At 40.9% G+C, this 123,575-nt stretch overlaps 1 protein-coding gene across 2 annotated transcripts; it reads left to right on the forward strand.

Moving 5' to 3' along the window:
• Nucleotides 1-34,823: 34,823 nt before the first annotated feature.
• Nucleotides 34,824-117,240, forward strand: FBXO34 (F-box protein 34). 2 transcript variants are annotated; one of them, XM_027554173.1, is made up of 3 exons: nt 34,824-35,005; nt 81,981-82,065; nt 113,982-117,240. In XM_027554173.1, exon 3 carries the CDS (start codon nt 113,992-113,994, stop codon nt 116,131-116,133), a length of 2,142 nt encoding a protein of 713 aa, XP_027409974.1. In that variant the 5' UTR covers nt 34,824-35,005; nt 81,981-82,065; nt 113,982-113,991; the 3' UTR covers nt 116,134-117,240. The 2 variants fall into 2 exon arrangements, with proteins under 2 accessions (XP_027409974.1, XP_027409973.1); XM_027554172.1 differs by lacking the exon at nt 81,981-82,065 and having other exon boundaries at nt 34,842-35,005.
• Nucleotides 117,241-123,575: the final 6,335 nt, after the last annotated feature.

Here is a 123,575-nt window from a genome sequence, read left to right on the forward strand (position 1 = left end):
CTCCTGTAAGAATAGAAGGAAATAAGTAGAATGGGGTGTCACAGCTTAACTCCAAAGCCTGTGATCTTAATTAACTATGATATGTACTGCCTTCTCAGAGGCATAAGGTGCAATGGCAAATGTTAAGACAATAAAATTAAAGTTTAGGTGAATATCTAGAAACAGTTAATTTAAATGTTATTCATAAAAAGACTTAGCATTTGATTATGACAGAGTTCTTTAAATAATCATCTCTGTGAATTTATTGGTGGAAGCAACAGTTATGAGAAAGAAGCACATTAGATCCCTGAGATGACACCAGATCTGTTCATCAGGCCAGAATTCTTAGATTTTCTACAAAATCTACCAATAAATTTGATTTTCTACAAAACAGATCTTTAATCCTATCTGTTTGCCATGTTGAAAAATTATTCATTCTTTCATATGTAGTTTTGAGCACCTATTGAGTGTCAGGCACTGTTTTAGGCACTGGGAAAAGTTATAAATAGAACCAAGTCCCTGATCTCATTGAGAACAGGGTACTATGAAGCAATAAATATAATAAAATTTTTATTTGCTGTTATTAGAGATAGGCATTAATCTATTTAATAAAGTTGCAATATTTGTGTCCTTAGAGAAGAAAAGAAAAGAAACTATGGTAAAATAAGTTTGGGAAATAATGCAACTATAGTTTCTTCTTAATGCTTCAAGTTACACACTGGTTTATTAAAACCCCTAAGACATTAGACAATAAAAGAAACCCTTTAACTCCATTTTTCCTGACTTATTTGACCATTTAAGCTTTTTTATTTGGGGAGAGGAAGGATAGCACTTATTAACCTTCTGTGAAATGTACCTTCCCAGGAAGCCAGTTTTAGAAAATACTGAACCGTAAGAGCTCTTTGTATAGTTTTTGTTTTTAAATGTATGTTCTATGATTCTTTTTTAAAAATTATAGTTTATGTACAATATTGTATTAGTTTCAGATGCAGAGCAAAATCATGCAGTTACATATATATATATATATTTCCAGATTATTTTCCATTATAGGTTATTGTAAGATGTTGAATGTAGTTCCCTGTACAGTTCAGTTCAGTCACTCAGTCGTGTCCAACTCTTTGCAACCTCATGAATTGCAGCACGCCAGGCCTCCCTGTCCATCACCAGATCCAGGAGTTCACTCAAACTCACATCCATCGAGTCAGTGATGCCATCCAGCCATCTCATCCTCTGTCGTCCCCTTCTCCTCCTGCCCTCAATCCCTCCCAGAATCAGGGTCTTTTCCAATGAGTCAACTCTTTGCATGAGGTGGCCAAAGTATTGGAGTTTCAGCTTTAGCATCATTCCTTCCAAAGAAATCCCAGGGCTGATCTCCTTCAGGATGGACTGGTTGGATCTCCTTGCAGTCCAAGGGACTCTCAAGAGTCTTCTCCAACACCACAGTTCAAAAGCATTAATTCTTCGGCGTTCAGCCTTCTTCACAGTCCAACTCTCACATCCATACATGACCACAGGAAAAACCATAGCCTTGACTAGATGGACCTTTGTTGGCAAAGTAATGTCTCTGCTTTTGAATATGCTATCTAGGTTGGTCCTAACTTTCCTTCCAAGGAGTAAGCATCTTTTAATTTCATGGCTGCAATCACCATCTGCAGTGATTTTGGAGCCCAGAAAAATAAAGTCTGACACTGTTTCCACTGTTTCCCCATCTATTTCCCATGAAGTGATGGGACCGGATGCCATGATCTTTGTTTTCTGAATGTTGAGCTTTAAGCCAACTTTTTCACTCTCCTCTTTCACTTTCATCAAGAGGCTTTTTAGTTCCTCTTCACTTTCTGCCATAAGGGTGGTGTCATCTGCATATCTGAGGTTATTGATATTTCTCCCGCAATCTTGATTCCAGCTTGTGCTTCTTCCATCCCAGTGTTTCTCATGATGTACTCTGCATATAAGTTAAATAAGCAGGGTGACAATATACAGCCTTGATATACTTCTTTTCCTATTTGGAACCAGTGTGTTGTTCCATGTCCAGTTCTAACTGTTGCTTTCTGACCTGCATATAGGTTTCTCAAGAGGCAGGTCAGGTGGTCTGGTATTCCCATCTCTTTCAGAATTTTCCACAGTTTATTGTGATCCACACAGTCAAAGGCTTTGGCATAGTCAATAAAGCAGAAATAGATGTTTTTCTGGAACTCTCTTATTTTTTCCATGATCCAGCGGATGTTGGCAATTTGATCTCTGGTTCCTCTGCCTTTTCTAAAACCACCTTGAACATCAGGAAGTTCACGGTTCACATATTGCTGAAGCCTGGCTTGGAGACTTTTGAGCATTACTTTACTAGCATGTGAGATGAGTGCAATTGTGCGGTAGTTTGAGCATTCTTTGGCGTTGCCTTTCTTTGGGATTGGAATGAAAACTGACCTTTTCCAGTCTTGTGGCCACTGCTGAATTTCCCAAATTTACTGGCATATTGAGGTCAGTACTTTCACAGCATCATCTTTCAGGATTTGAAATAGCTCAAGTGGAATTCCATCACCTCCACTAGCTTTGTTCGTAGTGATGCTTTCTAAGGCCACTTGACTTCACATTCCAGGATGTCTGGCTCTGGGTGAGTGATCACAGCATCGTGATTACCTGGGTCATGAAGATCTTTTTTGTACAGTTCTTGAGTATTCTTCTGTGTAGTTCCCTGTGCTATACAGTAAATCCTTGTTGCTTGTCTATTTTATGTATAGTATTAGTTTGTAAGTTTTCTGATTCTATATCAGTCTTAGTTTTATTTTATATGGTTAAGTTTTGGAAGACAAAAATGGACCTGCACTAGCTCATATGCACAGTGATAATCAATTACATGACAACGAAATCTACTGTACTTACATTTTTTCTTACCTTTTCCAGGTTGGTTCAGCTCTGTAAATCACTATAACTTTTAAAAAGTAGAGCTTAGTGACTATACGATAAACACCTTGTACCCACCATCCAGGTCAAGAAATAGAACTTTTCTGGTCATCTCCTGTGCCACTTGCAATTCACAGTCCCTTCTCTTCCTCCAAAATAACCATTCTTCTGACTTTTGTAGTGATCTCTTTCTTGCATTTCCAAAAAATATTTATTTATTTGGCTGTGCTGGGTCTTAGTTGCAGCACTTAGGATCTTCGAACTTCACTGGGGCATGCATGATCTTTCATTGCCCCCTGCATTGGGAGTGCGGACCACTGGACCGCCAGGGAAGTCCCTTTCTTGCATTCCTTTACACAATAGTCTAGTTTTTCTCATTTAAAAAAGAAAAAACCCCACCTTGTTATGTCTTTTTAATCTCTTTTAATCTGCGGGTTCTCCCTCTACCCTTTCTTTTCCTTAATATTTTGTCTGTTATAAACTCAGTCTGTTTGACATATAATGTATGCTCAATCACTAAGTCGTGTCTGACTCTTTGTGACCCCATGGACTGTAGCCCACCAGGCTCCTCTGTCTGTGGGATTCTCCGGGCAAGAATATTGGACTGGGTTGCCATTTCCTCCTCCAGGAGATCTTCCCAACCCAGGAACTGAACCAGCAACTCCGGTGTCTATTGCTTTGGCAGGCGAGTTCTTTACCACTAGCACCACCTGGGAAACCCCACTCAATGTTTAGATTTATTAATTTGTTGAGAGTTGCAAAAAAAAAAAAAAGGATATATTTTTTAAATTTTTATTTATTTTTAATTGGAATATAGTAGCTTTACAATGTTGTGTTAGTTTCTACTATATAACAAAGTGAATCAGTTATAGATATATACATATCCCCTCCCTCCCCATCCCATCCAATCCCACCCCTCTAGGTCATCACAGAGCACTGGGCTGTGCTCCCTGTGCTATCTAGCAGATTGTCTAAAGGCTTGTCTTTCTTTAGTGCTTGGAAATACTTGGAATGAAATTATTTATTTCATTCCATCTATTCTTCCTCTTTTTGGAATTCCGTAAGATGAATGTTGAACTCCTTGTATTAATCCTCCATGTAATCAAAAGGATGATATTCTATTTCTACAATGTTTCTTTCATATATTACTTTAGATACATGATTGTATCATAAGATGCTTTCCTTCATCTTTTGATACTATTTGGTTATCCAATGGAATGGATTTTCCAGAAAAAGGTAGGACAAATGTTTGAGTCTTCCCTTTTACTTCCCCAGTTTTGGGTACAATGAATTGATTCTCTATTATGGTTTTAAATTTTCAATGAGATTTTAAAAATAGTATAATGAACCTAAACCCATTTAAGAGATTTCAGTTTATTGCAACTCTTGCCCATTTATTTTTAAGGCCGCACAGTGTGGCACCTTAGTTCCCCACCAGGGATTCAACCCATGCCCCCTGCATTGGAAGTGTGGAGTCTTAACCACTAAACTACCAAACATTTCTCTCTCTCCTTCTCTCTTTCTCTCTTTTTTTTAATTTTGGCTGTGCTTCACAGTTTGTAGGATCCTAATTTCCCAGCCAGGGATCAAACCTGTGCCCCATTTAATGAAAGTACCGAGTCCTAACCACTGGATTGTCAGGGAAGTTCCCAACTCTTATCCTCTTTCCAGGGTTTCCCAGGTGGCGCTAGTGTTAAAGAACTCGCCTGCCAAAGCAACAGACACAGGAGTTGCCGGTTGGATCCCCGGGTCAGGAAGATCTCCTGGAGGAGGAAATGGCAACCCACTCTAGTATTCTTGCCTGGAGCATCCTGTAGACAGAGGAGCCTGGCAGGCTATAGTCCATAGGGTCACAAAAGTCGGAGGCGACTTAGCATGCCTCCTTTTTGAAGCTCCAATTGTCTAGTGTTTGACTGTGGAAATCTTCAAATTGGCTCCTTGAACAAGATCCTAATAGTTTTCAATAGTTTTTTTGCTGGCTAGTATGTCAAGATGTTCCATTTTCTGCCCTAGACCTCAAACCCTGGAATCAGCCTTTTTCCTATGGACTCTTAGTTTCTTGAATGGGAAATGTTTCAAGACCACAACGTAGTTGCTATTTCTAAGCCTCATTGGTAAAACATATATTACCTTACATATTTGCATTCATATTTCTATTTTAAATTCAGAACAACGTAGTTTTTGCTTGCTGCTGCTGCTGCTGCTAAGTTGCTTCAGTTGTGTCGGACTCTGTGCAACCCCATAGACGGTATCCCACCAGGCTCCCCCGTCCCTGGGATTCTCCAGGCAAGAACACTGGAGTAGGTTGCTATTTCCTTCTCCAAAGCGTGAAAGTGAAGTCACTCAGTCGTGTCCGACTCTTAGCGACCCCATGAACTGCAAAACTCTTCTATATTACAACTGTGTCTTCTATCTTCCACACAAAGAACCCTGATTCTCGAGGTAACAGGGGATGATAGAGTTAGAATATTCCATAGTTTTCATTTACTTTTTCCCACCTTGGACTGCAAGGAGATCCAACCAGTCCATCCTAAAGGAAATCAGTCCTGAATATTTACTGGAAGGACTGATGTTGAAGCTGAAACTCCAAGACTTTGGCCACCTGATGCTGAGAACTGACTCATTGGAAAAGACCCTGGTGTTGGGAAAGATTGAAGGCAGGAGGAGAAGAGGATGACAGAGGATGAGATGGTTGGATGGCATAACCAACTCAATGGACATGAGTTTGAGTAAACTCCAGGAGTTGGAGATGGACAGGGAGGCCTGGTATGCTGCAGTCCATGGTGTCACAAAGAGTTGGACATGACTGAGCAACTGAACTGAACTGAACATAATACCAACAAAAGTCCCAGAATAACAATACTAGTTGTCTCAGAATACCAGTAGTAATACTGATTTTAATATTACTAATATTGTCATCAATTACTAAAAAAAAAAAAAAACAAAAGCTATTAATATCTAACCTGACAGTGGTGCTTCTTCCTGTGTTTATGTAATGTTTAAAAAATTTGACTGCTTTCTGGGATTTCCTGACCCTGTTCCCCTCAACCATTTTTATCTGGATCTTTTTACTTCATCATCATTGTCACTATCCTGATCAATTTTTATTCCAAAGCCAGAGGTTTCTCCTCAGATCTATGTCCTGGAAGGGAGGTTTTGTTGGTCAGCACTGAGAATTCATATGGGTGAGACTGTTGCCACCCTTTCAGGTCTTACCAGGACTTCGTTGCACTCGTCTGTTATTGGAATGGATAAAACCAGTTTCAGTTGCTATTCTCAGATTTCATTTTCCAGCAAAATGCCTGTTTCTTTGGGATTGTCCAGTTCTCTGGTCCATCAAATATCTGACTGATTCCCTTTATTCTCTTGCATAGACTCTAATATTGTGGTCTTGAGTTTTAGGTGATTTGGCCCCACCTGCGTATACTTTGTATTTTGTAGGAATATCTTATTATCTTGTTTTGTTGTAAACATTATCCATGGGTTTTTAATTTTGCTTTCCAATTTCTCTGTTTATATTAGGGTTTTAAGAAGATTCAAAAACTATGCTATTACTTCCTAGAAGCCCAATATAACTTTCCATGAACTGAAATTTAATTATTTTTATATTACACATTTTGTTTTTTCAAAATAACTACTCTAAAATCATTTCAACCTTACAGAAATTTGTTAAGACCAGAACAAAAAATTTTAGTTTGCCCTTTGCCCAGGTTCTCTAGTCAGCTGTTAATATTTTGCTGGTTTGTCTTATTCTCTTTTATCTCTTTCTCTCTCAATTATTTTGTATATATAGTAAATCCAGTAAAAATCAAGAAATTAAAACTGATACAAAACTACCATCCACTCCATGGCCTGCATTCAAAAGTAGTAATGTACCTACTGCTGCTAAGTCACTTCAGTTGTGTCCGACTCTGTGCGACCCCATGGATGGCAGCCCACCAGGCTCCTCTGTCCCTGGGATTCTCCAGGCAAGAACACTGGAGTGGGTTGCCATTTCCTTCTCCAATGCATGAAAGTGAAAAGTGAAACTGAAGTCGCTCAATCATGTCTGACTTTCAGAGACCCCATGGACTGCAGCCTACCAGGCTCCTCCATCCATGGGATTTTCCAGGCAAGAGTACTGGAGAGGGGTGCCATTGCCTTCTCCAAATGTACCTAAAGTTCCCTTCTAATCCCAGATCCCTTCTCATCCATCATCCTGTGTTGTACCCAGTTTTATATGCCTTTAGACTCCTTCTTGGAGGATTTTCTCAGTTTTTCCATGTCTTTCATGATATCAAGTTTTTAAAAGAGAATAGGCCAGTTATTTTGTAGAACATCTCTCAGTTTGAATTTGCCTTTTACTTATTATGATTGGATTCAGATTATTCATCTTTTTGGAGAAGTACCACAGGCATGATGCTACGTTCTTCTCAATGCATTATCAGGAGGCAAAGGAACACATGTTAATTTGTCCCATTTCTAATAGTGTTGGCTATTATCATTCATTAAGACAATGTCTGCCAAACTTCTTCATTGTAAAATTAACATCTTGTACTTGTTAATTAATGTGTTATTAAGCAGTATTTTATGAAGAGCTACTTTGATATTATGTAAGTATCCTGGTTTTAATGGCCATTGTTGGTTCTTCCCTAAACAAGTGATTACTATAATGACTGACAAATGGTGATATTCTAATTCCATCATTCCTTCTATATTCATTATTTTGCACTGTTCTACTATAAAATAAAGCTTCTATTCATTCCCATTTATTTATTTATATATGTTTATATCAGGATAGACCCAGGATTCCTATTTTATCCAATGTCATTATCTGTTGCTACCATCATTCATTTTAAGTTTAAATCATCCCAGATTTAGTAACGGGAACTCTGCAGTTTGACTCTTTTCTAATAACTCATCATCATTTTTGAGTACTTCCTTATTTTTATGTTCCACAAGATGTTCCAGGAACATATTGTACTTTGCCTGTCCTAGCCCCGAATTCAACCATTTCTTCAAGGAGTTTTGGATCAATTTAGTGGAGAAAGATATTCAGAAGCTACACTTTGGCTGCTAGAAGTGCTCATTACTTCTAGGGGATCACTTCTTCCAGGCCTAGTTTTCTTCCTTTCCACATTGAGAAGTCTAGCTCCCACTAGTTTGGTCTACTTACGTAACCATCCTGTTTGCCATCAATCTCCTGACCTAATAGCAGACTGACACATCACCCTCCATTGAGGCCACTGTGTAGTAGAAATGAGCCTGTCCCAACGGGCCAGCCCCACTGCTCTTCCCACATAAGTTGTGAATTACATTAAACAAAGCAAATGAGATACTTTTTCTCAACTCATTCCTATTCTGTATGCAAAAGAGAGAATATGTGAAACTTGGGACTCTACTTATATAATTTATTATAATTTGAAAAATTCATTTTATGGTAGAAATCAATGTCATAAATACTGTGGCTCAAATTTTCTTATCTGAAGTTTTTCATTTTGGGCTTTTTATTACATGGTGAGAATATTTGCTCAACGGCTTTCTGGGTATACATCAAACAAGCTGATAGATGAGACTTGACCAGCAGGAAAGAAATACAGTGAAAATTTTTAAAAAATTCAGTTAGTCACAAAACTCACTTCTCGAATTGAAAAACTGATCTTAAAAAAGCTAACACAGAGACTTACCCAGCAGTTCAGTGGTTAAGACTCTGCAGGGGGCATAGGTTCTATCTCTGGTCAGGGAAACTAGGATCCTGCATGCCCTGTTTCATGGCCAAAAGGAAAAAAAAAAAAAAAAGCAAATGCAAATTTAATTCATTCAATTCATTAAATACATTTAATTAATGTATTCCTAAATATAAACAATGCTATTGTAGGCTTTGTCATAAGTAATAGTTATTGTTTGCAGACAAAAACTTTTATCTGTATGAGCATTATTGCTTCAGTTCAGTTCAGTTCAGTCTCTCAGTCATGTCCAACTCTTGGCAACCCCATGAACCATAGCACGCCAGGCCTCCCTGTCCATCACCAACTCCCAGAGTCCACCCAAACCCATGTCCATCGAGTCAGTGATGCCATCCAGCCATCTCATCCTCTGTTGTCCCCTTCTCCTCCTGCCTTCAATCTTTTCCAGCATCAGGGTATTTTCAAATGAGTCAGCTCTTAGCATCAGGTGGCCAAAGTATTGGAGTTTCAGCTTCAACATCAGTCCTTCCGATGAATATTCAGGACTGATCTCCTTTAGGATGGACTGGTTGGATCTCCTTGCAGTCCAAGGGACTCTCAAGAGTCTTCTCCAACACCACAGTTCAAAAGCATCAATTCTTTGGCTCAGCTTTCTTCACAGTCCAACTCTCACATCCATACATGACCACTGGAAAAACCATAGCCTTGACTAGACGGACCCTTGTGTTACAAAGCCCTTAAAAACTATTATCTCAATCTTTTCCTAGCTCTGTAGAGTAGATGATATTATCTCCATTTTACAGATGTGATCACAGGCTTTTAGAGGTTATGCAACCTATTAAGGGTTGCCCAACTATTAGGTGGTAAAAATGGGATGTAAACTCCTTTTCACTATTTCATTCCTCTGACTTGGGAGGAATGACTGTTTCATCCCTCTGAACTGGGATTTTTCTCTCATCTCACTCCTGTCCTGTTTGCCAGATTACAAATAGATAACTAACTTTCCCAAGTAGTTTACTACTTAGCCTGAGATCATTGAGTCAACCCTAGCAGATCTCATTTTTTCAGAGTGGCAGAGGGTGTTTGTCCCCCACATTAATTTCCCCCTCATTCTACAGTACCAGAAAAATGGCTATCTAGAATAAAGTTCATTTCCTAGCCTAGTTGGCACATGGTAGTGGTAGTTCAGTCGCTAAGTTGTGTCTGACTCTTGCGACCCCTTGGACTGTAGCCTGACAGGCTCCTGGTCCTTGGGACAAGGCAAGAATACTGGAGTGGGTTGCCATTTTCTCCTTCAGGGGATCTTCCCCACCCACAGATGGAACCCATGTCTCCTGCACTGCAAGTAGATTCTTTACCACTGATCCACCAAGGGAGCCCAGCTGGCAGGTAGGTATAGTCATGTGATTAAGGTAGCCATGTGTGACAGCTTCTAGAAACCTTCCTTCAAATGTGCCCCTTTGCCCGTTTTTGTTTGTCACTTCCTCTATGCTGCTGCCTGCGGCAGAGATCTTCCCTAGGATAATGAGGATTAAGCCTATACCCTAGGAATGTTATTAGGGTGGTGAGCTCTTTAGCTTGAGACTTCTGGGTCCCAAGGAGATTATGGAGCAGAGCTGCTGACTAAGCTTGTGGTACAAAGTTCCAGACTTTTAGCAGGGAGAGAGAGAAATTCTACCTTGTTTAAGCCAATGATACTTGCCCAATCACATACAAATTCAGTATTCATCTGTGGAATCCTAGTTGTCTTCCTAACATTCATTTAAGCCTTCTGACCTTAGGAACCTGCCCAGCAGTTGAGCAAGATTGACCACACCCCTCATATCCAGAGGGCTCATGACTGATTACCTGTCAATCTGTGTTATTTCAATGTGCAGTGGTAGGTGTGATTGGTTCAGTGATGATCACCTAAGTCAATCAATTTAGGCCTTTCCCCTAGCCCCAGGGGCTGGTTCAGGCATGACACAAATACTGCGATTTTTGGGTGGTGGTGGTTTAGTTGCTAAATTGTGTCTGACTTTTGTGACCCCCTGGGCTGTAGCCTGCCAGGCTTCTCTGTCCATGGAATTTTTCAGAGGAGAATACTGTAGTGGGTTGCCATTTCCTTTTCCAGAGGATCTTCCCGATCCAAGGATGGCACCCGCATCTCCTGCATTGCAAGCCAAAGATTTTACTGCTGAGCCACCAGGAGAGAAGGATGTAATCTTAGATGTAAACACAGAAACAGGTAGATTTTGCTAAACCAGGGTGAGGATATAGCTGGCTTGTGGACTATAGAGTAAACCAAGAGAAATGAAGGAAAATGGTATTTTCCTTCAGTTTGCACCAACATAAAGCCTGCCCAACTAGTGTCTTTTCTGGAAACTAACCAACAAGATTTCAGTTATATTAGTTAAGCTAATTTGAATTGGATTTCCTGTTATCTGCCTCCAAAGACATCTTTACTAATATACCTTCCAATGGCTTCAGGATTATATCCTATCCAATTGTGTAAATCAACACTTACAGGGAAGTATTTTTGACTGGAAGTCCTAATTTAACAAAACTTGTTCATATTGTTGACCTTGTTGTTCTATTTTCAAAACCTGGAAGGAAAAAAACAATCTTGAAGGATCCTTCTGCAAAGGCTGAGATGTCTGTGATACAGTTCAAATGTATCTTTTCTGGAATCATTCCTTGATTTTCTTCTTGTTGTTATTTTTGTTTTTGTGGGGTTTTGTTTGGTCACACCTTGCAGCAGGCAGGATCTTAGTTTCCCGACCAGGGATGGAACCTGTGCCCCCTGCAGTGGAAGAGTGGCGTCTTAACCACTGGACCACCTGGGAAGTTCCATCCATGTTTTTCTTATGCTATTTCATTTCTCCACCTTTTTCTCTGTCCAGTTTTCATATTGTTTCTGTACTGACTCCTTTAGTTTATTTTCTCTTCTAACTCCCTAAAGATCAGCATGTCCTACTGTTTAGCCCTGGGGCCCTGATTTAATACGAAGCCTTTCTCAGAGGTGCTGCTTACTTTTATGATTTCAAGTCATCTCTTCAGTTGTCTCTTTTTGTTTCATGCCTCCATTTCCATCTCTACTGGGAGTCACGGCGATACTTAAATGCAATGTATCTAAAACTTAATTAAATTTTCATCTAAAACTAGCTCTCTCTTAGAAGGTTTTCTGTTTTTGCCTCTGCACCATCATACTCTATCTCTCAATTCCACAATTTGTCATCTTTATGTTCTACTTTCCCTTTCCTACCTCCTGTACCCTCTGAATAGGCTTCCCTGGTAGTTCAGCGGTAAAGAATCAATCTGCAATGCAGGAGACATAATTTCGATCCCTGGGCTGGGAAGATCCCCTGGAGAAGGAAATGGCAACCAACTGCAGTGTTTTGGCCTTGGAAATCCCAAGGACAGAGGGGCTTGGTGGGCTATAGTCCATGGGGTCCCAAGAGTAGGACACAACTTATTGACTAAACTACCACTACCTCACAGTCAAAGTGTAGTTTCTTCCTTTGTGATGTTTCAAGGACAACTACCTGGCACAGGCCTTTATAAGCTCACATCTGGATAACTACACTTATTTTCTAACTGGTCATCCTGTCTCTATACCTCCAATCTATTTTATATGTGACTTCTGAAATACTGTCTCTTGCTAAGAAGACTCCTTAAAGCCTTTATCCTGGCATTTGCTGCTGCTGCTGCTAAGTCGCTTCAGTCGTGTCCGGCTCTGTGTGACCCCATAGACTGCAGCCCACCAGGCTCCCCCGTCCCTGGGATTCTCCAGGCAAGAACACTGGAGTGGGTTGCCATTTCCTTCTCCAATGCATGAAAGTGAAAAGTGAAAGTGAAGTCGCTCAGTCATGTCCTGGCATTTAAGGCCTCCCAAATTGGTACTTCTTTACATCAAACAACAATGTGTGGTGTACTAATTTCTTCCCAATTGCCACATTTATATCTTCTTTGCTCACATCCTTCTCCACTCTCTGAAATACCCTCTTTCTTATCAGTTGTTTAATGTTGTTTCTCCCTTAAAGGTAAGCTCAAGTTCTGCTTCCTCAAAGACATAGTTTTTAGGGTGGTAGGATAGAGGTCTCTCTCCAGTTCTTCCCTTTCTCTCCCAGAGTTAGACATGTCAGGCTAACCTTATAGAAGACATCCAGCCCTTTAGTAAACCTTCTAGCAAGTGCAGAAAACACCTACAGGATTTTTAACCATATCCATGGATGATCTGATTATCTTATAGGTACCACAACCTGAGTGCAGTCCACTAAGTTCTCTTTTTTCTTTTCTGTCTTGAGTCTCCAGGGTTGGAAACCCCAAGGGACTTGACTAGGTCAAAAAACTGACATTTGGCACAGAAGCAATGGGTTCCTGAAGTCAGGGAAAGGGAGAATGAAAAACAAAAACTTTGTAGCTATAGGAGAGGAGGCTTCTCTGATAAGGAGGTTGGGGAGGGGAGAGGTTGAGGTCTGGGTCCCATGAAAGAATTTGGGGAGTAGAAACTGATATAAGAAAACAGAGGAGTCACTCCTGTATCTCCAGTACTTTTATTAAAGGCTATTTTGCACATTCTTTCTGTGTGAACTTGACCTGTCTCCAAACAGTAAGACTACTTGGGAACAAGTACAGTACTATCTCCTCCTTTCTAGAATATGAATATAATGTTGCAGTCAGCATGCTGGCTGGAAAGAAATGGCACATTCAGCAGGTTTAGCCAAAGAGTTTAAGCAAGGACTATTGTCAGAGGCGTGAGCAGAGTTAAGGGACACAACAAAATACTGGTGATGCTCCCAGGGATTAGCAACAGCTGAGAGCTGTTACCACCATAGGTCTGGAAAGGCAAGGGAAGTGAGCAGTATCACTAGAGACCCAGGGAGGGAACCATGGAGAGAGGCCACTTGGCAGTAGTTGCGGCCAGAACATAACATGACCTCTGCTAGAACCCCGCAGTGTTGTGGGCACTACGCTCCCATATCTTCTTCCCTCCCTCCCACTATCAGGAGCAGTGCTTCTCTTGGCAATTCCCAGGGGAAAGCCACAGGATAAGGGAGTACAGGGCATGAGGTCCTTGGAGGTCATCCTTCTAAGGCACAGAAAGTGGGGCAGAGAAGAGCAGATAATGAATCTCTGGTGAGAGGACCAACCCAGAGCACCTCGAACACTGGCCTTTGAAGGGCGATTGCTTTCTATTCTGAATCGTACAGCACTTACAGCTTACACCCTCAGTTCAATTTTCAACAAACATCTCCTGAGCACTTGCCATAAATAGTAGATGCTTTGGGATGAAATTAACCTGACATGGGTCCCTTAGGAGCTCAAATCTAATGGGCAACCATTGGGACACTTGGAATTTGCTCTACCTTGGAGAGGAGGGGTTCAGGAGACTGCACATTTCAGATTGCAGGAGCAGAGAGATGTGTTCAGAGATGTTTTCTCTTGGGATGTGATTATGTCAGGCTCCATTTAGAATTAGAACATTAGTTCAGACATTGTGGCAAATCAGGTAATACCACAATGGCTTCTGCAAAAATCACCTCTGATGCTGGTGGTATGGCTCTCTGTTCCCTGCTCTTCTCTCTCTCTGTTCTTGTAACCTCACTTTTCTCTGTTTGCTAACTGCTCATCTCTTTGTATGTCTTACACAGATTCCCTGAGACAGGGTTATGTTTATCATGGTGTACCTATTAGAGTCCTATAAACCACTTCAAAGAGTAAATATTTCCCTTATGTTTAGTCTTTAGATGAACTGTTATGTCCTGAATAGCCAGGTCACATGACCCAATATGACAACTGTAATGGGCATCTGTAATTCATGGCTGCCCAAAACCTTCTGATCATTCTGTCTGCATAATCACAATTCTTCACAGTAGAAATCCTGCCTTCTCAGTGTGGAACCATTTTCCTTTCCCCGCTTTCCTCCTTGTTAGGGTGCAGACATGTGGTATAAATTCTGCTAGCCAGACTCAAAACTTTGTTTCCGAATGGAGTTCTATGTGCTAAGAGGAAGAGTTCAGGGTGTGCATTTTGCCGCTGCAGATCCTAGCAATGGTGGTTTTGGAGCTGGTGAAGGGAACTGTAGAAAAAGGAGGAGGTGGGCAACCACAGCTGCTCTTACTGTACATCCCAGTTCCAAACAGTTTCCCTGAGGATGAAGACTTTATGGAAAGAAAAGACCATCAAAACAGTTGTTGCTATCTCACAGCCAGAGGAAACTTCTTAAAATGCAAAGAGTTCTTCTGCCTCTGCTGTTGCCAAGGGAAGATGTGACTGGGCTTTTCTGCCATTCTAGGAGGAAGATGAGGAACAGTAAGAGTAGAGCCCAGTGCACGGCAGGGTCCAGTCTGCATCAGCTTATTCCCAGCTGACTCGGAGATACATTGAGTTAGTCTAGCCCAATGCACCCTCCCTCTGATGACCCCAAGGCACGTGAGCACATCTAGCCAAGGTCAGCAGCACTGCCCAGATCAGCACAGGTCAGCTCATCCCCAGGTAACCTTGAGACATATATCAAGGTCAGCTGGGGTTATCAGACCTATTCATCCCTGCCCAGTTAAAACTGGCCAGTTCCCAGCTGACCCAGAGATTCAACAAGACTGAACTACTCATTGAGCTGGACGATGCCTGTGTCCCCCAGGACTCAAGGAGTAGACTCTGCATTGAGGAGATGCTCATATGGCCCCATACTCCTGCCCCTGAGAGGAGCATCCAGCCAGCTCCCGAAAGCCCCTGAAATGCTCACTGTGAACCAGTAGCACCTGAGTGCCTTCTGTGTCGTCATTCATTTTACTACTCTGTGCAGGAATAACACCTCTTGCTTCTTCCTTAGGTTTTTTTTTCCTAAATATTTATGTATTTATTTGGCTGCATCAGGTCTTAGTTCCTACATGCAGGATCTTCGATCTTTGTTGATGAATCTTTAGTTGCGGCTGGAGAACTCTTAGTTACAGCTTGTGGGATCTAGTTCTCTGACCAGGGATCAAACCCAGGCCCCTGCACTGGGAGCACAGAATCTTAACCCCTGCATCACCAGGGAAGTCCTCCCCTAGTTTTTAAAGATAAAGTTAGTGAAGTAAGTTGAAATTCTGAAACTGCTTCAGCACTTCTTACTTTATTCAAAGGCCAGTCAGACACAAGCCAAAGAAGGGATCTGAGAATAGGGAGATTTCTGTGAGCTTTGTGGGCAGGATAAGGCCTCCAGGACCTCAGAATAAAATATTTACTTAAAAAAGGGAGAGCCATTGGCCAGTGTTTTACTGATTCTTCTTCCTCACCTCCATCAAGGTCTGTGCCTGTTTCTAATCACTAGTTTGGCTTTGGACCGAGTGATCTGGTGTGTTCTCTGCCATTTGAGTTAGCCAGCAGGGTCCTGGGAACGTGATGCTCTGTGTCACACGGGAGCCGTGTGACACTGTACCAGGTGATGGCAGCACAGGTAAGGGAATACAGACCTGGCCCAGATTATCCTGGATTTCTGTGGGAAATGATGTACTTATATCTATAGTCACAGTTTTACTTATTATATGCTACTCTATACGAGACAGAAAAAACTGGCCACTGGAGTCTGTGCCCTTCTAGAGAAAGACATCTAGTTTTTGACAAGTTTAACTTCATTCAGAAAGAATTTAGAAAAGGCTACATGCTGTATGATTCCAACCACATGACATTTTAGAAAAGGCAAAAGTACAGATACAATAAAAAGATCAGTGGTTGCCACGGGTTGTGAAGCTAAAACGGATGAATAGGTAGGAACACAGAGGAATTTTAGGTCTGTGAAACTATTCTCTATGAGACTATAATGAGGGATACCATCTGTCAAAGCCAAATGAAGAGTGAAATGTAAACTATGGACTCTCGGTGATAATAATGTGTCTGAGGAGGTTCATCAGTTGTAAAAAATGGACCACTTCTGTGGGGGATGGTGATAAAGGAGGGATATGTTGCCCATGTGTGAAAGAGAACAGGGGTATATGTGGTAACTTTCTGTACCTTCTGCTCAACATTGCTGTGAACCTACTCTAAAAAATAAAATTTATTAATTAAAAAAGTGATCTGAAATTTACAGGAAAACTAAAAGTACAGTGCAGACAACATTTTATCTTAAACCATTTGGGAGTATTGGAGTAGGAAACTCTAGTTTCTACTCCAGTACTCTTGCCTGAAAAATTCCACGGACAGAGGAGCCTGGTGGGCTACAGTCCATGGGGTTGCAAGAGTCGGACACGACTGAGTGACTTTCACTTTGGGAGTAAGTTGCTAACCTGATGCCCCATTGCCCCCAAATAGTTCAGAGGTTTGTATAGGACATTCTATTTCATAGTCACAATACAATAATCAAAATCAGGAAATTAACATTAATAATAGTAACTAATCCTGAGACCCCATTGAATTTTACCAAATGTCTCAGGAGTATCCTTTAATGCAAAATAAAGGATCCAATTTAGGGGGGGGGGAAAGAATTTAGAAGCCTTGAATCAACTTAAATGGATGCCACATTTGAGGAAAAATGATCAGAAATATAAAAGCTGGAAGTCATTAATAAAGAGCTGGAAATTTTCAACACATTTTATGAGCTTAAAGAAATTGAGAAAAGGACTCAAGGAGAGAAATGTAAACCCTTAAAAGAAGTTGAGCTGGTGATTGACGTTATAAGAGAGATTCAGTTTTTAGAATATGCATCAAAACATAAAATTTAAAGCAACTTCAACCAAAACAGCCTTCAATATACACAGCAAGGGTAAGAAACAATTCCAGAAGCACTAAAAGATGCTTTGATGAGAATTTTTATTTTTAAGGAAACATAAAGCTGTACTCACATGAAAGGGAAGAATAGAAAGGAAGAATGACAGACTGATCCAACAGAAGGTAAAAAAGATGAGGAAATGCTAAAGTGCACATGGAGCAAGGCTCTGGGGAGCATGTGCTAACGATGAGCCACCAGGCTTCTGTTCTTAAAGACAACGTATGTTGTGGGCACTTGGAACTGGATATGAGAAATGCTTTAGAAAATGTTCCGCTCCTAGAAGATGAATAAAAGAGGTTTTGAAGAAATGGATTGATGTGAGTTAAATACTTATTGAAAGCTTTTTGAAGAAAAAAGAAACCAAATGTGCACAAAATTAATGAAAGAAGGTAAGTTAATTGATGCACTTAAAGACCACATTAAAAGAGGACTTCCCTGGTGTTCCAATGGTAAAGAATGCACCTGCCAATGCAGGGGACACAGGTTCAATCCCCGGTCCAGGAAGATTCCACATGCCTTAGGGCAACTAAGCCCATGTGCCACAACTACTGAAGCTCGTGCCTAGAGCCTGTGCTCCGAATCAAGAGAAACCACCGCTATGAGAAGCCCTCACACGGCAACCAGAGAATGCCCTCAGGCATCAATGAAGACCCAGCGCAGCCATAAATAAATAAATACATACATTTTTTAAAGAGCACATTAAAAGTTGGTAAATGTATAAGTGCCTTAAAGTTAGGGGGTAAAAAAAGGCAGGGAAACGGTGAGGCTGATGGTCTGACCGAAACTCCAAGTTCTTCCTGAGTTGCATCAAGAAAAAGAAATGAATTTTCACCAAACAAGCAATTTAAAGAGAATTTACCCTTTGAAGATAAAGGAGAATCTTTCCAAAGCAGATGTGAAGATGAACCATGCATGTGAAGGGCTGAACACCTACGAAATAGAAGCCAAAGTTCTTTCAGAAAAATTCAAAAGAGCTGCTCGCTATTATCAACGCTAGTTTATTTTCCACTTAAGAAAGGCTTGTGTAATGAGTTGAGAGCTCTGCTGGCTGAGAGAAACTTTGATAATTTAAGAAGAGAAAACGCATGCTGTAAGATGTTTGGGAAAAGTTCTTTATGTTCCCAATCTTCCAAATAGGATATTTGGCAGACTCAGGTGGATCCAGGTCCTTTATGGACCAAATACCACCCTCAAGGGGTTGTTACTGAACGTAAGTTCCTGTGCCTGATGAACAGTGAAGCCAAACAGAAACATTGGAGTTGGCAGCAGAGAAATGTTTATTGCAGGGCCAGTCAAGGAAAACAAGTGGCTTGTGCTCAAAAACCCTGAACTCCTTCATGGTTTTTGAGGAATTTTTAATAGGTGAAATTTGGGGTGAGGGCTACAGGGCGTGTAGAGGGCTGCACTCTCTTCTGACTGGTTGGTGGTGAGGTAACAGGGTGGTGTTCCAGAAACCCAGCGCTCAGCCTTAAGTTACCACCCTCCTCCTGGGTGGGGGCCTTAGTTCCCCAGAAGAACTCAGAGATACTGCTCTGTATATTCCTGGTGGAGGAACCAGGACTCTGCCCCAAGGTTGCACTATTGTTTCCTGACTCCTCCTCCCTAGTTTCTGCGTTCCCTCCCTTTCCTGATTAGCAGATGTTTGAATCTGCCCTTTGGAACTCAGGGAAAGTCCAGGAGGCTGAAAGAAGCCTATTTCCTACAAAAAAGAAACAAATGAGGAGAGGGAGGGGAGGGAAGTGAACACAGAAAGGATTTTTAGTTGGGAGGGTCCCACAGGGTCGTGCTTCATTTCAGGTTCAGGATCCCAGAAAAAGGATCCAACCGTCAGGCCAACTTCATCCTGCAATAGATCCTCTTCCAGAAGCAACACAGAGCTTTCCCTCTTTTCCTGGTGCTCCTTATGGTGACAGATGCTTAGGATTTTTTTGGTTACCTTACCACTGAACTGGAAGACACTGACCCAGGCAGTTCCTCTCTCATCCTCCTGTCAGGAGTTAAGATGTTGCAGAGGGGACAGAAGGTAATTCCTGAAAATTAGGTCCCCCTCCCTCTTCTTCCCTTGGGGCTTCCCTGGTAGCTCAGCTAGTAAAAAATCTGCCTGCACTGCGGGAGACCCTGGTTCAATTCCTGGGTCGGGAATATCACCCAGAGAAGGGATAGGCTACCCACTCCAGTATTCTAGGGCTTCCCTGGTGGCTCAGACGGTAAAGAACCTGACTGCAATGTGGGAGACCTGGGTTCAATTCCTAGGTTGGAAAGGTCCCCTGGATGAGGGCATGGCAACCCACTCCAGTATTCTTGCCTGGAGAATTCCCATGGAAAGAGGAGCCTGGTGGGCCACAGTCCATGGGGTCGCAGAGTCGGACATGACTTGAGTGACTAAGTACACATATTCAGGTCCTTCTTCCCTTACTCTAGAAAGTAAGGATGAAGCTCCCCAGGAATCCTTCCCACCCTCCTCTGGGGAAGGTCCCGACTCAGCACATTCTTCACTGGCAACAAGAAAGGACTGCACACCAAGGCTCAGTCTCTAACTACACAGCTGGAAAACAAAGTGTATCATTTTCCAAGGTGATCCCTTGTCAATGAGTCTACTTTTGAAGATCCAAGACCACAGCAGGTAACTTTTGTTCTCTCTGCTAAACTAAATTATATTTTTTCTTTTAGTTTTATTGCTATGAAGCATTTATATCTGCTACCCTGGTGGCTCAGATGGTCTGGGTTTGGATCCCTGGCTTGGGAAGATCCCCTGGGGGAGAGCATGGCAAGCCACTCCAGTATTCTTGCCTGGAGAATCCCATGGACATCAGAGCCTGGTGGGCTGTGGTCCATAGGGTTGCACAGAGTCAGACACAACTGAGCGACTAAGCACACAAGTGAATATACAGTGGTTCTAATGGAAGCTTGGTAATATTATAAATTCTTAGAATAATGTTTTCCAGTGGTTTGTCGTTCTTTGTTGTTCAGTCACTCAGTCATGTCCGTCTCTTTGTGACCCCATGGACTGCAGCACGCCAGGCTTCCCTGTCCTTCACCATCTCCTGGACTTCGTTCAAATTCATGTCCATAATGTTTTACGATGATAGATTTTTAAATTGCCAATCTTAAAAATTAATTGCTTTCATTTTATAATATTTTGGGGTAGAATAATTACAATATTTTTGTTTTTGTTAATAAGTTCATTAAAATAATTTGGAAACAAGTTTTTGTCTTTAAAATAATTTTATTTCTTTTTCTCTTCCTTTTTTTAGCTATGCTGGGTCTTTGAGATGTATATGGGCATCTCATTGTGACTTCTCTCATTGCAGAGCACAGGCTCTAGGTGCTTGGGCTTCAATAGTTGCTGCAAGTGGGCTCTGTAGTTGTGGCTCTCGGGCACCAGAGCACAGGATCAATAGTTGTGCACAGGTTATTTGCCCCATGGCATGTGTAATCTTCTCGAACCAGGGCTCGAACCTGTGTCTCCTGCATTGGCAGGTGGATTTTTAACCATAGGACCACCAGGGAAGTCCTCTCCTGGTTTTACTATTTAACTGATGATACAATTACTGATGTAGAAAATTAATAGGACTATGATTCTTAGATTTTCTAAATGTATACTAAATGAATATGCATCTGATTAGCGAATTGTTTTTATTTTATTTGATTTCTAGATAGTTCATCACAATTTTGTATTATTTAACAAAGCTTTTTTGTTTGTTTGTTTGTTTTTTGGTCTCTCTTATAAAGTGGTTTTGAATTTTCTTGCATTTAGTTTCTCTGCTATAGTTGTTATATATTTGCTCAGAAAGGAGCTTGATAGGATATAATTCACAGGATTGTGTTTTTAAATGTAATTTACTTAAAAATGACTTTCACAAGTAAATGGTTTCCTTTTCTTCTATTTCTGGATGGTATAAGGACAACATTTCACTTCTCTTTAACAAGTCTTCCTTCCATAACATGAATTGTTGTAGCAGTCTCATATGAGATATGAGACTTTGGTCTCATAACCAAAGACACTTGAAACTCATAGTTTATGTCCGTATACCGAAGACTAAATTTACTCTCGTTGTGAGACTGAATAATTATTGCAAAAACGACCTAATTTCAAATAATTATTAATAAAGTGGAAAAAGAGAATTCTCTTTATAAGACTGATATTTTAAAATAACTTTTGGTTTAGAAAAGAGTGGAATGAGAAAAAGCTGATGAAATGGTAGATGAGTCTTGGTTTAATATGTTAGTTTGTCCTCATATTCTTTAAATTGATGAAATAAACTCTGACTTGTCTCTGTGCTATTGCTTTCTCACCCTTGACTGTAACTTCATCATCAGAAGCCCCTAAAGGTCATTGCTAGAGCTAGCACTCAGGAGCTTGTGAGGGCCAATTATGCCCATCTGTTTCTAATTCCACTTTGTCTCTCTGAAACTATGTAACCCAGTTTAGGACTTGAACCCACGGTCTTTTAACTAAGATCACACACCTGGATTCAGGAATTAATTAAGCTCAAATTATTGATATCTCATCAGAGAAAGAATTCAGTGAGAAACAAAGTGATAGGTAAATAGTGGATGTATTTAGAAACACTTTCCATAGATAGAATGTGGGCCATTTCAGGTGAGAGGCCTGGAAATGTGGCACGATTAGTTTTTATGTGTTAGGTAGTTTCATAGGCTGATGAGTGGGAGGATTATTCCAACTATTTTGGGGGAAGGGGTAGAGATTTCCAGGAACTGGGCCACTGCCCACCTTTTGATCTTTGATGGTGGGCCTTGGAACTGTTATGGCACTGGTGTGTGTGTATCACTTAGCTTGCTGATGTGTTAGAATGAGCGTATACTGAGGCTCAAGGTCTAGTGGAAATCAACTTGTCCATCATCTTGGACCTATTTGGTTCTAACCAGTATTCTATATTCTACGGCTATGTCATTCTTCTAAAGGCTATGCCCTACCCACTTCCCTCCTGTTTCATTCTCACATTAGTAGCTTGAAACTGGTCAAGGTGGGAGTATTTACACCAAGAAATAGGCTCACATTGTATCAATCAGAGCTCACTGGAATAACCCTCCCCCACCCCCCAAGAACCAGTTTACCAGCGAATCCCTGGCACTATGGCAGCAATTCTTAACCTTACTGTGCATCAGAATCACAAACGCCGCAGCTCCCCCTCCCAGAGATTCTGATTCAGTTGGTCTGGATGGTGCCTTGGTATCCTACTCTTCAGAAACTCCCTGGGTGATTCTAATGAGTACCCAAGGTTCAAAACAACTGCCTATAAATACTTTCAACCAGCCTTTGATCTGTTTATTGTGCAAGAGACCTTTGGATGTTTCCTTAATACTTCTTTACGGAAAAATAAATCTACTTTATCAAGTTCTGAGTTCTCATCTCCTGGGACCTCTCTCTCCTGAGTCAAGTAGACGCAGTACATGAGAAGATTGTAGAATGCCTTGCACAGAGTTACTGGCTTTTCTCAGCTGGAAATTCTTCCTGAGGATGCTTGGGTGTTATTAGCTCTCCTTCCCATCAGCTCTCTAACGCCAGAGTGTGGTTGCTTTAGGTAGCATGTTACTTTTGATGTAAGTCCTTGGAACTAAGTCATTTTCAGTAAACAGGACCTTTTTCTTTTTTCATAAGAATTTTAAATCTTTCAGATTTAAAGTAAAAGTCTTTAATGATGAATCAGGTTTTTTTGTTGTTGTTGTTATTTAGAGCTTATTGAGGCCTCATTAGCCCTAACAATATGTTTGAAATTTATTTTGCATGAAGAATAGAGGTCAAGGGTTTGGGCACTTGGTGGGGTGACCATAGACAGTGCCTTTGCCACAGCTCCATAAAGGCTCGTAACAGAATTCTGTGGGTGTCTCCTTACTTGTGTCTCATCCCTCTGCCCTCCATGGTGTTTAGTCATTGAATGATGCTGCTTCGTCATAGGTTAGTCATATATTTGTGTGCTTTGTTTGTGTACAGTTCTGGGGGTTATGGAACCAACCAGAAAAGAAGCTGAGAGGATGACGATATAGGGATGAGAAGAGAACTTTGATACTCTGTCTCACTGTCAATTCTTTGTATGCTTTTTTTTTCACTTAAAAATTTTTTTAAATTGCAAGATAATTGCTTTACAATGTTATGTTGGTTTCTGCCATACGTCAACAAGAATCAGCTGCAGATATGCATATGTCCCCTCCCTCCTGAACCTCCCCCTACCACCGAGGTTTTTTTTGTTTTTTTTTTTTTTAAAAAAAAACAAAACAGCATTACGGAGGCATTTGCTCCTAGAGTTCAAATTCCAGGTGGCTTATAAATGCCTGAGTTTTGTCATTGCCTTCTCACTGGAAAAATAGAGCAGTAATGCCAGGGTAAGTAAAGACAGAAATCTTAACTTCACTTTCTCCACTTAACAAAGAAGTATCATTTTTATACATTAAGACTTCTGCATGTTTCACAGTGTCATAAATACTTTGGTATAAGAGGAGAAAAGAAGAATGAACTGAAGCTTTTTTGCTTTCATCTCTATTACCTATGGGCAGTAAGTTAAACGGTTTTTTTCTCAAGGATATTCTACGCATCACAACCTCTTCTAAAATTTTCAAGTGAAAAGTTTCCATTTACTTGTTACATTTATGAAATACATCTAAGATGCCAAAAAAAATCTGAATAATTTTACAAATACTTCTGTAGTCACCATTTTTATTTATTTTATTTTATTGGCTGCACTGCAGGGCATGTGAGATTTTAGTTCCCCTACCAGGGATGGAAACCATGCCCCTAGCACTGGAAATGCAGAGTGTTAACCATTGGACCACCAGAGAAGTCCCTCACCATTTTGATTTTTAAAAAGATTAGCTGTGAACCCAGAGAAGGCAATGGCACCCCACTCCAGTACTCTTGCCTGGAAAATCCCATGAACGGAGGAGCCTCGTAGGCTGCAGTCCATGGGGTCGCTAAGAGTCGGACACGACTGAGCGACTTCACTTTCACTTTTCACTTTCATGCATTGGAGAAGGAAATGGCAACCCACTCCAGTGTTCTTGCCTGGAGAATCCCAGGGAGGAGGGAGCCTGGTGGGCTGCGGTCTATGGGGTCGCACAGAGTCGAACATGACTGAAGCGACTTAGCAGCAGCAGCAGCAGCAACAGCAGCTGTGAACCACCCATATTTGGCTCAGATATTTTTTCTTAAATAAATAGAATATTCTATTATGATTGAAGTCCTTCTTTGTGCCTCTTTTAACATTTTCTTCTCTCCTCCTCAGAAATAATTATGATTCTGAAGTTGTTTTGGGCCCTTCTCATCTATATCTTTATACTTTTATTGCAATTATAGCTGTCCACAAACAATAGTTAGCATTGTTGTGTGTTTCATTTGCATGTTTTTAACATTTGTGTAAATGGTAATATATAATGTGTACCATTTGCAACTTGCTTTTATCACTGATATCGTCTATGGGGTCACAGTCAGACATGACTGAACCAATTTCACACTTTCACTTTTTATCATTGAACCCAGTGTTTTCTGAGAATCCCCACATTGATACACATAGATCTAAATGATTGAATTCTAATACTGTTTCTTATTCCATTATATGAAGATACTCCCATGTAGTAGTTATCTATCCCCTATTTGTGATCTTTTTTTCTTCATACCTATGAATAGGGACAAATTATATATGCATAAAAATAGTTTACTTTTTCTTAAGTATTTGAAAACAGCTTTCTTCTTCTTCGTCCTCCCAATTCTCCTCTTCTTTTTTCATTAGGTACTAGGTAGTCCTGCTCTGGTTTTAAAGTTGACGGGCAGTTTTGTAAGAATGGCAGGGGATAGAAGGGAAGGGAGAGCTTGATTGGAATAAGATTTAAAATTGGCAGGCTCAGTTACTGCCTAAATGAATATTAAATTGAAAACAAGAAAACACTTATCACAAACTCATTAAAATTTTTAATAATTTTATTATTTAATATGAATAAGTTAGAAGATTCAAATAATTCATCTTTGACAATACAGAATAAAGCTCAACGTTAATTTAATGCATCAGGCTCTCTGAAGGGAACATGTGAATCATTTTACCTTTGAGAAGACACTGGGGGAAAATGTGAGCCTTTTCAAAAGACAACAAGCAGCACTGATCATAAAGACAAGTTGACCACTTAGGAAAGGATCACAAAGCTATGACCATTGGAGAGGGTCATGCTGTTTAATTTTGGGGAGCTTCCCTGGTGGATCAGCAGTAAAAGAATAATCCTGCAATGCAGGAGACATGAGTTTGATCCCTGGGTCAGGAAGATCCCCTGGAGAAGGAAATGGCAACCCACTCCAGTATTCTTGCCTGGGAAATCCCATGGACAGAGGGGCCTGAGGGGCTCCAGTCCGTGGGGTCACAGAGTCCAACATGACTCAGCGACTAAAAACAACAAAAACAACAACAACATGCTCTTTAATTTAGTTCCATTTATGTAAAATCGACAAGTTTGGCAGTTTAAATATCATTGCATTTAATGGAAGGATATTTTTACCTCTGAATATTTATGAATATCTTGATATAGTCAATAAAATTGTTCTCTTAGCTCTTTAATTCATTCACTGATTCAACAGATCAGTTTATGTCTTTAAAGAGCTCACAGAGGAGAAGGGAAGCTCTATACATAATAAAGCACATTGAAATGTTTTCAGTGGAGCAGCACACGTGGAACAAAGTACCATGAGATCATAGATCGGGAGAGTGACTAATGTTGTTTAGGGATTCAGGGAATGAGTCACAGGAGTCGTGATACTGCAGTAGGTGAATAACATGCTTGTATGAGCCACAGTACTTGCATCTTCTCTGGGCACCTGGATTGTAAGAGCAGTCGCAAAAAGGTAAAAAATGAACACCAATTTTATTCATTTTATGCCTCTTAAAGGAAGAGTGGCTTAACCGATTATTTTGGAGCTTGAAAAACAATTTTTTTTTTCCTGTAATGTTCCAACAGGGCTTTTATCATCAGAGCACAACTTCCTCTGCAAAGCAGGAAATTAAGAATCAGATGTGCCAACGTATAGAATAACACATATGTGGAAATATATTTAGGACATTTTGGAGAAGTAGTTAATGAACTTAAGAACAAGATTCTTACCACAACTATTAAGCACACATTGGTTTATTCAGAGAGTAGAGCCCTAGAGTTTTGCCAATACTGGAAATACAAGAAAGATAATGCCTGCAGTCATGCACAAGTAGGCCCTGAGTAGCAGGAACGAAGGAAATCACTGAGAAAGAGAGAGGATTCAAACCTACACTCAATATGTAGAGACTCGCATGGTATCATGTAGGAGCTAACAGGAATTGTCTTCTCAACTAGTGGTGATTATAAAAGTCAGGTCATTAGGTAGGAAAATCAGGAAATATAGGAGCTATAGTGGGGGCAGAGGCTGGAGAAGTGCAGCAGTAGTCAGAGGAACAGATGGCAAAGCCACAGGAGCAAAGAATGGGGCCTTAAGGAGAATATTATCTGAGTGTGAGAATAGGGGCTCTGAGATAAGAAAACCAGAGTGGCTCTGAATAAAAGGGAGCAGTCAGGTGCCCCCACTCTTTCACAAGGCCATTATGCCACTCTGAAGGCACACTTTGGCTTTGTTGAGAGGAGGGGCATCTAAAGAACCCAGGGATTGAACCTGGGTCTCCTGCATTGCAGGCAGATTCTTTACTGTCTGAGCTACCAGGGTAGTTCAAAGAAAGGACAAAACAAGCTCTAATACATATATGTGTTGTCGGCCACATGTGCCTTACTGAATGGAGAAGGCAATGGCATCCCACTCCAGTACTCTTGCCTGGAAAAATCCCACAGACAGAGGAGCCTGGTAGGCTGCAGTCCATGCGGTCGCTGGGAGTCGGACACGACTGAGCGACTTCACTTTCACTTTTCACTTTCATGCATTGGAGAAGGAAATGGCAACCCACTCCAGTGTTCTTGCCTGGAGAATCCCAGGGACAGGGGAGCCTGTTGGGCTGCAGTCTATGGGGTCGCACAGAGTTGGACATGACTGAAGCGACTTAGCAGCAGCAGCAGCAGCAGCAGCAGCAGCAGCAGCCTTACTGAAGGTATATAAAACATTACACATAGCCCAGCAGTTTTAAGAAGCGGTGAGGATTGAGGTGTGAAAAAATGATGGGATTCTCTATTAGAGTAACAGTAAATTCTAATACAGTAGAGGGATGGGTCCATCCCTTCTGAATGGGTGTGTTCAGAAGAAGCCAACCACCATATACTTTTCCAAGGAAAATATCTAGTTCATTAATGTAGTATTAGTATATTACTCCTTGATAAAACAAATGATTTAGCAAGGAAATGCTGGTAACTGAGCTCTGTACTGGAGAAGGCAATGGCACCCCACTCCAGTACTCTTGCCTGGAAAATCCCATGAACGGAGGAGCCTCATAGGCTGCAGTCCATGGGGTCACTAAGAGTCGGACACGACTGAGCAACTTCACTTTCACTTTTCACTTTCATGCATTGGAGAAGGAAATGGCAACCCACTCCAGTGTTCTTGCCTGGAGAATCCCAGGGACAGGGGAGCCTGGTGGGCTGCCGTCTCTGGGGTTGCACAGTCAGACACGACTGAAGTGACTTAGCAGCAGCAGCAGCAGCAGAGCTCTGTACTTTTTGCAAAGTATCTTTGGTATTTCAAAGTAAGACTTGGCACTAAGAGCATAGTTATGCCTGGTGGAAAATGTCAGCAAATCCTAAAATTGCAGAATATGTTGGTGGCATTTTTTTTAAAGAGCTCACTTTTGAGCAAAATCAATGCCCTGGACCATTTTAGCAAGCTGATGTAACTAGGTTACCTTAGCCAGGCAGCCTTTCCTTTGCTACAGCAGGTGCCTGTGAATTTGGTGTGCTAAAGCTGAGGAAGAAGAAGGACAGGCTGGCTAGTTTTGTGCTAATGCCGCAGGCTCCCCCATAGTAAATGTCAGTGATTTGAAAATATCGTTTTCTTAAAGATTTCAAAGTGTCACGAGTTCCTACTCATTTATTTAAAGAACACAAACACGCATTCACAGATTCTTTTCCCACAGGTTTTATCAACTTCTAGCATCATTAGTTTAGGATTGTTCCAGAAGCATAGCAAAACAAAATTATTTTATTTATTACACTATAGCAGTGCTTGCCCCCAAAGAAGTAGGTTAGTGTCCCCACCCCCCCACCAGTTTATTTCCTATCCAACAATCTCCCATCCATGAATATAAGTGTGTGTGTGTGTGCGTGCATGCTAAGTTGCTTCAGTAATGTCTGACTCTTTGTGACACTATGGACTGTAGCCCACCAGGCTCCCCTGTGCATGGAATTCTCCGGGCAAAAATACTGGAGTGGGCTGCTATGCCCTCCTCTAGGGGCTCTTCCCAACCCAGGGATCAAACCCAGGTCACTGGCATTGCAGGAGGATTCTTTACCATCTGAGCCACCAGGGAAGCTCCCATATGTGTGTGTATGTGTGTGTGTGTATACATATGCACACACATATATGGGTGAAGGCAATGGCAACCCACTCCAGTATTCTTGCCTGGAGAATCCCATGGACAAAGGAGCCTGGCGGACTACAGTCCATGGGGTTGCAAAGAGTTGGACATGACTGAGCGACTAATACACACACACACACACAACGCTAGTGGTAAAGCACGTGACTGCTAGTACAGGAGATGTAAGAGACGCGGGTTCTGTCCCTGGCTTGGGAATATCCCCTGGAGGAGGGCAGGGCAACCCACCCCAGTATTCTTGCCCGGAGAAGCCCATGGACAGAGGAGCTTGGTGGGCCATAGTCCATAGGATCGCAAAAGATTCGGACATGACTGAAGTGACAGTATGGCACAGCATACACATATATGTACTAGGATGTTTTTAGCTATTTTCAAAATTTTTAGGAAGTCCTATAATGTCTTAAATAGTAATACAATTTATTGTTTTATATAAAAAGAAGTCTCAAGGATTATTTTAATCAGAAGTTCAATTATGGCATCAAGGATGCAAGATACTTCCCTCTTTCTGCTTTGCCCTCCTCTCATGTTGTCTGCAGCTAACGTCGCTCATGATTCCAGGATGGCAGTTGCACTGCCAGGCACCATGCACAGGCACAGTTCTAGCAGCAGAGGACAAACTTTTTCTTCTTGTGTGTTTTTCTCTCTCTTTTCTTGTTCTTAAGTACACTTTTATTTATGAGAGTAATGCATTTCAGCAGAAAATAATGTCTTTTTACTAAAGGTAAGAAAAATCTTTTCTGGATATATCTCGGGTTTCCCAGGTGTGCCAGTGGTAAAGAACCCAACTGCCAATGCAGGAGACATAGAGGCTCGGGTTCAATTCCTGGGTTGGGAAGATCCCCTGAAGGAGGGCATGGCAACCCACTCCAGTATTCTTGCCTGGAGAATCTCATGGCCAGATGGAGCCTGGCAGGAAAAACCTTTTTCAGGTATATCTCAGTAAACTTCCCTTTGCATTTTATTAGGTAGATTTGCATCACATACCCAGGCCTCAACCAATCCCCGACAAAGAGTTTGGGACCACTCAAGTGATGACTTTGCTGCAGTGTTTCTCACCTTTGGCTTTTGGTGGGGTAATTATCCTTTTGGAGGAATAATTGCAGTGGCAGTGCTGAACTCAGTAAGCCGCTGAGTAGCATCCCTGGCCTCTCCTGTTAGATGCCAACAGCAATTCTCCCCAAGCTGTGGCAATCAGAAGTATCTTCAGACGTTGTTGAATGTCCCCTGGGGGACAAAATCTATCCCCCCACTGACAACCACTGGCTTAGGTCAGTCATTGTTCATCACATGGATCTGGGCCCATCTCCCCTGAAACACACAGAGAGTGCCTAAGCCCAGGATTCTGTTAGCAAGGAAGAAAAGGGAAATTGCTATTTTATAGACAGTCAATGGACAGTGACTCCTCCCTTCCTCTATCATTTTTTTTTCTTGCCATTTTTCAACAAACAGATCAGAGCCTTATCAAAAATATGAAAGATAAAAGAATGAGTTACCTGGTATTACCCGATGAATGCTAGTTCCTGTCTAAATGCCAGGTGGATAGTATTAATATAAATATCCTTATGTTTATATTATTATAAGGCTAATATATTAATTATATATAATGATTAATATATTAATAATATATTATATATTATACGATATATTAATATATCTGATTAATTGGTGAATCAGAAAATTTGGTCAAAGGTAATTCGTATGGAAGCACCAAAATCATGATTGGTTGGTTGGGTTTTACAAGATGTTCCTACTTTTGGTCATTTTCTGGTACTAAGACCTTAGGTTTTGATTTTATTCAGGTTCTACTTCTACTGTACAAGACCTTTTACTCTTGTTATTTTTATTGATCATCCATTGATGATGAACTTATGCATCCTGGATTAACTTGTTTAGTGTGAGTAGGTATGAATATTTCGGAGAAGGCAATGGCACCCCACGCCAGTACTCTTGCCTGGAAAATCCCATGGATGGAGGAGCTTGGTGGGCTGCAGTCCATGGGGTCGATAGGAGTCGGACACGACTGAGCGACTTCACTTTCACTTTTCACTTTCATGCATTGGAGAAGGAAATGGCAACCCACTCCAGTGTTCTTGCCTGGAGAATCCCAGGGACAGGGCAGCCTGGTGGGCTGCCGTCTATGGGGTCGCACAGAGTCGGACACAACTGAAGTGACTTAGCAGCAGCAGCAGCAGGTATGAATATTTTAAATAATTCGACAGATATGTATTGGGTGCCCATTATTGTCAGGCGTGGATTCTGTGAAGGAAAGTGACAAGGCTGAAATACTGCATAGAGAGTTAGAGAAAGCTCTGAGGAGGTAACATTTCAGCCAAGACAGGGTCAGAATGGAGAGAAATTGAGTAAAGGGAAATTGCTATGAATCTGTGTTGGTGTTGTGGAAGCTGTCATCTGAATGTTGCTGAAAGGTCAAAGGGCACTTAACAACAATGGGCTTGTTTAAGGACGATACCTTGGAGGGAGGAAGACCTGAGACCTTGATTCGATTTTGCCTTGGCATTTCCCTAGAAGAGGTTGTTGTCTTACTTCCCTTTTTAAGTGTGCAGGTTACCATAAAGTTAGTTGATCTAAGGGACTTTTTTTTTGAGAAGTTAAATTTATTTTCAAAATTATTTTCAAAATTTTCCCAGTGATGCTGGGAAAGATTGAAAGCAGGAGGAGAGGGGGAAGACAGAGGACGAGATGGTTGGACGGCATCATTGACTAGATGGACATGAGTTTGAGCAAGTTCCCGGAGATGGTGAAGGACAGGGAAGCCTGGCGTGCTACAGTTCATGGGGTTGCAAAGAATTGAACATGACTTAGCAGCTGAACAACAACAATAAATTATAAGATATACTCATCTTTCTTGGCAGTTTGCTGCCCTGGTCCTTCTGCTTCCCTTTAGTTGCTCTTCTGTTTATCATGAATGAGGTTCTTTCTCCTGGCTGAGTAGCCTCTGCTGTTTCCCATCACCATCACCACGCTTCATCCGTGCATACCCTGGGCATAAGCTCAGTGCTTCACACATGCTCCAATGATTTCATTCAAGGAGAGGTTAACTGCATGCCTTAACCTGTGTAAACTTTAAATTTTGGAAAGCACTTTCATTTTTCTCACTTGTTTGAGCTTCATGGTAATACAGTGAACTAGGAAGGGAAAATCATAATCACACCTAGGAAGCTAGTTTTGCAGTAAAGAGGGGCCTAGAGACAAACTCCAGTGATCCTGCCTTTTGGTATCCTTTGTCATAAATGGAAGAAGTAGGTTGGGTTAAGAGTTCAGGGTTGTAGACGACTATCACAACGTGTTTTTCTTTTGAGGTAGGAGTGAGCTATTGAGGAGCCGTGATAGGTTCTTAGTTTTTATCTGAGTGGAGAGTACAAATCCATTGAACTGGGTCTTAATGTGACGTTTGCTTGCTGGTTTGAGATGACTAAGTTCTAATCATTGATAAAATAACCAAAGTAATATATCAATACTTTATAATATTTAGACCTTCTCTAAATACACAGACCTTCAGCTGCTGTGCCCCTGAAGTCCCTTAATCTGTTCTTCTGTCAGCACTGCTTCAATCCCACAACCCCACTGTGTCACACTGCTACCCAAGCAGGCCAGGGAACTCCCTCCCAGGTGTGAGGCATTGCACTGGTTCTACTAGCTTTTTGCAAAGTTTATTCCCATTGTACAGATGGAGAAACAATCAAAGAACTACTTGTCTCAAGTGGTTTCACTGCCTGCTACTCTGATTGTTTTCTTAGACTAGTGCTATTCAAAGTGTGGCCCACAAGGCAGCTGTAGAGTCAGTCCATGGTAAGGGCAGAAATGAGAGGAAGAGTTTCAGAAACTTTACTAGCAATTTGACAGAGTAACTTTATGTGTGCTGAGTTTAGTAATCAAGAATTTTGGCTGTTTAACACAACAATTTCACATTCTAGAAGTTTTAGTCAGTTATATTACATTTTACAAAATAGTTCACAATGCATTAAATATAAAAAAAATCCCTGCACGACTGGTTCTCAATCAGACACAGTCTGAAAAACGCTGCATTAGACCAGTCTTTAATCAGACTCTAACAGTGAAGATATACTGGCCACATGGAAACCAGTGTCATTTTGATATTTGTGTTTTTTGCAGTTTCAGTGTCTTTAATCCATCTGCAATTTCCAGGAACGGTACAATGAGTGATATGGTAAGAGTTCTGGGGTCCTTGCTCAGTTTGGCTCTAATAATGAGGCAGGAGATAGACAGGCCCCGGGCTGAACAGTCTCTCCCCTGAGGAGAGAAACTCCAAAACAGTAGGAACTCCATAAAAGCAGGATAATGGAGGAGGCCGGGGCCTTTCCAGATAGAAGACGAGTGCATGCTAAGTCGCTTCAGTCGTGTCCAACTCTGTGCATCCCTATGGACTGTAGCCCGCCAGGCTCCTCTGACCGTGGGATTCTCCAGCAAAGAACACTGGAGTGGGTTGCCATGCGCTGCTCCAGGCGATCTTCCCAAGCCAGGGATGGAACCTGCTCTCTTTACATCACCTGCATTGGCTGGGGGGTTCTTTACCACCAGCGCCACCGGTAAGAGACCACATATTCCTCATATTCAAAGTTAAGGAAAACTCCTTGCCTATATCCATGCTCAGAAAAGGCTCCTTGGAGGTCAAAGAGAGGGGGCATCACCTCATAGTGATGTCAGCTGCCCATAAGTCTCTTGGCTAGAATTCATCATGGCTAAAAGATACACGCACACATGGGGGGACCCTGAGAAATAGCAAATACAGACTCAGAAACAGGGAACGCAAGACGATTGGTCAAAGGAAACCTGGAAGAAATGACCCATAAAAGTGACTGCAAACTACCATGAGGGCGAGACTTTTAAAAGTGCCAATACTCTTTCACCTAGAAATTCCATTTCTGGGTATTTATCTTAAAAAATTTACATTCATGAAAATGTCCTATGGTTTCCATATAATGTCATAAAGGAAATGTCTGAGAATGAAGAACTTGGTAAATTTTGTATGTTCACTTAATATAATTTTACACAGCTTCTAAAGTGTTTATGAAGCTTATGTAGAACTAGGAAAAAATAGTTATAAACGCAAAAACAAAAAAGCACTCCAAACCAACAAGGATCCAAAATTGTGTGTACACTGTGAGCACAACATTGTAAAATAAATATGCATGAGAAAATGTCTATAGGAAAATAGGCTGAATGCTGAGTGCCTGTGTCAGGGTGAAGGAGTTTTTTTCTTTTATTGCCCTCATGTTCTATGATGTGGTCAAAATTATTTTTACAGTGAATACAATTATCAGTTTAAAGGGTGAGTATAAAATAGCCTTCACTGGCACTCTCATTTGAAAGTATTAAAGTACCAAAAACCTCTTTTGTAGTCATCATTTACAATCCCTTACTCTTCTAAAGATCACATTTTGAGACTGTCAACCTCAAAGTTTATCAAATTGCTGGTAGGTATCACTGCCATTGAGGAGGGCATGACAACCCACGCCAGTATTCTTTCCTGGGACTCCCATGGATAGAGGAGCCTGGCGGGCTACAGTCCATCGGGTCCCAATAGTCAGACACGACTGAAGCGACTTAGCATGCACGCACGCATTCCTGCATTTGTATAGAAAAGAACGTTACGGACATTGCCAATCCCTTCATTTTACAAATAAGAACTCTGAAGCCCAGCTTCCCCAGGTAGTAGCAGAACCGAAACCTGAACCCAGATCTACCAGGTAACTACCAGTAATTTAACACCATTTAGATAGTTCCACCGACATCCACCCACGAGTATTAACAGACTTGCCGTTGCTGCTGACTGTTGAACCCTGGCTTACTACCATTCTGGCTAGCTTGAGGGGTTGAGTCCTTTCTCTACAGGTCGTGCTCGAGCTTTCACTCTTCACCACTTGGGGGCCCGAAGAAGCCTCACCAGGTTTTCTCCCTGTTTAAGTGCCCCCACTCTGAAACCCCAAGCGCCCGAAGTGCCGCAGAAGCCCGGCAGGGGGCGTTGTGACCCTGACTCCGCGGCCCCTCCCCTGGCCAACCGTCGATTGGGCCGGCGCGTGACGTCACGCCGTTTTAGCCAAACAAATGGGTTTCGGGGCGAGCGTTGGGCTCCGCCGCGCCGCGCTGGGCGCTCGGTCTGTCTCAGCGGTGGGGAGCGAGCCAGGCCTCCGGCCGCCGCCGCTGTATAGGGGTGTGCAGCCCCTGGCCAGGCCCCGGCCGGGGCAGGAGCGCAGGTGGGTCCGGGCTGGGGTGGGGCGTGGCGCGAGAGCAGCGCGGTCGGGGTCCGGCGGCGGCCACGGTGGCCGCTCCCCGCCCCCTCCCGCCGCCCGCCTGCGCTCTTGGGGCGCCGGGCGGGTGGGGGCGGGGGTGCCGCCCGCCGGTCCGAGGCTCGGTCTGGGGCAGGGACTCGGTGGCCTGCACCTTGTCCTGGGACGGCCTCCGCCTGCACACGGGCCGGGCGCTGAGCGCCCCCGCGGGGCTCGGAGGGTCAGGCGGGCCGGCGGGCGGGAACGGGGTCCCGGGTCTGGGTTGAAGCCGAGGAGATCCGGGATAGGCCCTGAGGAGTTTCAGGATCGTCTCTCCCATCCCCGGTACTGGCGGCCGGTGAGGAAGTCGGGCCCTGGGTGGGGGTTGTTTTGCCCGGTGGCTCCCGCCAGGGCTCGGCCGCTCCGTCCTTCCCTGTCCCAACGCAGGTGAGCTGGCGCCTGTCCTTAACCTTCTTTGGGGACCGGGCAGGACGGAGGTTCGGAGGCTTCTCTGGCCTCTGGGCTGGTGCAGGTCGACTGCGGTTCCGCCCCAGTCCGCGATGAAGTCACAGTGCTGTGGGTCCGCGTGTCTGTGACGTCAGGGGTTACGAGGATATGAGCTGTGATGTCACTGCAGGCCCTGGTGGGAACCCTGGCTCACAGAAGGGCCGGGAGGACCGGGACGGGGAAAGAAAGGAAGTTCAAGCTGCTGTCAACGCCTGGGGTCCCAGGGAATTTGAATCGAAAGTTGTTCGATATCAGCATTTTACAGTTTTAATGTAGTAGTTGTCAAGTTCTTTAACTTCATTTCGAACAAGCATTGTTACACAGTTCAATATAATATCCATTTGATTTAGGAAAATCTCAATCAGGAGGATTTTTTTTTTTTTGGTGGGGGTGGATGGTGGGTGTTTGATCTAAATGCTTTTCAGAGAGCTTAACTCGTAGTTTGATGGCTTGTGATCGGAATTGCTGAAAAAGAACCAATTTGAGTGCTGATGATTTCCTTACTCTTTCTTGCTATACAATTTTGAAATAATTTATCTGCCCATTTGCTTTTTTGTTGTTAAGAGAGTGGCTTGGAAGAGAGCGGCTTTTAAGTCAACTTTTTCTTTTGTAAAAAGGAAAGGAGGAGGTCTGAATTAATCCAATATTATTGTTAAATAATAATTACCTGGGGATTTAATTTATCCCAGGTTGTCCCTAGTCATGGATAATTGAGGGTTTCCTGCGGTTATAGCTCACCAAAAAGGCTTTTTCTTGTTTTCCTACTAAGACTGGGTGTAACAGTAAAATAACATATACCAGGAACTGCTTGCCTGGACAAGTAACTAAAATTTTGTCTGTAGTGCTTGCAAATATGAAACTACAGAATTTTAAAAAATGCCTTGTTTGTGAATACCGCTTTTCTTCCGAAGCTTTCCAAAGAGATCAGGCTAGAAGAGGAGCTAGACCTGCCTTTACTAGCTTCAAGTATTGCAGCATATCAGTACTTGGGCTCATCATTTCTTCCTCTCTATAAAACCATTTAAATAGAATCTAGTTTGAGAGGTAGATGGCTAAAACTTAAGCATAATTGCAATTTAGTGTCTTCAGCAGGAAACTAGGATGGGAGTCCTCAGTCCCTCCCTATTGACCTTGACTTATTAGGGGTTTTCTGTTGTTAATACTTCTTCTCTTATTTGCTCTTTAAAGGTGATTGAAAAGGTATTGCGTCTCTAGATTTTGCATCAACATGCTGGTGGAAGTTATGCTGTGTTTCTTTGTTTACTCAGAAAATGAAAGCAGAAATTTACCCTTGTTAATTACTGTTAGATTTGACTGGAAGTTTATAAAACAAGATGTTCTTGTAAATCTCATTTTAATACTCACCATACTTTGGACATTCTACAGCATTGTGTGTACTATTTGAAAATTACAATATACATATTTTAAAACATTAGGAATTGTGTGGTGACAATGTTAAGGCTCTGAAGACATAATTTGGTTTTTTGGATCCTCAAGGCTGATAAGTACCAAATTAACAATGAAATTGCTAATTTGAGGGTGTTAACCAAGCTACTCTTTAAAATTAAATGATCATGACAAGATATTATGTAATGGAGTTGAAGGAGGTACAAAAAGAACACTTTAATGTATCTATTCCAATGAGCCTTTTTGGGGGAGGCTAGATGGTGCTGCTCCGTCACTTCAGTCGTGTCCGACTCTGTGCGACCCCACAGATGGCAGCCCACCAGGCTCCCCGTCCCTGGGATTCTCACATGGATGCGTGTAAATTAAATGTAGTAGTGTACATCGGAAGGGGTGAAAGTCAAACTGTGTGTAAGTGGAAAGACACATAAATGATGATGATAAAATAGCTTCTCCTTGGCAGTGCATCTCCCCCACCCCCACCCATTGTGTTTAGCAGTTTAATGATTTTTTTTTTTTAATGGAAAATGAGTTGATAGGTGGTGAATAAAGGTCTTCATGTATTCTAATATGACTGAGAGACAATGAAAACTATAAAAAAAACAGCTTTGAATAGTTGTAAAACTAAACCAGCCATAACACGTAAACATTTTTACAGTTTGTTTCTACTTTGAGCAGGTTATTTTTCACCCAGGCCTTGCAGTTTTGGGACTAGGAAGCAGCTTTTACTTTTTATAAATGGAAATTTATTTGAGATCAGTATTATTTTGTTATTTTATCCAGTTGCTGTATTTAGGGGACTAAGTTAGCCAGTCATTAGTGATACAGCATCTTTCTAACAGATAAAAGCAAATATAAACAATAAAAGTACTAGAAATTCTTTAGGATATGTTTATTGGCTCAATTATTCTATTAATACATAGAATTAAAATTCTTATACACATTTTTTACTTCCTTTTCTAATAAATTTATGCTCAGCCAGTTTAATTTGTGCAATTTTGATACTCTAGTAGCCCTGAATCTTATTTTCATATTTATTGGGGAGAGAACATACTAATGGTTAGAGACATCATTTAGTGTTATCTTCCAAAATTTGCAGCTGTTTAGAACCAGACACTTGAGAGAAGCTACTATGGTAGAATGAATGCCTTCCTTGTTAGGTCATGTGTGACAAAGGCAAAATTCAGCAAGTGCATAATCTGTAGTCCTTTGGAAGCAACAATAACAAAAAAAGAGCAAATGAACTCCAAATGCATCTAGGTCATTGGGAATTGAATTCCTGTCAATTCTTACCCATGCATAATTTATCTTCCCCCCTTTAGTTCATGTTTATGGTACTTTGAAGCTGATGAACATACTGTATTATCTGGGGAAAGCATTAATGATTTAAATGTAGGTGTTTCTTAAAGTCAGTTGAGAGTTTGTCAGCCTTTTGTTTCTAGGTCCATCTTCTAGTTTGCTTTCCACAGAAGAGGCTCCAGGTCTTCCCTTTTTAAATGTTCAGCTCTGGAAACTTAGCACAAACATTTTTCAACCCTCAACACAGTGTAGATTTAAATGTGAAACTAAGCTCTGTTTGTGTATCATGTTATTATCAAGCATGGGTTTTACTCATACAGCAGGCATTTTTGGGTACTCTCTGCCAGGTCCTCAGCCAGGGACTGTGTGACCTTTGTTTTAACATTCTGTGGGTGTGGAAGGCCATGAGTCTGAAGGGCAAGAATTGGACCAAGAGGATGAACCATTTACGTTAACGCAGATTGGTCACAGGTTTAGTCTAACTGTGAGTCAAGGAGGTATTAGAAACTCAGGTAAAAAGAATGAGAAACAGATTATTTTATCCCAAGACAGACAAAGGGGTTAGTCTCCACAGATTTGGATTGTTCTAGAATGAAGGGAGCTTAGTATGCATTTTCTTTCAGGCAACAAGTACTCAAGACCAGAACTAGCCTGTGTAGTCAGTCTAAGACTAGAGATAGAGCTAGAGAGAAGAGGAATAATCCAGATACCCTCTAGAGGAATGTATATACCTTCTTTTTCTTCTTAAGATCAGTCCTTTAATTGACTAACTTCTGAAACAATGTGAGCCTCTCACAGCTTCATTTCCACTCTGCTTTTTCCCCCCCTATCATTTTATCACGAAAATTTCAATCATAGAAAAGTTGCAAGAATTGTTTATACATTGAATACCTAAATATCGACAACTTAGATTTTGTAATTCTTATTTTGCTACATTTACTTTATCTGTCCACGCATTCTGACTTCTCTGTCAATGTGTTTTATCAACCCATCTTATGTTTTGGTTGTATTTCAGAGTAAATATACTTTACTCTTTACTTGAGCATTCCTATCATGAACTATTATTTTGTAAATAAATAGTTTAACTTGTCCCTTAGTTTGAACAAGTTCATACATCTCTTTAACCCATAACCCTGTCAAGATATAGAACATCACCATCCCTACTGAAAGTTTCTTTGTGCACCTTCCAAGTCAATTTAGTTAAAATTTTAATCTCCTGCAATCTTAACTCCACCCTTCTGAAACTACCTGTTGAAAGGGCCTATTTGTTAGCACTGAATGTGGCATTATACTGGGGGTTCAGAATATAAAGAAGAACATAGCCCCTGCTCTATTTAAGCTTATAATTTAGTTTGGATTTTAGTTTGGTGTCTGATGAATAAATGTTCCATGAATTCAGAGGAGGCAACTTCGACTGCTGTGAAAGCTTTTTAGATGTGGGTCTTGGATTGGACTTTTATTTTAGGACCTAAAAAAGAGATTTTTTTTTTTTTTTTAAAGAAGACTGAATAAAAGTTGTGATATTAAAAAAGAAGAAAGAAGGACTTCCTTGGTGGTCCGGTGGTTAAGAATCTGCCTACTAATGCACGGGTTCAGTTGCTGGTCCAAGAAGATTCCATGCGCGGCAACTAAGCCCCATCTCCCGAAGCCTGTGCACCTAGAACCTGTGCTTTGTAACGAGAGAAGTCACTGCAATGAGAAGCCTGCTCGCCACAACTAGGGAAAGCCCACATGCAGCAGCGAAGACCCAGGACAGCCATAAAGAAAGAAAAAGAAAAACATATGGTATAAAGGAACTGTAGCACACAAGGGGCCCAATTTTGGAGAGAGTTTGAGCATTATTTTTTTATATAGGATAATCTTTGAGAAAGGAAGCAATATGAAGAATGGATCTTAACCCAGTTTGTCATCTTTGGTATTTAGTTGAATGGAAGACATCTTCACATTTTTTGAATTCTCTCCTTTCTTGGTTCTCGTCTCTTATTTCTCCTGATTTATCAGCTTTGCTGGCAATTCTTTCTCTTCCAGATCCAAACTATCTAAACCTCTTTTTTTAAAATTGAAGTATAGTTGCTGTACAATATTATGTAAGTTATAATGTGTACAGTTGTATGCAATAGTGTACCATATAACGATTGAATAACAGTTTTTTTGGGTGGGGGGCCATGCTGCACAATATGTGAGGTCTTAGTTCCCTGGCCAGGGAGTGAACTCGCTCCTCTTGCATTGGGAGTGTGGTGTCTTAACCACTGGACTGGGGAAGTCCTACAATTTTTAAAGGTTATACACCACTTATAGTTATTATAAAATATTGGCTATACTCGCTGTGTTATATAATATATCCTTGTAGTTTGTTTTTTACCTAATAGTTTGTACCTCATACTTCTCTACCCCTGTGTATCCTCCTCACCCTCCACAACTGTGGACCACTAGTTTGTTCTCTAGATCTGTGAGGCTGTCTAAAGCGCTGTTGTTAACTCTATATTGTGCTCCTTGTAATCTGGCCGGTAGCCTTTTAGGCTTTTCAATTATAATGCTTTCCAGGTCTGCTGCTGCTAAGTCACTTCAGTCGTGTCCAACTCTGTGCGACCCCATGGACTGCAGCCTACCAGGCTCCCCCGTCCCTGGGATTCTCCAGGCAAGAACACTGGAGTGGAGTGCCATTACCTTCTCCAATGCATGAAAGTGGAAAGTGAAAGTGAAGTCGCTCAGTTGTGTCTGACTCTTAGCAACCCCATGGACTGCAGCCTACCAGGCTCCTCCATCCATGGGATTTTCCAGGCAACAGTACTGGAGTGGGGTGCCATTGCCTTCTCCCTTCCAGGTCAAGCCTATATCTTTATCCATAAGCTGTTAACTCTTGATAGGTTTCTAACTGCTAATAGGATGAGGCTTTTTTTTTTTTAATATTTATTTGTCTGTGTTGGATCTTCGTTGTACATGCAGGGTCTTTGTTGTGGCACATGGGCTTAGTTGTTCCATGCCATGCAGGATCTTAGTTCCCTGACGGGGACTCAGACCCATATCCCTTGCATTGCAAGGTGGATTCTTAACCACCGGAACGCCAGGGAAGTCCCAGGATGGTGCCTTTTTTTTTTTTTTTAACATCCCTGTTTACTTTGTACTTATTTTACAAGAATCTGTAGCAAGAGCATCTGCTGTAAGTAGTTGTAGCAAATGGGATTTATTAAGAAAGAGGTAAACATTGAGTAGAGTGAGTGAACAAACTAGACTGAGTTTCTTGGAACAGACCCCACAAGGACATTATAGAACTTGCCTGAGAAGGGGCTACTGCCATTATGGGCTGTGTTGTTGAATCAGAAAGCTGATTTATACATGGCGGAAGTTTTCACTTCTTTGGGTAAAAATATCACTACATGTTACTTTTCACTCTCTATATCTTAAGTGATCTTCTTGGCCACGCTTTGGTCTTACGTGAAACCTTTGCTTCAAGGGCATCTGAAAAATGTAGTTTTTAGCTGTCCAGCCTCTGTAAATCAGGACGTCCATGTGAGAATAGATCGAAGTGAGTATTGAATGAGTCTACATCAGGAAGCTTCCACAAGCCTCTTATCCTTATCCATCAGAGGGCAGACAGAATGAAAACCACAATCACAGAAAACGAACCAAACTGATCACATGAATCACAGCCTTGTCTAGCTCAATGAAACTATGATCCATGCCATGTAGGGCCACCCAAGACAGACAGGTCATGGTGGAGAGTTCTGACAAAACGTGGTCCACTGGAGAAGGGAATGGCAAACTACTTCAGTATTCTTTCCTTGAGAACCCCATGAACAATATGAAAAGGCAAAAAGATATGACACTGAAAGATGAACTCTCCAGGTTGGTAGGTGCCCAGTATGCTGCAGGAGAAGAATGGAGAAATAACTCCAGAAAGAATGAAGAGACGGAGCCAAAGTGAAAACAGCGCCCAGTTGTGGATGTGACTGGTGATGGAAGTAAAGTCCAATGTTGTAAAGAACAATATTGCATAGGAAACTGGAATGTTAGGTCCGCGAATCAAGGTAAATTGGAGGTGGTCAAACAGGAGATGACAAGAGTGAACATTGACATTTTAGGAATCAGTGAACTAAAATGGACCGGAATGGGTGAATTTAATTCAGATGACCATTATATCTACTACTGTGGGCAAGAATCCCTTAGAAGAAATGAAGTAGCCCTCATAGTCAACAGAGTCCAAAATGCAGTATTTGGGTGCAAGCTCAAAAACGACAGAATGATCTCTGTTTCCAAAGCAAACCATTCAATATCATGGTAATCCAAGTGTATGTCCCAACCACTAATGCTGAAGAAGCTGAAGGTAAATGGTCTGTGATGACCTATAAGACCTTCTAGAACTAACACGAAAAAATGTCCTTTTCATCATAGGGGGCTGAAATGTAAAAGTAGGAAGTCAAGAGATACCTGGAGTAACCTAGGCAAATTTGGCCTTGGAGTACACAATGAAGCAAGGCAAAGGCTAATAGAGTTTTGCCAAGAGAATGCACTGGTCATAGCAAACACCCTCTTCCAACATCATTAGAGAAGACTCTACACATGGATATCACCAGATGGCCAACACCGAAATCAGATTGATTATATTCATTGCAGCCAATGACAAGCTCTATACAGTCAGCAAAAACAAGACCGGGAGCTGACTGTGGCTCAGATCATGAACTCCTTATTGCCAAATTCAGACTTAAATTGAAGAAAGTAGGGAAAAACCACTAGACCATTCAGGTATGACCTAAATCAAATCCCTTATGATTATACAGTGGAAGTGAGAAATAGATTTAAGGGACTAGATCTGATAGAGTGCTTGGTGAACTATGGATGGAGGTTCGTGACATTGTACAGGAGGCAGTGATCAAGACCATCCCCAAGAAAAGGAAATGCAAAAAAGCAAAATGGCTGTTGGAGGAGGCCTTACAAATAGCTGTGAAAAGAAGAGAAGCGAAAAGCAAAGGAGAAAAGGATAGATATACCTTTTTGAATGCAGAGTTCCAAAGAATAGCCTTCCTCAGCGATCAATGCAAAGAAATAGAGGAAAACAACAGAATGGGAAAGACTAGAGATCTCTTCAAGAAAATTAGAGATACCAAGGGAACATTTCATGCAAAGATGGGCTCAATAAAGGATGGAAATGGTATGGACCTAACAGAAGCAGAAGATATTAAGAAGAGGTGTCAAGAATACACTGAAGAACTGTACAGAAAAGATTATCACGACCCAGATAATCACGATGTACCAGTCTTAAATTTAAGAATTTATCCTTTTGTCTTTTTTTTTTTTAATCTAGATCACTCACCTAGCGCCAGACATCCTGGAATGTGAAGTCAAATGGGCTTTAGGAAGTATCACTGTGAACAAAGCTAGTGGAGGTGATGGAATTCCAGTTGAGCTATTTCACATCCTGAAAGATGATGCTGTGAAAGTGCTGCACTGAATTTGTCAGCAAATTTGGAAAACTGAGCAGTGGCCACAGGACTGGAAAAAGTCAGTTTTCATTCCAATCCCAAAGAAAGGCAATGCCAAAGAATGCTCAGACTACCACACAATTGCATTCATCTCATATGCTAGTAAAGTAATACTCAAAATTCTCCAAGCCAGGCTTCAGCAACATGTGAACCGTGAACCTCCAGATGTTCAAGCTGGTTTTAGAAAAGGCAGAGGAACCAGAGATCAAATTGCCAACATCCACTGGATCATAAAAAAAAAAATGTATATTAAATAATTAATAACATAAAATTGCCTATCTGAAGCTCTGAAATCACTCTTGGAACTGCCATAGAAAATTGATTAGCTAGAGTTTCTGAAGATGATTTTGAGTTTGGTAAGGAAGTCTCAAAGGACACATTTGCTCTATTGTTCAGGAACCAGGAGAGACAAACTTGTTTCCTAAGTAGAGCAAGAGATTTTATTTCAAGTTCAGTTATCAGAATTATTCTCTGGAGGTTCTTGGTACTTTCTACGTACCACTTCAGCCCTTGGGGATAAGTTTCCGTGGTTCAGGCTGTCTTCTAGTTGAAGATCTGTACTATCATCACAGTAGTCCAGCTTATTTGGGATGCTATGAAGACTGTGAAAATGGATCCTGAAAATAAATGCATAGAAAGTCTATAGATTTATACTTTAGGAATCATATCTTTCATTTGACATTTTTCTTTGCCCATGTTTTATGAAACGTTCCATGGTTATCTTGATAAAATAGTTAAATATCACCATTTTTAACTTGTGGAATTTCAAGTCCTATGTATTTATTCATTTACTTAAAAAAAGGGAGCATGTTTTATATGCCAGGCATTATGTACAGTGCATTAGTTAACTTCTGTCACTTTTTCTCTCAGCACAGTTTACAGACCTATATATTCTTTGGCATGTACCAGTCTTAAATTTAAGAATTTATCCTTTTGTCTTTTTTTTTTTTTTTTAATATTTCTTTTTATTTATTTATTTGGCTGTACCAGGTCTTAGTTTCAGCATGCGGGATCTTTGATCTTCATTTCAGAATGTGGGATCTTTAGTTGCAGCATGTGAACTCTTAGCTGAGGCATGTAGGATCTAGTTCTCTGACTAGGGATCAAACTGGGGTCCCCTGCATTGGGAGCATGGAGTCTTAACCACTGGACCACCAGGGAAGTCCAATCCTTATGTCTTTTTATTGTTTATCTTAACATCTTGTGGATTTTCCCCTTTATGGCAAATATCATTAATAAAATTGATTATTAAAAGTCCAAGTAAATACTAACTTTTCTGGGAAATTCACATTTTTGTTGTATAAGTAGGAGGTTGTGTGTGCATGTGCCCTCAGTTGTGTCCGACTTTTTGCGACCCTGTGGACTGTAGCCCGCCTGGCTCCTTTGTCCGTGGAATTTTCCAGGCAAGAATAGTGTAGTAGATTGCTGTTTCTTACTCCAGGGGATCTTCCTGACCCAGGGATTGAACCCACATCTCTTGCATTGGCAGGCAGATTCTTTACCCCTGAGCCACCAGGGAATCCCATTTAATAATTAGTAATTTAGTAATTTAAATAAATTACTTTTGGCTGCACTGGGTCTTCATTGCTATGTTCTGGCTTTTTCTATGGTGAGTGGGAGCTACTCTTCCCTGTGTTTTGCAGGCTTTTCATTACGGTGGCTTCTCTTGTTGCAAAACACAGGCTCTAGGCTCTTGGGCTTCAGTAGTTAGAGCACTTGGGCTCGGTAGTTGTGGCGCACCGGCTTAGTTCCTCTTTTGCGTGGGAAATCTTCCTGAACCAGGACCAGAGATCAAACTCTTGTTTCCTGCATTGGCAAGCAGATTCTAATCCACTGCACCACCAGGAAAGTCCAGGATTTGCCCTCTTAATTAAAAAAAGTAGATTAGGGCATAAGGTTCAAGTGTGCTACTTTTTTTTTTTTCTTGGTCTTCTGTTTTTTTCTTGTGTACATTTCTTAATATGTAGAAGTGTATTTCAACTAATTTTAAAATGTCCTTTAATGTAATTGGGGAAAATAATCAATAAATACATTTCTTTTGCTTCCTTTTATATATTTCTTGTGGGTCTTTTAACTTTCTAACCTTTTACTCTCCAGTTGTTAAGTGGGCTTAGATGAGTTATATAAAGTATGTTCTGAAAAAAAAATTCTGCAAAAGTAATTTTTTGTAGTGTTTGTAAAATGTGTTTTCAACTCTTATAAATACAAGCTTTTGGTTGTGACTTGAAGGAAATAAAATTCATAGTATTTTTCTTTTCAACCAAATGGTAGTATGTGCTGTACTTTCTTTCGAAGTAGTAAATCCAATAGCATAAAACCTATCTAATGCATGTTTGGAGAAGGAAATGGCAACCCACTCCAGTGTTCTTGCCTGGAGAATCCCAGGGACGGGGGTTCTGTCTATGGGGTCGCACAGAGTCGGACACAACTGAAGCGACGCAGCAGCAGCAGCAAATCATGTTTTCCCATGCCACTTGATGAGGTCTTGGAGGTCAGAGACCTCTTACGTAGCTAGTGCATGGCATATTGCACCTTGTACTTGGTAGATCATGGTGTTTCTGTAATGGCAGTGGATCTTGAGAAAGTGTTAAAAAAATTATTAGACTCCCAGTAGCAATATTTTGGCCTGCTGCAGTCAGGGAGAGATTATAATATCATTGTTCTTACTTTTGAAAATTTTCACTCTTCGGGTGAAGAAACTGAAGGGGCCAATATTTGTGCTTTAAAGAATAGAGACCGAGGTACTTTTCATTGTAGGTAGTATCATCCCACTTTATCTGGAGGACAAATTTCTGTAGATCTCTGCTTTCTTTCTTTCTTCCCCTTCCTTTCCTTTCTGAAAGCAGTGAAGACCCAATAAGCTAAAATAACAGAGGAAAAAAGTATATCTTAACACTTAAAAGGTAGTCAACCTTAGGCCCTTTGCTGAGGTCTTCATAGTTTAGGATAGAAAGTGTGCATATCATGTTCTTTCCTGTGTCCTTAGCTAAACATTTGTTGAATGAATTTATGTATGCTTAGTTGCTCAATCGTGTCTGACCCTTTGTGACCCTTTGAACTGTAGCCCGCCAGACTTGTCTGTTCAGGGGGTTTTCCTGGCAAGAATACTGAAATAGGTTGGCTTTTGGACCTCCAGGGGGTCTTCCTGACCCAGAGATCGAACCCACATCTCGTGAGTTTCCTGCGTTGCAGGTGGATTCTTTACCACTGAGTCATATATATATTTTGCTAGCATAGATGTCTTTTTTTGGAGAAGGTGATAAGAGACGACATTTTTATTTATTTGTTAGGTAATGGTGGTGCAGGCAAGTGCTTGTCTTAGCCTGTCCCATGTGCCTAGATAAATTTTCATTTCTTATTCCCTCACCTCTTTCAAATCTCTTCTTAAACAGCACTTTCTCAAGGAAGCCTACTCTGATCACTGTCTAAAATGGCAATTGCCACTCTCTTCCTGCACTTCCAAGTTCCCTTACGCTAGTCAATTTTCTCCCATAATCGTTACCTCCTTGAAACATATACTGTGAACACTACTTACTGTGATTATTGTTTTTCTTACCACCAAAATGTAAATTCCTTGAGGGCTTTGATAATTTGTTCACTTTATTCCGAGAGCTTCATAGATGCTTATTTAACAAATGCTAGTTGAATGAATGAAGGTTGGAAAGAATGTAACATGATAAAGTTAGCTATAAAATAATTTACATTAAAATTTATATTTAAAAGTACCTCTATTGTTTAAGAAGTTTTGCTTTTGTTGACTTTTGTGTTCCATAATGATGTGTGCGTGTGTCCTCAGTTGTATCAGACTCTTTACAACCCCGTGGACTGTAGCCTGCCAGGTTCCTGTGTCTATGGAATTTTCCAGGCAAGAATACTGGAATGGGCAGCCATTTCCATCTCCAAGGGATCTTCCTGACCCAGGGATTGAACCTGCGTCTCCTGTGTTGGCAGGCAGATGCTTTAGACTAGCACCACCTGGGAAGCCCAAGGCAAACAAGCATGCGAAAATTTAAGGATTCTTCTCTTGGTGGAAAAGGGACTGAGTTTGGCTTGCTGAAATGCGTTGTCTGCTTCATGCCTGTAGCATCTTTTTGGTGAAGTTGCTTTTCATTACCTCACTGGTCGTTTAATTAACAAGAAAGAATCTCAGAGTGTGTTCCACTGTGTGCAGATGGAGCATCTCTTTCCTACTGGATGTGGCTTTCCATGAAATAAGGCATGACAATATTAATAACTATCTTCTTTCTTCCTTTATTCTTTCGACTTGGTCTTATGCTAAAGCTTTTATGTGTATTTAAAAAAAAAATCTTTCTAACAATTCCATGAAGAAAGTATTCCTGTCCCTTTTTGCTTGCAGAAAACTGAGTCTTAGAGGTTTAGCAACTTGCCTCAGTAGAGTGTAGGAGCTGTGTTTCAAACCCATCCGGTCTGACTGTAGAGGAACATCACTACATAGTAAGCCTTCTTAGTGAAGAGCAGCTAGATATGAAAAAGAAGTTAGTAACGCTGTAGTGAAACTAACTTCACAGAGCTCTTTTATTTGCCCCAGCTTCTCAAAAGTTAAGTAGTTTGAATGGAACAGTGTGATTGAAGCACCTGTATGTTGTTGCAGAGTCAGACTCAATGTAGCGACTAAACAACAATTTAAAGTGCATTTTAAATGAAACCAGAGCTGGCTCCTAATCAGATCCTCTATTACTTATAGTTTAGCCCAATAACAACTTAGCTTATCTCGGGAGCAGAATTTGTATATGCCCTTTCTTCATCATCACTAAAAATTAGGTTCAGTGGGAGCTGTATAAGAAGTATAATTTGGTGGAGAAGTAGAGGAGTAGACAGTGAGTAGGCTTTGCTATTCTGGATTCTTAAGAAAAAAAGTTATACTAAATGGAACTAGTCATTCCCTACCAACTATACAAAATAATTCCAAATTATTTTTAATTGTTTTAATTTCAAATTTTGATTAGAAAATTCTGATTCTTTAATATGAATTACTTTTTGACCGTTAATTAGCTGTTTGTCTATGTTTTTCCTTGTAAGATGACATATTTTATTCCCTTCACTATAGAAGTATTTCTTCTCATAATTTTAATTTCACTTTTAAAACACTGGTGATTTAAGGGGTAACCTAGAATCTTATTCGGAGATGGCGATGGCACCCCACTCCAGTACTCTCTCCTGGAGTCTGGTGGGCCGAAGTCCATGGGGTCGCTGAGAGTCGGACACAACTAAGCGACTTCACTTTCACTTTTCACTTTCCTGCATTGGAGAAGGAAATGGCAACCCACTCCAGTGTTCTTGCCTGGAGAATCCCAGGGATGGGGGAAGCCTGGTGGGCTGCCGTCTATGGGGTCACACAGAGTTGGACACGACTGAAGTGACTCAGCAGCAGCAGCAGCAGCAGCAGAATCTTATTATTGCAGGAAATCATGTTTAAGGATACATTTATATGCTGAAGCCAGTAATATGCTTTCCATAGAAGTTGTAGGACACTGTTGTGTACATCGCTAGTAGACTCATAAAAAAAAAATTCTCCAAAGCAAGACATGACATACTTATTTTTGGAGATACATTGAGACTGTTTTCTGGCTTGAGATGATCAGTGGTGAGAGACTTTCCCTTTTAGATTTCTAGAACTGTGAGGAGAACGTCATGCTTAATTAGTACTTTTCTTGATGCTCCCATCCAGTTTTAGTGGAATGAATACTAAAAAGAGGGTTTTCTTTTAATTAATTTTTACCGAAATATAGTTGCTTTACAGTGTTGTGTTAGTTTCTGCTGTGCAGCAAAGTGAATCAGTCGTACGTATCCATATGTCCTCTCTTTTAGATTTCCTTCCCATTTAGGTGACCATGGATCACTGAGTAGAGTTCCCTGTGCTGTACAGTAGGTTCTTATTACCTGTTTTATACATACTTGTGTATATATGTCAACTCCAGTCTCCCAGTTCATCCCTTTCTCTTGAAAAGAGTTTTTTCCTGTACACTTCGTTATTCCCCCCTTTAAAGGAGCCCAGAAAGGCTGCTTGTTTGAATGCATGTTCATGGTGGGTGGAAAAAGTAATAGTTCAGAGTTTATGTTGAAAGCAGTAAAATCCCTTAGTCCTCTGCCTTCCCAATCCCCTCCCACCCCCCAGGGACTCACTTCAGTTCCTTCTTTATTTGATTCTTCTAGTGATAATCCCTATATTAATGTTCTTATGCTTCCATTTCTAGATTTGTCAATTTTAAGCATTGTCTGTAGTGATAGTCAAGATTTAGCTCTCATTTACGACCTGTCCAGAATTACAAAGGATCTGAGGGTTTACTCTACTTGAAGCTAACAAATTAGCCTGTCACAGTTTCATGGATGCTGGTGGAAATACAGACTGCTATGGTTGGAGGCAGAGTGAGAGATGCAGTACAGTGTATTACTTAGAGCCTTAGCAGTAGCTAGGGCATCAGCATTCATTTGTGCCTGTATCCCGAGCTGGACTTCGCACAGGACACTGCAGAGAGGGCCAACACTTCGCATAATGGATTTTGTTACTGGAGAAAACTGCTTTTAAGGATTTCAGATATTTTGTAATGGGCAGTTAGCACGCTTGCTCTTTGCTTCAGAGGGAGACAGTAGTATACTGAAGACAGAGCTTCTGTCTTCTAAGGTTGCTCACTATATGAACGTCCTTGAGAATATAGTCCAAAACGAAGAGCAGACAGTGCCTTGCTTGTAAGACACAGAAAACCATGAAGGATTATTTTCCAACACCACTACCCTGTTCCCCACCTTCTTTCTGATATAATTACATGTCATTATTTTTAGCTTTCTGCTCACCTTAGTAAATACTGTATATTTTTATTTTACTAACAGTAGGTGGTGTCTTTTGACTTCCTGCTTTGAAAGGAGTATTTTGGTTAGAGATCCTTATTAGTGTTAGAAAACTAGTTCAGTTAGAGCCTAAGAAAGGAAATAGAGAGTTCAGGGGGATAGAATAGGATTGGCTCCAGGTGCTTGAATGTTACTTAGAAGAATTAGTCTCTCCCTATATCCCTTTGCTTTCCTCCTTTGGCTTTATTTTTGGTACCCTCCTTCGCCTCTCTCTCTCACCAGTACTGATTCTTGGCTCTGTGTTTATTTCTGAACAAGTTGCTATGGCAAGGTGGAGAGACTAGATTAGAGTAGCTGGAGCCTGGTCCCATGCCCAGATGGAGATGTATGCTGGGGGTGGGGAGAAGGTAGTTCTGCAGAGATAAAACAGATGCCATAACCTCTCCATATCAGAGTTCTCAGTTTACTTTTTTTTTTTGACGAGGGTTTTGTTAGTTTTTATAACTGACCTTAATATTTTTCATTTTCTTAAAGATAGAATGAATTTATGATATTTCCCTTTTTCATAGTTATCCATCTCTTGATGTCCTGTATCCTTCTGCTCCAGTTTTATATAGTCCTCTTTTTTGGTGTATTGTCTTGTTTTGCTGGGTTGCATACTAAGGTAAGATGTATGGGAGGTAAATTTTGAGTACTTCCTTGTCTGAAAGTGTTTTTATTTTATTCTTAAAATGGAATGTTAGTGTGGCTAAGAGTAGAATTGTAGGTTGAACATAATTTTCTGTCAGCGCTTCAAAGGCATTGATTCATTCTTTGCTAGTATTCTTCATTATTGAAAAGAAGTCTTAGGCCCGTTTTATTATTATTTGTTTTTAATTGAAGTATAGTTGATTTACAGTGTTGGGTTAATTTCTGCTGTACAGCAAAGTGACTCACTTATCCTGTATGTACATTCTTTTTCATATTTGTCTCCACTGTGGTTTGAGTATAGTTCGCAGTGCATACAGTCGGGCCTTGTTGTTTGTCCATTCTATAAATAATAGTTTGCATCTGCCGATCCCAGATTCCCAGCCGGTCCCCCTCCCCTGCCCTTGGCAGCCACAAGTGTGTTCTCTGTATCTGTGAGTTGGTGTTTGTTTCATAGATAAGTTCATTTGTTTCATAGTTTAGATTCCATATATAATGATATCATATGGCATTTGTCTTTCTCTTTTAAATTTAATTTTACTTTTTTATTGGAATATAGTAGATTTACAGTGTGGTATTAGTTCAGGTGTACAGCAAAGTGACTATTTACACATATACATACATGCATTCTTTTTCAGATTCTTTTCCTATAAAGGTTATTTTCCTATTATAGGTTATTATCCTATATAATAGGAAATATTATTATTTCCTATATAGGTTATTCTAAATATATAGAATATTTAGTAAAGTTCCCTGTCATATAGAGGGAAGTCCTTGTTGATTATCTGTCTTATATATAGTAGTGTGTATATGTTAATCCCAAGCTCCTAATTTATCTCTCTCCTAGCCTTTCCTCTTTGGTAACCCTAAGTTATTATTTTTTTATGTCTGTGAGTCTGTTCCTATTGTGTAAGTAAGTTGATTTGTATTATTTTTAGGTTCCACATATCGGTGATATTAGATGGTATTTATCTTTCTATTTCTGACTTCACTTACTATGATAATCTCAGGTCCATCCATGTTGCTGTAAATGACAGTATTTCATTCTTTTTAGTGGCTGAGTCGTATTTCAGTATAGGTACCGCGTCTTCTTTATCCATTCCTCTGTCAGTGGACATTTAGGCTGTTTCAGTGTCTTGACTATTAGTGCTGCTGACATTGGGAAGTATAGTTTTGTCTGGGTATTCCCAGGAGTGGAATTGCTGGCTCATATGGCACTTCTATTTTTAGTTTTTTTTGAGGAACCTCCATACTGTTTTTCACAGTGGCTGGACCAGTTTACATTATCACCAACAGTGTATGGGGGTTTCCTTTTCTCCACACCTTCTCCAGCATGTGACTTGTAGACTTTTTAATGATGGCCATTCTAACCCATGTGAGGTGGTGCCTCATTGTAGTTCTGATTTGCATTTCTCTAATAATTAGTTGTGATGAGCATCTGTTCATGTGCTTGTTGGCCATCTGTAAGTTTTCTTTGGAGAAATGTCTGTTTAGGTCTTCTATTTTTTTGATTGGGTGGTTTGTTTTTTTGTTATTGTTTGTATATTTTGGAAGTTAAGACTTTGTCAGTTGCATTATTTGCAGATATTTTCTCTGCAAATATGGTAGGTTGTCTTTTTGTTTTATTTATGGTTTCCTTTGCTGTACAAGTTTCACTAGGCCTCATTTGTTTATTTTTGGTTTTATTTATATTGCTGTGGGAGGCCAGTTTGATTCTTGTTCCTTTGCATATGAGCTACCTTTTCTCTGAAAGCGTTTATTGTCTTTTTTGGTCATTGTTGCCTGAAATTTTCCGAAGATTTTGATGGCGTGGGTCTTTATTCATTTGAGCACTGAGTGGGCCTTATTAATTGGAAGACTTTATAAATCTTTTAGTTAATTAAATCTTTTAGTTGTAGAACATTTATATTTCTCTGAAAATGTCCTCTCTTCAATTTTTTTTTTCCTATTTTCTTTCTGTAATTTCTGTTACTTAAATGCTGACCTCCTGGACTGATGCTGGGTATCCTTTCGTTATTTCTTGTCTGTTTCCTGTTTCTGTCTACTTTCTAGGTTTTGCCTCCACAGTATAAAACCTTACACTACCTTTTAAAAATTTTGTTTTCAAGAGTCTTTTCTTGTACTTTTTTGCCTTTTCACAGCTTTCTTTCTTGATTTATGAATGCACCATCTTTCTGAGGATCTCAGAGAGCTTTTAACAAGTTCTGTTTTATGAATTGTTTATTCCTTTGTCACATTTCTTTAGCTTTTTGTTTCCTTATCTCTTTCATGTTACAGATGTTTGATTCTGATTTAACCAGTCAAATGAAAGAATGAAGTGATATGAAACTGATTGGCATCTCTCTACCTAGACAGATCTGTTGACTAGTGAGCTTTGCAGTAGAGTGGACGGATAAGGGGCCTTATTAGCTTTGGTCAGTGGTGCTACTGCCTATAATGCTGCTGCTGCTGCTGCTAAGTCGCTTCAGTCGTGTCTGACTCTTCGACCAGACGGCAGCCCATCAGGCTCCTCTGTCCCTGGGATTCTCCAGGCAAGAACACTGGAGTGGGTTGCCATTTCCTTCTCCAGTGCCTATAATAGCTGCTGTTAATTCTTTCCACACTATTTAAAGGATCTGCCCGGATGTTTTAGTTTTGTTATTTTCCTTTGTTTATTTTGTTTTTTAAAATGTAAAATCTCAAAGGTAACTGGAATCGTGAAGAGGGTCAGTGATCTAGTGTCTGGAAATGTTCATGTAGTCATCTTTCTTGTGTTTCAGAGTGAGAAGTTTTAGGGTATGGATTCTGTAGCAGAGAGTAGCCCAGATACTGGAGCCAGACTGGATTCAAGTCTGGTTCTGCCATTTACTTAACAAGTTACTTAGCCTTTCAGTGCCCCACTTTTCTCATCTGAAAGTTTTGGACATTGATAGTCCATGGGGTCGCTGGGAGTCAGACACGACTGAGCAACTTCACTTTCACTTTTCACTTTCATGCATTGGAGAAGGAAATGGCAACCCACTCCGGTGTTCTTGCCTGGAAAATCCAGTGGACGGAGGAGCCTGGTAGGCTGCAGTTCATGGGGTGGCTGAGGGTCGGACACGACTGAGCAACTTCACTTTCACTTTTCACTTTCATGCATTGGAGAAGGAAATGGCAACCCACTCCAGTGTTCTTGCCTGGAGAATCCCAGGGACGGGGAGCATGGTGAGCTGCTGTCTATGGGGTCGCACAGAGTCAGACACGACTGAAGCGACTTAGCAGCAGCAGCAGCACCTACCTAATAAGGTTGTACTTAGAGGACTTAGTTTAAAATGGTATTAAATAGTGGCGTTTAGTAAAATATCAAAGTATTCATTTTCCTTTTCTCCCTACCCATAGTAACAATTATGTGATTTAAATATGGTGGTGATTGCCTGCAGCAGAAGTTTTGGTGGAATTACGTAATTTTAGAATTTGCCCTTTAGAACCTTGAAGAACACTTGGTATCATTACTTCAAGGACTGGAATGTGTATGTGCAAATGTTTCCATAAAAGTCTTTCAAAGTTTCTCCTGTTCCCCCTAAAAAAGGATCTCACTCAAGATAACTTGATAAAAGTGGTCTTGGAGCAGAGCCAGAGAACTAGGAATGAAAGAATACCATTTTCACGCCCAGAAACTCTTATGTCCTGTCAGAATTGTATGTGCTCAGGGTATTAGGGAAGCTTTATGTCTATACAAAATACTCACTGACAATCCTAACTCTTGAACTTGAGAAATATTTGAAAGTTCTTTATAAATGGATTTCTTGGGCAAAAACTGGCAGGAGGAAATAATTCTTGAAAAAATTTTTTTTTTTTTGCTTTGGCTGATGCCTCCAATATGGTGGAACACTGGGACTTTCTTTACCATACTCTGCTGTGTGTAGAATTCAGGTGAGTTGAGTGAGTAAAACCCTTGTGTAGTGGTTCTTGCTCCCTCCCCCCAAATCTTGACCCTTATCTGAATTAGGGTTTTAGTTTGGATTATTTATCTTTTTTTTCCCCTTCTCTCACATAGTGGAGGAAGTTCTTAGAGTCTGTTATTTTTACTGTTGACATTATTATAATGTTGTTTACATCTTAAGATGGAAATACACACGACCATATAGTCCGTGAGCCCCTATATATGTACCAGTCAGTTTTTACATTTTGCCATGCTTGTTTATTCTTGTCCTTGTCCCAACTAAAAAAAATTTTAAAGCAAATTCTAGACATACCATTTTTTACCTGTAAATACATCAATATTTTGTCTTTTAAATAGGCAATTTCCCCATAACCACAATACCATTATATAATCTAACAAAATTAATTATTGATCTGACCCCTAGCTTCTGAGTTTTAATCTGCATCTTCAGGTCAGTTCAGTCACTCAATCGTGTCCGACTCTTTGAGACCCCATGAATCACAGCACGCCAGGGCCTCCCTGTCCATCACCAACTCCCGGAGTTCACCCAAACTCATGTGCATTGAGTCGGTGATGCCATCCAGCCATCTCATCCTCTGTCGTCCCCTTCTCCTCCTGCCTCCAATCCCTCCCAGCATCACAGTCTTTCCCAGTGAGTCAACTCTTCGCATGAGGTGGCCAAAGTATTGGAGTTTCAGCTTTAGCATCATTCCTTCCAAAGAAATCCCAGGGCTGATCTCCTTCAGGATGGACTGGTTGGATCTCCTTGCAGTTCAAGGGACTCTCAAGAGTCTTCTCCAACACCACAGTTCAAAAGCATCAATTCTTCGGTGCTCAGCCTTCTTCACAGTCCAACTCTCACATCCATACATGACCACAGGAAAAACCACAGCCTTGACTAGACGGACCTTTGTTGGCAAAGTAATGTCTCTCTGCTTTTGAATATGCTATCTAGGTTGGTCATAACTTTCCTTCCAAGGTGTAAGCGTCTTTCAATTTCATGGCTGCAATCACCATCTGCAGTGATTTTGGAGCCCCCAAAAATAAAGTCTGACGCTGTTTCCACTGTTTCCCCATCTATTTGCCATGAAGTGATGGGACCAGATGCCAGGATCTTCGTTTTCTGAATGTTTAGCTTTAAGCCAACTTTTTCCACTCTCCTCTCTCACTTTCATCAAGAGGCTTTTTAGTTCCTCTTCACTTTCTGCCATAAGGGTGCAGATCTGCATCTGCATGTCTGAAGTTATTGATATTTCTCCCGGCAATCTTGATTCCAGTTTGTGTTTCTTCCAGCCCAGCATTTCTCATGATGTACTCTGGGTATAAGTTGAATAAGCAGGGTGACAAGATACAGCCTTGACGAACTCCTTTTCCTATTTGGAACCAGTCTGTTGGTCCATGTCCAGTTCTAACTGTTGCTTCCTGACCTGCATACAGATTTCTCAAGAGGCAGGTCAGGTGGTCTGGTATTCACATCTCTTTCAGAATTTTCCACAGTTTATTGTGATCCCCACAGTCAAAGGCTTTGGCATACTCAATAAAGCAGAAATACATGTTTTTCTGGAACTCTCTTGCTTTTTCCATGATCCAGCGGATGTTGGCAATTTGATCTCTGGTTCCTCTGCCTTTTCTAAAACCAGCTTGAACATCAGGAAGTTCACAGTTCACGTATTGCTGAAGCCTGGCTTGGAGAATTTTGAGCATTATCATCAAATTCCTTCATGTCATCTAAAACCCACATATATTCAAGTTGTATGTGGTATCATTTTTAAATGATTTGGTTTTCTTCATTTATATAAAAATATTTATATCTTGCAAATATTTGCCTTTCTAACTTGTTATGGAAGATTTTAATCACATAAAAGTAGATGCAGTGCATGAATAAACTCCCATGTACCCGTCACAGCTTTGTATTCGTGCTCAGTCACTAAGTTGTGACTGACTCTTTGGGATCCCATGGACTGTATAGCCCACCAGGCTCCTCTCTGTCTATGGCATTTCTCAGGCAGGAATACTGGAGTGGGTTGCGATTTTCTACTCTGGGGATCTTCTTGACCCAGAGATGGAATTCGAGACTCGGTGTGTCCTGGACTGGCAGGTGGATTCTTTACCACTGTGTCAAATCATGCCCGGTTTTGTTTCATTTATTACCTCTTGCTTCATCCTCCTGGATTATTTTTAAGCAAATCCCAAGTATTAATTGGAGTCCAGGGTATCTTTAAAAGATAAGGACTCAAAAAACGTATATATATATCACCCCCTTAAATTCCTTAATGTCATCAAATGTCCATGTTCAAAGGTTCACCTGTCTCAGATGTCATACTTTGAATCAGTATCCATATAAAGATCCTAATTTGCAGTTGGTTGGTAATGACCTTTAAGTCCCTTTTAATCTACTGCTCTCATTTTCTCTCTCCCTTGTGAATCTGTTTATTAAAGAAATCAGATTTTATTTTATGGCTTTTAGGGTTTCTCAGTCTGGGTTTTAATGACTGTATCCCTGTGGCTTAGCTTAATTAACATGTTCTTATGTCCTCTGTATCTCCTGTAAATTGGCGATTGACTCTGGAGGCATACTTATACGATATATAATTCATGCACAGAGTAAATGTTTTAAATGATACAAAAGGGTGTATATTGGAAGGTCAGTCATTTCTTCACACTCTACCTTTCAGTGTCTTCCCCAGAAGCAGTTATTGTGTCTAGAATGAAATGTTTTTATTAAGCTCTTGTATATCACCAGTAAACATTCTAAATATCCTAGTAATTCTGAAGATACAAAGATTACTAATTTGTACATTTTAGAATTTTATTAAAATTAAAATTTTTTATTGTAGTTGATTTACAGTGTTGTATTTCTGGTATACAGCAAAGTGATTCAGTTACATATTTGTATTTCTTTTTCATATTCTTTCCATTATAGGTTATTACAAGGTATTGAATATAGTCCATTGTGTTATACAGTAGTACTTCATTGTTTCTCTCTTTTGTATATAGTGGTTTGTATCTGCAAATGCCTAACTCCTAATTTATCCTTCTCGCCTCCTTTTTCTCTTTGGTAACCGTAAGTTTGTTGTCTATGTCTGAATCTGTTTCTGTTTTGTAAATAGTTCATTTGTATCATATTTTAAAGTTCACATTGAAGTGTTAGCACATGATATTTGTCTCTCTCTGTCTGACTGACTTCATTTAGTATGGTAATCTTGGCTCTATCCATGCTGCTACAAATGGCATTATTTCATTTTTAATGGCTGAGTAGTATTCCATTTGTGATTGTATGGGTACCACATCTTTATCCACCTCTTGATGGACATTTAGGTTGCTTCCATGTCTTTGCTGTTGTATATAGTGCTGCTTTGAACATTGGGGTGTGTTTATCCTTTTGAATTATAATTTTCTCCAGAAACATGTCAAGCAGTAGGATTGGTAACTTTTTTTAAGGAACCTCCATAGTGTTCTCCATATTGGCTATACCAATTTACATTCCCACTAACAGCGTCGAAGGGTTCCCTTTTCGCCACACCCTCACCAACATTGATTGTTTGTGGACTTTTTACTGTTGGCTCTTCTGATTGATGTGAGGTGATACTCTGTTGTAGTTTTGATTTGCATTTCTCTAGTAAATAGTGATGTTGAGCATCTTTCATGTGCTTGTTGGCCATCTGGAAATCTTCTTTGGATAAATGTCTGGGTCTTCTGCCCCTTTTTTTTTAAAGCTACCTTTTTTGTTTGTTTTTTTAAAAAATGCGCTTGTTTCTGGCTGCGCTGGGTCTTTGTTACTGTGCAAAGTCTTTGTCTAGTTGCGGCAAACAGAGGCTGCTCTCTAGTTGGAGCGTCTGACTTCTCATTTTGGTGGCTTCTTTTGTTGTGGAGCTTGGGCTCTAATGTGCAAGGGCTCAGTAGTTGTGGAGCATGGGCCTGTTTGCTCCGTGGCATGTGGAATCCTCCTGGACCACGGATGGAACCTGTGTCCCCTGAATTGGCGGGTGGATTAATACCCACTGGACCACAAGGGAAGTCCTCTGTCCATATTTTGATTGTTTTTTTTTTTTTTTTACTGAGTTGTATGAGCTGTTTATATATTTTGGAAATTAAGCACTTTTTGGTCACATCATTTTCAGATATTTTCTTGAAATCTTTAAGTTGCCTTTTTGTTTTGTTTATGGTTTTCTTTGATGTGCAAAAGCTTGTAAGTTTTTTGTTTTTGTTTTTTTAAGGATTTGTGTGTGTGTGTGTGTTTATATACTCTGGTGGCATTTGCATGCACATTTTATTTTTTAAATATGTAGCTTTCTTCTGATCCATTTGTAACACAAATGTACTATGCATTTGTTCAGCTAAAGCAAACAACAATTAAAAATAACCTGCACTCTTTATTCCAGTCAAAAGTTTTGGTAACTTTTATTCTTTGGTTTCCTGTCACATTCCAGGCTATTTGTGAACTATCCTGTTAATTCTAAAGTTATAAGAAACTGACCGTCTTAGGTGAAAGCAGAATTTGCAGCCTTAAATGAACTTACTGACTTAACCATTTGCCCATTCCTGCACATGTTTTCAAGAAAAAGTAGATTTGCTAAACTAACATCGTTGGGCAAGGGACACAAACAAAGCATTATACTTTGAAAGATAGCGGCTGTGTTAAATCTTCATTATTCTTTTTTGAAAATACTCAAAATACAAAGTAACACCAAAGAGGAGCTTTGCTATCACTATGGAGTTGAATGTCTTATTTGTAAACTCTTTTAAGTAACGTATATAATGGGCTTCTCCTGTTAGCTTGTTTGACTATATTGGTGCAGCCCTCCCCCATTCCCCACCCCGGTTTATGGCTCATCAGTGAATTTGAACGTTTTTAAAGTTTACCTTAGAGGGTCTTATAAACAAATTTTTCTTCTGTTTGTCTTTTTGTTAGTGAAATAGTTTAAACAAATGTTGATTCTAATCAGAAACTTAAGACTTCAGAAGAGCTGAATTTAAAATGTTTATGAAGATAGCTCCATTTTCCTGGGTGCTCACAAGCATTTTTGCTAAGTACTTTACGAGCATGTGTGTAAGAGACATAGAACAGGATAATTAACAGGATTATTGTTACCATATTATTACTAGACTGATGAGTGAGTTTCTTTTTTTTTTAAGCTCCTGGGAGTTCTAATACCCAGATAAGGTTGAGAACAGTTGCTCTAGGAAGAGTCACAGATTTCTGGCTTGGTCCTCTGGGTGGATAGTTGTGTTTTTTGAAGAGAGAATATAGAAAGAAAGAGGTGTAGTTTGTATTAATAAATATATGGTTGGTTGGCAGTGGGAAATAGGATCTGAAGCCCAGAAGCAAAGTCAATTCTAAAGGTGAGGTGTGGGAGAATTATTGGCAGTTAGATGGTACTCAGAGGATTAGGTGAAATTGCCCTGGGAGAGCTTGCATGAAGAGAAGACTCAGAATTCTGGGGAAATCTTGAAATGTTTTGAGTGGATGGAAAGAGAGAAACAAGATAACACGTGTTCAAAAGAAGTAACAACAAGGGAGTGAGTGATATTTCAGAAGCCAAGGGAGAAGATAGGGTCAAGTTACAGGCAACAGATTTGCCTGGCATATGGTAGGTGCTCCATACATTATGTTTCAAGTAGAATTTAGTTTGAAGTTTTAAAGAGTCATATGTTTCCACTGGATTATTAGTTACGTTGCTGGTGACCTTGGTAAAAAATATTTAATTGGAGTAGTATATCTCCTACTTCGCTCTGGGCTCCTTTTGGTCTCCTTTTAAGTTCCTTATCTGAGAATTATCAGAGTTCTGTAGGGCTTTGCTCTGGGCAGCTGCTGCTGCTGCTAAGTCACTTCATTTGTGTCTGACTCTGTGCGACCCCATAGACGGCAGCTCACCAGGCTCCCCCGTCCCTGGGATTCTCCAGGCAAGAACACTGGAGTGGGTTGCCATTTCCTTCTCCAATGCATGAAAGTGAAAAGTGAAAGTGAAGTCGCTCAGTCGTGTCCGACCCTTAGCGACCCCATTGGACTGCAGCCCCCAGGCTCCTCCATCCATGGGATTCTCCAGGCAAGCCTTCTCCAGTGCTTTCTCCTTAGGCGTTTATAATCTGTTATTAAGTTGATGCAAAAGTAATTTCAGTTTTCCCTTGTTGAACTTTGCCATTTGATATTGGAATACATTTTAAATAAATGTGGTTATGTCATACATCTTTTAATGTACATTTCTTGCTTTATGTTTTTTGCTAATGAATTATTACTTGCTATTTATTTTACATGTATTTTAGACTATGGAAATTATGTTAGGCAAAAAGCAAATTTGAGTGGTTTCTTATTTGAGTTCAAAATGGGTCATAAAGCTGTGGAGACAGTTTGGAACATTAACAACACATTTGGCCCAGGAACTGCTAATGAATGTACAGTGCAGTGGTCATTCAAGAAGTTTTGCCAAGGAGACAAGAGCCTTAAAGATGAGGAAACCAGTGGCCAGCCATTGGAAGTTGACAGTGACCAACTGAGAGCATCATGGAAGCTGATCCACTTATAACTACACAAGAAGTTGCCCAAGAATTCAGTGTTGATCATTCTGTGGTCATTTGGCATTTGAGGCAAATTGGAAAGGTGAAAAAGTTCGAAAAGTTGGTGCCTCCTGAGCTGACTGCAAATCAAAAAAATCATCATTTTGGAGTGTTGTCTTCTCTTACTCTGCACAACATCAGTGAACCATTTCTTGACTGGATTGTGATCTGCAACAAAAAGTGGATTTTATATTACAACCAGCAACGATCAGCTCGTGGTCATGTACCAAAAAAAAGGTCATGGTCACTGTTTGGTGGTCTGCTGTCAGTCTGATCCACTACAACTTTCTGAATCCCAGCGAAACCATTACATCTGAGAAGTATGCTCAGCAAATCAGTGAGATGCACCGAAAACTGCAGTGCCTGCAGCTGGCGTTGGTCAACAGAAAGGGCCCAGTTCTCTGTGACAATGTCTGACTATAGGTCGCACAACCAGTGCTTCAAAAGTTGAATGGATTGGTTTACGAGGTTTTGCCTCATCTGCCATATTCACTGAACCTCCCACCAACTGACTACCACTTCTGTAAGCATCTTGACAACTTTTTGCAGGGAAAGTGCTTCCACAACCAGCCGGATGCAGAAAATGCATTCCAAGAGTTCACTGAATTTCGAAGGATGGATTTTTTTTTTTTTTGCTATGGGAATAAACAAATATTTCTCATTGGCAAAAATGTGTTGGTTGTAATGGTTCCTATTTTGATTACTGAGGATGTGTTTGAGCCTAGTTATAATGAATTAAAATTCAGGATCTGAAACTGCTATTACTTTTGCATTAACCTAATATCATGGCTTTGAGCTCCAATGCTGTATGCCTAAACTTCCAAGTTTACCTCCTTGGTCCAGTTCTTCTGAGGACCAGGTCCACATATCCAGCTATTATTTATTTTGACTTTGATGTCTCATAGACATAGGGACTATCATCCATGCAGATACTCATGCTAGAAACCCAAGCCTGATCTGCTTTCTTACACAAATACTAAAACATTTCTTTACCACAAGTTCTAACCACATTCCACTTACTGGTTTATACACATAAATGATATGGTGATAATATAATGAGTAAATACCTCAGTTGTGTGAAACAGATGTCTTTCAGGAAGTCTTAATTCTCAGAGCCACTAATAATCAATAAACCTGTCTTGCTGAGTGTGATTCCAGAGTTTAAAGGTTAAAAGTATTACAAAACATGGTCTCTAAACCCAAGTTAAATACTTCACCTAGTGCTCAACCAAAGAAACTTGTGTATAAATGTATAATGTATCTGCTTACTGTACAGGATTGAATATACAAAACTATGTTGTAATTAACTGATAGGCAATTTCCAGGAGAGGGTGGGTAGTGAAGTATTAGAGTATGGGGATTTTGGGGCCAGAATGCTTTTGTTCAAGTCATAATAGCACCACTTGCTGTGACCTTGGGCAGATTATTTTTCTTCACCATGTCTCAGTTTCCTTATCTGTAAAATGATGATAATAACTGCCCATACTTCAAAGGGTTATTAGGATTAAATATAATAATTAAGGGTTTGGGGACTTCCCTGGTGATCCAGTGGCTAAGACTCCACACTCCCAAAGCAGGGAGCTCAGGTTTGATCCTTGGTCAGAGAACTGGATCCCATGTGCTGAAACTAAAACCCAGCATCCAGGTCTTCACTAAACTCTCCTGATTCTCCATATTAGATGAAGGTTCCTTTTATATGTTTCTTAATACCCATTTTTTAAAAATAACAACTTTATTGAAACATAATTCACATACCATGCAATTACCCTAACCCTAACCCAAAACCTAACCCTAACCCTAACCCTAATAAAGTGTACAGTTCCGTGCTATTCACGGAATTGTGTGATCACAACCAAAATCAATTACAGAACACTTGATTCAAGTCATGAGAATTCTACCTGCTGTCATAAAGATACCAAAAAGAATCCCTATACTCATTAACAGTCACACACATTTCCCCCATCCCTCCAGTGACTATTAATAACAACCACTAAATCTACCTTCTGTCTTCCTAGATTTGCTTATTCTGGATATTTCATATAAATGAAACCATACTTTATGTGATCTTTGTCTGACTTCTTTCACTTAGCATAATGTTTTCAAGGTTTATCCATGTAACACATACCAGCACTTCATTCCTTTTTATGGCTGAATAGTATTTCAGCGTATGGATATACACTGTTCATCAATTGATGGACATTTAGGTTGTTTTAATTTTTGGCCATTATGAATAATGCTGTTACAAACATCCATGTACAGGTTTTGTGTAGAGTATGTTTTCATTTCTCTAGAGACCATAAGTAGGAGTGGAATTGCTGAATCATATGGCAACTCTATGTTTAGTCTTTTGAAGAATTGCCAAACTGTTCTCCATAGCTGCCACATATTTTACATTTCCAACACCAGTGTATTACAGTTCCAGCTTAGCCATATTCTTTCCAACAAGAATTGCCTCTTTTTGATTTTAATCATCCTGAGTGTGTGTGAAGTCGATCTCATTGTGGGTTTGATTTGAGTTTTTCTGGAGCTAATGGTGTTGAGCATGTTTTCATGTCTTTATTGCCATTAGTATATCTTCTTTGGGGAATTTTCTATGAATATCCTTTCCTCTTTTTTTAGAAAAAATATTTATTTATTTATTTGGCTGCTGCTGCTGCTGCTAAGTCACTTCAGTCATGTCCGACTCTGTGCGACCCCATAGACGGCAGCCCACCAGGCTCCCCCGTCCCTGGGATTCTCCAGGCAAGAACACTGGAGTGGGTTGCCATTTCCTTCTCCAATGCATGAAAGTGAAAAGTGAAAGTGAAGTCGTTCAGTCGTATTCCGACTCTTAGTGACCCCATGGACTGCAGCCTACCAGGCTCCTCTGTCCATGGGATTTTCCAGGCAAGAGTACTGGAGTGGGGTGCCATTATTTGGCTGCACTGGGTCTTAATTGTGGCATGCAGAATCTTTAGGGGCAGTAGGTGGCATCTAGTTCTCTGACCAGGGATCAAACCTGGGTTCCCTGCATTGGGAGTGCAGTCTTAGCCATTGGAGCTCCAGGCAAGTCTCCCTTCCTTATTTTTAATTGAGCTATCTCTTTGTATTGTTTGTATTACTTCGTATTATTGAGTTACAAGAGTTCATTATATTCTATATACAAATCCTTTATCAGAAATATTAATTGCACATATTTTATCCCGTTCTGGGAGGCTGTGTTTTTCACTTTCTTGGTAGTTAAAAAAGTTTTAAATTTTGCTGGAGTCTGTCTTTTTTTCTGTTGTTTGTTGTTTGTAACTTTGGTATCATATGTAAGAAACTATTGCTTAATCCCAGGTCATGAAGATTTAAGAGTTTTATAGTTTAGCTCTTGTATGTTTGTTTTATAACTGTTTTTCTGCCTTCCCTGTTAGAATGTCAGCACCATAGGAGGGCTTAGATGATACTTATCCAATTTATTTGTTGTTTGGGCTTCATTTAAGTCTTAGAAAATACTAAGTGTTCAATAATGGTTGTTAGTTATTTTGGAAAGACTAAGGAGCTGTTATCAAAATGTATTAAAACACCTAACTTGAAATACTTTAAAAAAAAAATAGGAACTGAAACATTATATATATATTTTTTTGGTGCACCAGGAGTTGTATTTATACTTCAGAGGTTTAGGAGACCTTAAATGATTGCCTTCCTTAGTTCTCAGAAATTGTCTCTCTTTAGCTTACAAAATTGGGCAAGTTACATTTAATTTTGGACTTGGAGAGTTTTATTACTCTGGTCTCCGTCAGTGATTCTAGAATAAACCAATGAGCAAGTCCCATGTTCCTAAACTTCTGGGTTTCCTTGTGGTAAACAAAAAATCTCATGTCACTTTGCAGAGGTCTGACACCACCACTGGTATATGGTGAAAGACAGATAATCTCTTTACTGATTATTTCTACCAGTAAAGAGGATTTTGTGGGGCTTTACTACCATAATTTGTTATTCACTCTGTAATACTAGATGTGGAGTTAAGGTAGCATCTGAAATGAGGGCTTTGGCATATATTAAATTCAACTGCTGTGACTTCCTCTCAAGATTAGTTGTGTACTTTGTCATTATAAAACTGTGTACTTAGTTAATCTTTTGAGAAGGGTGAATTGATACTTTGATAATGAGTGGTTTTACATCTTAGACTATAAAATCTGTTTTTAGGGTTTTTTTTTTGTTTTAGTGGATTGATGTTATAAAATTTTAATATGAAAAGTATCATGAACTAGTGCATTAACCTAATGTAGGTATATTGCTATACTTCGGACAGAATCCTGGAGGAATATTAGAATTAAGCTAAATCATTAGAATTAAGCTAAATCATGGAAATACCATCTCATCTAACTTTTTTTTTTGGTGGGTTTAAGGCCTCAGTAATGGATGTTTGTAAAAAGCGTGTATATGTTTGCATACATTAAACAAATTTAGGATCTTATATCAGAAAATAAATCAATCTGTTACCTTTTAAGAATGCACAAGGGAAAGAATAGTATTTGAATTTATTGCTTAGTTACAATGATATGTCTGCTGGTAAAAGGATGAAATTGTTTAATATGAGTTAGTATATGTCTCAATTCTAATGAGATTGGCTCTAGGTTTATGTTTATGCTTGTGACTTTAGCTTTTACTATGATAATCTCCATTCTATCATTTAAAAATTTAAAAAGACTCTCCAGAATTGAGTACTATACTTTTCATGTTGGGAATTGCCGCTGCTGCTGCTGCTAAGTCGCTTCAGTCGTGTCCGACTCTGTGCAACCCCATAGACGGCAGCCCACCAGGCTCCCCCGTTTCTGGGATTCTCCAGGCAAGGACACTGGAGTGGGTTGCCATTTCCTTCTCCAATGCATGAAAGTGAAAAGTGAAAGTGAAGTCTCTCAGTCGTGTCTGACTCTTAGCGACCCCATGGACTGCAGCCCACCAGGCTCCTCCGTCCGTGGGATTTGCCAGGCAAGAGTACTGGAGTGCCATTGCCTTCTCCTCAGATCATCTCAAATTCTTGAAACACCAACCCTGAATTTCCTTAATACTATCACTGTCATTCTCATTCATGAAAAAAATCTTTTAAAATATTTAAATTTGGATACTAATTAGATACAATTTTAAGTCATTTTTGAGCAGAGTGGAATCTTTCAGTGATTTCTATATAGCAGTCTCCTTTTCCTCTTCCACCACTTGATTTTATTGTAAACTTGAATAATTCTATGTTTTCATATCATCTTTCTTTGATCCAAAGCAGTCATTTAATTGCAGAGCAAAAGCACAAAACAAAATACCCCAAACTGAAGCTTCCACAGATGTTAAGGGATTAGCAGAGTTCCTGTACTTCAAAGTAGTGAGGATGAGATGGGGGTTCGATTGAAATGAAACATTTATTAGTTTTCTATGTTCTGTTCAATTAGGCTGTTTTTTCTTTTGACCTTTAATAGGTTTCAAATACTGGGTCAGCCAAAAAGATCATTTGGCTTTTTCTATAAGATGTTACAGAAGAACCCAAACGAACTTATTGGCCAGCCAACCCAGTACATAAAACAGATTGAAATTTTTATTCCCTTATTTTGCTTTAAAAATAATTTATTATTTATAATAAGTAATTTAGAAAAGATTTGCAGCATTATACTTGCTTTAGGCAGTTTTTTGGAATGCCCACAGATGTGAAATGTATCTTTGTTTTGCCTTTTGCGGTACTTTGGGTAAGTGCTAAACTTTTGCATCATTCTCATCAAGTTTACCAGATAAATTTCAAAGTATGGCCTCAGTCTTAATATACCAGCAAATCTGGAAAACTCAGCAGTGCCCACAGGACTGAAAAAGGTCAGTTTTTATTCCAATCCCAAAGAAAGGTAATGCCAAAGAATGTTCAAACTACTGAACAGTTGCACTCATTTCACATGCAAGCAAGGTAATGCTCAAAATCCTTCAAGCTAAGCTTAATAGTACGTGAACTGAGAACTTCCAGATGTACCAGCTGGATTTAGGAAAGGCAGAGGAACCAGAGATCAAATTGCCAATTCTTGTTGACTCATAGAAAAAGCAAGGAAATTCCAGAAAAACATCTACTTGTGCTTCATTGACTATGCTGAAGCCTTTGTGTGGATCAACACAAACTGTGGAAAATTCTTAAAGAGATGGGAATACCAGACCACCTTATCTGTCTTACCTGTATGCAGGACAAGAAGCAACAGTTAGAACCGGACATGGAACAACTGGACCAGTCCAAGGACTAGAAAAGGAGTACGTCAAGGCTGTATATTGTCTTCCTCCTTTTTTAACTTGTATGCAGAGTGCATCATGTGAAATGCCGGGCTGGATGACTCACAAGCTGGAATCAAGATTGCAGGGAGAAATATCAACAACCTCAGATACGCAGATGACACCACCCTTATGGCAGAAAGCTAAGAAGAATTAAAAGCCTGTTGATGAAAGGCAAAGAGGAGAGTGAAAAAGTTGACTTAAAGCTCAACATTCAAAAAACAAGATCATGGCATCTGGTCCCATCACTTCATGGCAAATAGATGGGGAAACAGTGGAAAGAGTTAGAAACTTTATTTTCTTGGCCTCCAAAATCACTGCAGACGGTGACCGCAACCATGAAATTAAAAGATGCTTGCTCCTTGGAAGAAAAGCTATGACAAACCTAGACAGCGTATTAAAAAGTAGAAACATCACTTTGCTGACAAAGGTCCGTCTAGTCAAAGCTTTGGTTTTTGCAGTAGTCATGTGTGGATGTGAGAGTTGGACCAGAAAGAAGGCTGAGCACCGAAGAATTGATGCTTTTGAACTGTGGTGTTGGAGAAGACTCTCGAGAGTCCCTTGGACTGCAGGGAGATTCATCCAGTCCATCCTAAAGGAAATCAGTCCTGAATATTCATTAGAAGGACTGATGCTGAAGCTGAAGCTCCAGTACTTTGGCCACCGGATGCAAAGAGCTAACTCAACAGAAAAATCCCTGATGCTGGGAAGGATCGAGGGCAGGAAGAGAAGGGGGCGACAGAGGATGAGATGGTTGGATTTCATCACCAATTTAATGGACATCAGTTTGAGCAAAGTCTGGGAGATAGTGAAGGACAGGGAAGGCTGGCGTGCTGCAGTCCATGGGGTCTCAAAGAATTGGACATGACTTAGTGACTCAGCAACAGCAAGCAGCCTTAATGATAAATGATTTTGCCCAAAGTCACTGTAAATAGCCTATAATTTATGTGGTCAACCTATTTTTTATTTTTATTTATTTTCTTTTTTGACCATGCAGTGTGGCATGTGGAATCTTAGTTTCCTGACCTGAACCACTGGAAGTTTCCAACATATTTTTAATTGATTTATTTTTGGCCATGCTGGATCTTCTTTCCTGCGTGAAATTTCCTCTAGTTGCAGCGAGCGGGGGCTCCTGGCTAGTTGCAGTGCATAGTCATTGAGGTGACTTCTCTTGTGGAGTACAGGCTCTAGGGCACAGGGCTTCAGTACTTGCGGTTCCTGGCCTCTAGCAGGCTCAGTAGTTGTGCGTGGGCTCAGTTGCTTTGCAGCGTGTGGGATCCTCCTCAATCAGAGGTTGAATTTGGGTCTCCAGCATTGACAGATGGACTCCCCACCACTGAGCCACCAGGGAAGCACCTCCAGCCTATTTTTATTTTAATCATTTTTCTAGGTTTGGAGCTCTGTGTAAACCTGGTTTTCAAAATGAATATTTTAAAAAGATTTATTAAAATTTTGAATTTTATCTACCTTGGAATTTTTGGCAGAAATTTTCATAAACGGTTCCTTTTCTTAGAGCAAAATAGGGCAGTAGATACTATACCTTCTTAGAAGCTGCCCAGGAAGAGCTTAAATTCTTGTGGGGTTCTTTTAAAAACAGCATATCTGAGAAGACACTCTTCTTTCCGTTTGGTTTGAGCAATAGATTTCTGTTGTATTAGCTGTTGACCTAACATATAAGTGCTAATTAATGCATTAAAATTATATCTAAAAACATCTTTCATAAATACGAATCTTAAATGCAAGCTATTAAATTGCTGTATAAAAGTTTTCACTGAATCAGTTTGGTAGTGAAATTTCTCCTAAGACTTGAATTTTGTCTCTCATGTTTCTGTTTTACTACTAATAGTACTATATCTGTGTATAAGGTTATGTTCATGTAATTATAGTCCTATCATTGTTTAAGCTCTTTCTTTGTTCCTTTTCTGATTTTTGCCTTGAAGCCAGTTAACAGAGCATTAACTAACGTAATTAATTTAGACTGAATTCAATTGATTAAAATATTGACATGCCACAGTGACGAATAAAGTGCATTTTAAATCTGTGTAGTCTAGTAGTAAAGAATAGTTGTTTTATCAAATAAACTTTACATTCTTGCTGAAAGGCCTGCTTAAATGTTTTCATGTATATAATGCACAGTCCTCCTCTTCCTAGTTGTTTAAGAAGCAATTCGTTTATTCTCTGAAAGTAAGCCATACAATTATGCGATTACTGAACTTCCAGAAACAATTGCTTAGGGATTTCCCTGGTGGTCCAGTGGTTAAGAACCTGCCTACCAATGTAGGGGATGAGGGTTTGGTCCCTGGTCAGGGAACCAAGTTCCCACGTGCCACGGGACAACTAAGTCCATGTGCAGAAACTTCTGAGCCTGTGTGCCACTAGAGAAGCCTGACGAAAACAATTGCTTCATGTTTTAAACTTCATTATAATTAGGAAAACAGAGCCAGGAAACCCAGTGGGAGAATAATTTGTTTCCTGAGGAATAGAGCAGTAGAATAACTGCAACAAACAAAGCATTAGGTTTTACTGTTACTTGTTGTCTTCGTTCAGTTTTCACTTTCATTGCTGCTAAGTCGCTTCAGTCGTGTCCGACTCTGTGCGACCCCATAGACGGCAGCCCACCAGGCTCCCCCATCCCTGGGATTCTCCAGGCAAGAACACTGAAGTGCGTTTCCATTTCTTTCTCCAGTGCATGAAAGTGAAAAGTGAAAGTGAAGTCACTCAGTCGTGTCCAACTCTTAGCGACCTCATGGACTGCAGCCCACCAGGCTCTTCCGTCCATGGGATTTTCCAGGCAAGAGTACTGGAGTGGGGTGCCATTGCCTTCTCTTCACTTTCATTAAATGTTTATAAAACACCTGATTTTCTTTAGCGTTATTAGTGTCTATAAAGGTTTCCACATATATATATGTATATAAAGTTTTTGGCTGTTCTGGGTCTTTGTTGGTACGCAGGCTTTTTCTCTAGTTGTGATGAGTGGGGCTACTCTGTAGTTGCAGTATATGGGCTGCTCAGTGCGGTGGCTTCTCTTGTTGCAGAGCACAGGCTCTAGTCACACTGGCTTCATTAGTTGGGGCAAGTGGACTCAGTAGTTGCAATCCCGGGACTCTAGAGCACAGGCTCAGTAGTTGTGGTGCATGGGCTTAGTTGCTTCATGGTATGTGGAATCTTCCCAGATCAGAGTTCAAACCCATATCTCCTGCATTGACAGGCAGATTCTTTACCACTGAGCCACCAGGGAAACCCCTGTGCTTATATTTTAAGTTTATATCTTATACAAGGAAATAATAAGCATCTTTGTGCTTAAAAACAGGCTGTGTTTAGGTCTTAGTAAATGAAATCTTTCTTGACTAGTGCTTTTCAAATAGTAAAAATTTTTTTGTGTGTAAAGAAGGAAGGGAATTTAGCATCGGCATTAGGATCATTTTTTCCCATATCCTATTAGCTAATTCCAAGATTGTTTAATATGGTATCCACCCATTTCATTTGGCTGCAACCTTTGCTTTTATGAAAGTAAGACTGATTGTTCTGAATTGCTCTGTATATGTGCTTTGGCACAGCATGAAGGTACCCTTAATAACATTGCCATTGTCTTTAAAACAGCTTGCAGTTATGACTACAAATAAGAGGGTGTGACAGGAGGGCATGACAGATAATGATTCTTTTTTCCGTCCTTAGTTTAACAAATCTACTTTAGACTATGATCCTTTTGTGTTCCCAGGACTATCTACTGTATTTTCTGTATATTGTTCCTAGTCAACTAAAATGTCTGCATATAACTTTGACGTGTCTACAGTCGGCCACTGAATTCTTTTGTGGAGGCAGGCAGGACAGAATATGTGGGGAGAACTTGAGTAGCCTTGCCTTTATTGGCATTTTTACCCCCACTTGCATACTTAAATATGTGCTTAAATTATTTTGTGTGACTATTGTCTTCCAAATGTTTGTTTGCTTTTGTCTGGTTTAGAAGTTTGGGGATAGCGTTTAGTTTTAATTCCCTTCCTTTTTCAATGCACAGTAATACTGTCTTTAATATGTAATTAATTTTTTTTGACAAGGAGTTTCAATGGGAAAAAACTTGCTGGCTATTTGATTGGCTTTGTTTTAGATTACTGAGATGCTGTACTGAAGTAAGGATATTACTTGTACTATGCTGCTGCTGCTGCTAACTCGATTCAGTCGTGTCTGACTCTGTGCGACCCCATGGATGGCCTCCTACCAGGCTCCTCTGTCTCTGAGATTCTCCAGGCAAGAACACTGGAGTGGGTTGCCATTTCCTTCTCCAATGCATGAAAGTGAAAAGTGAAAGTGGAGTCGCTCAGTCGTGTCCGACTCTTAGCGACCTCATGGACTGCAGCCCACCAGGCTCTTCCGTCCATGGGATTTTCCAGGCAAGAGTACTGGAGTGGGGTGCCATTGCCTTCTCTGTACTTGTGCTATACTTTATCCTATTTTAAATAATCTTATCAAGTAATGTGGAAGAGAAAGTGAATATCCATAATGCAGAAATCAGAAAAGTTTCCTTACTGTGTTATGAGGTTATCTTTGAATCTTATATTCTTCATGGACTGACATTTAATTATGGTAGTCTTATATGTATGGTTGTTAACATTTATTCTTACTACTAATTGAGAATTGGAGGATCAGATAAAAACAAGTATTTCGCATAGAATTACAGGCACATAGCTTGTAATAGTCTTACTCCAAAGCCAGTACTTTTCGTTCTAAACATATTTTCTGCTTGAAGTGTCTTAGTTTTAGGGTCAGTTTGTCCTTTGGGCGATCCATTTGATAGCATATTTAATGTAGTAAATAAATTAGAATTTGAGGATATTTAAGGTATACTAAAGAATAAGAGATGGGAATACCAGACCACCTGACCGGCCTCTTGAGAAACCTATATGCAGGTCAGGAAGCAACAGTTAGAAGTGGACATGGAACAACAGAGTGGTTCCAAATAGGAAAAGGAGTACGTCAAGGCTGTATATTGTCACCCTGCTTATTTAACTTCTATGCAGAGTACATCATGAGAAACGCTGGGCTGGAAGAAGCACAAGATGGAATCAAGATTGCCGGGAAAAATATCAATAACCTCAGTTAGGCAGATGATACCACCCTTACAGCAGAAAGTGAAGAGGACCTAAAAAGCCTCTTGATGAAAGTGAAAGTGGAGAGTGAAAAAGTTGGCTTAAAGCTAAACATTCAGAAAACGAAGATCATGGCATCTGGTCCCATCACTTCATGGCAAATAGATGGGGAAACAGTGGAAACAGTGTCAGACTTTATTTTCTGGGGCTCCAAAATCACTGCAGATGGTGACTGCAGCCATGAAATTGAAAGACGCTTACTCCTTGGAAGGAAAGTTATGACCAACCTAGATAGCATATTCAAAAGCAGAGACATTACTTTGCCAGCAAAGGTCCATCTAGTCAAGGCTATGGTTTTTCCAGTAGTCATGTATGGATGTGAGGAGTTGGACTATGAAGAAGGCTGAGCGCAAAAAAATTGATGCTTTTGAACTGTGGTGTTGGAGAAGACTCTTGAGAGTCCCTATGTCCCTTGGACTGCAAGGAGATCCAACCAGTCCATCCATCCTAAAGGAGATCAGTCCTGGGTGTTCTTTGGAAGGACTGATGCTAAAGCTGAAACTCCAGTACTTTGGCCACCTCATGCGAAGAGTTGACTCATTGGAAAAGACTCTGATGCTGGGAGGGATTGAGGGCAGGAGGAGAAGGGGACGACAGAGAATGAGATGGCTGGATGGCATCACCGACTCGATGGCCATGAGTTTGGGTGAACTCCGGGAGTTGGTGACGGACAGGGAGGCCTGGCGTGATTCATGGGGTCGCAAAGAGTCGGACACGACTGAGTGACTGAACTGAATTGAAGGAATAAGAATAATTTGCCTTTGATTTCTCATGGAATTAATTGATAATTAGCCTTACCCTTAAAGGTACTGCTGTAGTATTTTAACATGGATTATTAAATTTGGTTTTCACATTAAAGTTCCTCCAAAGTTGGATTATTATTTTTATTTTACAGACGATGTAACTGAGGTGCAAGTTTGAAGCAAGTTCTAAGTAGGCCTAGATGTGAGATTCAGGTTTTCAGAAGAAAACAGTGGTTTACTTTTAAATAGAACTCAGTGATTTGGAATGAATGTACTTCAGGCAATCAGTGTCATCAGTTCCTCCTTAATTCCCTTACCTTTAAAATGAAGAGGTTGAACCAAGTAATCTCTAAATACCTCTTTAAATGCTCCAGATGAGTATACTTTAAAAGCTTCAAGGGTCTGTGAGCTTGAATGAGAAAAACGTTGGTTACTTGTTTTCACTAATCTCTGACTGAAGTGTACCTACAAACCACAGCAAGTTAGCAATCCCTGTGACTGTCATCAATTGACATCATCTTTTTATATCATATTGTAGTTGTTATAGATACCTTGAAAATATCATTTATGTTGGTCATAATTTGGAAATTATGGTAGTTAATAGACTTGTTAGTGCTTGTTATATGTTAAAAAAGAAATTTATTGAATATTATATGAATTTTAAATATTTTGATAACCATATAATAGATTTTCTCAGTATATGTATTTTTGCTTTAAAAAATATTCCAGTTTATAGTCTTAGCATACTGCCAAAGGAGTTTATACCACAAAATCGTTACATACCCCTGAGTTACATGTTCTCTGCCTTCACTGCAAAATGGCCCACGTTGATTTTGGTTTTGAAAGAGCTTTTGGACATTGCTTTTTTTAGGGGGTTGTGTATGGATGGGGGAATCATCTCTGCATTGCTCTTACACGTTTCCAGAATAATGAACTATGCTTATGTAACTTTCCACAAATACTAAGTAAGCTAGATAGAAGCAGAATGATGATGATGGAAGTAAATTCATGATCATCTCTAGTTTGTAAATCTTTTTTGGAAGAATTAGGTTTCTAAGTAGTCCTTCCATTTGAAGGATATAGGAAAAGACCTCTTACTTTAGGTTATCTGCTGTTGATTTTCCAAGCCAGGAGCACTAGCTTGCCAAGAACAGAAGTTACCCACACAACACATGTACTGCACAAAATATTTCTGAAACAGGAGATCAGTTGGAAGGCAGTATTACCTTAAAAACATAAGGGCATTTGCTGCTGAGTTTTTCTGTTGAGTGTGGGTTGTGATTTTTTTTTTCCCTTTTTTCTTTTGTGCTTGCTTGACTCTTAGTAATTTACATATTAATAGGTTATGAGAAAGGTAATGGTAAATTCTTCATATTAGTCAGAATTAGGATTACACAAAACTCAATAGCTTAAATGGAACACAAAGACTGCTTGAGTTCTGTCCTGTGAGGAGTCTGTTATTCCATTTGTAATACATTTATCTTTAGATTGGATAGGGTGGGATTTGCATTCCCAAAGTTACAACTAGTTTCCAGATTCTTATCAGTCAGTATTAGGAGTGACTGTTTTTAATAGTGATAATGAGGCAGCTATTCCCAGGAGGAGATTTAGTCACTGGCAGAATTGTCAGAACCCTGAAATATTTTGGGAAAACCTAGGGTGGAAAAAACAAGCTGTTTCAAAAACAAAACATGACGGAAAAAGCTGCTTTGGAGGGGAAGATTAGATGGGGATGGATAAAGGTGGCAAGAAACCAGATGAACTTTACTAAGGCTGTAAGCTACCTAGAAGCCGGAAGAGATTAGTATTATTTACCTAAAGCACTCTAGTGTGAACATGAAGTTTTGAGTGTTCTAAGATTAAGTTGGTTGACAGCCACTCATCTGAAAGTATGTTCTTTGTGTGTACTGGCAAAGTTTAATTTGACTTTGACAAAGAGATTCTTCTGGCAGCAACCTGTTTTTGTTGACAGTTTGAGAAAATTTTGGGTTTTTTTTTTAAATGTCAAAGATGTATTTTACTGGCTTTAGAGGTATGTGTGTGAGGAGTGTTCATAATCCTACAAATCCATGATTAGGCAAAACAGAGATGAGAAATGTAAATTAACTATGACTTCAGGTATGTCTATCCCACCTCAATTTTAAGTGCAAAAGGAATCTTTTTTGATTAGGATTTCTTCACAGCCACTTGCCTACCAATATTTTGTTGTTCAGTTGCTCAGTTATGTCCGACTCTCTGCGACCCCATGAACTACAGAATGCCAGGCTTCCCTATCCTTCACCACCTCTCGGAGCTTGCTCAAACTCATGTGCATTGAGTCGGTGATGCCAACTAATCATCTCATCCTCTGTCGTCCCCTTCTGCTAACATAACATCAGTCAGTTCAGTTCAGTTCAGTTCAGTCGCTCAGTTGTGTCCGACTCTTTGCGACCCTATGAATTGCAGCACGCCAGGCCTCCCTGTCTATCACCAACTCCTGGAGTTCACTCAGACTCATGTCCATCGAGTCAGTGATGCCATCCAGCCATCTCATCCTCTGTCGTCCCCTTCTCCTCTTGCCCCCAATCCCTCCCAGCATCAGAGTCTTTTCCAATGAGTCAACTCTTCGCATGAGGTGGCCAAAGTACTGGAGTTTCAGCTTTAGCATCAGTCCTTCCAATGAACACCCAGGACTGATCTCCTTTAGGATGGATGGACTGGTTGGATCTCCTTGCAGTCCAAGGGATGTAGGGACTCTCAAGAGTCTTCTCCAACACCACAGTTCAAAAGCATCAATTTTTTGGCGCTCAGCCTTCTTCACAGTCCAACTCCTCACATCCATACATGACTACTGGAAAAACCATAGCCTTGACTAGATGGACCTTTGCTGGCAAAGTAATGTCTCTGCTTTTGAATATGCTGTCTAGGTTGGTCATAACTTTCCTTCCAAGGAGTAAGCGTCTTTTAATTTCATGGCTGTGGTCACCATCTGCAGTGATTTTGGAGCCCCAAAAAATAAAGTCTGACACTGTTTCCACTGTTTCCCCATCTATTTGCCATGAAGTGATGGGACCAGATGCCATGATCTTTGTTTTCTGAATGTTTAGCTTTAAGCCAACTTTTTCACTCTCCACTTTCACTTTCATCAAGAGGCTTTTTAGGTCCTCTTCACTTTCTGCCATAAGGGTGGTGTCATCTGCCTAACTGAGGTTATTGATATTTCTCCCGGCAATCTTGATTCCAGCTTGTGCTTCTTCCAGCCCAGCGTTTCTCATGATGTACTCTGCATAGAAGTTAAATAAGCAGGGTGACAATATACAGCCTTGACGTACTCCTTTTCCTATTTGGAACCACTCTGTTGTTCCATGTCCACTTCTAACTGTTGCTTCCTGACCTGCATATAGGTTTCTCAAGAGGCCGGTCAGGTGGTCTGGTATTCCCATCTCTTGAAGAATTTTCCAGTTTTTTGTGATCCACACAAAGGCTTTGGCATAATCAATAAAGCAGAAATAGATGTTTTTTTGGAACTCTCTTGCTTTTTTCATGATCCAGCAGATGTTGGCAATTTGATCTCTGGTTCCTCTGCCTTTTCTAAAACCAGCTTGAACATCAGGAAGTTCACGGTTCATGTATTGCTGAAGCCTGGCTTGGAGAATTTTGAGCATTACTTTACTAGCGTGTGAGATGAGTGCAATTGTGCAGTAGTTTGAGCATTCTTTGGCATTGCCTTTCTTTGGGATCAGAATGAAAACTGACCTTTTCCAGTCCTGTGGCCAGTGCTGAGTTTTCCAAATTTGCTGACATATTGAGTGCAGCACTCATAACAAGCTCATAACATAACATAGCAAGCTGTAAAACCTTGTTTCATTTTCCTTAAATCCAGAAGTGATTCTATACCAAATCCAAACAAATCAAATCACTCTTAAAGGAATAAGTGAAAACATGTGTAGCTGCTTTGACTGGAGTATATCTGTCTACAGATTGTCTCAGTTCTCTGTGGTAAGCAGATTCCTCCTTAAATATCCTGTGCTGACCACGACTACCCTCATCTGGAGGTGCACAAGAGGATGTGACAGCATTTACTTATCTGAACTGTGTTTTGTAAACTGACTGTATAATAACTTTACTAGCTAGTTAAGGTCAACCTGACAGCCATATAAAGAAAGATTAAAAATAAATACTAAATGCTATCAATTGTATTTAATATGTTGTGTATTATAATTTGGACTTCCCTGGTGGCTCAGATGGTAAAGCACCTGTCTACAATGCGGGAGACCTGGGTTCGATCCCTGGGTCGGGAAGATCCCCTGGAGAAGGAAATCGCAATCCACTCCAGTACTATTGCCTGGAAAATCCCATGGACAGAGGAGCCTGGTAGGCTATAGTCCATGGGGTTGCAGAGAGTTGGACACGACTGAGTGACTTCACTTTTTGTAATTTATATGTACTGAAATCTTTTAGTGTCTAGGGTAATAAAGATATGAAAAAAATTGAATTTGTTGCCCCTTAAATGCTCATTCTCGAGTTTGTTGTGTTTTTTATTTGAATTTCTTACAGGGTTAAGTTTAGTCTTTTTGTAGTGTTTTGACAGAATTGTAGGCTTGCAGAGGGAAACCCTTTGTGTGATAGGAAGTCATTTGGTATAAATTGCTGTAGTAACTCCGTGAAGGACAACTGCTACCTTTTCCTGAGTTGGGCCAGGTTGGGTATCATATGATGTAGGAATATCCCAAAATAATAATTGGAGTTGCAGATGACTTAGAATATCAGACAGTAGGAAGATGATTTTTAACTTTTTATTGTATGAGTAATCAACTGTAGAAAAATGGGAAATACAACAAATGAAAGGAGAACAGTTTCTTATTGGGAAAACTTGTAATCTGAAAAAAAAGAATCATGAACTAAATCAAGCTGAACTTGGTGCTAGTTTTTCTCATGTTTTTGTTTTGTATTTTTTCTATCAGTGTGTTAAATGCATAGTTTAATGATTCAATAGCTCTATAAGACTTGTTTTGAAAAGCAGCAGTTCTCCCGCTTGATCCCCCACTTCTTCCCTAGAGGCAAACGCTTTAATTTCTTATAGCTGATTCTTACCTCTGTGTTCTTGGAGGGGAGTAAAAATTCTTTCTCCTACTGTCCTCCTGGGTTCTGTAGCTAGGATCCTGTAAATGGACTGACAAGAGACATACAAACAAAGGAAAAGCATACACATTTATTTATTGATAATATAGATTTTGTGTGATGAGTCTACATAAGGAAATGAAAACCTGAAGAAGTGGTTAGGCCTGAGCATTTTTTTTTTTTTAATGTGTATATGTAGTTATTTGGAGAAGGCAATGGCACCCCACTCCAGTACTCTTGCCTGGAAAATCCCATGGACAGAGGAGCCTGGTAGGCTGCAGTCCATGGGGTCACTAAGTCAGACACGACTGAGCGACTTCCCTTTCACTTTTCACTTTCATGCATTGGAGAAGGAAATGGCAACCCACTCCAGTGTTTTTGCCTGGAGAATCCCAAGGACTGGGGTGCCTGGTGGGCTTCTGTCTATGGGGTCGCTCAGAGTTGGACACGACTGAAGTGACTTAGCAGCAGTAGCAGCAGCAGGTAGTTATTTGTGGACTTCCCTGGTAGTTCAGACAATAAAGAACCTGCCTGCAATGCGGGAGACCCAGGTTTGAGCCCTAGGTCTGGCAGATTCCCTGGACAAGGAAATGATAACTCACTCCAGTATTCTTGTCTGGAGAATTCCATGGATATAGGAGCCTGGCGGGCTACAGTCTGTGGGGTTGCAAAGAGTAGGACTGAGCGACTAACACACACATGTATGTATGTATTTAGTTACGGCTGCACTGGGTCTCCGTTGCCGTGCATGGACTTTGTCTTGTTACAGTGAGTGGGGCTTCTCTCTAGTTGTGGTACATCGTCTTCTCATTGCAGTGGCTTCTCTTGTAAAGTCATGCGAGTTCTAGAGCGTGGGCTCAGTAGTTGTGGCACAGGGGCCTTGTTGCCCCTTGGCATGTGGGATCTTCCCACAACAGGGATCAACCCTTGTCCCCCACATTGGCAGGTGTGTTCTTAGCCACTGGACTCCCAGGGAAATCCAGGCCTGAGCATTTTGATACTGAGTTTGAAAGAGTAGAAAGTCATGGAAGAATGTGATAGGACAAAATAATATGAGCTATGGTTAATAAATGGGAAGCTTAACAAGGCCAGTTACTTTGAATTTCTCTTTGTCTGTTCATCTTCAGAAATAAGGATCCTCCCTTCCTCCAGATATAGGGAAGGCCTTTCTCACACCAGGGTCTTAGGACCTGCTTCAGAGTCCAAAGAGGTCAGTTAGTCCTTCCTGCACCTGTCATTTCTCAAATTTCTTCAGCTTAAAATAATCACTATGCCAAGGCACTGTATTTTGGGATAGCAAGTTCTGAACCTTGTCATTCTTAATAGCATTCTTGTATTCTGATTTCTTGATTTCTCAGCTTCCGGTATTATCTTTATTTCCTATTATGGCAGATGAAGATATAGTTCTTTTTCCACATCTCCAGGTACCTTTTTTCTTTTCCCATCTTGGTATAGGTGTTCATAACTGCTTAGATCAGTGTTCAGTGTTTACACAGTTAAGAGTGAATGTGCTATTCACAGTTAAGCCATTTAACAAGCTGTGAACACTTTTACTTTTCTATACAATTTTGGTTTTCTGTGAAATTTCTGTTTTTCTTTGTTGTTGCTTACTTTTATATTAATGCCTTTTACAGTTCAGATTGCAACTTGCCCAAATTTCCTTTCAGGAAATCCCAACACTTAAGGTGTTCTATTAGCTTCTCAAATTCCTGAGTATATGGTCCCACATTGACTGGTTGCCCATTGTTTTTATGTGTACCTCTTATTTGGGTCTTCCCTTCACCAGCATCTTAGGGTTACTCTTCCTTTTTGTGTTGAGTTCTAGTTTTTTAGATCTCATATCTTCTTGTGTCTTACTTTGTCAGAACGTATTCTCCAATAGCTGCCTGAGAAAGGGAAGGTTTGATTTTTAATCAGCTTGGAGACTTTGAATGACTGAACCCATCTTACTCTGTCCTTACTTTTAATTGATAGTTTGGCTGGGTATAGAATTCTAGCTTGTAAATTTTCAAGGCATGACTTAATTGTTTTATAGTTTCCTCCAAGTTTACTGCATTGTTCTTGAAGCCGAAGTCATTAAGTTCCTAATTATTTATGTGATCAGTTCTTTTGTTTCTCAGTGTTTAAAATTGCACAATAATATACCTTAGTGTGAGTTTGGTTCCATCCATTGTGCTGAGCATTTGATGAATCCTTTCTGTCACGAAACTGTTTTGTTGATGTGTGTTAGTTGCTCAGTTGTGTCTGACTCTTTGTGACTCCCATGGACTGAAGCCTGCCAGGTGCCTCTGTCCATGAAATTCTCCAGGCAAGAATACTGGAGTGGGTTGCTATTCCCTTCTCCAGGAGATCTTCCTGACCCAGGGATTGAACCCAGGTCTCCTGCATCACAGACACATTCTTGATGACTTCTCCCTTTTTTCTTTTTATCTCCTTTTGAACTCTTATTATTCAGATATTGGACCTCCTGGACTCATGTTCCAGAATTCTTATGCTATTCTATTGAGTTTTTCATTTCAGCTCTTACAGTTTAAATTAGCAAGGAAGCATGCTTGTGATCACTTTCTGATTCTCTCTTTGTTGTCCTTTTTTTTTTTTAACATACTGTTCTTGCTTCATGTTTATATTATTTTGTGCTATATTTCTGAAAATATTAACGCTGTCTTTCTCTCCAGAATTTTCTTTTGCCTGTATAGTCTCTGTCAGGACTAGCTACATAATTTGCAGGGCTGAGTACAGAGTGAAAATGTGGGGCCCCTTGTTTAACATTATTAAAGAATTATAAGACAGCAACAGCAGAGCATCAAACCTAATGTGGAGCTCTTCAAAGTGCAGAGTGCTGTATGACTGCCCAGGTCTCTCAGCTTTCTTTTCCTATTTCCATTTCTATTTTTTTATACTAGAATGTCTAATGCTTGGCTGTTTCCTGATATTTAAGAGTTGGATCCTAAGAAGCTGACTGGAAGCTCTGAACGTGCAAGTAGGACTTACCAATTGTGAGCTTTGAAGTAGGATGATCTGGCTGGTCAAATATAGTTTGAGAACTTGTCAATATTTTTATATTTTTCCTTGTAGACTAATCGCTGGGCAAATTCCCCAGAGACGTCTCTTCTAATCACTGCCTGGAAGTGAAGGCCTGGCTGTCAGTCTTTTGAGAAAGGTATTGACAAAGGGGTCTGGGCTTAGTGGGTAGTACTAGCACATCAGAGACAGTTGTTTTCAGGAACTTTGTGAGTGAGTTGCTACATACAACAATTATTAAAGATTGTATACAGACTTATTAAATGTTCTATTAAAATTAATAAATATAAAAGCTCACCACTCTCTGTTTATTGTATTACATTTTTAATTGTGGATGCTCTTGAGAGTATGTACATCTGTCTGTAGAGTGGGAATACCATGTTGTCACAGGCATCTCTTCTGAATTCTGCATTTAGTGACATTGGTTGCTTGAAGCAGCTATGGTAAGCAGCAAATATTACAAATAACTACCCTTGTTTCCCCCACTTCCTCTGCTCGCCAGACCCCAGCCAGTTGTTAGACGTTTGTTTATCAACACACTGGGGACTGGAATCTAGTACATATGTTAGCTTATACTGTCTTCACCTTACCTAGTGGTTTCCAGTCCATGTAAACCTCTGTTTATTTATAAACCTTCTTAGATTACCTTCAGTGTTGCATGGGTGAAGGAAAGGCATTTATCTGCCTGCCTGAGAGAGTGGAGGGGTACCTGAGAATTGCATTTCAGAAAGATTTTCTGTTAATTCTTCCCATTTATCCCCACTGAGCCTTTTGGAGGCCTATTCCTTGATGCTTACCTTAGGATTCAGTTTTCTTGGGTCTTTGGGTCCTTTACCCCTTAACCATTTATTTTCCAGCTTTCAAAAATTTGTGGCTGTAATCTTCAGTTCTCTTCATCTCTGTGGGTTTTTATTAAAATAAAAGAAAGAAAAGGAATCCCTTGGTGTTCTGGGAAGGATCAGTGAATAGCTATGTGTTTAGTCCATCATCTTTACCCAGAAATCTGGCGTCTAATTCTTGGGGGAAAAAAAAGATTAGGTAAAAGTAGACTCAACAATTTAAGGGAGTTCTCAGTAGGCTTAGTCAGCCTCCTGATTTGCAGGTCATGCATAAATGCAGTCAGGAAGAGATTCTACTGATTCTAGAATATTTTTCATTTCCAAAAAGAAGTAACCATCTGTAAGTAGATGTTGTTAGCTTTTCATATGGATGTGTGGGACATACAGAAATACAGGGCAGTTTTAGGTCATATAGTTTGGTATTACAGAGAATTGGAACCATAGTACCTAATTGTCCTAGATTCTGTAGCCATTCCAGTTGCCCAACAAGTGGCTGGATCTGGCGACCTGGTCACCTCATCTGCTCTTGTGGCAAACGTCTATTGCTCCCTCATGCAGTGAGTCTTCCAATTTTATGACTTTGTCTCCACTCCTAACTTCTGCTCAGATTCAGTGCGCTCATCTCCCCATTAGATTTGATGTGTTTGGGTGGTTAGACTCTCACTGCTGTTAATTTTACACCAGGCCGCCTCTTGGTCCACTAGCTTTCCTTTGTCTGTTTGCTGATGGTTGCCTTTTGGGTAAGGCAAGAGTTGAAAGGTGTTCGGATACCAGTGTAGCAACTAAAGTGAAAGAAACTGTTTGTAATGTCTCAGAAGGGAGTTGTGGGCCTCTCAGACACTTTCTCTTGGATTCAAGGAATGCAGCTATTTACATATATTAAAATTTTTTTTTGTGGTTCAGGGCAGTGACAGTTGTGGCTAAAAGGAACAGATATCTGACAGGATGTAAAAGGAATAAATATTTGATGCTCTGCATGTGAAATTAGATTAGATGTCTAGGTGAACCTTCTTTTTCAAAGCTGTGAAAATGGTTATAGCAATATCCAGTTGTTAAAAATTTCTGTTGAAAGGGCTCTGATAAGTGCTGCTTATTGCCCCCTTTTTCAGTCTTCAGTTTTTCCTCCTTCCCTCATCGTCTTTTGTGTTTTTAACTAGAGGATTTCCCCCCTCTGTTTATGAGATAGAGGCCAATCACTTTGCATGTGCTGTGGACTGGGGTTTTTTGTTGTTGTTATTATTTGTTGTTGTTCAGGCACCAGGTCTGACTCTGTGACCCCATGAGCTGCAGCACACCAAGCTTCTGTGTCCTTCACTGTCTCCATGAATTGGTTCAGACTCATGTCCATCCAGTCAGTAATGCCATCCAACCATCTCATCCTCTGTTGTCCCCTTCTTCTCTTGGCAAAGGAGTTTTTGTGTTTTAAAATCCGTTGTAATTTCTGGTGATCTCTCTGGGAAGAAATGCTGCTCTTTCTCAGGATGGCTTGGGGATTAGGCCAGGTTTTTTCCATATGATTATATGTTCTTTACAGAGAGTCTGAGGCTACTCTGATGGTTCAGCATTAAAGACTCTGCCCATGCAGGAGACTCAGGTTGGATCCCTGGATTGGAAAGATCCCTGGGAGAAGGAAATGGCAACACAGTCCGGTATTCTTGCCTGAAAAATCCCATGGACAGAGGAGCCTGGCAGGCTACAGTCCAAAGGGTTGCAAAGAGTTGGACACAACTGAGTATGCACCACCAAGAGTCTGGAAAGAATTTTTTCTGGGGTTTGAACTTTATTCGTACTAAAAAGTCTTTCACAAGTATAACTTACATCATCTTGAGGGACTTCCCTGGTCCAGTGGGTAAGAATCCACCTTCTAATGCAGGGATGCAGGTTCAATTCCTGGTTGGGAAACTGCTATTCCACATGTAGCGGAGTGACTAAGACCACGTGACGCAGTTAGAAAGCCCGAGCAGTGCAGTGAGGACCCGGCGTGGCCAAAGTGAGACAATAAATAAAATAAAGCTAGGGTAAAAACCATCTTGACTAACATATTTAAACAGGCATCTTATGTGAAAACAATAAAATACTGTGAAATTGGAACTGCCTTGGGGTATCTAGGTCTTAACTGTCATGCTTGCCATAATCACTTCCTCAGAAACTGACGTGCATTTTGCTTGGCATTTCCCACAGCATGCATTTGAGATAGGAATTATAAAAATGGGGGGCCTTGTTGGCATGGTTTGGGGAGAATTGTGGTAGCATTATGGTACCTTTAAGAAAAGCTGGTTCAGGCACTTGACTTTGTCAAGGTGATGGTGATTGCCTGCTTAACCAGCAGCCTCGGAGAGTTTGTTTCCTCAGCCCCACATGATTAAGCAGTTAGCTCTCAGGTAGTGGTGTAACTTGGAGCTGCTGCCACACCTCTCGTGTTTTTGACATCAGATCAGATCAGATCAGATCAGTCGCTCAGTCGTGTCCGACTCTTTGCGACCCCATGAATCGCAGCATGCCAGGCCTCCCTGTCCATCACCAACTCCTGGAGTTCACTCAGACTCACATCCATCGAGTCAGTGATGCCATCCAGCCATCTCATCCTCTGTCATCCCCTTCTCCTCCTGCCCCCAATCCCTCCCAGAATCAGGGTCTTTTCCAGTGAGTCAACTCTTCGCATGAGGTGACCAAAGTACTGGAGTTTCAGCTTTAGCATCATTCCTTCCAAAGAAATCCCAGGGCTGATCTCCTTCAGAATGGACTGATTGGATCTCCTTGCAGTCTAAGGGACTCTTCAAGAGTCTTCTCCAACACCACAGTTCAAAAGCATCAATTCTTCAGCGCTCAGCCTTCTTCACAGTCCAACTCTCACATCCATACATGACCACAGGAAAAACCATAGCCTTGACTAGACGGACCTTTGTTGGCAAAGTAATGTCTCTGCTTTTCAATATGCTATCTAGGTTGGTCATAACTTTTCTTCCAAGGAGTAAGTGTCTTTTAATTTCATGGCTGCAGTCACCATCTGTAGTGATTTTGGAGCCCATAAAAATAAAGTCTGACACTGTTTCCACTGTTTCCCCATCTATTTCCCATGAAGTGGTGGGACCAGATGCCATGATCTTCGTTTTCTGAATGTTGAGCTTTAAGCCAACTTTTTCACTCTCCACTTTCACTTTCATCAAGAGGCTTTTTAGTTCCTCTTCACTTTCTGCCTTAAGGGTGGTGTCATCTGCATATCTGAGGTTATTGATATTTCTCCCGGCAATCTTGATTCCAGTTTGTGTTTCTTCCAGTCCAGCGTTTCTCATGATGTACTCTGCATAGAAGTTAAATAAACAGGGTGACAATATACAGCCTTGATGAACTCCTTTTCCTATTTGGAACCAGTCTGTTGTTCCATGTCCAGTTCTAACTGTTGCTTCCTGACCTGCATACAGATTTCTCAAGAGGCAGATCAGGTGGTCTGGTATTCCCATCTCTTGAAGAATTTTCCACAGTTTATTGTGATCCACACAGTCAAAGGTTTTGACATACCCTAAGCAAAATGGTGGGACTTTTCCAATGGCTCAGCAATAAAGAAGCTGCCAGTGCAGGAGATGCTGGTTCCATCCCTGAGTTGGGAAGATGCCCTGGAGGAGGAAAAGGCTATCCACTCCAATATTCTCACGTGAAAAATCCCGTGGACAGAAGAGCCTGGCGGGCTATAGTCCAAAGGACCACAGAGCGACTGAGCATGCAAGATAAATGGTAGGATTAATTGTTTGTCAGTTAGCAGCAAGGGTTTTGTTTTTTTCATGCCTCCCTTCATTTGGTGGACACTTTTTAAAAATGTATTTTAAGATGAGAAAGTTTAAAACATTTTTTATGTATAGTCATGGTCTTTTGTTAAAACTGGCTTGCTGTTGCAATAGCAGATGGGTGTGATAAAATGGGAACATGTCAACTGTAAAAAGAAACCAATTCAGATTAAATCACAATTAAAAATATCTCTAATATGAGTCACTAAAATGTTTTTCCTTTGGGTTGACTCTTAATATTGTGTCCTTTTTTTTTTAAGTCATCTTTTGACAAAACCAAGGAATGAAAAAAAAAAAAAGATACAGAGAAAATGACCAGGGGTGCCTTTGAAATTTCTTTATTCAAAGATTTTTAGAACATGGACTTTATCAAGTCAGAGAATCTTGAAAACAAGACAGTTACTTGTAAAAACAGGCTGATACGGGCTTTTTGCTTTTTCGAGTTGTCAAAAGTGGATTATATTATCAGGAATATCTGATCCTCTTGTAATATAAGGAGTATCAGAAGAATATTATCCACAGATGCCTTTCAAATGGTGCCTTACATCCCTTATACCAGTGCCCAAAGTATAATATACCTAGCATACTTGATCTTTTGCTGAGACAACTTGCAACATTTCTAACTGGTCCCAATGCTTAGCTCAGTGCTGAGCCCCAATAGGTGTTCAGCATTTGTTGAATAGAGAAATGAATCATTACGTGTCATATTTCCAAACTGGTGCTTTTCATAGCCATTCTTTGTCAAGCTGCTCCAGGGATTTGTCAGAAAAACTAATCTAACCATGTTATATTTCCCTTTAAAAAAAAATCTTCAGTGGCCCTCATCTACTTAAAGTTTTGCCTTTCAGACTTTCCTCTAAAATTATTTTGCCATTATAAAATTAGCATTCTGTGGTCAGAAATTCAAACAACATTGAAAATAGATGTGAAAAAAATACATGTCCCTAACTCAGCTTCAAAACATCCAGTTTGCTGGGCATTATATACCTTTCTATCTATTTTGCAGACTATAGTCTTTTCATTTTTGTTTTACACCATTGTGCTAAAATATTATGCTAAAATAGTGACACTTCATCCCTCCCCCATTGGCCTGGGTGAACTATTTAATGTCATGGAAATTAACCTTTTGTATATATTGCACATAATTAACCTTTTGTGTGTATGTTCTCCCAGTCTTTTGCTTGTCTTTAACTTTATGGTGTCTTTGCCCCAAGTAGATACTTAAAATTTGTATTTAGTCAGGTATTTCAGTGTTTTGTGTTTTTTGCTTCAGTTCAGTTCAGTCGCTCAGTCATGTCCGACTCTTTGCGACCCCATGAATCACAGCACACCAGGCCTCCCTGTCCATCACCAACTCCCGGAGTTCACTCAGACTCACGTCCATTGAGTCAGTGATGCCATCCAGCCATCTCATCCTCTGTCGTCCCCTTCTCCTCCTGCCCTCAATCCCTCCCAGCATCAGAGTCTTTTCCAGTGAGTCAACTCTTCGCATGAGGTGGCCAAAGTACTGGAGTTTCAGCTTTAGCATCAGTCCTTCCAAAGAACACCCAGGACTGATCTCCTTTAGGATGGATGGACTGGTTGGATCTCCTTGCAGTCCAAGGGACGTAGGGACTCTCAAGAGTCTTCTCCAACACCACAGTTCAAAAGCATCAATTTTTTGGCTCTCAGCCTTCTTCACAGTCCAACTCCTCACATCCATACATGACTACTGGAAAAACCATAGCCTTGACTAGATGGACCTTTGCTGGCAAAGTAATGTCTCTGCTTTTGAATATGCTATCTAGGTTGGTCATAACTTTCCTTCCAAGGAGTAAGCGTTTTTTAATTTCATGGCTGCAGTCACCATCTGTAGTGATTTTGGAGCCCCCAAAAATAAAGTCTGATACCGTTAAGGAGTTACTTCCCACTAAGACTTTAAAATCATTTCTCATAACTGACAGTATTAAATTTTGCAGTTTATTCAGTCTGGCACTTTTATGTTTTTATGGTGTAGTAGGCATCTACGTTTTTACTCAGATATTTGGTTTTCTCAGTTTATTCAGACATTCTGCTTTTCCACTCACTGTGCGTCTAATCATTTAGATTGCTGTTTTCTTGAACTCCTTACATGTTTCTGCTCTGCTTCATACTGTTTTGGTTACTATAGTCTTAGCATAATTTTTTTTAAGAGTTTTATGTTTTTCCCAGTTCAGATCTTATTCTTTTTCATCTACTTTTAAAATGTAGATAAGAATCACATACCATAAGATTCACCTTTTTAAACAAATAATTTTTATTTTGGCCTTACCATTTGGCATGCAGGATCTTAGTTCTCCAACCAGGAATGGAACCTGCACTCCCTTGAGTGGAAGCAGAGATTCTTAACCACTGGCCCACCAAGGAAGTCCCAGGCTTTTCTTTATTGTGGTGAGTGGGGAGTACTCTTTGGTTGTGGTGTGCTGGCTTCTCATTGCAGTGGCTCATCTTGTTACGGAGCACAGGCTCTGGGGTGTGTGGGCTCAGTGGCTGCGGAACACAGGCTCTGTAGTGGCTGCACGCAGGCTCAGTAGTTGCAGCTCCCAGGCTCTGGGGCACAGGCTCAACAGTTGTGGTGCACAGGCTTAGTTGGGGCTCCCCTGGTGGCTCAGATGGTAAAGAATCTGCCTGCAATGCAGGAGACCTGGGTTTGACCCCTGAATCAGGAAGATCCCTTGGAGGAGGGCATGGCAGCCCACTCTAATGTTCTTGCCTAGAGAATCCCATGGACAGAGGAACCTGGTGGGCTACAAGTTCATAGGGTCGCAAAGAGTCAAGACATGGCTGAAGCGATTTGGCATTCCCGCACACACAGGCTCTGCAGCTTGTGGGATCTTTCCAGATCAGGGATTGAACCTGTGTCAATTATTAAATAATAATCCATTTTTTCTTTATATTATGATTTATCTGTTCATCCACTGGTGGAAATCTGGGTTGTTTTCCCCTTTGGCTATTCAAGTGTAGTGCTGCTATAAACTTGTGCACAGTATTTTTTTAAGTACCTCTTTTGGGTACATACTTAGGAGTTGGAATGCTGGGTCATGTGGTAATTCTTTTTAAAATGTTCTGTTTTTGTTTTTAATTTTGATCTTTTATATAATAAGTTTTTGTACCATTAAACCAAATAGTTTTTAATGTGATTGTTTAATTTGAAAGCACCGTAACATGTAGTGTGCAAATAATTACAGATTTTCTTTCAATGTTTCAATCTTTTTTTTTTTGGTAATATGATGGCTGGCATCTTCATTCTTGATTCTGAGAGGGAGTATTTTTAATGTTTTGCTAGTGTGTATGCTATTTTCTGTAAATTTCTGGTAGAATCCTTTTGTTAAGATAAACTTTTACTTTATCTCTAGTTTGCTAAGAACTATTTTTTAGAATTAGGAATATGTGCTGGAATATTATTTTCTTTTAAGAATTTATTAAGATGTGGCATCTCTCCTTTAAACTGTTAATGTTTTGGAAGATTGGGCTTGGTACTATAATACTGGTGCTTTGGTTGATTCTTGGTTACTTCGGTGGATTTTTCTTCCCATTCAGACCAGTCAGAAAACCAATCTGAGAACCTCTGTTCTGGACATTTCTGTAGTGCCAAGTTCAGTGATGGTGTAGAGCTGTGCATGTTAACATACACTCTAGCATGCTGGGAAGGATTGAAGGCAGGAGGCGAAGGGGGCAACAGAGGAAAAGATGGTTGAATGGCATCATCAACTCAACAGATATGAGTTTAGGGAAGCCTGTCATGCTGCAGTCTGTGGGGTCGCAAAGAGTCGGACACTACTTAGAGACAACAACAACAGACGTTTACTTTCTTCAGTCCTCTTAGTCCCTTCATTTGTTCCTGTAAATTAAGCAATTTAAAATCTTGTTATTCAGAGTTAAGAAGCATACTCCTTTACATGTTTATAAATATACTCCATAACTGCCTCTGCTGGTCCTCCTACCTCATTCCTGATTAAAAAAACAAAGCTACAGAATGCTTTGAATTTTCATTTGGAAATTATATCTGTTTCTAGGGCTCTCATCACCCTAGTAACAAGGAGCCAACTCCATTACTTTTCAAAAGGACTTAAAAACAATCCAAATACCTCTTCATAGGTGAGACTGCAGGCCGGCTCAAGGTGTGTCTAAACATTCTCAGCGCGCACAAAATAGAACTGAGGTAGTTTGCAAAGGAGAAGAAGTAAAATCTAAAATCTGGAGTTGAGAGGCTCCATCACTTCCAAACAAATCTTGGTGGGCTCTACTTGCTGCTTGAGGATGATCAAGTAGCTTTCTATTAATAAGGCTCATTAATATGATTACCACACTCCACCCTCTAGTCCACATTGAAGATGACTGGTAGAGAAGGTCTAGGGGACTAGAGAATCAAGAAGGTGAAGGTTAGAAGTGATATTTACTTATTTACTTGATGCACCACATAGCATGGAGGATCTTAGTTCCTTGACTAGGGATCAGATTTGCTACCCCTTTAGTGGGAGCTGAGTCTTAACCACTCGGCCACCAGGGTTAATCACCAAAAAGTAACTTTTAGATTTGGGCCAAATTGTGTAGGTGGGGGCCACAGGTAATCTTTGGTATAAACATGTTGTGGTTAGATTTTGAAGTGCCTTGTCTTAGATCTTTCTATGGGACAATGTTGTTTGGGGCCTGTGTCTTTAGAGATTTTCCTTAACAGTTGGTTTAAAGCTAAGATCTGAGAAGAACGTTGGTGGGAAGAAAAAAAGATAGATTGTGATTTGAGATTTGTCACCTGAAACATCTACCCTGATTTTATCTAATCTTTTAGCTTATGAGTAGAATTAAAGAGCTTAGGAAAATCAAAGTATAATTGATTTTAGACTAGCCAAATCATTTTCTGTATGGATAATGATGAACCCCCTAAAAGCATAAGTTTAATTGTTATATCAGGAAAAAAGGAAAGTTTGAGATGCTTATTAGATATCCAAGCAGAGATTTCAGGTAGTCAGTTTACAAATCTGAAAGGTTGGGGGCTAGCCACTTTGCGCAGTGTGTTGGTTAATTTATTAACTGTTACCCCTGGGGGTGTGGGGAGCCTAGACTGTTAGTTCCCAAACTGTTTGAGGAGCCCTGAGGCATCATAGCTAACTTGGGCAGAATGTTTCAAATTTCCAGGAAAAGAGTACAGATGGTGCATCTGTTTTTTAAAAGTTTTAAAAAAGATGTTTGAGTTCTGTGCGTGTGTGTGTGCCCTATGCTGCTGGCATCAACCGAGAGCAGTTTTTGTATGTGCACCTATTGTTTCTTGGAGAAGGAAATGGCAACCCACTCCAGTATTCTTGCTTAGAGAATCCTGTGGACAGAGGAGCCTGGTGGGCTGCCCGTCTATGGGGTCGCACAGAGTCGGACACGACTGAAGCGACTTACCATGCATGCATGCATTGGAGAAGGAAATGGCAACCCACTCCAGTATTCTCACCTGGAGAATCCCAGGGACAGAGGAGCCTTTAGGGCTGCTATCTATGGGGTTGCACAGAATCGGACATGACTCAAGCGACTTAGCAGCAGCAGCAGCTATTGTTTCTTACAGAAGAAATCCTACATAAGCAAACATGAAATTTATATCTTACTCAAATCATTCCCCAGTGTATCAGTATACCACACAGCAGAACTTATTGTATTTAGAAGTTCCTGGAGAATGGGGTAGAGCATCTACCCTGAAAGACAGAAAACCACTGCCTGGAAGGCCAGGAAAGGACTGGTGGAGAATTGCACAAAATGTCTTTAAAAAGCAATTTATTTCTAAAATTCTTGCATATTTTGCATTCTTTCTCCAATTATATTATCCCATTCTTAAACCTTAAAAATGATTCAGGTTAATTCCATGGAATAATAACATTTGTGGCAAGAATGAATGGTTAAGTACACTCTTCTCTTTCAAGTGAGTATATTCTTCAACTTTGAGGTATGATGATTCAGAAAATTAGGGAGAGTTGAGAACTCTTGGATGCCATCAGACATCTTTAGAAGAACCATAATCTAGCAAATGAGCACTTAGATTTAGAACTGTCAATGGAATTAGTTGAAACTCAGAAGAGTAGGAACACCTAGTAAGTTAAAATCCATTTAGGTAATCGGGTGAAGAAAGTATGTAATAAGTGGAAGTTGATTAGGCCTTAAGGAGGAGCTTAAAAACAAAATTTTAAGCCATGTTTGTTCTGCCTTTAGGAGAGAGAATGGTGGGGGATGAGGCTGAATCTTCCTATATTGAATGAGTTCTTGGGAGGGAGAAATACTGACTGTTGCTTAATCAGCTTAAACTGAATTCTTCCTTAGAGTCTTCTTCTTTCTTCACTTTTTCATACATAACTCAAACCTCCTGGTTTAATACTAGAAAGGGGACAGTATAAATGGAGGACTCAGGTATTCCAGTTTCTGAAATCTTATGCCTGAATAGGGCTTCCCTGGTGGCTCAGAAGTTAAAGCGTTTGCCTGAAATGTGGGAGACCCCGGTTTGATCCCTGGGTCGGGTAGATCCCCTGGAGAAGGAAATGGCAACCCACTCCAGTATTCTTGCCTGGAGAATCCCATGGAGGGAGAATCCCATGGAGGGAGGAGCCTGATAGGTTACAGTCCACGGGGTCGCAAAGAGTTGGACACGACTGAGCGACTTCACTTTTTTTATGCCTGAATATATCATTAGTGCAAGATGCACATACCTCTCACTTCCATTGCCCTCCATATTTACCTTTATGTATCATATGTGTTTTATTCATGTCACCCACCTAGAACCCAGGTTTGATGAGAATGAAGATTTTTGTACTTGGCAAATGTTATACCTGCAACTTCTGAAAGATTTCCTGGTACATGCTCAATATATGCTCGATAATAGTGAATTATTGAAAGATCTGTTCTGTAAGATTTGAATAGAAGGAGAAATAATTACCCTTTAAAAAATGATTGTATTTCTTTTTGGCTGTGCTGGGTCTTTGTTGCTTTGCACGGGCTTTCTCTAATTGCGGCCAGCGGTGCTTCTCTTCCTTGAGGTGCATGGGCTGCTTATGGCAGTGGCTTCTTCTGGTGCAGAGCACAGGCTGTAGGGTGCTCCAGCTTCAGTCGTTTCAGCTCCTGGGCTCTAGAGCGAGGCTTTGTCGTTGTGACACATGGGCTTAGTTGCTCCTTGGCATGGGAATCTTCCCGGATCAGGGATCAAACCTGTGTCCCCTGCATTGGTAGGTGGATTCTTACCCACTGGGTTACCAGGGAAGCCCAGAAATAATTACTTGAACATTCAAATTAGAGACTGGAAATGGTTCTATACTTGTGAAATGGAAGAAAATTCACCAAAGGTGAATTTTTTAGGTTTAGGATTGGTGAAAATCCTCAAAGTTAAGGGGCCTTCTCTCTCTATGCCCGTCTAGAAAGTAGCAGTTTGAGTGCATCACCAGCGTTGCCTGTCTGGATGATAGGCCAGCCTTTTCTGTAGTTTTAATCAAATCACTGTGGTATGTACTTACAAATACATTAATAGTTTTTCCTATGCTGCTGTCATCCTCTTTTTCACTGTACAACTTCTGGTCTTGGGAGCAGTATCTTGTAAATTTGAAGAACGTATGAATACCATCCAAAGGAAGAAATTTATTGAGGCCCTTCAGTATGAGTAGAATTGAAAATTTTTTTACATTATAATGTAATTAAATATATATGAACAAAACTAGTAAACTTTGTATGCTCCTCGATTTACACAACTATCAAGAGAAAATAGGTACATGATGTATACAGTACTTCAGTATTTTTTGATGTTACTTTGAATAAAGTTTGGAAGCTAAATTGACACATGCAGTACAAATGCTGACATTCAGTCTGCAGATTCTTTTGTGTTTGTCAGGTTTTAAAGATGCGGTGGTTACTCACAGTACTTTTTCTCCATTTGAACTGCTGCTGAAACCTTTGTTAACATTATTTGGCTTTCATTTTGAATTAGAGTTTCAAACATTGGAGCATATCTGTAGGTATTAAATAATTATTTTCCAAGCAAATTCAGGAACTGAAGAATATTCTATTTAATCATGCATTAGTGTTTTAATATTTTTCTCACATAAACATTCCGCTCAGTAAAAGTAAGAATTAGAGTGAATATTACCCTCCATGACGACATTCAGTGTTGTGTGCAACCCTGAATAGAGGGGTTTTTTTTTAAAGAGAACGAAGTGTTGACTTTTTATTTATTTATTTCCGGCTGTGCTAGGTGTTTGTTGCTGCACGCAGGCTTTCCCTAGCGGCCACTCTTGGTTGTGGTGTGAGGTCTTCTCACTGCGGTGGCTTCTCTTGCTGCAGAGCATGGGCTCTAGGTGTGTGGGCTTAGTTGCCTCTCAGTACGTGGAATCTTCCCACACCAGGAATCAAACCCGTGTCCCCTGCATTGGCAGGCCGATTCCTAAGCACTGGACCACCAGGGAAGTCCTGAGTAGGCTGATGTTAAAGTGTCTACTCTCTTCCCTTGTAGCTCAGTCGGTAAAGAGTCTGCTTGCAATGCAGGAGACCCGGGTTCGATCCCTGGGTCGAGAAGATCCCCCTGGAGAAGGAAATGGCAACTCACTCTGGTTGTTGCCTAGAGAATCCCATGGACAGAGGAGCTTGGCAGGCTACAGTCCATGGGGCTGCAAGAGTTGCACACAACTTAGCGGCTAAGCTGCCACCACCAAAGTGTCTGCTTACATTTGAACCTGGTCTTAGCACTGTCACCTCTCAGGTGATGCATGTTAGCTTTTGGTTGCTCCCGGGACATTTTTAGTTCTTTGCTAATCACAGTAGAAGATGTTTTGGATACAGAGCTTTTTTAGATTGTCTTAAAACTGGGAGGGAAGTTTAATACAAGATGTTTAATACAAGATGGGACTGAGTGTCAGTTCCTGAAGTAAAACATATTGAAGAATGTTTTCAAAAAAGAGAACTTGGTGAGCCTCTTTATTTATTTAAATCTTTTATAACTTAAAATACGATGTTTTAAATTTTTAGCATATCAGAAGATGTTGACCTCTGAAATAATGACTACATCACTACTGTGATCTTGAGCAGGTTTCAGTTTCTGGGCTTTTATCTCCTTTTTCGCACAGTGGTTGCGGGCTGTGAACTACAAAAACACAGAGGAATATGAAGTTTGTGGTGACATGAGGACCTCAAGGGGATAGGTAGGCATGCAGAGATTGGGGAGAAAGGAGCAGCTGGCACAAAGGCCCCAACCTGCAAATAAGCTGAAGAACAGAAAGAGGGCTAAGTGAGATCTTTATGAAAGTGCTTTGTAGATACAAAACATTCCTTGCAGCTCAGGTGCAGTTACATTTAGGAAAGATGTTTGTTTTCTTTTTCCAATGGACTGGTTTGTTAGCTACAGGGCCATCTTGCCTAGCGAGTAGGATCCTGCTTTGAGGATCCTGCTTTGAGGATGGAAAGCAAGAATTATACCCATGAGTCACAAATTCTAGCAGTTTGTGAATTAGGATTACTGTTATGTTATTGTACTAATAATCTTGTATATAAGATTGGGCAATAGGACAGAGGAATAAGCTTGTTAATAAAAATTTAGGGGAGAGAGTTTTGTTTGGCTTTGCTGTTTGGTATCTGTAGTTTTGCATCTATTTAACCCAGCACTGAAATCTGATCAGGTTTTCCTTTGTGGTTGCTTTGTTAATAATTGAAGTACCTCACGGTTCTGGGTGTGAATTCTGCATACTTTATATAACTAATTTAGAACCAGGGAAGTTAGGGCTTTCTATTGAAGTAATTAAATCATTATGGTGTTTTTTTAGTGTAAGTTACATATATTTCTGTGTAAGTTACGTATATAATATATATACGTAATATATATATTATATACTTTGTGTAAGTTATGTATATAATATATATACTTATATTTCTATGTAAGTTATGTGTATAATATATATACACAGAAATAATCAAAACATTATAATAGGACATAGTTTATGCTTTTATATACCTTAAAGATGGAAGTTTAAAAATTTTCTTTGTGTCCTCTTTCTAGTTTGGATGTGTAGGAGCCTGTTTATCATCAGTTTTGTTAACACTGATATTGTTTTTTTTTTTAATCTATAAGTAAACATGTCCTTAGACAGCTGTGTTTAATATCCTAAAGAATCATGTGGAGACTTCACAGTGTTTCTTACCAAAACTTAGAATCTATATATTTTAGTATTTAAAGGATGCGGCTGGGGCTTTGAAAATGAGACAGAGGTTGCCTAACTCATAGCTGAATGCCTGCATATCTAGATTGTTCTGTTCTGGAGGTTCTTAGTAACATGGAAGTTTTTATTGTAGCTAAAGTGACAGTACGTGGAAATGTGTGTGCATGGCTGGTGAGCAGGATTTTCTTTAAAAGCTGATACTGCATAGGAATGTCTTAGGTAACTAGAGCGCTGGAAAAATGCTGCTGCTCAAGCCCAAGTACTTTTTGTTTTCAAGAAAACTGACCATGGGCTGGAGAGCCTCTGCGTCTCCACCTCACACACCTCCCATCTCTGAGAGAGCAGGGCACTAGATCAGGAAATGATGGGTGGAGCTGCTTAGTTGCATCAACTTCCTGGGCTGCCCAAGCATTGATTAGTCAGACACTCCTAATGTTCCAGGATCGGCTGGCTTCTTTTAAGTCCTCAGGCTTGACATTCATGCTCATGAAAACGCTTGGCATGTGCAGGGCACTTTGCTGCATGCTCTATAAGAGATACAGAAAGGAGTAAGATTATTCTTACCTTTCAGGAGCTTTACAGTGTAGTAGGGGAGATGAAGACAAGGTAGACACGGTAAGGGACCCAGGAGAGTATTCTGAGAATTCAGACAAGGCTTATGGTAACGTTGATGGGTAGGGCTGTCGCTGAGGATGAGACCTAGGCAGGGAGGGACCCAGTTCCGTTTCAGTAGTTCCTATGGTTAAAGAGTGATAAAGTGGGGAAGAAAGGTCAGATGGCTACTGTGAAGGTGAAGGCAAAGGAGGAGGAGGAACCAAAGCAGCAGCTATTTAATCATAAGCCCTGAGATTTCCCCAAAATTCTGTCCAAAATTGTTTTTGTGGATATTCTGGCACTTTTCTGGGGCAGAGAACTCAGACCTTTTCTCAGATTCTGAAAAGGATCCAGGTTCCAAGAAATTTGAGAATCAGTGTGCTGAGTTTTCAACCTTAGATGACTGAGAAGATGTTGAGGCTTTGTAGAGAAAAAGGAGATCATGTGGCACAACTTTTCTTGTGGGAGGTAAGGTGGAATTTGGGGCTTATTTCTGAGATTATGAAATAGTCCCCTGAGTGGGGAGGTTGCCTTGTCAAACTGGGTGTCCCACCTAGCAAGTTAGATGGATCCATTAATGATCTGGTACAACCCCTAAGGGCAGGTGTTTTCTTTCAAAGGAGTTCCTTAACATTATTTCCCCCTGTATTTGGAGTCCGGATTGATGAAGATGTGGGAGACGAGGATACTACTGTAGAATAATTCTGGCATTTTTCTTGGAATTCCTTTGTGTAAAGTGATCTGTACTTGACCCAATGAGGGATTTATAAAATTTCAGACAGGGATATACTCTTAAGGAGTTGATGGTATGTAGCTTTTTCTTTGGCTTTTTGTTCAGCTTGGATCTGTGTATGTTCAGTTATCTTTGGGTCTTTGATTATTTCCTGGGCAAGAGAAACATTTCTATTAAAATGAACTTAAAGTGACTGTTGTCTGTGACAGTTGTAAATATACTGTACTTGTAATTAGGAACCTCTGTACAGACCATTTAGTGACTTGTAGACAAATCATTTGATTGTTTTACTAATTGTTATATAAATGTATGTGTATATACACATACATGGCCTCATATAAAATATTATGAAGCACATTTTAAAAATGACCCAGCAGGAATTCCTTGGTAGCCCAGAGGTTAGGGCTTTGTGTTTCCACTGCAGAGGGCACAGGTTTGATCCCTGGTCAGAGAACTAAGATCCTCACGTGCCACGTGGCAAAGCGCCCCCCCAAAGAAATGACCTAGCATTTAGTATTTGTTATACTTAGTTGGTCAGCTTCCACACGGTTAGCTTCCACATTTGTGAAACGGGAATAATAAATAATAATAGTAATTTTATGTATCTCATACAATTGTCCTGAAGATGAAATTAATACATATACATACAAAATCAAACTCCATAGTTTACAGCTTAAGTACTCAGTAAATATCAATGGTTACATTATTAATAATATTAATATTTTAATATTAATAATATAATTTCCCCCTTCCCCATGAGTGAATGTGGGGGGTGACTGTTGTTAGAAGAGAATTTGCAATAAGATATCTTTAAATAGCAAAATTTCACATGTATTTATTTAAATGTTTATGTTTTTCTTTGAAGTTGTGAAAGTTAAGAGCATTTTTTGCGAGGCAGATTCAGGCATTAAGCTGCACATTTAGGTTACAGAATGAGGGCCTGGAAGTCATATTCGTTTGAGAAATGAGTTGCTTGGTCTTGACCACTGTTGTCTTTCAGTTCTTTTTTGACTGCCTGTGTGTTCGTCTCTCTTTTCTTATCTTTTTTGTGCCTTCTGGTTTATTTCCTGTTCAGTTTTCAGTAAAGGGCGTGAAGAACTTCTGTTGGTTGGTGCCCTGGGTCTGAACCAGGAAGGAGTACTGCATCAAACAGCCTGGGGCTTATCTGGGACGGACTTAACAATAATCCCTGCAGAGCTCCCTAACCAGGGAACCTGTGAATTCCAGTTTTCTCCCTCTAAATCAGAGGGTATGCAGTTCAACTGTGTGTGCATAATGGACATTTCTGGACTCATCCATCTATCGTTTTCAGATGCTTCCATTTATTTATTTCTCCTTTTAAAAAACTAGTAATTCTGAGAATATTTAGTTAGGTAACAAATACAGAGATGGTTGGATGGCATCACCGACTCAACGGACATGAGTTTGAGTAAGCTCCGGGAGTTAGTGATGGACAGGGAAGCCTGGCGTACTGCAGTCCACGGGGTTGCAAAGAGTCAGATATGACTGAGTGACTGAACTGAACAAATACAGAAATAATAGAATGATAAACCCCACTTTGCTATTGCTCAATAGCAATAATTTCAATAATTTGTCATCTAATTGCCAATCTTGCTTGATCTGTACTCTGAACCACTTCTCCACCTTTTTTTTTTTAATGTGGACCATTTTAAAAGTCTTTATTGAATTTGTTATAATATTGCTTCTGTGTTTGTGTTATTTTTTTTGGCTCCGTACCCCCTGCATTGGAAGTCAAAGTCTTAACCACCAGACCACCAGGGAATTCCTTCTCCCATGTTGTTTTGAAAACGTATCATTTAAGCTTAAAAGTTTTTAGGATGTATATCTAAGGGATGAGGACTTAAAATCACATACATACATGCACACATATATATTAACTTTTTCTGTCTCCTGTATTTCCTCTGAGACTAGTGCTAAAGAATAGAACTGAATTTTTTTAAGTGTCTTTTTTCCCCCCATCAGGAGTATGTAATGTCTGGTTGTGTTTCAGTTTCGTGATGTTAGCAGCTACTGATAATCATTGCCTAGATCCATTAATTCAGTAAAATTTGGAAAATGGTGATATCTATCATTCCTTCTGTTTATTTTGAATCAAAACCTGTCAGGAAATAAAATTTTACTTAATGCATTTAATGAATTAAATATTTTATTTTGAATTAATATTCTCTTTCTCTGACTTTGTAGTAGTGATTAAATATAGTACATGATTTGGTGTTGAGATGTTCTATATGCTGTGTAGGGTAGCTGATTACTTCAGGATGACTTCAGACCCACCTAGTTTATCAGCTTATGAAATTGTCTTAGATTGCTTACTGGTGGTTATTTCCTAGCAAGAAATAATTATTAGGGATAAATATGCCTTGTAATTAGTGTGTACTTGCCTACTTGTATATTATTAATTGCTGTTTTAAAGTCTTATTTGCTTATATAAGTCATTTTTTTTAATGAACTTATACAATTAATTCAAAAAGTCATTTCTGGGCAAAAAAATATGATTGATTAAAAATCATTTCTGGGTCAAAACTGTGTCTGCTTAGTGTAGTTAACTGTGGGATTACTTACTGAAGACCTTAGTTTCAAAATTGTGCTTTTTTTTTTTTTTTTGGTAAACTTGTAGAAGGGAGGCTTGGAAGGTGATCTGATATTGTTGAGTTTTGTAGTTTACAGTAAGTCCTATTTCTTAACCTGCATTTTTACATTTGAGTATTATTCACTGGGTTGTGGTGCCCACTTGATATCTTTGATGACCTTCCAGATATTCCTGTTAATATGTATTATATGAGTATTTTTGTTTGTTTATGGAAAGAATTAATTTGTTTAGAAAAACCCCATCATGTCTTTGGTATTTCATTTAAAGCAAGAAGCTGAAACTGGTGAACTGGAGAGTGATAGATCAATCTCAGGCCTAGTGGTCGGAGCAGCTCACAGAGAAGTTAATGACAGTATCTGTGGTGGGGTTAATAGGAGAGACTTTATTCAGTGAGTCTAAAAGTGACCAGATAACTAATACATTAGAGAACTAATACATTCTTACTATCTTCTTTACTCTCTTCACATCTTGTCAGGCTCAGTGCTCCTCAGGTGAGCTGAATTTGAATTCCCTTTCTAATCATAGCTGATAAGTGTAATTGAATTTATTCTTCTTATATATCTGCAGTGGGGAAAAAAACCTGATTTTTTCAATAGTATTCCAGATGGATCTTTAGTAACTTAATTTTTAGGTAATGCTTTAGAAAATAATAGTATAATAAATCGTTTTAACAAATAGCAGTTTTGTTTTCTGAGACACTTGCCACACATTCTTCTTGCCGCTAGTGCCGTGTTGAATCCAGCAGGCTATGGCCAGCCAGTTGCGGTGCTTGTGCAGTAGGGACGGATGTTGATCCTCTCTCTGGTTTCCAGATTCAGGCTGTATAATGTAGAACACATCATTCAAATCCAACGAACGTTTTTTCAGTAAAATTCTAGGGCAGTAGTGGTATACCAGGTAGACAAGGGTCCCTGTCCTTGGGGGCTTACATCTTAGTGAAATTATATCCACAGAGTTCCCTAGGTCGAATTCTATATAAACTCGTCCTTTGCCCAGTTGTGTGAACAGGTCCAAAGCTGCTTTTTGAGGAAGGTCAAAGAAAGTACTTTTGCATAGAGAGTAGCCAGGTTTAAAAATTTCACAGCACAATGTTATTTTTGCTGGCTGCCTTTGGTATTTAGAAAATAATGGAGCTTCTTTCACTAAACAAGATCTGCTAGTGATTTCTGCCTATCGCTGCTGCTGCTGCTGCTGCTGCTAGGTCGCTTCAGTCGTGTCCGACTCTGTGCGACCCCATAGGCGACAGCCCACCAGGCTCCCCGTTCTCCAGGCAAGAACACTGGAGTGGGTTGCCATTTCCTTCTCCAGTGCATGAAAGTGAAAAGTGAAAGGGAAGTTGCTCAGTTGTGTCTGACTCTTCGAGACCCCATGGACTGCAGCCTACCAGGCTCCTCTGCCCATGGGATTTTCCAGGCAAGAGCACTGGAGTGGGTTGCCATTGCCTTCTCCAATGCATGAAAGTGAAAAGTGAAAGTGAAGTCACTCGGTTGTGTCCGACTCTTCGCGACCCCATGGACTGCAGCCTACCAGGCTCCTCCATCCATAGGATTTTCCAGGCAAGAGTACTGGAGTTTCTTAGTTTAGATTTTCTGTAATAATATATTTTTTTCTCTTCTCCCCTCTGCCCACCTTTAGTGTTGGCTAGTAGGATTAAAAGTTACTCTGATACTGTTTGGTTGATCATTAGCTACTTCCAGGCCTTTGGAAGGTAGCTAAATGTAAACATAATTACTTTGTGTACTCAAAGAAAAGTTTTATATGAGATGTGTTATCAGATCAGATCAGTCACTCAGTTGTGTCCGACTCTTTGTGACCCCATGAATCGCAGCACACCAGGCCTCCCTGTCCATCACCAACTCCCGGAGTTCACTGAGACCCATGTCCATCGAGTCAGTGATGCCATCCAGCCATCTCATCCTCTGTCGTCCCCTTCTCCTTCTGCCCCCAATCCCTCCCAGCATCAGAGTCTTTTCCAATGAGTCAACTCTTCGCATGAGGTGGCCAGAGTACTGGAGTTTCAGCTTTAGCATCATTCCTTTTAAAGAAATCCCAGGGCTGATCTCCTTCACAGTGGATTGGTTGGATCTCCTTGCAGTCCAAGGGACTCTCAAGAGTCTTCTCCAACACCACAGTTCAAAAGCACAACTACATAAAACCCAGTATGTGATTTTTGTCGTAACATAACAATTTGGTCTCCTCAGTGCCTAACTATTGGCTTTCTGTAGTGTAGATTTCTCACATTTCCCATTGGAAAAATACTCATTTTTCACTTCAGTATTTAAACCGGCTGTGATAAGCTCCAATAACAGCCACAAAGCAACTTTCTCTGTTTTCTATTGATCATAAACTTCATTTCTTTACACGTGGTAATTCTTAAACCTTGACCACCCAGTGAAGACTGCTACTGCAGTCTTGATTCAACAAAGTATACAGGGATGTGGTAGAAGAATTACTAAACAGCTGGGCAGGACTGAGATTTAGGCAGCTTTCTTTGATAAACACTGGAGGTCAAGTCATCCCCTCCCTGCTTTCACCTCCACCCAGGATTGCTGACAAGAATCTTACATTTGTCTTCATCGATAATGGAAGCAAACTATTTTGCTTGATGCTTTAGTATTTGTTATCCTGAATTTTTACCTTTTCCCTCCTTCCTGAGGGATAAACCATTTTTAAATTTAGTGGTTTAGTATATAGCAATAGATATTTAATAAGGACCTACTATATAACACAGGAACCTCTTCTTAATACTCTGTAATGACCAATATGGGAAAAGAACCTAAAAAAGAGTAGATACATGTATATGTCTAACTGGTATACTTTGCTGTACAGTAGAACTAAAGCAACATTGTAGATCAGCTGTACTTTAATAAAATTAAAAATAAAATTTAGTTGTTTATAACAGTGTTATCGGGCCAACTTGTGCCCAGTGGGCTGTTAGGTTGCTTGGCTCAAGATTGAGGCTCAGGATGGAGTGGTATGAGTACACTGGCAGACAGGCACAGTGTGGGTGCTGCATTTACACTTGAGAATTAGTTGCTGTTCTGATTTATTTTCCTATGAAATGTTCTTTGGCAACTAATGGGTTTTTAAACTGTGTTCATGACTGGCCTTAGACTCTCTAACATTTATTCCCTAAAGAAGATGACATCCTTATGTCCAAGTTACATTTTAATCAAAATAGGACACATGTTAAAGTTCTGATTATTTCTTTGAATATACTGCATATGCAAATGATGTAAAAAATTGCTATTGCCTTAAAAATATAAATTCACATAAAATATGTATGGAAGAATGATTGGTTTCAAAGTTTTAAGAAAGCACTAGCACATTCAAAGAAGTAACAATTTTCTATGTAAAAAAATAGAAGTCTTCCTTTGTTTTCTGTAAGAAATATTGGAATTAGGAAAAATAAGTATAATATTAAAAGACAAAGATTTTTCCATTAAATTATACACTAGTAACCATCCAGTCCTTCCAAGAGAAGTTCAAAGTTCCCATGAAATGACTCTAGACAGTATTACTTTTAAAAAAAGGAGTGAACACCCTCCTGAAAAAAAGCCAGTCCCAAATATTTTGGAGCTCAGTTTGAGAAATATGGTCTTTTCTGTGTTAGAGTTTGTTCTGTTTTGTTGTTAAAATACACTGAGAGTTGGATGCATTCAGTCAATGCTTAGAGGTTAGTGGGAGTCTTTTTTTATGTCTCTGCCTGTATTCACACCCTCCTGATCTTGGCATTTTTTTCTGCTTTAATAGCCATAGAAGCAGTTCTACATACTTGTAGGTTAGTGTGGCTTCTTATGACACATCTGCTTAAATCATCACAGTTCTGAGTAGAAGTTTTATGTGGCACTTAAGAAAAACTGATCCCAATTTGAAAGATAGAAGCTTTTTGAATAGATGCTGTCAGATTATTTAATTTTGTGTCATAATTGAACCTAGGATTTTAATTTTTAATTTTTGTAGCAAAAAAATATATAGATCCAAGAGACTTATCTAATTCTGATCTTAATTCTACTACTATCTACCTGTGGGCTTCAAAAGCCATTTTAGTACTTTGCTGAAGCAGCTATTCCTTTCTGTAATGGTTCAGTGAAGAAGGCCATCATAATAAGATGTTCTCTGGAAGCATTTACATTTTTAAAGAACAGTGATTTATTTACTGTCTACTTTTTTTCATCCTCTAAAGGAAAACATACTTTTTTATTTCTCTAGTCTTTTGTAAATAAAGAGTAGCTCCTATTATACTGATAAATGACTCCTCTTTGGAATTAGCATTCCTGAAACTTTAATAAAGTAGAAAGAAACAGGAAACACCTTATCTTCCAACCAGATTAGGTAGGCAAGGCCAAAGTTAGAAAACAGGCCTTTGATGTCAGGCTTCCTTTTAGCACTAAGCCTCTTAGCACTAAGAGAAATCTCGTTCTTTTCCTCACTCTACTCCAGTATTGCCATTTGATTTCCTCAGTGATCAAGTTCGTTTCTCTGTAGACAAGTTAGTGTGATTCTTTAGACTCTAACATTTGTCTAGGCATTCCTCCCCCCGCCCCCCTCCAAGCAAAGTTAAATTCTCTTCCATGGCTTCATTTTCAGATTGTACAGTATGTTTGGGTTAGAGTTTTTTCCAGCTTTTTTGAGCTGAAATCAGAAATTGAATTGATAAAGAATACTGGAATTACTTGAAAGAAAGATTTTGGCCTTTACTGGAGGAGGAAAGTTGTTCAAGTTTTAATTGATTCATTGTTATATCTCACTTTATTCCTGGAAAGGACTTAAGGTAACAGTTGTGTACAAAGATCATTTATAGCCAGACTTCATGAGAGAGTTGCAAACATTCACTTTCACCTGCCATTCACTCCATGAATTTCTGACTCTCTTCTGTTCATCTGCTGCAGTTCCTCACAGCAGAGCACCTGGGGATCTCCATCACTAACTGGACTCATTTTTTTTTTTTTTTCCTGCTACACAGCGTGGCTTGTTGGATCTTAGTTCCCTGACCATGGATTGAACCCCAGCCCCCAGAAGTGAAAACACAGAGTCCTAGCCATTGGACAGCCAGGGAAGTCCCCTGGAAAAAATTCTTTATATGGCCTTGGGTAAAGTGTGTGATTGCTCTTTACTTTTATGTGCATCTTTTCTGATTATAATAGTAAGATATGCAGTATATACTCGTGAAAATTCTGGAAAAAGACATCATAATCTCTGTCCAGAAAACTTTATCCTCGTTGAATTTCTATTGCAACTGTCTTGTTCCTTTCCTCTTTGTCTTGGCCAGACTTGGATGCGGCATTTCTTAAAACTGAACTTACCTTTTCCCCTGCTCCATACTAACAGCTCACCTGCTGTTGTCGCCGTCTCACTAAAAGGTGCCACTCTTTATCAGGTTGCTGTAGCCATGAGGAGCCATCCTTGACTCCCTCCCTCAACCTCCATTTATAATCAGTCGCTACATAAAATCGTGCCTGTTTTTTGTTTCTAATCCATTTACTTCTGTCTCTTAGCTGGGATGCTGATTATTTCTTACCTGCCTCAGTTTCCCAAAAAGCATCATCTAACTTTTGAACTCCTAGGACTTTTATCTTCCTTCATGGCTTTTCTGGCCCGTTTTCTGTGCCCTTGAGACTAAACTTGGTGCTGGTGGTCCCTCTCCTCCTTTCACACACTCCTTCCTTCTCTGTCCTCTCCCTCCACCTTCTTCCCTCATGGACTCTCACAGCACCTGTACTGTCCCTTTTAACACATATCACACTGTATATTGTAATTGCCTATTTGATTTTACTGTCTCCTTAAACCTGGGTTCGCTCCCTGTGTTAGGAAGATCCCCTGGAGAAGGAAATGGCAACCCACTCCAGTATTCTTGCCTGGAGAATCCCATGGGCAGAGGAGCCTGGCAGGCCCCAGTCCATGGGGTTGCAAGAGCTGGACATGACGTAGTGACTAAACCAACCAAGGGCAGTAACTGTGTCTTACTCATAATTGCACCACTAAAGTCCAGCCCAGAGTGTTTATTAGTAAATTTTTGATGATAAATGGATAGAAAGAAATGGGTGGCAGTTAGTATGAAAAAAGTTTGAAGCTGTTTCCTTAGTTTTATGGCTCTGCCTAACTTAAAATTTGTATCTTAGGTGATAATTTTGGCTTTAATCTACCTGGTCCTGTGTTAATGGTCTGTGAACAAGCTTCCAAAGTTTGAATTATGAAAGGGCAAGGCAGGAGTGGGCTCCATGACCTTGCCTCTCATTGATGCAAGGGGTTAGGCTTTGTAGAGAGAAAATATGGCAGCTAAAACTAGGCAGTTGTGTAAGGGATGAACAAGAAGAGGAAGCCGTTTTTAGTGACTTGGTGATTGGATGGGAGGAGGAATCGAAGTGATTTCAACTTTTCTGGCGTGGTTGACTAGGTACTTAGTGCTGTCACTAGGTAGTCACTTTGATTTTTGAGATTCTTTTTGACATCCAGGTGAGTATGTCTGTTAGGCATGTCACAGCATATGAAGCTTGGGAGAGCATACCACTGGAGCATCATGAGCCTGTGGTCATTAAAACTGTGAGGTCACTTAAATATATAGCTTAAGAGTAATAATGATCTAGGGAAAGAACTCTGAGGAATACATCAGTGTTTAAAGACTGGAGAAGAAAAGCAGAGAGCTGGAAGAGCAGTGCCAAGAAACTGAGGAGTTGGAGTTAGACAGAAATTTGGCAATAAAATGGCTATTGACTTGTGTGTGTGTGTTTTAAAGAGAATAAAAAGTAAGAAGATGGGTCTGTCCTGAAGAGTAGATGCTTCAGTATAGACTGAATGGTGTTGGGCAGTTCCACCTCACGCCTGTCAGTAGCCTAGCGCCCCCAGCCCAAACCAGAACCCCACTGACACTCTTAGATCTAACACATGACTGACCTTTAAATTCTCTTTCAAATTAAATCTAAGGTTAAAAACAGATTCTTGGCCCAGTCCCAGAAATTCTGATTCAACAGGCACAGAGATCTTAAATTTTTTCAAGGACATTTCTGAGCATCTAACACTCATGTGTGGGTAGGTGCTACAACCCACATTTTACTTAATTGCAAGGAATCAGGAGTTTATTGTGGTGAACTTTTAAAATACAGATGTGTGAAGGGATTGGCAACCATGGAGATCTGACTGGAGCTTTCTGCAGCGCCTGTCTGTATTTAAGAGCCTGAGATGGGGTGGGGGTGGGCAAAGTGCGGCTGTCTGATGTAATCTCTCAGAGATGTAAAATTTTTATTTTACGGATTTTTGCAGTAGATGCCCTTATCATCCTCATGCTTCAAAACTGATTTCAACCCAACCTCTCAATTTTTGCAAGTTTCTCTGAGTCTTGCCAGCATTTTACTGTCTCAGGGCCTTCAAGCCCAGCAAAGGAAGGGCAAGCGGTTAATACCTCAGCCATCCTTCAACCAGTGGAGGACTTCAGCCTGTGCCTAAAGGTTCTGCTTCCTTTGGGGGTCCCACAGAATCACCATTTACTCTCCAGCAGTCACCCTGGTTGCATCAAATGACCTTACTGGCTTTTTTCCTTCACTGTTGGACCTTTCGTCACTCCTGTTCGGTGGGATCATCTACTTTAATCCTACTAAAACCTTGTCTATTAGTAATGTGTTAGTTGAGCTGACTTTGCAGGTTAGTGTACACAAACAAAAGCCTTCTATAATCACATTAGTTTCTTCCAAATGTCGCTGTCTATCAATAATAGCACCTAAAATACTGTGTGGGGGAGGAAGGCGAAGAGAACACAGCGTGCAGTGCAGAACGGCACACACATTGCGGAAGTTTAAATTTATTCACAGGCATTCTGTGATGAGATCATTATGTGCGAACTAATTGGATTCTTCAACACCTCAATTTCTTACATTTTACATGGAAGGTATTGAAGAGAGATGAAAAACCAGAAAATTGTTGATACAGAGGGCACTAGGAATATGAGAGAGGCCTCTTACATTCATTTATTTTACTAATATATATATCTTCTTCTTGAGGAATACTGGGTAACTCCTTGTAAAACTGACTTATAGAATATAATGATTCTGTATTCTATAAAATATACAGCTGTTAAAACGCTTCAGTGCACACAAGGAGGTGATCTCAACAGATGTAGGCTGTAATTGCCAAAGATCAGAAACAAATAAGTCTGATCTGTTTCAGTTCAGTTCAGTCGCTCAGTCATGTCCGACTCTTTGCGACCCCATGAATTGCAGCGCGCCAGGCCTCCCTGTCCATCACCAACTCCTGGAGTTCACTCAGACTCACGTCCATCGAGTCAGTGATGCCATCCAGCCATCTCATCCTCTGTCATCCCCTTCTCCTCCTGCCCCCAATCCCTCCCAGCATCAGAGTCTTTTCCAATGAGTCAACTCTTCGCGTGAGGTGGCCAAAGTACTGGAGTTTCAGCTTTAGCATCATTCCTTCCAAAGAAATCCCAGGGCTGATCTCCTTCAGAATGGACTGGTTGGATCTCCTTGCAGTCCAAGGGACTCTCAAGAGTCTTCTCCAACACCACAGTTCAAAGGCATCAGTTCGTCGGTGCTCAGCCTTCTTCACAGTCCAACTCTCACATCCATACATGACCACAGGAAAAACCATAGCCTTGACTAGATGGACCTTTGCTGGCAAAGTAATGTCTCTGCTTTTGAATATGCTATCTAGGTTGGTCATAACTTTCCTTCCAAGGAGTAAGCGTCTTTTAATTTCATGGCTGCAGTCACCATCTGCAGTGATTTTGGAGCCCAAAAAAATAAAGTCTGACACTGTTTCCACTGTTTCCCCATCTGTTTCCCATGAAGTGATGGGACCAGATGCCATGATCTTCGTTTTCTGAATGTTGAGCTTTAAGCCAACTTTTTCACTCTCCACTTTCACTTTCATCAAGAGGCTTTTGAGTTCCTCTTCACTTTCTGCCATAAGGGTGGTGTCATCTGCATATCTGAGGTTATTGATATTTCTCCCGGCAATCTTGATTCCAGCTTGTGCTTCTTCCAGCCCAGCGTTTCTCATGATGTACTCTGCATAGAAGTTAAATAAACAGGGTGACAATATATAGCCTTGACGTACTCCTTTTCCTATTTGGAACCAGTCTGTTGTTCTATGTCCAGTTCTAACTTTCGCTTCCTGACCTGCAAACAGATTTCTCAAGAGGCAGGTCAGGTGGTCTGGTATTCCCATCTCTTTCAGAATTTTCCAGTTTATTGTGATCCTCACACTCAAAGGCTTTGGCATAGTCAATAAAGCAGAAATAGATGTTTTTCTGGAACTCCCTTGCTTTTTCCATGATCCAGCAGATGTTGGCAATTTGATCTCTGGTTCCTCTGCCTTTTCTAAAACCAGCTTGAACATCAGGAAGTTCAGTGATCACACCATCGTGATTATCTGGGTCGTGAAGATCTTTTTTGTACAGTTCTTGTGTGTATTCTTGCCACCTCTTCTTAATATCTTCTGCTTCTGTTAGGTCCATACCATTTCTGTCCTTTATCGAGCCCATCTTTGCATGAGATGTTCCCTTGGTATCTCGAATTTTCTTGAAGAGATCTTTAGTGTTTCCCATTCTGTTGTTTTCCTCTATTTCTTTGCATTGATCGCTGAGGAAGGCTTTCTTATCTCTTCTTGCTATTCTTTGGAACTCTGCATTCAGATGCGTATATCTTTCCTTTTCTCTTGTAAGGCCTCCCCAGACAGCCATTTTGCTTTTTTGCATTTCTTTTCCATGGGGATGGTCTTGATCCCTGTGTCCTGTACAATGTCCCGAACCTCATTCCATAGTTCATCAGGCACTCTATCTATCAGATCTAGGCCCTTAAATCTATTTCTCACTTCCACTGTATAATCATAAGGGATTTGATTTAGGTCATACCTGAATGGTCTAGTGGTTTTCCCTACTTTCTTCAATTTAAGTCTGAATTTGGCAATAAGGAGTTCATGATCTGAGCCACAATCAGCTCCTGGTCTTTTGTTGACTGTATAGAGCTTCTCCATCTTTAGCTGCAAAGAATATAATCAGTCTGATTTTGGTGTTGACCATCTGATGATGTCCATGTATAGAGTCTTCTCTTGTGTTGTTGGAAGAGGGTGTTTGCTATGACCAGTGCATTTTCTTGGCAAGACTCTATTAGTCTTTGCCCTGCTTCATTCTGTATTCCAAGGCCAAATTTGCCTGTTACTCCAGGTGTTTCTTGACTTCCTACTTTTGCATTCCAGTTCCCTATAATGAAAAGGACTCTTTTGGGTGTTAGTTCTAAAAGGTCTTGTAGGTCTTCATAGAACTGTTCAACTTCAGTTTCTTCAGCGTTACTGGTTGAGGCATAGACTTGGATTACTGTGATATTGAATGGTTTGCCTTGGAAATGAACAAAGATCATTCTGTCGTTTTTGAGATTGCATCCAAGTACTGCATTTTGGACTCTTTTGTTGACCATGATGGCTACTCCATTTCTTCTGAGGGATTCCTGCCCGCAGTAGTAGATATAATGGTCATCTGAGTTAAATTCACCCATTCCAGTCCATTTCAGTTTGCTGATTCCTAGAATGTCGACATTCACTCTTGCCATCTCCTGTTTGACCACTTCCAATTTGCCTTGATTCATGGACCTGACATTCCAGGTTCCTATGCAATATTGCTCTTTACAGCATTAGACCTTGCTTCTATCACCAGTCACATCCACAGTTGGATATTGTTTTTGCTTTGGCTCCATCCCTTCATTCTTTCTGGAGTTATTTCTCCACTGATCTGCAGTAGCATATTGGGCACCTACTGACCTGGGGAGTTTCTCTTTCAGTATCCTATCATTTTGCCTTTTCATACTGTTCATGGGGTTCTCAAGGCAAGAATACTGAAGTGGTTTGCCATTCCCTTCTCCAGTGGACCACATTCTGTCAGATCTCTCCACCATGACCTGACCGTCTTGGGTTGCCCCACGGGCATGGCTTAGTTTCATTGAGTTAGACAAGGCTGTGGTCCTAGTGTGATTAGATTGACTAGTTTTCTGTGAGTATGGTTTCAGTGTGTTTGCCCTCTGATGCCCTCTTGCAACACCTACCATCTTACTTGGGTTTCTCTTACCTTGGGCGTGGGGTATCTCTTCACAGCTGTTTCAGCAAAGCGCAGCCGTTGCTCCTTACCTTGGACGAGGGGTATCTCCTCACCACCGTCCTTCCTGACCTTCAATGTGGGATAGCTCCTCTAGGCCCTCCTGCGCCCGCGCAGCCACGGCTCCTTGGATGTGGGGTTGGTCCTCCCGGCAGCTGCCCCTGGTCTCTGGCGTGGGGTTGCTCCTCCCAGCCGCCGCCCCTGGCCTCGGGTTTTGGGTAGCTCCTCCTGGCTGCCGCCCCTGACCTTGGACTTGGGTAGCTCCTCTTGGCCGCTGCCCCTGACCTCGGACACGGGGTAGCTCCTCCCGGCCGCCACCCCTGACCTCGGACTTGGGTAGCGCCTCTCGGCCATTCCTGCGCCGTCGCAGCCTGGCACTCTCGGCCGCTACCCCTGACCTCGGACGTGGGGCAGCTTCTCTCGGCCGCACTCTGTTTCAGGGGTATCTTTACTTTGTGTGCCTTAAACGTAAGGTTTCTCTTTACTTAGCTGGAAGATATTCATATCCATATTTCTTCTTTTAGCTGAGACTGGACTCTAGGAATTAAATTTGAAATGAAAGATAAATCTGTTCTGGATAATCACTTTGATTCTTGATGGATAAAACTGCTATCTGAAAGCAATCACTTTGAAGGCTGCCACAGTGCAGGCCTGGGTAACTGTTACGGAGTGAATGAGAAAGGGATGTGCCCGACTGCCCCATGTGTGTGTCTTAGACTGTATCCCGAGGAACAAGAGTGGGTTGAGAGCCTGCATGCTTAGACCCGTGAAAGCCCTTGCCTCACTCCCACCAATCTGTGACTGTGGGTGTTCATTTTGGGCTATAGGTCTATTTTGTGGGAGACCAGGCATCCCAACAAGACTTGTTTTTCTCAATCCAAGGTGTTCTGTGTAGCAGTGGGATATCTTGACATACAAACTAACAAAAATCATTAAATAATCTAGTATCCCAGTTCAGCTCAGTCATGTCCAACTCTTTGCAACCCCATGGACTGCAGCACACCAGGCTTCCCTGTCCATCACCAACTCCTGGAGCTTACTCAAACGCATGTCCATTGGGTTGGTGATGCCATCCAACCATCTCATCCTCTGTAGTCCCTTTGTCCTCCCACCTTCAACCTTTCCCAGCATCAGGGTCTTTTCAAATGAGTCAGTTCTTCGCATCAGGTGGCCAAAGTATTGGAGTTTCAGCTTCACCATCAGTCCTTCCAATGAATATTCAGGACTGATTTCCTTTAGGATGGAGTGGTTGGATCTCCTTGCAGTTGAAGGGACTCTCAAGAGTCTTCTCCAACACCACAGTTCAAAAGCATCAATTCTTCAGCACTCAGCTTTCTTTAGAGTCCAATTCTCACATCCATACGTGACTACTGGAGAAATCATAGCTTTGACTAGACTAGTATCCCAATCCCTCAGTTAACATTTCAACTCAGACCTGGAAAGGAAGTGACTTACCCAAGGTAAAATCACCCTGTCTAGCTAATTAGTGATATGACAAGGACTAGAACATGTACCTCTGAATGTAATTATCTTTGTAATTTATAAAATGGTTCCCATCTCCACCCCTGCTCAGGGAACGAAACAGGAACTTTTTTCCTGAATCAGTGAATTAATGAAGATTGTGGACTTTGTATTTTATCTGCAGAAAATCTGACAGTTAAGAGGTTATACAGATAGATTGTTAATTATAGATGTCTAAAAGATTGTTAGTTATAGATGTCTAAAATATTCAACAGTAAGAATAGCTTAGAAAGCAATATAACAATTCTAATAGACTGTTTTGCAATCAATAAAATGCTAGTTATGGTGACTTAGAAAAAGCATTAATATACCAGGGATTGTGGATGGGCTTCTTTTATCCTATTGTTTCTTCTATACTGTGTCTTATACTTAAGTGTCTTTAGTAAGTTCAAATTTCTTTACATTTAAAGTACTAATTTTATGTATAGAATTAAATAATGCCGGTCTGAAATTCCTTTAGTCACTCAGTCTGAAATTTATTTTCCAGCATGTAAACCATGGAAAGTAGTTGTTTTTGCTTTTGTTATTCTTGATTTGTATATGAAAAACTAGTGGAAATGAGAATTGGTAGAGATTTAGTGAACTGAAAGATAATGTTTCTTTTACTTGCTAGAACCATGTGAGTATAAGTTTTTTTAAAAAAAGCTTTTCTAAAAATAAAATCAGACTGTTAATCAAATGTGTATTTCCTTCTTGTAGAACCTCTGTTATGCACCTTAAGCCATACTGGAAACTCCAGAAGAAAGGGCAACCTCTGGAAATCGGCACGGGAACTCTGAGAACTCCTATGAGCCACCAACAGGCTATCAGGGATGAAGAATGCAAAGCTAGGTGTATGAAATCAAGTGTCTTTCCTTCAGCCTCTCTTGGTAAAGCATCATCTCGAAAGCCTTTTGGAATCCTTTCTCCAAATGTTCTGTGCAGTATGAGTGGGAAGAGTCCTGAAGAGAGCAGCTTGAATGTTAAAACCAAGAAGAATGCACCATCTGCAACAATCCACCAGGGTGAAGAAGGGGAAGGGCCGCTCGATATCTGGGCTGTTGTGAAACCGGGAAATACCAAGGAAAAGATAGCATTCTTTGCAGCCCACCAGTGCAGTAATAGAATAGGATCTATGAAAATAAAAAGCTCCTGGGATATTGATGGGAGAGCTACTAAAAGAAGGAAAAAATCAGGGGATCTTAAAAAAGCCAAGATACAGTTAGAAAGGATGAAGGAGGTCAACAGCAGATGCTACCAGCCTGAGCCTTTTGCATGTGGCATCGAGCACTGTTCTGTGCATTACGTGAGTGACGGCGGGGACGGCGTGTATGCCGGGAGGCCTCTATCGGTCATACAGATGGTGGCCTTCCTCGAGCAAAGAGCCAGCGCTCTGCTAGCCAGTTGTGCAAAAACCTGCACTAACTCACCTGCTGTGGTGCGGTTTTCCGGGCAATCCAGAGGTGCACCCCCAAACCCCGAGCCTTTGTCCGCCCCAGGAGCATGTGAAGAACCTGCAGAAAGGAGAAATCCTGAGGTTGGTGAAACACAGAGCGAGCCTGTCCGTGTCCTCGACATGGTAGCCAGGCTGGAGTCCGAGTGCCTGAAGCGGCAGAGCCAGCGGGAGCCCGGGAGCCTCTCGAGGAATAACAGCTTTCGCCGCAATGTGGGCCGCGTGCTGCTTGTGAATGGCACCCAGGCTGAGGAAAGCAAAGCAGACAAAGGCGCCTTGGAGGTTCCTGACACTCAGGTGAAAACTGTGGGGTCTGTATCTGTGGGCTGCAGCCCCTTAAGAGCTGACCGTTGTTCTCCTCAGGGAGACCAGGCCTGGGACGGCGCACCTCGAGGCTGCCCCTCGGTGCCGGCAGGCATGAGTTTGCACACAGACAGTGCAGAGTTCGAGCCAGATCAGCAGACTGCCATGAAAAGCAGCAACAGGCACGATGTGGAAATGACAGAGGAACTTGTTGGGCCACCTCTTCCTCCTCTCACCTGTCCCCAAGCCATTGAACTGCCCACAGATGCTGTTGATGGCATTAGTGAAGAGCTTGTGCCGCTTGCTAACCGAAATCCCGATCAGCGCAAAAGAGAATCTCTGTGCATTAGTATCACTGTGTCCAAGGTAGAGAGAGACCAGTCTTCCAGTTCGGAGTCCTGTGAAGACCCACTTCCAGGGATGTTGTTTTTTTTGCCATCTGGTCAGCACTCGTCAGGCCACTCCCAGTCAGATGAAAGCACAACAGAAGAGTCTTCCGAGGCCAGTCAGCTTGAAGAGGCTGCTGAAGGTGACAGTGCACCTGAGGAAAAAAGCGTCTCGGTTGATTCGTTTGTCCCACTGGCCTCTCCTGTGGAAAGTACATTACCAATGCTTGAGGCATCCAGCTGGAAGAAGCAGGTGTCACATGACTTTCTGGAGACCAGGTTTAAAATCCAACAGCTTTTAGAGCCTCAGCAGTATATGGCTTTTCTGCCCCACCACATCATGGTGAAAATCTTCAGGTTACTTCCTACTAAGAGTTTAGTGGCTCTTAAATGTACCTGCTGCTATTTCAAGTTTATCATTGAATATTACAATATCAGGCCAGCAGATTCTCGCTGGGTTCGGGATCCACGCTACAGAGAGGATCCGTGCAAGCAGTGCAAGAAAAAATATGTGAAAGGGGATGTGTCCCTGTGCCGGTGGCACCCCAAGCCCTACTGCCAGGCGCTGCCCTACGGGCCGGGGTACTGGATGTGCTGCCACCGGTCCCAGAAGGGCTTCCCTGGCTGTAAGCTGGGGCTCCATGACAATCACTGGGTCCCTGCTTGCCATAGCTTTAATCGGGCAATCCATAAGAAAGCAAAAGGGACTGAAACTGAAGAGGAGTATTAAAATGTATGTGCGAGGCAGCAGACCGATTTCAAAAACTGCAAACCACCACCTAGATACACCGTTTCAGTGAGTGTTGCCTCTCAGAGTCATCACTCCAGGAGAATCTCTGCTACTCTGTCAGGACCGCCATTGCTCAGGCATCTTAAATCTCTGAATTTATGATCCATGTAAGAAAACTGGTCTCATCATTTTATAGTGGTGCCTCACGTTTGATTCAGGGTTGTATCCCATGGTTTGATTCACCTGGCTGTGAATAACTATGCCTGTTTTCCCAAATCAAATCCTTGAGGACGAAGACTTGCCACCATCAAAAGAACGTTCAGCAGAGTTCATCACAGACTATGCAGGCAGTCCCCAAAAAGGGGTTCCGAGAATGTTTGGAGCACTGGCCCCGTATTTGAAATAAGTGAATAGTGTCCTATGAAAAGAATAGCAGTACTCTTGGATGAAAAGTATGCTTACAAAGGAAAAGTCAGGCACCTTACTTAGACCTTGTATGCTTGATCTGTGAGGTTGATGTTGTGATTGGAGGTGGATTTCATGCCCTGTGGCGTTTACAGTGTATATAATGGTTGTGTTTTCCTAGGGCTATGAAAGTGCACATTAAACCCGAGCGCCTTTATTTTAGATGAGTGCTTTTGGCCCCTCTGTAAATAACAACATTAAAATCCAGTTGTAAATAGTGGATGCAGACTGAACATAATCACCACAATGCAGCTAGGATAGTGTTGCAGCTACAATCGTGTGGGTTGGGTTTTTTTTTTTTTTTTGGGCTGGGGGGGTCTCATCTCAAATTTGTACATCCTGTATAAAATATGAATGTTTCCCAAATAAACTATGAATGTTTTCTGTATAATATATTAATGTTTCTGAGAAGAAACTCTAAATAGTTAAGAGGTTAACCTGTTGAAAGGATACCAAATAATGGTTTAACTGGACAACCTTAAAAATTAGCATAGAGAACAATCTTTTGTTATATTTTAGTGATTCACCAAGAATGAGAGAATATTATATAGTCAGATTATAACATTTTTGTCTATTCTCTTTCTGTCTGGTTACAAATTTTTTTTAACTTCAATAAAAACATGCATCTTAAGTGGAACCTGAGTTTTGCAGATTTGTTTTCTTTTTTGAGGTAATATTAGAGATATTGTAAACTCAGTCCCAAGACTTTTTTTTAAACACTGAGTTGTTGGGAGGGGGAGAGAGAATTCTCTTCTACCACTGGAAAGAGGCCTTCACTTAACAGTATGGGCTGACATTTTTACAAACCTTTAACACTTCTTTGCATTCGTCTGCCCACGACTGTCTATTTCCTATTGGATGAGGCATTCTTATCTATGCATGATGAGTTAATTGTTTAGAAGTCAGTGAGGATATATTCAGACCTGTGTTCATGTAATGCTTGGTGGGGCTGGAAAGTATCTGGCCCCAGAAAGCTTCTGTGGAGGACCCGCAAGCTAGGTTGGCTTGAATTGAGTAGTCACCAACAAAGCCTTGCAGCTGCATCAGCTCCTGGCTGTCAGGAAGCACTGGTGAGCGTTCCGGGGGCAGGGCCGATGGCAGTGATGAATGAAGACTGCGCTGGTCCCACAGGAGAAGGGGATGTGAAGGTGGAGTAAAGCTTTGGCCAGGACTGCCAAGCAGAGGGGGCAAGGCTGGACTCGAGGAAGCCAGGTTCACCTGTGGTGGAGGTGGTGTGGCCACAGAGCGGCTTTCTGCCCTTACCCTTGGGCAGTAGCTGCACCTCCCTGAAAAGGGGAAACTAAAACTAGGAAGTCTCTGGACCCTGAGCAAGCAGGCATGTTGTGATACCTCCGACACGCTCGGCTGGAGCCCTTCTGTGACAGGACCGACGAGGCCGTGGAGGCGGACTTCCCCCTCAGGGTGGTGGTGTCCTTCCCGTGACACCCGGGCCGACGTAAGGGCGAGTGCTTTCCACCCCCAGGGCTGAAGTTCCAGTACTTGTCCTCCCTGTGGTGTGCTCTGAAGCGGCCATCTCAGTGTACCATCCCGATGTGATAGGTTTGTTTTACTCCTGATTCAGGAGTAAAGCAGATGTGCTCTCGCAGGACTTCATACAGTTTGGTGTGCGGAAAGGGCTTAGTGTGTGTCAGCTTTCACTGTTACTGGCGCTGGTTCTGCATGTGCCCAGGGCGCTTCTCCCAGGTCAGTCATCCTGGATCTCGTTTTCATGTGGGATACAAAGCTGTGAGTGTGAGGGCCTGGAGTGACAGCAGAAGACAAGAAGAAGGCCCAACCCCATCTTGGCATGCAATTCTTCAGGTCCTCAGAAATCATTGATGACCCTTTTTGAACCCGATGCAAGACCCAGTTCCCAGGGTTGTCTGTGTGAATGATAAGAGAACTTTGGCAGGTGGCGTCAGAGGGCGCCTCCTCCCTGGTCTTCGCTTCTGGACAAGTGTAGCTTTTCCCCTTAGGAGAGATGCTGTGCTTCAGAGCCCCCTAGTGCCAAGCTGGGGAAACCGGTTCACTTCTCACTTCTCCAGCACTGCAGTGCTCCCTGCCTGACTGTAGAATCTTAGACTCATAAGAAAGGAAATAATGTGGGCATGAGGACCCTAAGCTCACCCCAACTGCGCCCCCGTGGGGACCCAAATGAAGAAAACTTACCCCTTCAGCTTTTGCTCAGAGGGAGGGCCTGAAATACTTGGCCTAGCAGCTCTCTCCCACCCGTCACTTCACCGTTTGAGAGAAAATCCAGAAAGCAAAGGGCAAGATGGCCAAGGTTAAACATTTTTTTCAGGCCTTGTCAAGGTGACTCTGGCATTAATATGGCCACGTAGAAGGCTCATTCACAGCTGAGCACGTCCCCTGCCCTAGCACTGACAACTCTGTGCAGCACCAGGGGGCATCTCTTTGGCAGCCCCACCCTGTCCTGCCCAGCTGGTTCGCCTGGTAGTACCTCTCTACTGCCTCTTCTGTGTCTGGACCTTGCTCTGCAACTCCACTCGGGGCTCGTGGAGGGCAGCTTGGCTGTGCCCTCCCTCAAGGCCTCACACCCAGTACACACAAATGTCATAAAAATGTTTATACCTCTTTAGTCATCATGTTGATGTAAGGGGTGCTGGCCAGCTCTGACTGTGCTCTACTGTAACTCCTAGTATGAGAAACATCAAGAGGGATGAAGGGACCTGGGAGGATCTTTTCCTTTGGCCACAGCTGGTCCCAGGGAACTTTCTTGGTGAGGGTCACTTCTGTAGCAGCCCTTGCAGTCTTGCTGGGTGACTGTCAGCTGTGTTTGGCATGATCTGGGCTTTGTCATGTTTTCCCTGGCAGCAAGTTCCTTTGGGCTTCCCGACTGCAGAAGGCTGTGAGTTGAGAGTTAAGCTTGATCTCGGAGTTCCCCTTCCTGGACTCTCTCCAACCACCCTTCTAACTCGGACTTGTCAGGGCCTCCCTGCTAACCTTTATGAACTGGCCTCAATTTTTTTATTATGTGGGTCTTCCTGGGCATTTTTCTTTTTTCCTACTGCTTTAATAGCCTCTATTCCTTCTTTACTCAGCAGACTGGCTATTCTTCCTCTCCTACCTCCCACAGCCTACCTCAAAATGACTGAAGCCTGTCTGTGCCAAAATCCTGCTGTACCATAGACTGCACCAGTAGCCAGAGCTGGTGTTACCGAGCCCTTACTGTCAGGTACCATGTTGTGTTTACATAAAGGCGTTCTCTGCCATGTACAGCAACTGGCACTCAGGGAATCTGACAGTTTCTATCCCAGGTGTTGCTTTGGGTTCAGACAAGCTAGTGCTGCAATCTCCGTGACTGGCAAAAGGACCTTCACAGGAAACGTGCAGTCCCTTCTATGACATGCACCAAAGTGTGTGGCCATAGTTGGTGTCTGCGTAACCTCATGGGAAGAGCAAACATCACTGTGGTTATGAACCCTTGGGGGACTTCCGGTGTATATACACCTCTAACTGGTTTAAGCAAAACCCAGTTAGGCAGTAACACCTATTCTAGGTGGTTTGCTTGACCTGGTATTATTCAGTATCTCAAATAGTAAAGAATCTGCCTGCAATGTAGGAGACCTGGGTTTGATCCCTGGGGTGAGAAGATCCCCTGGAGAAAGGAATGGCAACCCACTCCAGTCTTGCCTGGAGAATTCCATGGTCAGAAAAGCCCGGCAGGCTGTAGTCCCTGGGGTCACAAAAAGTCGCACACGACTGAGTGACTGACACATACATACATAATTTTAAAGGAGCAGAGCCACTAAAATTGGCAGTTGGGAAGGGAGTGGGAGCAGAGAGATGCCATCTTCTCTGCTGCAACCACCCTGGTTGAGACATGGCGCTCCTCTGACTGAGGTGCAAAGTGAAACCTTACCCTCTCAAAGGCCCCTCATCTCTTCACTTAGTAGAGAAGAGACCTCAGAACAAACTAGTTTTGGGACCCGTTGTCTCAAATTCTTTTTGGATTAAGATTCTTTGGAAGCTATAAGAGTTTAAAATTAGAAACCTCTACTTAAATGTTTTGCTTTTCTTTTTGGAATGACAAAACCCAGCAGGGATTAGGTTCAGAAGTCAGCATTTACGGAGAAAATGGCATACAGCTGAAATGAAGTCCTGCACGTCCATCTCCCACCAGTAGAGAAGGATACGTACCAGGCACAGTGGTGGGAAACGTGCAAGTCCTCTAAGAGGGCTTGTGCTTGCTGAGTGATGAGCAGATCACGTCCCCTAATTAACTTGGGCAGAATCACTTGTGCTATTTTAATTATTTCCCTCCTTTACATCCACCTTCCCTACCACCCCCATCAGAGAATAAAACTGCTTTACTAACTGGTATTTTTAGATGTCTGTTAAGTAGCATGAAGAGGTTGATAGAAGATTCAAAACCAGCTTCAAAATTGACTACTTGCCAATCAGTAAAATGCAGAGCAAAGCTGTCTCTCTTAGTGCCCTATCCATTAGGAGGGGAAACGGCCCATCTGTAACTGCATACTTGCAGCCCAATGGGAAGGCAGGGATGGACAGGACCCTTCTGGGACAGAGCCACTGACGACCTCTGCTCTTCCTCACCAAGCCTCCTGTATGAGTAGCCAGGCACGGTTCTGCTGCAGGGTGTGGGGCCTGCCACGAACAATTCTCCTTCCACCCCAGCCTGAACTGATTCTTCTAAGCAGAGACAGTGCTCTGGCTGCCCTGGCATCTAAGCTGGGACCTCTCACACCATCTTTTCCCAGGTCAGTAGTCGCTCTTCAGGCTTCCAATGTGTGCTCTGCTGAGGCTCTTTATTGCATACCTTCTCAACAGGACTGTGGACACACCCCAGAAAAGAGTGAATTCAAGGAGGGTTTAAGTGTAAATAAAGGGGTAAGCCCTCCCCAGTTTTTGTGGCCCAGGGCGAGAATATAAATGAACCCTCCTACAGCCTCCCACCCACCGCTGTTTAATATTTTTCATGCTAATTAGATGAAATAGTATTTGGGGGTATCCTGAATTAAGCTGTATTATACATTTTACCTATGTCTTCTTACCTTTTTAATGAGACTACCAGAAAATTTAGAATCACATATGTGGGCTACAATAAATATTACACTGGACAGCACTGCCATAGGTGAGTGCTTCTAAAAGATTAATGCACGTATGTTTTGGGCATTAAAGGTCTTGGTCAAGAGCTTTCCAGGCCTCAGCAGACTTTTTCTCCAAGGCCATCAATGCAGCAGAACTTCCAATGTAAGCCAGTACCGGTATCCCTAAGCCAGAAAATAGGTGCACCATTAGGGTGCGAGTCCAGGGTGCTAGGCATGGTCCTTCCTACTCTGACGGCAACTATTATTGAATACATTACCGATGCAGAAGATACGCCGTTTCTATCATTATTAATCATCCTTTGGTTGGGAGATGTTTCTCTCCCATCTACTACCTTCCAAACCACTTGCCCCTGTTATTAAAATCAAGAGCCATCTACTATGCTCTACATGTCTTCCTGATAATGTTTTAAATTTAGGGAAATAAGTTGCTGGGTAGGGCAGGAGAGCCCCTTCCTCAAAATCTAGGTGTCTCCTGAAGTCATAAAGTAAATGCTAAAAAGCCATGCCCCAGGGGGCAGATGGTGAACAAGCTGATATGGACCTGGAGGTATTAATGTGCCCTCACGACTGAGCGGCTTCCACTCTACTGACTCCCACCCACTTTTCAGCTTACCTAGTGCTGTCAGATCGGAGAAGGCGATGGCACCCCACTCCAGTGCTCTTGCCTGGAGAACCCCAGGGGCGGGGGAGCCTGGTGGGCTGCCGTCTATGGGGTCGCACAGAGTCGGACACGACTGAAGTGACTTAGCAGCAGCAGTGGTGCTGTCAGATACCTCCTGCCTATTTCTCACTTTTTAAAGGGACCACTTGAATTCTCCATCAGGTTTTCTCCCCACAAGACTATTACCTCATTCCTTCCTGTAAAAACACAATAAAAAAGTCACTGACGCAGCTTTTGCTGTTTTACCATCCCTTTTCTTCTAGAAAAGATGGTCCCATTGGTCCTTTTTGGTTAAAAAAACAAAAACTTCATCTTTGGAACTAAGCAGATGGTGAACCCTTTTTCTGGGGTACTTTCTCACCAGATCCTTGGAACGGGGTGCTACTGGTGGCCTTCTCTTGAGTATTTCATAGCTGGGGTTCAGATAACTTGCCCAAAAGTTGGTTTCAAATTTCCTAGTGCATGCTGTTGAAGCAATTTTCAAATGACCTCCCAACCACTAAGGACAAATTTATCCTTAGTTCTTTCTATCTGCTTCTACCCAATTCCTGCATCATTCATGATCTGAGGACTGGGAATCTGTGTGTACCCATTAGAGGAGCATGTTTTTAACTGTTATCCGGGGAGGTGGAAGGACTGACATGGAAGCACATGCCCTATTCAGGACTCCTTCCATTTCCCTGCCTGTTCTGCTGCTGCTGGCTGGCCTCTTCCTGCAGGTAAAAAAGAGTAGGATGCCCACGGCAACATGCCTCAGCATTTGTCTGAGCTGCTCTTGCTGTTTCCATCATCACTCTCGGTATCCCCATCCACCTTGCACATGGCCCCTCTCCACAGTAATCTAACCCGAAAGGCACAGATTACCCACCTGGGAGAGACTACATAGTTTCTAAAGCAGAAGAAAACACAGAGGGGAAGGAGTCTTCTGTTCTCACTGCTTGACAGATTGCCTCTAACATCACCTTTCTGTTGTTCTGAAGAAATCTTTGGCAGATTCCATATGGGCAACCCAGAGGCCCCATCCTTCCCTCCCTCCCTCCCTCCTTAAAGGGCTGTTGCAAGACACCAAAAGTCACTGTTGGTGATCCGCATCAAATGATAGCTACCCAAACAAATCACTGACTCAATGAATGTGAGTCTGAGTGAACTCCGGGAGTTGGTGATGGACAGGGAGGCCTGGCGTGCTGCGATTCATGGGGTCGCAAAGACTTGGACACGACTGA

The sequence above is a fragment of the Bos indicus x Bos taurus genome, chromosome 10 (genome assembly GCF_003369695.1).
Source record: "Bos indicus x Bos taurus breed Angus x Brahman F1 hybrid chromosome 10, Bos_hybrid_MaternalHap_v2.0, whole genome shotgun sequence".
Classification (NCBI taxonomy): domain Eukaryota; kingdom Metazoa; phylum Chordata; class Mammalia; order Artiodactyla; family Bovidae; genus Bos; species Bos indicus x Bos taurus.

Excerpts from the sequence above, each read along its gene's own strand:
- FBXO34 (XM_027554172.1), top strand. The coding sequence starts at position 34,857 with ATGGGTTTCGGGGCGAGCGTTGGGCTCCGCCGCGCCGCGCTGGGCGCT. Across the intron at positions 35,006-113,981 it reads CGGCCGGGGCAGGAGCGCAG|AACCTCTGTTATGCACCTTA; the intron begins GTGGGTCCGGGC and ends TCCTTCTTGTAG.